A 131,825-nucleotide genomic window follows, 5' to 3' on the forward strand; every position below is an offset into this window, starting at 1 on the left:
TAAATTTACGTTAGAAATATCTAAAAGGAAAGACAATCTCTCTTTCCAGTTCTCCCGTTATTCAGATATTATATCGTATTATTCGGTGAGCGTAAGATAAAAAGAAAACGATACGATCGTATCTAGAAAGAAAATCAGTAATATCTCGGGCTTTCAGATATCGTCGCCAACGGGCGACTTCGATTAGTCGGCCAATCGGAAAAAGTTTTACAGTCCGTGAATGTGACGTATCGATCGATAGATTAAAGCAAAGTAAAAAGTAGTCGACTCTAAAGGTCTGTCCGTTCCGTAACACGGCTCGCACCTCAGAATTCTCGAAATATTCATGAATACACTCGAGCGAAGTGGAAAGATTTAAAAGACGCGCGAAATACTTACCAAGTATACTCTTCTTTATTTATTTAAAGAATCTTCGAGAGGTTCAGTTACACGGGGAATTTTCTATCGGATGAGACAGGAAGTATTTCGCTAGTTCTTAAACTTCGATCTGCGTGTTCGTAAGCTCACTCGAATAATGAATGCGATTTAAGCTTTTAGATTTTTACGATTATAGATATTCTACGAGCTCTCATCGAATTTCTCATATTATTTATTCTACAGGTAGTATCTCTTTTGCGAATAATTTCTTTTATTTATTTTGAGAAAAGAAAAATTGATAGACATCATCGACGATACGCGCTCTGTCAATCCTTTAATAATTATCAAAAGTCCTTTGATTGTTTCGTTAATTAACTTTTTTCTTTAGAATCTTGCTTTTTAATAAAATTAAAAGATCACTTTATCAATCGCTCGAATATTACGATACGATGTAACAATAAAGATTTTAATCAACCTTATAAACATCGTATTCATCCAAAAATCAATCCTACTGATATAGTCAAATCAGTTTGTTTTATTATAATCGAAAAAGATCCTATACCAGATACATTTGCTATGTACGCAAAAGACACAATATTCCGTGAATCTCTCATGGAATCTACCATTCGAAAGGAGATAGATAGATAAGATTTTCGATTCGAAAAAGATGTAGATCAATCGGTGAAATCATCCTGTCCACGCTTCGGTAAATCTACGATCGGTCGAGGACGTCAGTAGAGAATTCCGCAAGAAGACGCGAGCGTTTCCAAGTGTACGAAGGTCTCTTGAGATCGATGGGAACATACATACTTGAAGCTGTATTTCGTCTTCCTTTTGCTTCCCTACCACTGAAATATAAATCGACATAACGATTTCCATCGGACTCAGAGGTGCCGAGTTCTAGTGGATACACCCAATACTGGAAAATCAACTTACCACATTTCTTCACTTCGGGACTGGCCGCATCTTAACCGTTAACATACTCAAAGTTTTGTTAAATATATATATATATATATATATATATATATATATATATATGATCTTATACAAAAACTAAAAGAATTAGAGTATACATTATTTAAGAAAACCTAAATATATAAAAATGTTTACTTCTTATCATTAAATTATAATAGAAAATTGTTCTTTATCTTTAAAATGTAAAAAGGTCAATAGTTAAAAGGAAGAGAGAGAAAGGAAGAAAGGAAGAGAGAGAGAGAGAGAGAGAGAAAGGATGATACGTCTGACCTTATACCACCTGCCACTCCTTCCTCTGAACTCCTTTAATATCCGCACGCTTGCCTATGTACGTATCCGTGCTCACCCTCCACTTTTAAATTCCTCGTGAGCCACGACCGACTGCTGAAAGTCCACGAACGAGTCGTGAGCAGTGTGTTTTATGAAACTTTCATCTCTCGTAATCTCAAGGTATCTTGGCTCTGACCTCCCTATACCTACACACGCCTTTCCACCCTTAACCATCTTTATCTCTCTCTTTTTCTTTCTATTTCTTTTTCTCATCTTATCCTTGCTTTTTTATAGCACATTCTTCCTTCTCTCTAACTTCGATCTTTAGCTTCTACTTCCGTTTTCTCATTCGTTTCTTTCTTTTATCGACCTCATTTTATCTCACTCTTACGCTTTTCCTAATCGAATCCACAAGTCCGAATGACTGACTCGAGAAAACATTTATATCTTTTTAATGATTTATAAGAAAATATTTTACTAACCTATGTTGGTTCTCATGGTAGAATATATCTAGTCAAAAATTTAAAAAAGATTTATAAAAGATGTCATTTTGACAAATGATAAAATAAATAATATCCTACAAATTTTATATATTTATATTCTAGATATATTATTTCTAATTTATGCGATCCCATTTAAAATTCAACGCTCTCGAAAGAAATAATATTTCAGGTCCATCCGAATTGAAACTACTATACTTACCTTTAGTTCCTTACAATTTTATATATAGGTAATACGGTAAAAAAGTTTAAGAGAATTCAAGTTGGAAATGGGTATAAGAGTTAAAAGACGATAGCTTACAGAGATAAACTGAAACTTTTGGATAGAACATCAACTTCAAAGATCCCAAAGATCTTCAAACATAATCGGCATATTCTTGAAGGGACCGTATTTTCATAAAGATACTTTCCTTTCAAAGAGAGAAAGAGAGCATCGACTTTTTTATAAACATTTATAGAGTAAAAGATATAAAACAAGTAATAGATATATGTCCTGTTCTAAATGAAATCGAAAAATCGTTACCCATGCATTTCGATGAATCGATCGAAGATGGGAATAGGATATGACGGGACAAAATGAAAATTTCAAGTCTACTTTAAAGCTTCTACTATCGAATTTCCCAGTTTCGATTTTCCGAAGATCTCTAAATTCACGAGAAAATCTCTAACCGATTTCCTTTTCGATTTTTCATAAAATTGTAACCTTGAGTATGTTCAATCAGTGAACTGAAAGCGAAACGAATCGAAAATCTTTTCCATTTGAAGGAAAAGATATTTTTCACAACATTTTTGCGACCACTTTAAGAATCGTGTATCATTAAAGTTCAACGTTAATAAAAATGTTCAAACAAATAATTATCAATTGATTGGATTATACGATTTATATTATCTATCAGAGATATAAAACGATACAAATTATGTCTTACGAAATATTCCAAACCTGTATATAAATTCTAGTTGAAAGTGAGAGAGAGAGAGAGAGAGAGAGAGGGAGGGAGAGAAAGTAGAACTTGAAGAGGACGTGCCAGAGAGGGTCAGAGGGATAAGTTAAGGTATGAGAGTGCGGTATGGGGTGCTGAGAGAATTATGTGGCGACAAGCCGACAACCCCTTAGCACCGAGTGACAAATACGGGGTGCGCCGTACCTTTCCTGCCTGGCACGACACACTACGCTGGTTTATTCGTCGAAAGAAGAGAAAGGTATGGAAGAAAGAAAGAAGGCCTTTCTTTCTCAGGAAGTCACTCAGTCACCAGGTTATGGCTGCGACCGACAGTCCCCTTACGCTCGTCTATAACCGATTCGCAAATTCTCCTTCTCTCATTTTGCATCCCTTTTTCTTTCTCTCTTACTTCGGCACGTTCCCACGCGTTTCTCAACGTCTATATTTCACCTTATGTGTACAAGTATACATAACGTAAGAGTTGCCACCAATTTCTTTGGCACGAGAAAACTTCTTAAACTTTACTATACGCCCCTTCTCGGCTCAAGTCTCGATAGTTAGAAAGGAAAAAGCCTGGATAGAGAAGCGTTATTGTTATTTATTTCGACGATTTTTCCCTCAAGATATATGCGATACTGTCAGACTCAGATGCAAATATTCACGACTTTGAAACCGAATAACTTCTACGATGAGAGAACTTGAGGGAAAAGGAAGATCGATATTTACTATAGCCGATACTAACGTATCCGAAATTACATTTATTGATTTTTCTAATATAAATGTTCTTATTAAATTAAATAAAAATTTTAATATTCAATATGATTATGCATTTTAGATATCGAGCTTATTTTTGTTTCTTCGAATTTGAAGAATTTTCTTCGAATTTCCTTCAAATTTTCTTCGAATTTTCTTCGAATATTGAAAATACTTATCTATTTTTGGTCTTAATAGATTCAAAAGTGATTCGGTACGTTGCAATTCGAACATCATGAACATCGATGTGTCCTATCGGAATAATGTTCTAGCGTAGATACGATTATACCTGTGAAATGCGGCAGATATTATGCTCGTGAAAGCATTACGTGCCGCGTTGAAACATAATTCTGAAAGGCGGAGTGAACGCATTGAGAGTATGCATTAAGATCTCAAGAGCGATGGAGACATTACGATCGAGTGTCCTCGTGCAATTTTCACCGTAGGCAAATGGAAGGTTGGAAACCGAATTCTCACGTTGCTAACGGGCATCCGTGCTGTCCAAAAGAAACATATCCATTTATTTCCCTTCCATCGCTTCTAAGAATCGTCCTTTTTTCTTTATTCACCTACTTCACTGTCTCTTTCTCGACACCCTTTAATTCAGTGTTTCTCAAATTCACTATTTGTTTTGGAATCTTTAAAGTTTTTTAAAATTCGTTTCTTTTTTCTTTCTTTCTTTTCTTTTTTTTTTTTTGTTTTCTTGTTTTTCTAATTTGCACACATTCCTCATACAATCGTTTTCAAGATAAATATAACCATAGAATCGTTATGAAATTTTTTACACTAAATCTCATTGTTGTTACAACTGATTTAAACTAATCTTTGTCTTTCGACGATACGATTAGAAAAAAATATTAACATTAAAAAAATATAACAAAAAAATATAACATTATAAAATTGATTGTAACGAGAAAGAAAAGGTTATTTTTTACGTAGCAAAACCATTGGGAAACACTGAGGATAAACAATTTAATCGTTAAAATAAAAGTGCGGAGTAGGTGAAAATAGTGGCGGGGGAGATTAATCGCCTTGGACGAAATTAATGAGAGGAATGCGTTTATTTCGTAGGTGGTAGGGAAGCGTAATTAATGAGGAGGGAGGTCGAAGGGACGAACGTATTCTACCGACACGACAAACCGTCGTGGACGCAGCAAGGGAGCACTTACGAGAAGGAAGACGCGAGAACGACAAAGGGAAGTCCATAGTCATCTTGTCTGACGACGATATTAAGCGGAGATTAGGCGAAGTGCTTCATAATAGAAAGCGAGTCTACGATGCGTCACTCAACCATTACATCCTTTTCTTCTTCCGTTCGTTCCATCTTCCTTTTCTGAGCATTAAAGCTCTAATAAAAGCATTAAGCTGTGAGTGAAAAGACTTTTTCGAAAGATACAATAAGAGAATCATTTCTCTCCAAACTACCATCCGATGATAACTATGATAGCACTTTAAATCCTATCATTTCATGTATCATCAATAATTATGCGTTCTCTCGATTATCTTTTTTCGCTTGTTCCATTAATGTGGAAAAAGAAATCATATAACGAATTGCACGTTTGATGGATAGACTTGAAAGGATTGAAATTATATGAAGCGAGAGTACTTATTATTTGGATACAAAGAGCGTTGGTTATTTAACCGAAAAAATTATCTATGATTAATAATTAGTAAGAGACATTGTCCCAAATCACAACGCTTCTCATCAATTTAAGGAATTCTCTTTCAAATCCAAATCCTCTTACTTTTTTGATCGACGAGTACTTTTCAATTTCGATCTTTCAAAAAATCATTATTGACGAACATATTCTATGATCATATTCTATGAACATATACTATGATATCTTTTACTTTTATCTTTTACGAATCTACTCGATAATAATTTGATTATAACGAATGACGGACGAACGTGAAACGATTGAATGACATGCCTATCTTTATTAACAAAGAATCGATTCGCTTCCATAATCAAACGAATTGTAGAAGAAAATAGAAAAGAGGAACCAGGTCGGGTCGATCTCTTTTAATTCACATCGATCGCAACCTCTTTCTGTCTTTTTTCTTTACACTTCTTTTCTTTTACTCTAAGCCACTTGATATCATCGTATATGTACGAGTACTTGGGGATACTTCAAAGAGACGATTTTACGATAAGAACAAATAAAATTGAAGAGAGATAGTTTCTCGAAAAGGTCAAGTGAATAACTATCGCTAATATCATGAGTCTAGTGTTAAACTCTACAAATGTACAAAAATAAATCGATGATTATTACGTTCTCGAGTAAAAATTTATTAATTTGATTATAGAAAAGAAGAAAAACAAAAAACAACAACAACAACTATTATTTATAACAAACGAGAAAATAACTGTACATATTTGAAATTAATTATGAAACGTTCTGTAAGATTCGTTTCATTCGATAAAGTAATTTAAAAGTTATTTAAAAATTGATTAAATTAAAATGATTATTGATATAAAAAAGCTTTCTGATCTTGATATTAACTTTGTTTTTTTTCTTCCCAAACCTTAACACATCCGCTTTACCCCGTCTTCCTCTACTCCACGAAGAGTTCGTGTGGATAATCTTAATCTGTATGGAAAACGAGAGGGAAGGCGAACGTGTCCTCTATCCTGTATTCCAGAGGACGACTTTAAAAATGAGGTTAACGTGTCTACGTGTTCGTGAGAGTAAAATGAAACTGTGAAAAGGTTGGAAGCGTGAGCGAAAACGAAGTCGTTTTCAAGATAGCCTCGATAGCTTGAATACCTACTATTCGATCCCTCTCGCGATATCTTTTTCTTTCTTTTTGTTTTTTTTTTCTTTTTTCTTTTTTTCTTTTTTTTTTTTTTTTAGTGTATTGGATTATACGTCTCATCGTACTCAATCACCTTGAACAAATATTGAATGAGGCATATAAATGACTTGAAATGTAGTAATAGCTAATACTGAGTCTATGTCGTTGGATCCTGTGTACGTTAGGAACGACTTATGCCAGAGCAAATGTCAAAATGAATATCTAAGTATATTTTTCTTTATGGCTCCTCCGTAAGATATAACGTAATATAATTTTTCCTTATTCATTCTTCGTAGATATTTCGTTACACAGACGTTATCATTTTGGAACAATCTTCTTCAGTAAGTATGCATAGATCTAAAATGATACAGGATAATCATATGCTTACGACAAGCTACTCCGTATATAAATATATACCTTATACGAATAATATATATATATATATATATATGTATATGTATATCCCGAAATCGGAATATATATACAATACATAACTACATATATATATATACATATATATACATATATATAACTCTAGGGTTCTACGAAATATAAATTAAGGCGTTAAATGCGGAAGATTATATTCATTAAAATACTATTAGGTATGAAATTAATTAGTATGTGCTATCGATATCCATCAATACATCTTCGTACCAGTTTAATCATTTCAAAGGAACGTTCGTTAAACGTTGCTAATTAATATGTAATCTCAGTCCGTGGCTTTCCGCAAGCATACCTCATCACCACATATCGAGACTCGGGCAATCGATATTAATTTTGATCCATCTAAATCTAAATTATGTTATGAAAGTAATATCGTAGCTAATGGTTACATATTTCAATAATTTTGAAAAATATTTTCACATATTACATCTGTATAGGATAAATTATATTAATTTTCTTATTGATGCCATCAATTAAAAAAAAAAAAAAAAAAAAAAAAGAAAAAAAAAAAAAAAAAAAAAATTATAAGATCCTACTGATGTGATATTTTTATGCTAAAAAGATATTTTAAATATATATTAAATATATAATATTTGCCGTTTCCATGATTAATGAGTTCAATCATATTTCGAAAGCTATCTTTCGTTATCACATATCGACTAATCTGTAATTACATAGAAGCCAGGTATAAACTATTAATAGATACGTACGATTAAACAACACATCCGTATAATCCTTCTCATATTCATTAATAATTATACAAGAGAAAAGATGCGAGCACGACTACTTGCACGCGCAATTATTCGTGTCGAGCGCATTTTCGCTGATTTTATCGTTTGCACGCCGAACCGGGACTGTAGACCCGCATTATTAGCTTGGCAAATAATCCCCGCGGATTTCGCAGTGACAAATTATCTAGGACACGAAGCAGTTTATTCGAATAGGTACACCATGTCCTCCCTATGTTATTTGCATACGCGTTATTCCCCTCCTCCCTCCGATTTCTATGTAACGATCGATTGAAGTTTGAATTCGCCATCAAAAATCTTTACGTATCAGTATACAATGTACGAAAGAAAGAATCGAACGCTATTTTTGTTTCTTCTTAAAAATCTACTATAACAGGTTCCAAATAAAATCTATAAGAAATATTTTCATATGTTAACGCTTTGTTTAAACGTAATAATCTTCGTTTAAAATCATTTATCAAAATAAACTATTAAATTAGATATTCATTAGCCTAGTTATCATTTATTTAAATATGTATTTTTTTGAATAAAAATATATCCGAGGATAATAAAGATGTCTTAGGAGTATGTCATCATTAGGAGCATCGAACCAATTAATCGATCACTGTTAACTTTTTGTTATCGTTGAACGATGAGCAACATCTCCCTCATAGTTATGCTTGTCAATATGCTTGCCATCCTTCGAGGCATGCGTGTAAATAACTTTCTTCAGAATCACTCTGCACGTTCGAGAACTTTAACACCCTTTCCCTTCTCCTTCTTTCCTTGTTACTTTCCTTCCTCTTCCTCGTTCCATCCATTTCCTCATCGTCGTTGTCTGCTCGCCTCAACAAGTCTCATTAATTATGGCCGACAGGCGCCAATTAATTAGAGTGTCACTACAGGCTTTTCCCTTGATCCTGCACACTGTTGTCACTATACCGGATAATTTTCCGTGCAGATGCGCCATCGTTTGATCCGAGAAGCTCGTTAAAAAAAACTCTCATCTTTCTCTTTGCGTTATAAAAACGTCGGGAAACAGAAAAAAAAAAAAAATAATGTGAATAGTAGAGAGTTAATTCCTTTGTAAGAAATGCACGAAATCGAGCGATAAATGTACATATTATCTATTCATACCAATTTTCGAACACTGAACATGGCCTATGTACTTCCGTTTTATTGGCCACGATAATGCCAGCGTTACAATGAAAATGCTGTCGGTCGATGGATAATTGCAATTATTAACCAGTAATAATTAGTGTCGCATTTGGTACCTCATTACGCATATATTCACACGCACATACTGTCGTTAAATAGTACACACGTACGTCCGTTTGCAATTAATAAGTATTGTGTCAAGCATTTATACGATCTTTAACTTTTTTATTCGAAAAGATAAATTTACTCTAAAATAAAGATAATTTATTGAATTTCTACGTCGGAAACAAATTTTTATCGGTACCATTATCGTTATCATTTATAATTAAACTCGTATTAGAAGTAAACAATAAGAAAAAAAAAGAAAGAAAAAAAAAAAAAAGAAAAGAAAAGCCGAAGTCTGGAAATGAGATAGTTGACAGGTTAAAACTTTATTTACGAACTTTATAACGAACTCGTGACAATTTAAGGAAAATCGAAATTACATATCGTCCTACTAATTCCAATTTAATGTTATCGTGAAGGTGAAAATCCCCTGCGGTCTTGGGCTCGTAAAACTGTCCTCCTTTCTCCCTCCTATGTTCCTCTTTTCTCACTTCCGCCAAATAATTAACGATCAACGAGAAAGACGATTTAACGAAGTACACGAGGTCGATCTACTTCGAGAAAATCGAACGAAAAGTTATTAGCGAAATGACCGCATTTATTCTTTATCATTTTGATCAATAAATTTAATTATTGTCATAGATATACATCTAATATATAATATTGTTATATATCATATATATTTAATATTTTATATATATACATATATAAAATATATAAAAATCGTATATATATATATATAATTTTTTCTCGATTGATTAAATTTTCATAATTAGAGAAAGAGGGAAGAGAGAGAGAGAGAGAGAGAGAGAGAGAGGGAGAGCGAGAGAGAGAGAGAGAGAGAGAGAGAGAGAGAGAGAGAGAGAGAGAGGGAGAGCGAGAGAGAGAGAGAGAGAGAGAGAGAGAGAGAGAGAGAGAGAGAGAGAGATAGAAAATACATTCGTACTGATTTGATTTGTCTATTGATATTTTCATTATTTTTAATCTCATATGAAAATACATATATTTGCTTTAAATTCTAAAGATTCTTTTGGGTTATAAATATTACCATTAACATTTGGAATAATAAAATCTAAAAGGTACGAGAGAGTTTAGAATAAGAGAATATAAGATTTGTACAGTCATGACGATGGCAGATTCAGTGATAAAATCCGAAAAGATAACGTACATATATGTAATAGGATAGTCAACGTAATAGAAAAATTATATCGTGAAAAAGTGTCATGTGACCACTCGTATCCATCCATTTCGTTTCATTTCATTTTGTCTCATCTCCGTCAGTGACACGTGCATAAACGCGTCCGCGTGTGTGTATGTATACTCTCTCTCTTTCTCTTTCTCTCTCTCTCTCTCTCTTTCTCTCTCTTTCTCTTTCTCTCTCTTTCTTTAAATCTTTTTCCAGTACTTACTTTCATCGCCATGTTTCTTTCTTTTGAGTCGACATCGACACACGGATTTTCACAGGAGAAGAAAACGGATCTTTCTCGGTAACAACGAGAATTCGACTAACATTTTAGACTTTCTTTTCACTTTTCCTTCGTTCTCTTCTTCTTTTTCTTCTTTTCAGATGAAGAAAAACGAGGTTTTCACTAACGTCGGTAAAGGAAGCGAAATGGACGGAGGAAGGGATGCCAGACGAAATTACGACTACTTTGAGAGATGGTCTTACGTTTACAAAGAAGGAACAGTAACAATGACCAAGCTCGAAGAAACGTATGTATACGTCTATGCACACTGCTTTCTGTAAATTACAACGAGAGGACAATCTTCGAAGCTTGTTAAATCCTTTGTGGTAACAGAAAAGGGATAAAATACGTCAACGTACGATATTTCTCTCTCTCTCTCTCTCTCTCTCTCTCTCTCACTCTCCTTCTCTTTCTCTTTCTCTTTTTCCTTCATCAATTCGTTTTCTTGGTTTTGCTAGGAAAAGTAAATCTCAAGGATAGAAATTATTATATCGTTCTCAAGCACTGTTTCTCAACGAGCCGTGTTTCATAAATCACAGATTATTGTTAACGACGACGTAAAATTTACGGTAGTCTGTAAATAAAGAAAATAAGGGGAGCGAAATATTTTTCCATATTACTCAAATGAAATAAAATTGTTTCCCAATTAAAAATTCTACAAATTTGTAATATAATCGAAAAATCATTAAAATCGTTACGGTAACCGACACGCTACACGTATACACATGCATGAACTTTTATACATAGTTAATATCGCAAAAGCTCATTAATTTATGATTGAAAAAATTTCTCTCGTATCGAATATTTAGTTTACAGATTGACTGAAGTGATATTAAACATCATCATATGGAACAGTTACAATATTACGTTATAACGCAATATTTCGTTGTTGAAGATTCAAATGAGATTAACCAGAATTTAACATTAAAATGTCGGACGTTAACGTATGTTAAAGCTAATTGCGCATTAATATCGTGATTTACGTTTATGAATATGAATTATGAATATCGTTGTAAATCGAAAATTCATATGAAACTTTTTAGACAAATAATGTGCGTTATTACGTTGCCATGAACATATTTTAATTCTTGGGATACGTGGTATGCGGTAAGAAAGAAAAAAAAAAAAAAAGAGTAAAAGAGAGTAAAGATTTGGCAATAAGTAATTTTAACGTTTATAAAGTAACGTTGGATATCGATAAAATGAAGGTCGATCGAGGAACGGTAAACGCCCAAAGGATGAGCGAGCGATGATGTGCCTATATGAACGCATCGAGAAAATCGTTTGCCGTATTGGAAGAACTGTATGAAAGGTAGTCGCGCAATATTTAATATAGAACTGCTCGAATTTTAATTTTGAGAGCAACTTTTCAACGACACTGAACCCTCCAACCGGAATCCCCCGAGCTAGCTGGCTAGCTAGCAAACCATCTACCCTCTCTCCAGCCTGTTGTTGTCACTTGTCGCCTCAGCCAACCCTATAACCTACTCATCCTACTACCTATTCCCTTCTTTCTCCTCCAGTCTCCCCATCCAGTTGGTTTATGTTTATGCTTTATGGAAGTTTCATATTAAATTTATGACGGCACTCTTCCAACGGAGTTTTATGATTCCATGGCTGTAAACGCTCCGACAGATTTATGCCCAAAATTGGAATTAAAATTGGCGGGGTAGTGGTTCGTGCTCGGCCATTGGACCGTCGCATTCTATATACACCATGGTTAAACGTATACGAAAATATAAGGCAGATCTCGCAAATCTACCGAAGTTGTATTATCATTTGTTCGTTGAAAAAATAATATAGATATTATAGAGTAAGATTAAATTTTATTCGAGTTACAGTTAAAACTGTTAAAGAAATCAAAGAATTGTTGCATTCTTATCAACTTTCTTTTACTATATCTTCTACTTGGTTCATTTTCTTTTCTTTCCTCTTAGAAAGAAATGATACCATCAGGTAGAAAAATAAAAATAAAATTATGTCCATTGCGTCTAACCTGAATTTACTCAAAGGAACGATAGAAATCGTTAAGTAAAGTGCGTGATCGCGTCCTAATAACCTGAACCTTTTTATCGTTTCGTAGGAAAACGTTCCTTCGGGGCGTTAACATTGTTGTTTTGACTACACACCAGGGAAAAGCCGTGGCTATCAGGTATTTAAAACGAGTTTAACCAGGGCTCAGAGTCGTTCATTAGTGCGGCCGCTCGGACTAAAACGAACAAGCCACGACCGCAATGGACGAGCAGTCCAAAGTGATGGTGATGAGTTTTAAAACGCTCCAATTACCTTACCGTTCTCGAAATATCTCTTTCTTCTATTCTTCCCGAGCAAACTACGACATCTCATTTGTTTTATTATCATCGTCGTATCTTCCCAATTCTAATTTTATTTTCATACTCTTCGAGTAATCTTCCAATTTTATAAATTTTCAATTGCTTTTTTCAAACTCGTTCATAGACATGAATCTTGTTTTTTTTTTTTTTTTGTTTATTTTTCCGACGAGTCTTCAAAGTAGTAACCAATATTTCTTTAACTTACTATCTCAATGTCGACGAGAACGAAGAAATAATGTTTTCGATATAATAAAAAACTTATTAGAGAGAGAGAGAAAGAGAGAGAGCGTCGATTAATGAAACATTTCGAGGAAGCATCTGCATCGAAGAATATTATAGTTTGGTATTGAGTATTCCTTATATTTCCTCTTCTATATTTCCTTTATATTTCATCTCCATTCATCCTATTCGGTAAAATTGCGGAGGACGATCGACGTAGACTCTTCTTCAGCGAAGGAAGGAATGAACGAAAACAAACGAATTCGTTGTTGTTTCGTACGTTTAGGACGGCGCAATATCCGGCTGGTCTTGTAAGAAGCATTGTGTTCGAAAGATTCGTTGACGACGATGCCGATTAGAGCCTTGAAAGTACCTACCTATTCGTCCTTGGCTTAATAACAAGCATGGAAGAAACAAAGGGCTTCCTTCATCGTTTATTTACGGTTAAAGACTGTATAATATTTTGAATTCTCTTTCTCTCTCTCTCTCTCTCTCTCTCTCTCTCTCTCTCTCTCTCTCTCTCTGAAAACTTTTTGCTCCTCTTTTTCTCCTTTCTTTTATTTCCTTTTACGTTCGATTTGTTCCCTATCTTTTTTCTTCTTATACGTAACGAAGAGCGTATCATCTCAAGAATCTTCTCTCCTCATTAATTTAACGTTAATTTTATTAGCATCGTTTGCCGTGGAAATCGGCGACTTTACTTAAATTCTTATACGCTTCGATTTCTACTTATTCTTCCTTTTATTCTCTTTCTTTCTTTCTTTCTTTCTTTCTTTTATTGCCGAATACTAATGAGCGGACTCAACGCGAGAAGTTAAAAAGGCTAAAGATAAGAAAACGTATCATTAATTTCGTTAGATTCGTTATCTTGAAAGGAAGTTGGAAATATTTATTGTTAAAAAATTGTCCACGAGCGATATTTGAATTCTAAAATTATTCTCTATCAAATTAACGAACAGAAAAATTCTAAGTTATTACTGATATCGTTCGGTACTGTAATTTCCTATGATTTTATGTAAGTGAATAGTTACAAAATTTTTATTCTGATATTATAATTCTATTATAATTTAGTGTAAAAAAAAAAAAAAAAAAAAAAAAATCATATAACGTTTATGTAGAGTTATATAAAAGGTAGGAGAATGCTGATCAGACCGTTTACTTCTCTCCCTTTTCTCCCTCCCTTCCACCCTCCCACTCTCTCTCCCTCTCTCTCTCTCTCTCTCTCTCTCTCTCTCTCTCTTTCTCTCTGGAGATGATTTTCTACGTGAAAGCTTTTTAAATTTGCACAAGTGTAGGTAGGTATATTCGTTCGCACAAGTATGCAATCTCTTCATCCGAGCCCGGTCGGTACTATCAAATGCTCGGGTAAATCCGTGGCTACTGATAACACCACGGGTTTTAAGCCAATCGTGAGGCGAGGACGGATTAACTCGAGATTAAATATCTCTCTCACCGTTTCAGCCACGCGTGTAATCCTACTGGTAATACCGCGAATATCTCGTACGGTTTCGACCATGGCATTCCTAGACCACGATTCTTCTTCCTTCGGCCGAACTTAATAATCGCAGCAGTAATCCTCGTTATTTACGCCGCAATGGAGCCTTCTTCTACAATATTATTAGTATTAAATCTTGGATATGCATATACACACATCGATTCTTTTTCTTTTCTCATAATAATAATCTTTTTAAAGTAGAAATATCAGCTATTATAATTTACAATGTCATAGATTTTGTTAGAAATCAAGACTTTATCTTTACAATTGTCTAATTATATGAAATAAAAACCAGAAATAGTTTGAAATATATCAAAAAATGTGTTTCATAATTTAGATTTGTCTTATTCATGGCCAATTTTAAGTTTAATAGTCACATAGCCAAACTAAATGATTTACTTGTAGAACTTGTGCAACTTCTAATAAATGAGATAAGCAAACGAAAATAGAAAGAGAAAGACAGAGAGAAAAAGAGAGAGAGAGAGAGAGAGAGAAAGAGAGAGAGTTTACGGGTGAGAACGCACATAACGAAAATATCCGAAAGAAGGAACGATTCGAGTGGACGATCCTCGACGTTCAAGTGGATGAAGGTCTATGGTACATAAGCACGGTCCATTAATCAGCTAGCAAACGGCATTTCGCAATCTCTGAGCTTGCAACCTCAAGCTCTGGATATTGGATGATGTACCGAGCATCCTTACTAAAAATTTATAGTTCGGGCAAGTACCGACGTGGCACGATTTTCTTGCAGAAGAAGCAATGTTTTTCGAAGACGCAAAGCTTTCTCTCTTTTCCTCTCTCTCTCTCTCTCTCTCTCTCTCTCTCTCTCTTTTTCTCTCGTTCTCTCCCGTGCGCACGTGCAAGACTCAATTTTTGATAACCTATGTCATTGTGAAATCGAAAGGAAAGAAAACGAAAGGAATGAGAATGAAAGGAATGAGAATGAAAGGAAAGGGAACGAAAGGAAATCGAAAAAAAAAAAAAAGAAAAAAAGAACTAATTTAATTTTGTTCGTACTACTGAAATAACTGATTTCGAGACAAAAGATAAAAAGCTTAGCATATTTAAATAATACATTACTTTTTTCAAAACTCAAAGTAATTGATTATTATCGAATGTCAAAGAGCAAAATAGTTACAATTGGTATCAGCTCGAATTAATTTTTTCAATGCGATCAAAAATATTCTCAACGACATTAATATAATATCGTAAATTTAATAAGAATGAAGAATCGAGAAGAAAAGTAAGAAGAGACTTATTGTTGTTATTATTATATAATTGCATGAAAGGTTGACGGCGTGACGAACACCAGCATTAAATTAAAATTTCTTATCTACCGCTACGACATCAATGCTCGTACTGTTGCTGGTGATGATAATAATATCCGGTAGAAAAAGATCCTAATTTCCTTATTCTCAACCGAGCCAGACATCCTTCTCGTATGCATTACGTCGTATTACACCGAGCAATAAGGAAGTACCGTCGTCATTTCCCGAGTTGCGCTGTTCTCTCTTTCTCTCTCTCTCTTTTTCATTCTCTTTCTCTCCTTTTCTTTCAGCGTTTCATTCGCTTCTGTGCATAAAACCGCAATTTATTAGCCACCCAGTGTTACCCCCGCTGCAATTCAGTTCTCTTTTCGGGCAACTCGTTCGAGCGAGACTGCTACACTTTCTTCGAAAGGCGCGACCTGGAAAGAAAACGAGTTGGTAACAGTAAAACGTGTAAGCCACGAAGAACGACTTCGGCGAAGCTTTTGCGAAGCCGGTTTACGTTCGGCTAAGAGCCACGGATTCTTCTAAGAGTAAACGTAGGATCCGCTGAAATTATACGAAGAAGGAGGAAACTATTTATTAAGGAGGAATAGTTGAGTAGACATTTTCTACCTAATCCACGGAGATGTGACAATGTAGAAGAGAGGCAAGAGAGCCACGAGGCCATTGTTACATACCTCGAAACTCTGAAATCCTCTCCTAAAATCCTCGTCTTTGTCTCTTATTCGCGTCTATCTAGTCTCACTCTCTCTCTCTCTCTCTCTCTCTCTCTCTCCTCTCTTTCTCGTTCGTACATGCTTACCAATATGTCTGTTCCATTGTATCATGTTTTCACAGAGCGAGGTCAATATGTTGAAATCTAGCGAGTTGTTCCCACAACTTAACGATTCTCTCTCTCTCTCTCTCTCTCTCTTTCTCTTTGGACGAAGACGAAATTCGAAAACATAGCATCATTGTGACGGTGCTTCGATTAAACAATACCTATTCCATACTGATCTATTCATTGTCTGGATAAACGGCCATTGTGAAATGTACGATTTCTCTCATTTTGCTTTTCCAAGCAGATAGCTTTCGGAGTCGAGTGATACGTAAACGATACAACCGAATTTCAAAATTCCAGTCATTTCTTGATAACGTATATACACGAGATAACATCTACTATGTATATTCCAAACTTTCTTGTTATTCGCTAAGAGTTAATTACGCGCGATTACAACTTAAAAAGGTAAGGTAGACGGCAACGTTTAGTTTAATATAAAAGGAATAACGATATATAAGAAAGGAAACACGAGAAACGAATTACCCTTCTTGCAATCGATCGATCATCTTTCTTCTTTACGAAAGAAATGGGAAGGATAACGAAGCGAGTCGTCAAGTCGAACTCGGTCAAAGATGATTTGAGAAGCAATGGAGAAGGGATGGTAGCTAAGGGAATCGCAGTAATCCCTGAAGTTTTTCAATTACCGTTGGGAAAGAAGTAGAGAAAGCGATAGATAGAGAGAAGGAGAAGGAGCTAAGTAAAGAGGGATAGGTATACCTTATAAAATAAAAGGCATTGACGAAGGAAAGGAAAGATAATCGGACGAACGACGAAAAGGGACGGAATATAATATATCGATCTGAAGAAAATGATGGATCGTTTGGTATACCTGCGTCGTGCCGAACAGGCACTGGACTCAAGGCACCAATTACATCTTTATCGGACCGATCCATACCAACATTCGAACGCGATACATCATCGTTCGCGAAACCTCATAACCGTACGAAAGTCCAAGCTCAACCAAAGATTTATGCCAGACCGAATAAGGGGCAAGCAAAACGATTTTCTCTCCTATCTTTATTCCCCTCCTATTCCCTTCCCCTCTCCTCTTCCCCCCCCCCCTCCCTTCTTCGACGCACGACCGAGTTTCTCCTCGAGCTATCGAGAACATACCATCCTCTCTCATGTATGTATATAGTTACTTCTCAAACAAGGCAGACCTTTCGATTGTTCGAAGAAACTGTGTACCAAGCCCTATATATGTCACTTGAGAAACGATTCGTCTCTCGAGTGGCATCGTTTGGTAAATGGACAATTCCTTTCGCGAATTCGACCTTATGGTAGCATAGAGATAAAACGAATGGAAGGACTTCGATGTTCCTTTTTCACTCAAAAGAGATTCAAATACGCGTTGTAGAAATGAAAGATGTTGAAGAAATGGATATATTCGGTAGATAATAGAACTGAGTGAATTTTTTTATTTTCATATTGAAGTTGTAAGTAAATATTAACGTGACAACAAATTTCAATAAGATTGAAATTTTTTCATTCGTCCGATATATATATATATATATATATATATACCTTTTATTTCTAACTGGACGAATTTAAGAGAAATATTTGAGAAAAAGTAAAGAGAACCAATTGTAAAAAAGTTCCACGCTTACGTAGAGTTATAAGGACTTTTTCTAATTAAAACGGAACCGACACTTTTTATAAAGAAATAGAGATACTGATCTTTTTTCCAAAGTGTCCTTTCTCGTTGAAATAACCCTGGCGGTTTTCCGAGAACCATCGTAATTTTCTAGTTTTTCGCTTTAAATACAGTCGGTATACTTGGAATGATGGGAAACTTCGAAAACTCACCTTCTTTAATGTTCTTCGCATTGCAAAGATGTTGTAAGTTACGCCATAGTGGAAAGGAATATTCGAAGGGTTCTTAAAGTTCTGAGGTCGAGTTGAAGCGAGCGAAGGGGAGGTAGATCAAACGAACAAGGAGACTATATCATTTTAGACTCGTCTAGGAACATGCATTTCAAATTATGTGCTCAACTCTGACGTTGGCTGGTGGTGGACCTTGCTCAGAGGTGCTTCCGACTAGGAATCAGCTATGTGATACTTTGAGGACTTCGTTTCCTGCGAAAGCAACATTCTTCGCGAAGATAAAAGTCTCGTGAGCACCCCTGAAGTAATCTAGACTCTATTGCCACTATCAGGAGCGGCGATCAGGGTTGCTTGTTTCCCTTTGAACCAACCGGGTCAACTGGCTGCAGTGTCAACACGCCGGAAGTAAGTATTCCTATAACGGGCCCCTCTTCACGAGTCTTAGATTCTTCCTCCTTCTTTCTTTCTTCCTTTTTCCCTTCCTCTTTCTCCTTCCTCTTTCTCCTTCCTCTTTTCTTACTTTCTTCTCCTCAATCGTCGACAACTTTCCGGTTTGGCAAATAGTCATCCAGGACGATCAAAAACGTGTGGAGTCCTTTGTATACTATTCCGTTTGAAGATTAAGCCGTTTCGAGATTATCAGAAAAAGGATGGAAACGTTTTACTAGATCCTTTGTCGAAGGATAAACCGTTCAAAGATTTTAATTTATTCATTGCTAGACAATTTATTTATACTTACTTTTTTTACAATTGATCTTTACGATCGACCATGAGAAAGTATATGTGATACATAAGACATAGCACAAGTTAGTCAAAGCGATAAGGGAATATTTTTATCGAGTCCGTACACTTTCGAAGTGAGTTCAACGGATGTGAAACTAGCTCTAACACATTCACCTGTGGCAAAATCGAGCTACTCGTTGCGAAAGAGCTTTCAGAACTATCTCGGGCCCACGGGAGCGACGATTTGAGTCTCTCGGAAAGTAAATTCACCTGGCGAGTATCTGGAGTTGAGGTTAAAAAGTACTTCGTGAGCGACCTTTTCGGCGTTATCGCCTACTGCCATATAAGGACATCGTATTGTTACCTTACCGGCGATAACACTGATCTTTATTAAACTATAAAAAAGAAAGGTGGGATGATAATAATGATAATGTACGAGTACGCGTTTTTACCTATCAAAATGTTTCTATATTTTCTTTTTTTTTTGTTTCTTTCTTTTTCATCAAGCATGCCAAATGCAAAATAACATATACGCACAATATCTAAACGGATTTATTTTCATTTTAACAGTTTTGTTTGACTTAAATCTTTGAAAAGTTAAGAATTTTTCTATTTTTATTTAATTTTTTTCTAAGTTAAATTATTTCTCACTGCATTTCATTATGAAAAGAGAACGCCATTACGGGAAAGAGTGAGAAGGTAGTCGCTTTGCGAGAGCAAAAGAAGACGGCGTGTAAAATACGAGAGAACCATTTCGTTTTAAAATAAAGAAAAAAGAAATACTGAGCATGCAAGTTATAAATGCATAATGCATGGAAGGCCTGCCGTGCTCTGCGCGCAAGTGGGAGGTACCATAAGCAATTTACGAATATATAAACTTTACAAAGATAAATGCTCGAAATATTATTCAGACTCGGTGCACTGCGTTATATTGCCTGCTTAAATGTTTCTATGTGTGTACGGCAATACCGAGTTAGCACGGACCGAAAGCAACTACGTTCTTTTCTGGTACTAATTACGATGAAAAGGGCAAGACGCGAAAGATCGCTAAGTAGATTTCAGATGGGATTCATAATTTTTAAAACCGATCTTCCAACTCGAATCCTCCCTTTTGCGTACCGCTAAAGTCTTTCTTTTTTATTTGTTATATACCAAATGTAATACTATGTAGAGATAGAAATCATCGTTATAAATTCGTTCTCTTTTCTTTTCTTTTTATTCTAGTTTCTTTTTTCTTTTTTTTTTTTTTTCCCCTGTAGAAACTCACTCGATTGCTTTAGCGTACTTCGTTTGACTCGAAGCCACTTTCCTTTTTTCGTTTCGCTACGTATCTTACCGTACCACAAACTCTTCTCCTCCAACCATGATGGTGGACTTTAGGAAAGACTCTTCGTTCTCGTCTGGTTATTCATGGAATGACTAATCTCGAGCAAACCGGACGATTCAATGTGCCACGTTTCTTTGTCACTTGGTTTGTCCGGTCCACACTATTTCTGTTCACCTAATCGGTGGAAAGAGCTTGTCATATTTGCCATCTCTCTTTCTACCATTTGCTCCGTTTTATATTTTCCATTTCTGTTGAAGATTGTCGAGCAGCGTCGACCACGAGCGACCAAAGTCATTCTGAGACTCAACTCGAGTCCAAAGAGAGAGAAAGAGAAAGAGATAAAGGGATAGAAAGAGAAAATGTCGATGTCCAACTAGAAGGAAGAGAGAAAAGAGAATGTGAATGAAGTGGAGATCCCGTGCGAGGAAGCTAGAGTGAGCCACGTTTGTATGGGCTCGTTTGAAAGAAAATGAAGCTAGCATTTTAATGAGACACTCCAAGACTCACGAGAGCTGCAAATAGATTCACTGATATCCATCTTTTTCCGAAAGACCTCCACCGACGTTCAAATGCCTCGTTTTTCATAAGCGGTTGCGATTCGCTTGAATCGTCTGTCCTGCTCCAACGCCATTGCCTTCTTCCTACTCTTACTCTTACTCTTCCTCCTCCTCCTCCTTTTCCTCCTCCTTCTTCTCCTCTTCTTCTTTTCCTCATCCTACAGTTTCTCCACTGATATCATCCTTTTCAAAACGCTCGCACATCTTCTTTTTATTCACCTACGTCGCTCGCACGACCTTTTTTCCAAGATATCATTCCTGGAAAATATCCTCAGGAGCATCTTTTATAACGTTTCTCTATATAGATGAATCACTGATCAATGACCCTATTGATAATCCCTTAGTGAAATAGGACTTGGTTTATTCTAATGAAATAAAATGATTTTATTTGAATTGAATGAGAAATTTATAAATATCGAAAATTTCTTTTTCCATGAGTAAAAAGTTCTTAAAAGTGGTACGCATATAAAGGGAAAAGGATATCCGTTTAGTGATCTCGGAAGCCGCGCGACAATTTATTTGATAAATCAATGGGGCGGATTCTAAATTGTTCGTTCGGCTCTATGTAGGTGCCTGCGAACCAATTAAGATCCATGATTAACGACCAACCGTGTAACTCCGAGCGAAGTTTTGGATCGGCCGCAGTTTCATTCGCCGACGTAGAGACGTGTCCTATTCGGAAATCCTATATAACGTATATAGTACGCGCTAACCTATACCAATTTAAATGGTATTATTGAAAATTGGAGCACGAGGTTTAACTTACTTCGTACGTTTCAGTTCTTGCAATTCAACATTTTCTACGATTTTCTAGGATATTCGAGAAATATCCTAACGATGATTTAGTTCTTCATCAAATTTCGTAATAAAAAGAAAAGAAAGGAAAATGATAACGTAACTTATCAATTATTTTCACACTTTAATATTTACTTTATGACTAATGATACCTATATCATTTCTTTCATTTTCTTTATTTTTACATTTCTACAAAAATAAATAATCCATTAAAAGGCTGAAAGCAATGAAACTTGAGATAATTCAAAGTAGAAATTTGATTTGTTGTTGAGTAACGAAGATTTTTTTTTTCTTTTTTTCTTTTCTTTTCTTTTTTTTTTTTTTTTGTGAAACGTCAAAAGTACCTAATTAAATTGACATAGAACTAGCGCCAGTTTAAATGTCACGCGATTGTTTTAATGGATTCTAATTATTTGAGAATAGGGTTATGAAGTTGCTAACCGTCGGAGAATTGCCGACTGTCGGTGATGGCATAAAGCACTGTGCAAACGGAAAATGGATTAAGTTTGGAATTTCGCGGTTTGGAAAGTACTCGGTTGACCGAGTAGAGTCACTGTAAATCTACGTAAAACATGGTAAGATTAACTTCTGCTTGGCTACTGAACTAACGAGTTACATAACATTTAGAATGACATTTCTTCATACTTGTTCTTTCAATAAATCCAAAATTTTCCAATCGCCAAAAGAAGAAATTTATAAATTTGTAATTTAAAAAGAATAAATATAAATGTTAAATAATAAATTATAAGATCCATTTTTCTAAAAGACAATGTCAAAGTTTCTGATGTATGAAAAAAACACATTCATGAATCTAAGATCATTCAGATTTATCGAAGCGAATGCCTTTAGAAAATCTCGACAATGTGTTTGATCGCACGATATTGGACTTTCTCGGAATAAGTTTCAGAATCGATACCGGTTCTTGAAAAACTAACATGGCTGACTCGCACGACAAGGGTTTCGCAAATACGCTTTTGAAAGAGCTCAGAGATTCGTGATCTTTTTCACACTCCAACCTTTTACCATCATTCGAAACTTTCTTATCTGTCGTTTTTTTCCTCGGTTAAATTCGCGTTCCTTTCTATCGTCGAATCATAATTCGAGATCTGAAGTTAAATACGCGTCCCTTTGCAGATGGAATAAAGATGGAGAAAGACATTAAGCAAACACTTTCTCGTCTCTTCGTACTCGTCCGCGAGTTTCTATAACTTCCCTTTCTAGGTTCAACTCACAGGAAAGGCAAACGTACTGATATCTCCATCTCTGTTAACTAACCATTAAAGCTGTACGGCACTTCACTCTTGCTTATTAAGCGACCATGCTTTCACCCTTTTCTAATCTTCCATCCACATCTGCTCTGCCTGGAAATGTCTACCAACGAGAAATATAATAATGTTGGCTTTGCGAATGATGGATGATTTATTTAGGAACACAGATGTCGTAACAACATTCGATAATGAAATAGAAATGGTTGAAGGTGAAGAAGTAACAGAAGTGAATTAGTTGGAAGTAAAGAGAAGTAAAGAAGAAGGAGGAGAAAGAGAAGGAGGAGGAGGAGGAGGAGAAGGTGAAGAAGGAGAACGGTCTAGAGAAAGAATATTAGTTCATAGCTCGATGCAGTTTACTTTAAATCTCACGAATGGTTTCTCGTCCGCCTTCCTGGTTTAAGATAAGCTACAAAGTCTGTCCGGAAAACGGAAGTAATGGCTTACGAGATATTATCAACTACTGTAGTATACGGGGCTATCGTTGTAAAGGGGGCTAGAAAAAAAAAAAAAAGGAGAAAGAGAGAAAGTAAGAGACAGACTAAAACCGCTCGGCGAATCTCTATATCACTTTTAAGGAAATATTATACTGAAACTAACAAGCATCATAAACTTTTCCGTGTGGTTTGTCGCATAAGTGCGAGAGAATATATAGAAAATTTAATTCTCAATGTACAATGAGAAACAATAATGTTCTCTGTTGTTTCTTTTCATTCTTTTCATAATAACAATTCATTCATATAATAACAAGTGAGTATGTGCATTTTATAGATTATTGATTATTATAATTTCATTTCATACTTTATATAAATTTTTGAAGTATCTTTAAAGTCGATCAAACTTTTATTGAGAAATGGATAAATCATGAAAACAATTTTTTGTTACAGTCTATATATTCACGATTATTCATTTTTACAAAGATATCCGTGCGTTTGGATGATTTGCAAATTTCATCCTTTTATTTTATTTTTCTTTTTTTTTTTTTTTTGTATTAGTTTTCAATAAGCCATTAAATAAAAAGAACAAAAACAACAAGCAACAAGCTTTTCAAGGTAAAAGTTTTTTATACTACGGAATCCCATTTAGGAACTCGTCAACGAACAACCATGGTCCTTTCACCTTACAATTTGCTTTATCTTGTTATAAAGGATTCACGACCCCTATCACGTCAAATAAAGGTACCCTTTGTTTCACTGCTTCGTCGGTCTATTCGTTTCTCTCATCATCTGTTCAATAGTGGGCTAGTTAGGTAGTAAAAGATGACGGGGAGCGGGTAGAGAAACGTCAGTATTCCACTTCGTGAGATCGAATCACTGGTTCGTAACAGTGATTCATTTAATACTATCTTTTTTTTACTATTAAACGAATACTATTGTTTTCCGTTTAATAGTAATCTTCTAACGACGAAGCGTTAAATTTCTTTTGTAATGTTTCAAGACTGTTCATTACCCAAGATTTTATTTAAGATTTAAACCGGCAATGAATCCAGACGTAATTCTCGATCAATTTTTATGAAAAAGATTTCATTTTAAAGGTAAAAAATATATTTTTCAAAAAAAAAAAAAAAAAAAAAAAAGAAAAAAGAAAGAAACGAAATCCACTAGATATTTAAATTTATTTGATTTCTCATTAATATATCCAATTTTGTAACATGCATATACAAATTCATCGTAACACTTTGATGACGAAAATTGTTTATGAGTAAGAGATTGTAATTTAATGATATTATTCCATGCATGTAGATCAACATTGTAATTAAACAATATCACAAGATTGGAAAATTACATACTCAACTAATTTGCAAATGCATTTTTCTCGAAAAAAGAAAAATCTGTCACCAATGTAATATTATTATTCTTTATTTTCGTCTTAATTTCAATCATAGAATATTTCTGACTTACAGACAAATCCTGTATAATTTATTTTACTTTTCAATGTATAATATATTTTACATTATACTATTTCGTAATAACTACTTAACTAAAAACAGAAAATATAAAATTTGTACAATTAATAAACACTTTTCGAGTAATCTATCTTCGTAACTCAACTTTTCCCGTGTTTAAAAAAAAAAAAAAAAAAAAAAAAAACTATATAATATATACCTTATGCTATAATTTATACTAACTAATAACTATACTTTTTGTTAAGTATAAGTTATATTTAGGAAACATTAACTTTCGGATATAAACTGGGAATTAATATTGTTATCAAAAAATGAAATAAGATTGAAAAAATACAGATACATGACCGAAGTTATTATTATAGAGGAAGATTATGATTTTATTGTAATATATTACGATATTTCTATCAGAGAAAAAATTTAAGATTCTTTACTTTATATTTTTTCTTTCATGAAAACTCGATGATTCTTTTCCAAGAATAGTACAACAACGAAAATGTCGGACTTGTAAGTTTGATCTATGGGAAATCGAATTATTCAATAATAAAAGAGAAAAAAAATGGGTCGACGCAAGTTCATAAGAAAAACTTGCGAAAAGAGTCCCGAACCCTTAAGGATTTACAAGGTTACTCTTTCTTGAACGAACGTAAGAGAATATTATACGAAATATTACACGAAATGAACATTTCACTGATATAAGATAACAGTTATTGAATAAACAAGTCAATGCCATTAATATAGTAACGATTTCGTTTTATATTTTAACGTAATTAAATCATTTATGAATCGGATACATTCACACTTCATATTTATTTCTTTGTAAATTATTCCATTGTAAAGTATTTACGATACGTTGTCACGACAATGTAATATAATACTCTTAAATGTTAAAGTTTAAATCCATTAAATATTTCGGTATACGTATTACATAAGTAATATGCAATCAGTAATATTACTCGTTGTTTTAAAGTATAAATATTTAATATAAATATTTGATATAAATATTTGATATAGCCGCATTCGATTCAAGTCTTCGATCAATTCGATTATCCGATATGCATTTAAATCTATATTAAATGTTTTGTAAAAAATAATAATCATTGTATAATAAACGTTCAAATAATTATATATTCTTACTCATTGTCAAACTAAAAAATTTTATCAGCTAGTTTATCCTTAATTGGAAATTAATTTCGATTTACCATGGATTTCTAAAGTTGAAACTTAAATCAGCCTGAACAGGCAAGGAAAAGCGAGAGATAAGGAATTTAACAAATTGAAACAATATGAATGATGTCTTCTCTGTCTCTCTCTCTCTCTCTCTCTCTCTCTCTCTCTCTCTCTCTCTCTCTCTCTCTCTCTCTCTCTCTCTCTCTCTCTTTCTCTTTCTTCCAGCTTTCAATCAAAGTTCATTATATACATAACTAGACTATCGCGGCATATGTTGTTTCTGTTTTCAATAGTACAAATGTACAAATGTTTCTTGAGCTTTGGTAATACATATGTGTACATAAGTAAGATATATGTAGATTATGTAGATGCACTAGAATATGTAGGATATACAGAAAGTTAACAGCTTATACATTCACCCTCTGTTCTGTTATTTTCTCTCTCTCTCTCTCTCTCTCTCTCTCTCTATTTCTCTCTGTCTCTTCCTTTCTTCCTCTTATTATGAGAGCAAAGGAGCGAAATTTTGGATTATCATCCATGGTTAGATGCGTTCACAACCTCCAGAAACGAAACAATTTCCTCGACTCGAGCCAGTGAAAAGCCGAGGATGCACTGCGTAGTAATGTTCATGAAAAGGAGGAAAGAGAAAAGACGAGAAAAGAGGAATAGAGAAAGGAAGAGAGAGAGAGGGAGACTGATAGAAAGAAAAAGAGAAAGAGAGAGAGAGAGAGAGAGAAGGGAAAGAGAGAAAGAGAGAGAAAGAGAATGGCCAGTAGCAGTGTTCCGACATCGCCAGGATATCCGGGCATAGCTCGAGTATAATCATACCTTGGAAAACTGGCTATTCGTTGGAAAGCGGATAATTCCAAACCTTTCCTGCAGTCGAATCGTCGACTTTCTCGTTCGGTCAGTGAATTGGTGGACCTTAAGAGAACACACTGTAAAACGAAAAGAGAGAGAGAGGGAGAGAAAGGAAAAGAATCAAGAAGATAAAAAAACGCAGAAATAGACCTCTTGAGGATCATCGAGAAGAATATAAAAAACGATAAGAATACAACGAGATTTTCTACTCTCTCTCTCTCTCTCTCTCTCTCTCTCTCTCTCTCTCTCTCTCCTCTCCTTCTCTTTCTCACTCTTTCTCTCTCACTCTTTCTCTCTTCTCGAGTCATTCAAAAAATTTACCTCAATGTCAGAGACAGTACGATCATAAAGTGTAGAAAGCTATTTGGCCATTACACGTCTTACACAGGATCATTTTAATACTCATAATACAGACATTTCCTTTATACGAAACTTTCAAGAAGATACTAAAATTAAATATATGAAAATTTTGGTGAACATAACTGAGGAAAATTCATAGGGAACTGGTATACTTCCGTGATGTGAGCTATCCTCGAGAAAAATCACGAAGAAAAGGGAGTAGAGCTTTGATCGTTCACGCGATCGACGACTCCGTAGCGGGAAGTCAGTAATTGGCTGTTACATTTTAAACAACCGGCAAAGCACGTACGCTTTAATTTACTTTTATTTCCGTCCGGGGAATTTTTCGTTACACGCTTCTCGCGGAGCTTTTTAACCGGAACCAACCAAACCACGTATATGGATATACGTAAACACACACATACACGCACGCACACATATTTGAACACGCAGGTGCATATACAAATACTAATACTGCAGTGCTTGCACCGCGTGAGATGAAAAAAAAAAAAAAAAGAAGGAAAAAAATTATGAATCCTTCACGCTTTCCTCCTCATCCTTTTTATTCTCAATTTCCCAGAGCTTCCGGTTTTTCCATTCGTCGTGTTCAGAATTTAAAGCAAGACCACGCACCGATATCTCCCTTATATAAGTCACAATCATATTATTTACAACGAATCGAAAAGAAATACAAAGAAATTCGAGAACAAAAAATGCTAAATGAATCGATCAAAATTATTTCTAAGATAATATTTACTTTCATTTGGCTTTTTCTTCGTATAAAATATTGGGAATTTTAACGAACGAAATAGTAAAAATATTTGTAGGAAATTTATCATCTTTCCCAATATATTTTCTATATTTAGTAAATAGTTATCGGATATTTTTTTGAACATATTACAGTTTCAATATTTTCGTATAAGGCAATACTATATGAACGTATCTCGTCAATGAATTCCTTGTTTACATTCATTAATTTCCTAAACCCGAGGAATCGTTCACTACTTCATTTTTCTTCCACTACAGATCCAACATCCATTAATATCGTTCTCTCATACAGACTAGTAATAGAAAAATCTTGTTAGCTAATGAAAAAGGTATTCGTATAGGTTTAATGTTACCTAAATTGACCAAAGCTTTCGAAAGAAATATATCGAAATAGGAACATATAAAAACATTTAATCTACTCGAATGATTTTAACGCTTTTGTTTTCTAATCATTTTGTCTATTGGAAATAGAAAAAAAAATAAATAAAGAAATTAAAAGAGTGACGAAATTTAAAGGATAATTTCCTGATGAAATCGAAGCGATTTTTCAAACTTGAAAGTTTCTATCTCGATGATACCCTTTAAAAACTAATTCGAGTTTCGGAAGAAATGGATAGTTGCTACAAATAGCTTGTATCCTTGGTAAATGTGGTGTCTACAAATTTAGAGGATTCAAATAAAGGCGATAGAACGTTGGGACTGATCGCGAAACGTAATTCATTTCCTCTTCTTGTATGGTCATCTATAAAACTCTACCGATCCTGCAGTTCGTTCCTGTAATGCCAAAAATTGCAAAGAGAAGGATATAATAGAAAGAGAGAGAGAGAGAAAGAGCAAGAGAGAAAGAAATGGAGATAAATAGATAGATAGATAGATAGATAGAGAGAGAGAGAGAGAGAGAGAGAGAGAGAGAGAGAGAAAGAGAAAGAGAAAGAGACAAAAGGGAAGGGCAGCATTCCCATAAATATTAATTGAGTCTCCATCGGCGTTCTCTCCTCGTCGTACGAGAGCGTGGAATTTCCAACGACGGATCGTTCGGTTGAAAACGAAAATCCGCAGGCCGCAAGACCATAAATTTCCAAGTTTCTGCGGCTGTCTCCGGCAAGCCGCAGGATGACGAAGAGGACCCGAAGTAAGCTGGATATCCGCGACCACCGTTATCTCTTCCCCCCTTACCCCACCCAACACCCAAACCAACCCTCCTCAAACAACCCTTACCATATCTTATCTTTCCATTCTTCCGTTTTCTATTATGTTTTGCACGTGTCGATGAGTGCCAATTCTTCGTGAGAATTTTGAAAAATTCGAAAGACATTCAATATACGTAAGAATCTCTAAAAGTGTCTCTTTACGGAACTGAAGTGAATACCTTAGAGAAGTCTAGGATAATAATTTGATCTAACCATCTTAGCTCAATAAGTATTGTACAATTTTTTCTCATTTGACGTTAAACTACACGTTTAAGACATGTACATAAGGGAATGCACTTGGGAAATTGATTCTGGTATATTTCTTGCCATAAGTACAATACATTGAACTTCAGCTACCTATACATCCGTTTGTAAAAGGAAAATAACAGAGAGAGAGAGAGAGAGAGAGAGAGTAAAAGAAAGAGCAATGGAACCGCATTACGATTGCATATGTCAGTCGTTTATTCGGTTGGTAACCTCTCAGAAAAATGCCCTCATACTTTGCTCGAATATGCAATTGGAAAAAGGAACCTCTTAGAAAAGGACGATGAACGTGAGTGCGCATTTGTGCTGCACAAAGAGCCTGTTCGACGCTTACATGTAGAAAGATTCCATGTTCTTCCTATATCTAGAAAAAGAACATTCGTTCAGTGTTAAGGATTTCACCAAACGATCGCCGCGATGCATTTACGCCGGATATCGAAGAGCACCGAAAAGAGTGGACGCACTTAACCCCATTGTGCTTTTACCTGCTATAGTTATTTGTTTTCGAAACGACGGAGAAAACGCTGCGATTTCTTTTCCGTAAAACGTAACGTCGTTTCGTCTTATAGCGTTATTTTATCTTATTGAAGAATGATTATCAGAACAAAAGCAAGGAAGTCATTGTATCGTGTCTTCGTTCTTTTTTTCGAGTTTACAATGAAAATGAATGGCCGATATTTAGAAAGGAATGGTAGACTAGACGAGGTGGATGCTCGATGGTAATAAAACGCTATCTGACTTCCACTTGGAGTCACTTAACGTCCGCGAGATCATTTAAAATCGTAGCCAGTGCGATATAAGTTATAAAACACTACTTTAACACCACTGCCGCAGATACTTATTGTAACGACATTATCCTCCGCTTTCCCTCATTAGTTACTCCATCAACGACGTTCCCTTTCAAGTTCTTCTCTCTCTCTCTCTCTCTCTCTCTCCGTCTTTATTTCGTTGTCTTTTCATCCCTCTTTTTCGTCTTTACTTACCGAACGACTTTAGGAATTAAGATAGAACATTCTACTTTTTTCTCCCTTCGTATTTTCTTTCCAGTGATTTGTTCATGAATCGATACTCGAATTACGTGAAACGAGAATCCATACTTGACAGAAAAAATATTATAGATCAAGGCTTCTTTGATAGAAAGAAAATTAATCCCTGAAAAAAGAAATCCCTATTCAGATAAAATTCTTTCAAGAATCGTTGAAGTTCCGATCGGAAAATAGTAACGTAACAAAGTAGGTCGGGCAGCTTCTTATAAATAAAACTTTCTTTATTCCACTTCGATGATGAATATTCATGAATAGATATGTAAAACTCTACCAACAAATAACCGAGTTCTTGGATCCAAAGGGCCGTATACTGTAAAGAAAATGTACTTACTTATCTGTTTAATACGGTTTCTTTGACAAACAAACAAAAAAAATATTGAATTATCGTATCAAAAAGAAGAAGAAAATTTTCTTAGAGACGTATCGTTTTCTTTGATTAAATTTAATATATCCAAATAAATCTATCTTTACCTCAATAATTTTTGAATTTAAATCCGATTCGTTAATCTTTATAAAAATCATTAATTTCATTTCAATGATTATCATAGTAATAGCCGTAATTATATAGGGACACATTGTGTCTATGATTTCTTTTAAAATAAATCATATTGAAATTTTCAATCGTGGATTCTATGAATGCCTTTACGATTTCTTTTACATATTTTACATACGAGGCCAATCTCGAAATTCAATAAACCTCTGCCATTCTTTTTTCCTTCTTCCCTAGATTTCTTGTCGTTTCTTCTTTCTTTCTTTCATTCTTTCATTCATTCATTCATTCATTCATTCATTCATTCATTCTTTCTTTCTTTCTTTCTTTTCGTCGTCGAGTTTGTCTAACCGCGCCCGAATTTCATCGATATTCGCTAATAAATTTCAAAGGACGGCACGAGAACGTCCCTAATCTAACATAAGTATTCAAGATTTTTCTTTTTCTTCTTTTCTTCAAAGACAAGTCTCTTCCTCAAATTACACAAAACGTAAAAATACCAGTCGTATTTCAAATTTGTATTCTTTAGTTTCCTTTATCTTCAAATAAAATTCTAAGCAGAAGAAAAATACGGATAAGGAAGGGAGAGAAAAAGTATGGAAAATGAAAGAAGAGAAATAAGTTCGAAAAAGTTTTCGATATAAACGAAGGTCCGGGAACTCTCCTCGGACCGTGGCAGCGATCTCACGAAATTCTCGAGAGAAACGAGCTGCGGTGGATTTCGAGCATGGCACCTGTAACAACGGTGATTTACACCCAAAGTAAATCATACAAGATTACACATGGCTCGAACTTCACTTGTCCCTTTCCTCTTTCTTTTTTTTTTTTTTTTCTTACTCACCTTGAGATATTGAAACGCAGGTTTGACGAGTGAGGAAGGAAAAATAGCATGGAAAATTTGAGCCCTTGCAAGAGATTTCTTTTCGAAAGAAGAGATATCTCTCTATCTCTTTCTCTCTTTCCATTTTTCCATGTTCCATCTCTTTTTCTTTTCTTTTTCTTTTCTTTTTTTTTTCTTTTTTTTTTTTTTTTCTTTTTTTTTCTATATCATCCTAACGCCAAAAGGGGGATGTCCTCTCCGTCTCATCGTATTCCTCTTCTTGCGCTCATTAATCTTCCGAGTCCACCATTTGCTTAAGTTCCATGTGCTAACGCGTTGCCTGAGAAATTGCAGATGCATTGTCCCACCCAGGATGGATCGATCTTATGCAAGAGATAATCGTTTTGATAAATTTCCGTTGTCGTGACGTCACCTACACGAATACTTTAGCATCACGTAAAAGTATAAAAGTATAAAAGAAAAAACGATGTATCTCAATAATATTCGTGAGAAACATTGTGAATATTCTTTCTTTATAATGTAAATGACTCCGAATTAACGATAAAAGTAAAAGTCATTTCGTATCTTCTTTTTTTGTTTTTTTTTTTTTCATATGTATCACCTAACTTTACGACAAAAGTTCCTTATATACACGTGAATTACACAACAGGAGTTTTTAAATCATCGCATCCTCTTCTTTCTCTTTCTCTTTCTCTTTTTCTCTTATCCTTATTACTTTAATACGGATTTTAGTTGAACTTTTGCGATTCCATTTAAGAAAGAACGCATTTTCTTTCCATCTTGTTTTGGTTCGTTCATGTACCGTCCTTTTAAATGTCCAATTCGAAAGACACACAGGACGGTGATAGAACACGACCATCGTCGTCGAAGGATATAGGGTAGGAGAAATTAAATTAAATTTAGATTAAGTTCAATTAATTAAGCCGCTTCCCTCGTGGGAACTCCACTTCTGTTCCTATTTACGGTCTCCGAAACTCAACCCCCGTGGTGAAAGGAGTAGCGACATACAGAACGATAGGTGATCCTTCTCTAGCATCGGATACGAAATTAATTTCTAAAACTTCTATTCAAATCTAATCTTCTTTCTGTCCTATCAACGAATAATTGATAATAATTTCGCTTATGTTTTATCGCAACTAAATTTTTTAATGAATCGGTATATGCAAATAAATTTTATACTAGAATAAAAGCTCTTAGAAAATCTAAAATTATCTATTGTTTTAATGACGATACCCGAAATCTTAAAGATTAATTCGTAACGATCATTGTGAATGGCAGGATAAGAGAAATTTCGACGAGATATACGATTACGAGAGACAATCCAAAGGAGCTTTAGAATCGTTCGTCGGTATCGTAGAAAAGAGTTAGTGGCTTTCGTACAATCGATGAGCTTTCGTGCTTTCATACGAACGAGAATAGAATACAGGGTGTCTCAATAATTTTGTTACAAAGCAATACTTTCATTACTTTTAACGATATAAGGAAATACCGAATGAGCGAAATATTTGATTCAGTGGGTCACATTAAGGTCCTTATACCATTTAAAAAAATCTTCGATGATTTCGAAATCTTGAAAAAAATAAACTTGAGCAAAAATCGATTTATACGATAATATGTGTGTGCATTTGAATCAAATAGTTGAAGTATGAATACTTCGTATCATTAAAAGAAAGAAATATTACTTTGTAACGGAGTTACTGAGACACCTTGTGTATATATATATAAAATATATATATACACATACAAATATACGTATATACGTAGTTGTAGCCTACAGTGTATGCGTAAACTCTGCTATTTAAGCAAGCAATTATGTCGTATACCGTACGATCGTAATGGAAGATCGTAATATGGCAATGGCGTCTGTGCCATTACCCCACCTTATAAATTTCAGGAAATTGGCCGAGCCGTTAATTCGAGAGTTACCGGCTACGCATGGCCGGCAATAATGAGACCGGATAGAGAATGAAAATTTTCGAGAAAGAAGGGAACAAAAAATGACTCCCTCCTATGAGTCTCCACTCGCCCTCTTTCGAGCAGCACGTTCGGTCCAACTAGTTTACGCTACCTTTGCAATTGCAATTTGCATAGGCCGCACACGCGTCGGTTCGATCGTTATTTTCGCGAGCACAGCAACAGCAGCAGCCTCGCGTTGATTGCTTTTCTAGTGAAACCAAGTGCAAGCGAGTTTTGCGTTAACTTTTCACGATCTATGAATCGATCGTCGCTTTTATTGAAATTTCCGAGATACAAAAATTTTTTTCCTGACTCTTAAACGCATGTAACACAAACGTTTCATTGTTATAAAACACATATACTTTAATAGAACGTAAATAGTGTCTTTTATCGGGTAGATTTTATGTAGGTGAATTATACCGAGTGAGTTTTCATAACTCGAAAATCGCTTTGAGGAAAATTGAATTTAGCGCCCTCTCCGATAACTTTCGATACCCGATAAAATTATTAATTAATCCTTTGAACCATCGAACGTTCGAATTTAATTAAAAATAAAATCAATAATACGGGAATACATACATGCATACATACATATATATATATATATATATATATGTGTGTGTGTGTGTGTGTGTGTGTGTGTGTGTGTGTGTGTGTGTGTGTGTGTGTGTGTGTGTGTGTGTGTGTGTGTATATATATATATTGTACTCGAAATTTTATCTACTTATCTGTAATTCACTTTAGACTGAATCTGAAAAGTACAATTTTCTCTGTGCCTTGAAAAACTCAACTCATTGGAAATCATTTAAAATTATTTAAAAAAATATATTCTATCAATTGCCAAGATTTTTAATTTGTAAAAAGTATTCGATACATTTTTTTCAATTTTTATAAAAGAATTCAACGAACATCACGCTGGAAGCAATAAAAGATTTGGATACACATATATAATCATTTAAATACATAACAATATTCTTATTATATTCTTAAATAAAAGATACGTCGAAATGTAATAGGAAAGAGACGTCATTTATTCAAATATATAAGAAAATTTCACGTCGTATATTCGTATAACGTTTATACGTCATTATTATTTTAACGATGTGTTCAACAATGTCGATTCAAGAGCATATACGAAATTATTTATTTAAAATGTTATTTAATAGTTTATATTATGGGAGAAACGAATTGCAAGTCAAAATACACTGTTTAGAAAAAAAGAAAAAGCCAGTGCGTGAGCGCGATTAAATGGTTCCAAAGGGAAGAGGGAGAGAAAATCAAAGAATATACAACGCAGAGGACCCGCAAGACCTCGAGGGTCGAGATAAATACACTTTCACGTTAATAAACTCTTATCGGTGGTAGCCCATGCGTGTCGACTTAAAGCCACGAACACACTAATCCGCTATGCTAATTTCAGAGCGTGAAAGCGATGGAGTCCTATATAAGCCCTAACCCTTCTTCCTGCAGTTTATACCAATACATCCGCAATCGTACATGAGCTTAAATAAAAAGCTATTAATTAATAAACGTAATATTGTTTCGCCAGTCTATTTCTTTCTCATATATTCTTAGCAATTTCGAAATATTATACACTTATAATCGCATAAGGATAATCATATTCTTATATATGATTTATAATTGATCGCACTTTTTGTATTTTGTTTTTTGTTTTGTTTTTCTTTTTTTTTTTTTTGTAAAATTATTTATGACTATTCGTATTAATTATTTTATACGATACGATAGAAAATTATTGTAGAGAATTAATCATACAATGTTGAGAATATATTATGAATTATAATATATTATCAAATAATAAATGATAACTGATCGGTTAAGCTTTACGTTTCTTATAAGTTTAAATAAAAGTGCACAAGACTAATATTGCTTGATCTGACATTGTCCATCATACAATAAGATGAAATAAAGTAATGACAAAGTTTTCAATAGTTACGGGTACCATTAATAAAATACAAAATAGTCTTATAGGATTTCGTTTTTAAGATCAATGCAATGGGAAAGCATCATTCTACAAAATTTAATCGAGATATATATATATATATATATATATATATATATATATATATATCGGTTATTAGTATAATAATTAATTATATTAATTATTCGCATTAATTATTATTATATAATAATTATTACGAATAGTCTTATATATTTTTGAAAAAAACGCAAAAAAAATGCGTTTAATTATAAATCATATATAAAAATATGATTATCCTTATGCGATATATAAATATTAATATAGATGTAAAATCCACCTATTATCCCACGTAAGAAATTTCTAATGACCTTATATTTTATTCATTCGATCATCGAAGATCTCTCACTCCAGCTTCTTTTTTATATAAGACTTTTTATAAAATCCCCAGAACATGTATAACATTATAACTACTTGCATCGTATACATGCAAGCAACAAATTTTCTATTTGGATCGCAAGAGGGCATCAGTGCCTGACCTGTGTGCAACAGCATAATAATGAATTGTATCTGTAATCATATAAACATATTTTTAGAGTAAACGAAACAGTAATATATGTGAGTCTTATGTTTTGTTTTTATATAATAATATGACTTATAATAATATGAATAAATAAAGATAAATAAGTGAAGCAATTAAAATGTTTTTCTTTCGAAAAAAAAAAGGCAACGTTATTGCGAGAAAAGTGCCTTTATTCTCGTAGATTTTTGCTTCGAAAGAAAATGCGCGTGGCAATACAAGAATATCGGGATAAAGTGCGATATATGCACCTTCCAGTCGAATGCTCGCCAAGAAAAGCGTTGCTTTTCCGTGAACTTCGAATACAATATGGAAGAAGGCGAGAAGAAAGATCAGGACTAAAAGAAAGAAAAAACGAAAGCGAATTGAGTACAACGAATCGTGAAAACGGAAAATCGAATATCGGATTTCTTTTATAGGAAACACAATGCAAAAATCTGTTTCCGCTTATAATATCGCTTCATTGTTTCTAAAAATAAGCTGGTAGTATTACGTTAATACATACTATTTGTAGTTTCGTGATATATTTTTTCACTGGCATAATCTTCTCTGTTACTCCTGGTCCGAGAGCAGACAGTAGATAATAAGTATACATGAATACGTGCACGATACAATTTGGTATTATTATGAAAGTCCACATGCCACCTGAAAAAAATAATCATTTATTTATATATTTTTTACTCAAAAGAATATAAAATGATTATCGGTTAAAGACTGTAATAAAGATAGTCTATAAAAAAGATTATTATAGACCGTTAACGAATTCAATTGGAATAATGTTATATGTATAAATGTTCGATAAAAAAGATAGTTTTCTCATTAGATAAAATAATAATAATAATAATAATAATAATAATAATAATAATAATAATAATAATAATAATAATAATAATAATGATAATAATAATAATGTTTAACTTGAGTAAAAATAATAATCATGATGTCACATACCTGGAACATATTTACAAGCCATCCATGCCATTATAACCGTCGTAGTATGATGATAGATATGAAGGAAAGATGTCTGATTATATTTCTTTCGAAGAACAAAAACGATTGTGTCGCATAATTCGACTACCTTCAATATAAATACTCGCCAAACCCAACTAGCCATCTACAAATCAATAAAGAAAATTATTAACGATCGATCATTCGTCATAGAAATCTTTTTCTCTAGAAAAATTCTTATCTACTTTATAATCAATTAATTCAATTATTTAATAAAATAATTCATATTTTATATCCTTATATAAAAGAATCTGAAATGTCTGAAATGTATCGTGAATTCGTTAATGTAATTAAATATTTATCGTCTGATGTCATTCAATCACGATGCTGCTATTATTATTATTATTATTATTATTATTATTATTATTATTATTATTATTATTATTATTATTATTATTATTATTATTATTACTATTATTACTATTTATATACATTACTCACCCTAAGAGGTTCGGCATCATAAGATATACTACAAGGTTCACATCCTAGAGAAAGATTCGTCGTAAAACCCGACGTTAGAATCTACAAAAGAAAAAATATATTCAAAAATATATTCATGTATATTTAAATATGATGAACTTGATATTTTCATAATTGTATATTGTATAAACGTTTAATGTAAAAAAATTTAACTTCACTTACTCCATAGCACGTGACTCCACTTGCGATCGCTAGCAGACAATTATAGACAATCAAAAAGTTCTTCAGTTTGTAAGGTTTCCGATGTTTCATATAACGAGGTCCAAAATGAAGAACGAACTCTAGATAAACAAGCAGGATTAACATCATTGGAAACGGATCTCGCATCAGAGGAAAGTTTGCCACTCTGGGATCTAGAATGAATATTTGCAACCATTAGAATGTTAGAAAACGAAAGATCTTAGAAAATTATTAAATTGTCCAAATGGTCAAAATATTGAAATGTATATATATTTAAATTGTTGGTATTATATATAATATATTAAAGTATTGCAAAATTCGAGATCCGAACTATGCAAAAAGAAATGTTAATAATAACAAATTCAAAAATCAATTTCGTACTAATTAAACAGAAGATCATTAATTCACCATAAAGGTACTATTGTATTTTTACTTTGTTCTCGTTTAGTTCTTATTTGATTATTTCTACATTTTGTATATTTTAAGATAAAACAATTTTGAAAGAAAACTGTTTTCTATTGATTTATTTTATCAATTAAATAAAGTGTCCCAGTTCACTTCATATATAATAATAATAATAATAATAATAATAATAATAATAATAATAATAATAATAAAAAGGAAATAATTAAAACATTAATCCTCTTTGAATATATTATATTTTCTTTAGTTAGAAAAAAAACAGGTAGAAAAACTTTGATGGTTATTTCATCGAGTAATATTTGCAAAGGTTTAGACCATCGATTTTGTATCATCCTGTAGAAATGAAAAATATTTTAAACTACGAATACCGTTAACGGACAAAGGAATTCTACTAATAAAATAAAACAAAATATTTAATATGTTCGTTCACCTGCTATCTCCTCGAAGAGGTAATTGTAGGCCCTCGCAATGTCCATGTTCTACCATTCAAGTTCGCCAAGAAAAGAGGAGAATGATGTCCGATGTTCCACAGAGCCAAGCAACAACAGTAAAAATATCAACACTGACCAACAGCGTTGCTCGTTCGTTCGCGAATGAATATAAGAAGAAGGAACGAGTATGTCCGTTGTAGGAAAAGGATACCGGTGCAACGGCAATCGTCGTCGATGGTAGCCGACGAGAGAATGATAGAATAACGAGTTAGCAAATACAGATAATACATTGCAAAGTCATGTACTTCTAAAAAAGAAACCATAAGTACCATCTTTTCAAATCTATCTCGATATAAGATAAAATCAAGTGAGATTTGCCGAAATAATTATTTTATTTTAATTTCAAATATCAATTTGTATTTTAATCGATTTTAAATTCAAAGAAAAGAATATTTAAAACGATAAGAAAAGAAAAATACAAGTGACGGGTCGATGCAATTTGTAATCTCCAAACAACTGTTTTCAACGTTATATCTTTCCTTTTATATATTTACCGAACCGAATAAAGAGAAATAAATGGAACGCAATTACATTTAATGTGTAAAGTTTTTATACGCTTGAAAAGATTCCTATGTTAACCTTCATTAGAAGTTTTTTCTTTAAAATCTTTGTTAACTTTCATTAGAAGTTTTTTCTTTAACATCTTTTAAAAGTGGGAAAAAAAAATACATTCACTGAACTAACTATTGTTATCATAGAATGATAAGATCGAGGACAACATCGCTCGTTAATGAAAATGTACTAACTTCGAAAATCTCACGAATTCGCATAAAAAATAATACAGAATTCATTTCTGAAATAAAACTTACCTGTATATACAGATAAACGTTTATTATACGAAATCCTATATAATACCTTAATATAAATATAATAAGCTATTCATAAATTAAAATAATAGAAATTCGCATAAGGCTGTCAGTTAAAACGCTTGATGAGTTACAACATAATATAAAGGATTAAAAGATTCGTAATGTTATGAGACATTTCGATTACATCTTCTAACGTAATAAAATATGTTTAATGCATTATATAATATGATCTTTAAAATTGACTCCGTAAAATAACTATTGCCATTAAGTTATCTGTCTGGTTAACAATCATGTTATGCTAAATAATATTAAAAAAAGTGAGAAGATGACCATATAAAGAATGATAATAATGTAGCGTACATTTAACATAGAAATATAAGGATAATAAAAATATATCCTTAATTATATATCTACATTATGTATCTATATAATAAAACTTTGATTATAATTTAAATGTAACATTGGGTTACGATCTTCTACCATTCAACGAAATTATTCTAACGAAAACTGATAACTAGCTCGAGGTATACATAGCTATCTATTAACAATCTCTCGAAAATGAAATAGTATTCGCCTACGATGATCAAAATTATGACATGAAATTTGTTCTTGAACTTTTCATTCCAAAATTGGTTCTTACGATACATCTTATAAATTTCTGTAGAATACTTTCAAATTCCATTTACGTATTTATGCATATGTAAGAAAAAAAGGAAAATAAAATAAAACGATCTTTCCTAATATTATTTTAAATATTTCCACATACCTATTGGTAAGTAAAATTATTTTTTTTCAATTTAGCTCATGTTCACGAATATATATATATAAAGAACAAGGCCGAATTTATAGTTATTTACTATTGTATTAAGATAAAAATGTTATGCAAAACATGAAATTAACATTTCAACGTGATAAAAAAGAAGATAGCGTTAAAATAACTCTTTTTTTTGATACAATGAAAATATATGGAACAAATATCTACTGTGAGAAACGATAGATGTCGAAAATTTTATTTACAATAATATTTTTCCACGATTCGACATTTAATTCATATTAATAATAATTCAGATTCGACATTAAATCAATTAAATCAATGTTAATAACTCGATTGCAGGGGAAAATTAAATCTATTTATCAACATTCTGGAACGATTAAATTCGAGGTTGTGTCTGTTTTAGTTAACCGCAATCGATCGATGCAGTCCAATCTCGGCACTTTGTCTTCGAATTCATTTAATTTCTCAAAGGTAAAGGATTACTATGTTATCAAAGATAATAAAATTTGATCTCTAAGAATTTGAACGGAGAGATCATTTTAACGATGATCTAGAAAGTCTACGATGTGCGCAGGTTTACGGAAAAGGGGTGAACCAAATGAAAAAAGAAACTAAAATGACGCACCTGCGATCCGCAAGCCGGGAAACTTTCCGCATCTTGCGTTTCGATTCTATAAATATCCGATGACATTTAAACTATTATACGAAATATTTTACTTTCTATTCGCGTATGCCGACGTTATCGCCGTCTTTCAGGGCACTAGACTACTGTCCAACTTACGTTCATCCATAGGGCAAGCACCCCTAGTAGAGACTTATGCTCAGGAGCGTAACAAACTAGCGCGATACCACGCGCAATATATACGATTCCATATAATTATAATTTCATTTTATTCGATCGCTACTCTTTCTTTTTATTATTTTATTAAAAGATCATACAATATTTAATAAATCGATCCTATCATTTATTTTAATCTTTTTCTTATCATTTTTATAATTCTTATAAATTTTTAATAAAACCGAACCAAAAATTATATGATTATTTACAAAGTACTTTGTTCCACGTGAATTTAATTCAAGGTAATAACAATTTTCATTTATATCTTTTATCATACGTTTAAACAGTAAATATTATTTTTTGAAAATGACTTGTGATATTTGCTAATTATTGTCATTCGTAAATTAACATTACTGTTTTTTGAAAATATGATGAAAATAAAATGTATTATAACGAAATAAATAATCAAATTGGAACATCTGTTTCAGGTCAAACCATAAATGTAACTTATGATTGTACAGACAAGTCAAGGCCGTTTTTCTGCAATTAATCTTCGAATGAGGTCAACATGTTCCATTTTAACGTCGTTCAATGATCACGAAATTCCGTGCATGCTTTTAATCTTTTATGCTCATAATTACCGAATTATTTATCAAATTAAAAATAATTAGGAATCTATTATTCGTGAAAATTAAAATGAAACTTTCAAGTATATCTTGAATAATCCAATTATCGTATATTTTCTACTCGTACTGCACCAACATATAACAATTTCGCATAAGCTAATGCAGTAATGAATAATTTATACTTTTAGACCTTTTTAAGAATCAAATAAATACCATCGGACGTTAAGAAATTTATATGAATTTTACGCGCGGCAATAATAAAATAATATTATTACTATCAATGTATATCGGATTAAAAAAAAATATGGTCTGAGAAAAAAGGTCGCAAGTATATATAGTTCGTGCGCCATTGCGCTAACGGATCGTGCCAATAACAAAAATAAAGCAATTAACTAAAAGTAATATCATGAAATCCAATGAAAAGCAAACTCATCAAAGTCTATCGAAATTAATAATTGACATGAAAGAAGTCTTTCGTTCCTTTTATATTAAGTCGATTCGCAAAGTTTACTGGTATCACGAAAAATAGGTCTTTCAAATCGATTATTTCAAAGCGAGCTATTACATATATTGCACTAAAAAAAAAAAAAAAAAAAAAAAAAAAAAAAAAAAGAAAGAAAGAAGAAAAAAGATAAAAACAAATGAAAAAGTGTCACTCATTATTGGCATTATTTCCTTTTACGAGCACTCAGAGATCTACCATAATGTTGTACAGTCATGGAAAGTCAGTATGAGCAAAGTAATATGAATATATGGCTTCCCTGTGTGCTGTCAGTCGTATCAGGATTAGCCGGCTCGTTCGCATACGACGTGAGGCCGTTAGGGCTGTAGGACAAACGCAATCACGAAATGACCTCCTACCTTAGTATCACGAATTTAATGTGTCTTATTAATAGGACGACCAAAACCAATTCGGAATTCGATTGGGGACATATATGTCGTATACATTAACGAATATATATGAATTATTGATCTTTGTCTTTGAATTGTCTATCAAGAAAGCTTAAGAAAGTATTTGTATTGTATTTTAATATCGTGTTCCAAAAGCAGCAAAAGTGGATACAATAAAAAAGAAATCAAAGAAAAGCTATTAATAAAATATTTGATTATATATAACCTCATATTGGAATTCACAAGGACTCCCCAAGATTTTCGAGCTCTTCTAATACATAATTAATGTCTTGCATATCTGTACCCGAATTTTGTACAACGAATCGAAAAAAATTTGGTTTCTCACGTAATGGTTGATAGTTGATCATTAAACTACCTCTTTTCGTCATTCTTCCCTTCAACTTAGGAGCTACCTAAAGTAGAAAATATGACTATTTAGAAATATTAAAATAATACAATTTTTAATTTCGCTATAATCTTAATCAAATTTATAATTATATTGCAGATACATATATATATATATATATATATATATATATATATATATATATATATATATGCACTATAAATCTAATCGGTAAGAAATGGTACCTACTTAACCGACAGTTAACTTACAAATTAGTTTCTTTATCAACGTTCAAAAATAACTTAAAAAATATTCTCTATAGATAATATGCCGATAAAATCAATTACTCATATGTTATAAGAACAAATTTGATTTTCTTATATGCAAAATTTTCTTATTTTACACTTCTGTATATAAAGAAATTTTATATACATAATAATATCAAAATAAAAAGAAAATGTAAATCAATTTTACGCTTACAAACTTTAAATATATTTAATATGCATCATTAACTATCTATATAATTGTAAAAATAAACTCTATTTAAAAATAAAATTAAGGATGACTATATCTAAAACTACTATTATAAGGTAGTTAATGCTTACCTTGCTTAATTCTTCCTCATAATTGTATATAGAATCCTTATCTTTTAAATGCAAAGGAATAAACCAAAAGCATACATTGATGAAACATGGTTGTGCCACTAACTCAAAGTGTTTCTTTTTTTCAATCTCATCTTTAAAGAAAGCTGACAGTGACATTAGATGATTAATGTGTTTTTCAAAACCCGATGATCCCTGTAAAAAGAAAGAAAATGTTAGTAAAGTAGACAAATAATGTAAAAAAAAAAATTCATATTGATCTAAGTAAATAATATAAAAGAAAGAAATGCAAAGCCATATATTATGTATATCTACTCAATAGCCCATATATCCAAATTCATTCTATAAGTTTTCAAGTCATGAATTTTTCTTTAGCTTTTAGCTAGATGAATAAAAATACATTTCTTTTTTTTTTTTTTTTTCTTAATTGTTCATATAATTTAAGTACACACTACAATATAAAATTAGATCACTTCTAAAATAAAAGCAAGGAAAAGGATGAAAATAATTATACCATAGAAATTATATATGTCCATTCATATATTATACTATAATATATATTTTTAAAAAAATGATGTATCATTCTAATTGTCATTACATCAAATGAACAGAATGTCTCATTTAGCTTAATAAATTCGTACTTTCTTTCATGCAAGATCTATAAAACTTATTGGCCCACAACACTGCTACCAGCTGAACTCTTGAGAAATTTTAAAACTTCTTTCGGAATCTTAAAAATTCACTGAATGAATAAGGTATGGACAAATCTGAATCCCTACAGGGGAAATTAATATATGCATAAGTACACCAGCAAACACTCTATACAGAACATGCAAGCCCTTTACTTCAACGGAGTTGTTACCTCAACCGTAATGGCTTAAATGCCAAAGTACAAGATCTATGCTTAAAAGAAGGTAGGGGAAAAAAGTGCTATGAAGGCTAGTTTTCTACATATTTGCATAAGTGGTTGCATTCAAAATCTAATACAGGGAAAAAAGAACCACTTCTCTAGCATGCATAAGTCTTAAGTTCGCATCAAAAAAGATGCTTCAAATATATCTGAAAGATGATGCATATAATATACGCTTCTAATCTGATTAAGAGCATTTAAAAGATATTTTATAAAAAAAGAAAAGTTTATAGAAATGTTTAAAACAACATGTATAATTTACCTTAGCTTGCCACATAAACCAAAACTTCAAAACATCTGCCCTGCGTCCGCATTGTAAATACTTGTCTCCAGGATCTAAATCAGCTGAGTAAAATTTATCCTTTTGAAACAAATAAGTAGCTCCCTTGGAGTGTGCTTTGGTTAAAATATTATCGTGCTTTGTCAAAAATAAGGAACACTGTTGTGGAACGGCCAGTAATTTGTGAGGATTAAATAATATAGAATCTGCTCTTTCTATTCCTCTTAAAAGACCACAATGTTTTTTACTAAATATTAAACCACCACCCCAGGCTGCGTCGACGTGTAACCATATTTTCAAATCCTGACAAATTTTTGCTATTTCGATCAATGGATCGAAAGCACCCAATACCGTTGTTCCTAAAGTTTGGGAAATATTGTCGATGATCGTATACAATTATTTAACATCATTTCATATTTATTAAAAAAAAAAAAAAAAACAAATTAATTACCGGCTGTAGCAATAACCATAAACAAAGAACTGCCTTTTTCTTGTTCCTGCCGAATACAGATCATTAAATCATCAACGCTCATTCTACCTAAATCATCCGTTTTCACGAGAACGACATCTACATTGCAAAGATTTGCCCATTTAGATACCGAGTAATGAGCATCTTCCGAAGCAAAGAGAATTGGCTTCACTATTAAATCCTTGAAGAAAGATGATTATTTTTAATTTCCATATTTCTTTTATACAATAGATGAAAACAGAATGATTACCTTCTTCTCACATCTATAAGAAAATCTTGCTAAATTAATAGCTATTCCGTTTGCAAAAGATCCACCTGGGCAAAACAATGCATCACCAAATTCACATCCATTATCATTCTTATAAAACATAGATAATAACTTTCTAGTCAAGGTTTTCTCCATCAATGTTAATACGGGTGCTACTTCGTACGTGTATACTGAAGCATTTAAGGCATCAGTCAACCATTGTCCTGCCAAGCCATAAGGATCCAATCTATATAAATAAATAATTATTAATCATTCATTAGTAATCGACAAGAAACTTTTTCTTTTCATTTAATTGACTTGATTATATTGGATAAGTGTAATATCGGAATCATGAATAGAACTTACCCAGAAAAAAGTTGATTCATAAAATATGGATGACCAGTTTTAACGCTATATTTTAATATCTTATTTGCCACCAATAAGAGATCTTTTTGTGATTTTGGTTCTTCTAACAGATCAAAATTCAAAATTTCTTGCAAATAATTTGCATCTCTCCATCTTGAGACAGGATTGTCTCGCAATACACTCTCGAATGCGAAATCAATTAAGATAGCACTGAATTTCTCGAGAAATTCTCTATGCTTATTTTCAGAAGGTATACTACGCCAATCAGACATGAATGATTCGTTGAAGATTATTTCGAAAAAAAGAAAAGAAAAATGGAATATCAGACCGTATACAAGGTCTTATAAATGTTGTATAACTGAACGACGTAAAATGAACTGAGGCATTTTTAACCAAGCTTTGATATATATATATATATATAAACTGACTACAAGGTCTTAATAAAATTCCACAATTACACTTAACAAGGAGACAAAGCAACAGCCCCATAGAATACTGAATCAGTCAATGTCACTAACGTGATTAATTTGTATGAAACACAATATTCTTGAAATTACAAAGACCTTAAATAGCCTTTTAGATATAATTTTTTAACCAATATAACTACAATTACCAATGATAATTATCAAAACAATATAAAGTAATTATTAGAGTATTTGAAATAAACATATACATTTATTTATAAAAATACACTTTATATGAAATAATTGGGAGTTCATTATATACATACGTCTATGACACATATGTTAAATCTATTTGAAAGTATAAGTATTGAATTGTACAATTTGATAACACATGTCACTATTGTAATCCTTGTAAATCCCTGATACCTATTAAAATTAACTTTATATGGGCATTAGTTCTTGCAATTTGTTTTCTTATATGAACTATCTGTTTTTCTAAAAGTTTAATTCTTACATTGATTATTACCAAAGCTTCCTCTAAACTAAATTCGACATAGTGTCCCAAACCAACGTCTAATAGAATATTTGAAACATCTTGGACATGAGCTTCAACATAGAAATTATTTCCAATATCTACTTGAGTTTTAAAATCTGTTTTATTAAAGTCGCTGGATTGAAAGGTTGTGATAATGTTCTTTAGTTGAAGAAATTCAGCAATATCTGTATTTTTATTATCAAGTTTTTCTTCTAACTTGGCAAGATCAGCCTTTAGCACACCATTTATAAAAGCTTCAAACTGTAGGATTTTCTTCTGTATATCTGCATTCATAGTTACTGCAATTAAATTATAAAAAATAAAATGACCAATATGATTCTGCATGAACGCTATGATATTGGCATCGATCATCATTATTTAGAAATGTTTAAGTAAAAGAAAAATATTTTTAACATGCATTATCTGTCCATTTATGTATAAATAAAAAATATATTTACCAGTTAATAGTTGTGAAAGATGCGTTAAGAAGTTTATTAAATGTTTAGAGGTTAGAAAATATCACGAATATTCTATACTCATTTTTAACAGAGTAACACCAATTATAAATGAGATTCACTAGGAGAAATATATTCTTAAGTTATAAAACATTTGATTTATCGTATCTATTACATTGATTAAATCATATAAATAAAAATATTATCATTTCTAAATTCAATTCGCCTATATTAAATGTTATTATATGATCACTAGAATGTATATATATGTATAATACAAGAGCGATCGAAGTTACATCTAGCGACTATTATCAGCAACTTGTATCTACCAGCGCAGTCGATAAACAGGATTTCTTACATTAGAAATAAATTATAAATCATTGAGACGTTTTTCATACATAATGTACGTATATATTTTTAAAGCAATTTTTAAATAAAACTATTTCCCATTAATTTGTTTGATTAACTAACTGAAGTATCATGTCAATTGTGACCACATAGAGCAAAGATTTAATAATGAAGAAATAAGTAATTTTCCAAAAAGATTAAATATATCGGATTCATTCTTAATGAAATCAAACAAAATACTCGAAGAATTCTATTCTCAAAAAAAAAAAAAAAAATACAGAAATACAAAAAGACAAAAATACAAAAAAATAAAAAAGAACATATGTACCATAAATATGCAACTATTGGTTTTATTACCCTGTAAATGATGGTTCATTTCCTAACGAGGATTAATGTAATAGCTGAATGATACATGAATATATAAATACCGTTAGTGTAATGTAATTGCTACATTCCAAACGTTCCATTCAGTGCCTAGCTTTGCTTAACAGAGCATGTAATAATTCCGTTAAGTTCGTTCAATATTTAAAGCTAACAATTTAAAACCATAAATTCACTATCTCTTTTGAATACTCACATCTAATATCATTTAAATGCTTGAAAGATCATAATTTTCTTCCTAAAGTTACTATTGAAATTGTTCCTACTGTTATAGACTATGAAATTAAAAGTCCATTCTGTATGGACGATGAATCAAAAATATTCAGTGTTCCTCACCAATGAAATGCATACCAATTTAACAGGTAAGACCCTGCTCGAGGCAATGAATTAAATCATTGACGCCCACCAACGAGTTCAATTGCCATCCGGCGTGTTAGGAGTATCCGTAATAATACCTTCACAAATTAAGTAGATATTTTGCGAATGCATTCGCTCACCTCGAGCTTTCATTGATCAACGGGAGATAACGGATTGTATGGCTATGCTAATTCGAATGTTTGTAAATAACATCCCCTTATAATTTGCCCTCTTATTTTACACTTTATCGATTTAAGTCAATCGAACTTTCTGTAAACTATTCCTTTCACTTTCAGATTTTAGATTTATTATTTCTATTAGGATACATGCAGTTTAAAAATAACTGATTATCATTTATGATTAATTATCATATATTCGTTGATCGCAAAATTTCGAGAAGTCATGATATATTATAAAAATATTGTAATGTATATCGAGTATGTAACATGAATTATTCATGGTGCATGATTTGCAAATCATCGATACCAAGATCAGTTTGATTTGAATCTAAGAGAATGGTCGAAACAAGTTTATCTACAGTAACCAAAAGAAACGCTCGTTGTAATGAAATTCATCGACATAGCCACACCTGAATTATACGATTTGTATTGTTAAAATATTCAAAGTTAAAGAAATTGTATGCATTTTAACTATAATCAAGTAGATACATTTTAACATTACTATATTAAATGCCGTATACATACAGCGGTAATTAGATTGCTTATCGTTCCTTGCGTTCATTTTCACGGTGGTAATCATGTAAATAATTACTGTAGAAAAATTACATGAAATGAGAAGCCAAAGGAATCAAGGTGTTGTTAATTAGTGAAAATAATTAAAGTTACATTTCTAGAGTATATTCATAATTTGTTCTTGTCTGAATTTCTTAGAATTTTATAAAATAAATTTTAACAAAAGGTAAAAAGTATTGTATTATCTAATTATTTTCATGTAAAGTAAGTATTTGCCTGTCGAGATATTCGTGTATATACTACAAGGTGGTTCGTATATTATCATGATCGTTGTAGAGAACCCATTGCGTGCAGATGATGATGCAAAAAAGTAAGTTTGAATATATACGATGAGAGTCTTACTCTGTGATGTTTCCAGTAAAGTCGCATTACAATTAATATTATATCTTACATTTCCTACACCAAATATTGAAAGTCGTTAGAATTGTTCAACTTTTAACCGTAATATACTTTTTCCATCTGTCGAAGTATTTATATAAATTACTATCATTATTATTATTATTCTAGATGTTACGACAAGCTGTAAAGAGTTGAGCTATAACGAGGATACGTTAAAAAAAAAAAAAAAAAGAAAAATGAAAAAAGAGAAATTATTAGACGAATTATTTGCCATTGAACTTTTTCATAAAAATTACAATATCTGATGAAGTTCGTCTCGAGACACATTTTAATCAGTTACGAAAAACCTATGAGAGATTCTCAATTCTAAATGACAGATGGATGAATCATTTTCGACAATTTTGATATTACGGTATTGCTAAATTTTTTTATTCAAATGATATTCTTATATATGTATACGAATATTACGCACAATTGGTTTTACTTATATCGATCGAATATTATTAACATTAAGAAGGAGGAAATAATTGAAAACTTCGATAATATTTAAGTTTACAAAGATTTCAATTACAAAAAAATAAAAAGAAAAAATAGAACAGATAAGGAATAAAATTAAAATATCAACATTAAGCACATCCGATCACACTTGATTTTATCAGCATTTATTTTATATGCTATAATATGTATAACAATTAAAAGTATTTAAAGTAGGGTCGATCCTTGAAGAATGATCAATACATGTCTCGATAATTCTATCTCTTTTTTGTCTTTTCTTTTTTTATTTATCTTCATTCACATACTTATATCAATATACTTTCTTTTCTACGAAACGTTATACTTTCTTTATCTCGTGGCATGAATGATCTATCCTCGAGGATCGTAGAATAAATAACTACAACGGACAAGAATGTATGAATACAGGTAGGTAAGATCATATTAAATATAGGTGCATTGATCCTACTTCTTTTCATTTAAGTCATCACATTCTTTGCCGACTGGTTACAAGCTATAAAAAAAAAAAAACAAAAAACGGGTACAGTTTTACGATGTGCAAAATCTTCTCGCATTTTTTCATGTTCGGTGCACGTGCCGTGTTGTGATTTCGCTCATACATAAATATGTACTGCACACTGTTGAAAGAAGAAATAATAAACTTTCCGAGCTGTATTATTTTATTATACGCTATTTATCGATTCGAATTATCGCACGATCATCATTGATCTGTCGGACATAGACATGTAAAAATCACGTCAGTTTTACTATTGTTCAACGTTTTTATCATTGTCGTAGAAAGAAAATCATAGGTCACATTAACACGTTTCCTGTAAATACGTCATCGACAAACCCTTTCGAATTTATTATACATTCGTATAGAACATCTTATTTTTTTTTTATTTAATAACTATTATTATTATTTTATTCGCATGTCTTTGAAATATTATTAGGAAAAGAAATTACACTCTGACTCGTGACGCTATTCTATCTTCTCTCTAAAGTTTTCCTTTTAAATTTCTTATTTAATCGATATCGATTAACATAGAGAATCAAATAATATATATATATATATATATATATATATATATATATTATCCTTTAGAGAGGTAATCCTTGCGTGACAAGGATACGATTATATGGAAATATAGAGATCAGAAGAAATCTTTTGATTTAAAATTCAAACGGAAAGAAAGAATCTCTCGTAAAGACATGTATTAATTAGAAATCGTAATCTACGATTAGATGTGTTTGTCTGTATCATACCTTCCTTATTTAAACACCATTATCATATATTGTTAAGTCTAAATAATTCTATGAAAAAATGATTTTTTATATTAACATTATCTTTATTACGGCAGTGCACTAAAAATTTCGGTACATTTATAAATCGTAAGAGAAAGAATGAGAAAAAGAGACAGACAGACAAATAGACAGAGACAGACAGAGAGAGAGAGAGAGAGAGAGAGAGAGAGAGAGAGAGAGAGAGAGAGAGAGAGAGGGGAGAGGGAGAGAGAGACAGAGAAAGAAAGAGGGAAAAGAAACCTAAATTCTTTCGATCTTTCCATTCTCATCTCATTCTCGATGATTCTCATGAATATTCGTTCTTTCCTCGCTTAACAAAAAAAATTTTTTTTTTTTTTTTTTTTTTTTTTACTTTTTCGTTCCTTTTTTTTATTTTAAATGCTCTTATTTATTTTCTTAAATCAACTTTTCCCAAACATATGGCCTTATAAGCAATAAGGATGTGAGATTTATAATATGGTTAAATTGTTTAAAAACAAAAAAGTATGGCAACGATACGCAAGAATTTATTACATTAATGAGAAGAATACACGATACACGAAATTTAATTTTTGCCTCATCTTTATTTTCCTCGTTCTATGTTTTCTTTATCTATATTATTCAGGAACGTAGTTTTACAGAACATTTTCAATATTAATTTCAAGACTATTTCAAATTCGTTTTGTTCAACGTGAATCAAGATTTATGTAGTCAACAATCAATAGAGTAGTCTATCAAAAATGTAGTCAAGTAACGTTCTAGTTACTTCGACTTTATTCGAAATAAAAGAGGCAATAATATTGAAGTCTTGCCTAACACAATTGTTTTATAGGTCGATTAATTATTTAAGATTCCTCGGAATTTAAAAATTCTTAGGTCTTGTATTCATCTCTTACAATTACAATTGTATTCCAGACAGCACCTCTTGCAAGCGCTCGTAAGCGGCTCGTAGCAAGTTATATATTTCGAGATTTTCTCGGGCAATTTTGTTCCCCAACGTACAGTGATTCGTTCTGAATAGCTAACAGTTTCGAGACTGCAATTTTAAATTGGGAAACCCGAGAGAATCTTCTCTCCGTTCGACATAACTACACGCTTATACTACTAACATATATACTACACATATAATTATCGAATAATTTGACAACTTGCAGACAAATGCTACTTTCGATATCGTATCAGAGAAAAAGAGACAAAGAGAGAGAGAGAGAGAGAGAGGGAGAGACAGAGAGAGAGAGAGAGAGAGAGAGAGAGAGAGAGAAAAGAGAAGAAGAAAGAGAGAGAGAGAGAGAGAGAATAAAAAGGAAAAAAAAAAAGATTTGTTAACAGCAACTTTGACCTGTTGAAAGAACGAGAGACACAGAATATACTTTTCAGTAACTCATCCAATAACGAATTAAAATTTCTCTCGCTTTTACAATTTATTGTTTTAACACAGTGAAAAAGAAATCGCGCAATTCAACAAAACTATAAGGTAAAACTTTATATCATAAACATCCATTGATCACTTTTTCAATTTTGACAGCATTCGCGTGTGGAATTGTTCATCTTCTTACCCTCCTAGTTTTCTTTATCGAGGATTTAGTCGAAAATCGTTTCCTCTCGAACAGAAGAACACCATGAAGGATCCTCTTTGGATTTGGCCTTTTTTGTCTCCCGCCATTTTTCCTTGTCGATTTATCAGCTGATCGATCTGAAATGATCGAATTACAAAAATACGAAAGTGCCTTTCATTAATATATCATATATATGTATTTGCTATATCTAATTATTGCAACAATGTTTTAACAATGATTTCATCGATGATCATCATTCGATGACAGCTATATGATTTGAGGTATTGAAACGACGATAAGAATCTGATCTATCGTGCCATGATCTAATTTCGGAATCTAATTACTGTGTGGTCCTTGACGGAACAATATATATGTACAATGTCTAATGCTCACTTTCATAGTTGATAATTTGTAGATGTAGCTTTTAATATAGCTAGTACATACATAATTGCGGTAATACAAATAAATTGATTGCACGTTGTCTTACGCAACGTTTCTTTTATGCAACGTATCAGACATATAGAAGAAGTTAATCTTTTCCGTGCTAAAAGAACTTTAAATTTTCTAACGCGTAATAAGATTTGATCCGTTTTATCTCGAACTTTTATCCGAACGTAGTAAGATAGCTCTCAAAGTTAATAAATACCGGGCACATTATATTATTGCTTTCACTGATGAAAAAAAGAAAGAAAATAAGGGAATGACAAAAATTCGTTAGGAAATAATGTTAAGTCCAACATTCTCTTATGTTTGAGACAGTCAAAGGAAACGAAATCAAAAAGAGTGGGTTAACGATCGTTCTGATGTTATATCCGGACGGATATTAAATCCGGTTACGGGATGCATCTCATGCGAAAAGTTTCGCGTTGCTTCGCGAAATGTCTCGGGGTGCATGGGAAAGGGTAGACGGTGCTGAGAAAAAGATGAAAAGTAAAAGGAAATAAAGAGAGAAAGAGAGAGAAAGAGAGGGAGAGAGATACAGACAGAAAGAAAAGGAGAACATCGTAGAAAACGACGTAAATGAAAGCTGCCAACTCGCTTTTCGTAGGAGTCGAAGAGAATGCTAGATGGAGAGACGAAACGGGAGAGAAAAGAGGGTGGAAAAAGGGGAGGAAGAAGATAGGGGGTCAAGAGGAAAGGGGATATATTATGTTCGCTAAAGCAATGTTACCAACTCGAGAACTGGCGAACTAGCCCGACAGTAAAATCCATTTTATGTCTCCCTCGTAAAGCCAGTCAAATGAAACCTGGACTTAGTTTTCATACGTACACCGACCGTCGCCGACGTCGTCGCCAACGTTGGCGACGACGTCGGCGACGGTAGCATCTTCGTCGGCCTCCTTCCTGTTATGCATGTTACAAGATTCTTTTGTATAATTATAATCCTTAGGATTAAAGAATTCATTTTTCGGGCAGCTAAGATTTTAATGTAAATATCTTTTAACGCTTTGACAAACGAATAAATTAATTGTAAGTTCATTCATAGCTTGGTATCATAAATTGTATTTGATATATGTCAGTTATCTCTATGAAATACTATAAATAATGGAAATATGTATACATATATATATATATATATATATATATATATATATTTTTTTTTTTTTTTCGAATTTCTCCATATATCATATTTATGAACATTTAGATCATATATTCAACATAGATAATATAATCAACACGTTTTTTGCGACAATCTTTCATTTGATAAATTTATTGCTCTGATATCACTCGTTAAATTTTATGAGATAGCAGAAAACGTTGAAATTCATGAATGCATAAAATCTTAGAGAAAAATTTCCCTTTTGCACTATGCGAACGATAACTTATAAACGAAGAGCAAAACGAGATAGGCCCTGAAGAGCTCGGCCAAGCGAAACCTCGTCCGGTACTAAAACGTGGGCGCATCGTAAAACACCGTAGACACGCGCGTCCCCGAAAGTATCGTCGAGATAAAGGCTGAATCTGCTTTAACGAAAGGAATCGACTTTGAAACGAATTTTCGCACTATCGTTTAAAATCGTTTTCTCTTATAAGAAAGAGAGAGAAAGAGAGAGGGGGGGGGGGAGGGAGAAATAGAGAGAAAGAAAGACATAGTCTCTGTTCATTTACTCACTATTAGAATAACACTAAAATCACATATCATTTTTTATATCAATTATAATCAATTTTAAATCAAATTACATACCATTTTTACATATCAAAGTTACATAAAATTACATATTATTTTTTGTAAGTTTATTTTTAATACATCATACAAAGTAAAAGAAAAAAAGTATGAAGTTAAAGATATTGGATATAATTTTCTTGAATTTTCGTCATAGCAAATTATAGAAAGTTAAATCGAAGATACAAATTGTCACTTCCTCGAGAGATCCTTACGGCGATAACTTTATCGACGACCATAAAAAGTATTCGCGCTTCGACGTAAAACGACAAGGCTATTCATGGCCGGCATTAATTCTGCCTTTTACATGCACTTCGTTCGTTCTTCAAAATACTAATCTTTTAACGGATCATCCGATCTCGGCTGTTGGTTGCTTCGAAAGACAGATGGAAGAGGATTGTTACACAGGTTATCCATGAAAATGAGAGATTCGAGATTCCTCATAACACTTGAAACTTTTATGCGAAATTGCCCCATTAAAATGTTACACATATTTAACCCGTCAACGTTGCCAAAAGTATTATTTCCTTAGTCATAAAACGAAACGATCGACGATTACTTTGACGAAGGGGGTGGTAAAGACAAAAGCTTGCTTCTCTTCGTTTTATCGTTATACTGTTTGGAGTTATGACGATATATGAACTTCTTTAAAACGAAAGATTTATATATATATATATATACATACCTATTTGCTTTCCATTTTTTCTTCGAAACAAACATAAAATAATTGAAGATGATTAAAACACTTGACAGAACCTACCCTCTCTCTTTCTCTTGTTCTTCAAAAAACGAGTTTCTCATACTTACATCTGTGGAAAAAACTCTGTAAGAGGACTTCGAAGTTGACCGTCGTAATTACAAACTCGTAAAAGTTCGATCAATGTCTGGTGAACGTTCGACTCGCATGAAAAGAAGTAGAGGAAGGAAAATAGCGAGGCTCAAGAGAGAGAGAGAGAGAGAGAGAGAGAGAAAGAAAGAGGCACGCATCAGTTCACAGTTCATGATCCACTCTTCCTCAAAGCTGTCCTGTTCTCCCGATTGACCATGGGGTGCCTCATAAAAGTATGATTTATAACTATACCGCCTTGCAATCTGCTGAGCCACGTGATGTGCATTCTCTCTCTCTCTCTCTCTCTCTCTTTCTCTCTCTCTCTCTCTTTCTCTCTCTCTCTCTCACTCTCTCTTCCGACTTGTTTTATCTGTTCACAAAAGTTCATCAACGTTTTTCGTGCTATTTGAACGTAAACATAGATCGTCTATGACGAATATGATCTTAGGAAAGAGTTTCGCGGTAAATCAAAAGAGAAAAAGAAGAAGAATTGTGATTTATAATCAAGGAAGAGAAGTCGATGCACTAGAACGTACGTGAAAAATCTCATCTGGGAAATTTTCTCATTGGCCTGCATATATCGTACGCCTATATTTACAACCGCGAATAGATACTAGAACGTAGGATATCCTTATCCTTTTTATTTCCAATAAAGATACCTATCAAGATAAGAATTATATAAATAATAAAAACGAAGAATCTTGCGAGAGGATTCGATGAGAGATCGAAGGCGATACAGTTAAGAATATGCGTTTAGGCGTGCCTTCTGAAATACCTAAGTTTTACGATGTTTGGGTTCCCTTTTCGTGCGTGGACTGCATTTTCACCACCCGTCACTTGTGTCCGTATGTATATGTAAATCCATACATACATACATACATACATAGATATCTATGTATCGTATGTACCGTCATTGATTCCCTGCTTTTTGTCTTCTCTATTTTTTTCATTGAGAACCATGTTTCCCGTACGTTTTCAATATTAGGATTTCAATTTTCAACGCACCGTTCATATTCACTTTCTAATGATTTCCTCGACTGCTTCATTAACATTACCATCTTCCATTATTCCATTGTTATAATCAGTTTCCGATCTTGGTAAAGAAAGTGAAGTTTCTGTGAACACGAAGATTTAAATACAAATTGACGAGAAGAAATAACAGAAGGGAAGGAGAAAGTAAAATTTCAAATGGTGAATTTGAAAGTATCGCATAATACACGTTGCTTCCCATTTTTACAATGAATCTCTTCTTTTAGATGATCTAAGCGGCTTCCGGAACGCACTGTGACTTCTCGAACGATCGTAAAGGAAGTCTAAGAAGAGAGAGAGAGAGAGAGAGAAAAAGAGAGAGACATAGACAGACAGAAAGCACGTATCTAAAATGGAAACGGGCAGAACGTTCCCGGACGAGCTGGAGACGAAAGTGGAGGAGGTTTATCGTTTCTCGGTAAAGTGCTTCGCGGCTTCTAACACCTCTTCGGCACCTTTCCACCTCTCGCCCGAGGCTGAAGGGGTGGCTCGTAAAATCAGCGTGGATACTTCGAGTAATGCTATTCTATTCGAAAAGGAGAAAGAAAGAGAGAGAGAGAGAGAGAGAGAGAAAGAGAGAGTTAAATTTCCGATTGAGGCGAGACTTTCTAAAGACAACGACTAAATATTTAAAGAAACAGATATCAGCTTGGAATTTAATAAGAAAATTTATAGATCATCTTACGATTATTTCTATACTTTGAATATATTTTCAAAATATTTAAGATATCTCATCTATTTAAGATCTCTCAATAGATTTTATTAACGAAACGAAGAAAATGTTATTCGACAATCGAATAACATTTCTCATTCCGTGAACAATGAATTGTAAAAGAATGAGAACTAGTATAGTCGTTCAATGTTTCCAATGTATTTGTTTATCGTTTATTCGAGATGATCGGTAGGAGTTTGAGAATCCTTTTCATTAACGAGACGCAAGTATCTTGAGTAAAGATTCCGGTGGTTTCGTTCGCCCGAGGTAGGTAGGTACGTCGTATTTCATAGAAGCCCGGCTGTATTTTCGCGCGTATGACTTTAACTGTCGATGCGGACTTCGCTTGTATTTCTTCTCAAGTTTTACTGGCGCTAGGTCGACCGCACCGAGCCGTAAACGTCACTCTCCGCTAAAGTCCCTGCACGGCTGCCTTGTCGCTTTCCACCCTCGGTTCCCTCTCCCCCCCTTTCTCTCACTCTCTCTCCCTCTCTCTCTCTCTCTCTCTCTCTCTCTCTCTCTCTCTCTCGTGCAGTCTTCACCTTTCTACTTTCTTTCTTCCAGTTCTTTCTTTATCGATTTGACCGACGTCATTGTCAAACTATTCTCGAAAACAAGTCTCACTTATTCTTTCTTCTTTCTCGTCTCGTTCGTTTTTGAAATTTCTTTCGATTATTAGACGCGGAGATAATTGGACATATATAATAAGAGATTTGTGTTTCGAATTTTGAAGATAATAAATCAATGGTTCTTCTTCATTTTTGAGAATGGTAGAAGATAAAGAAAGAAAAAGGAGAAGGGAATCGCGGGGGTCAACCGGAAGACGGCGCCCATATCGTCTCGAGGCTTCATTAAGGATGCAATATGGCGGACTTTTTGTCGGGTAAACGAAGGGAGCGGAATACGCGTGAGAGAGCGGTCGGCCGCTTTTAAAAAAGTTACGACGAGGTTTATGGGGGTTTAATTGTAGCCCGTGACTGTGGTTAGAAAGTAGTAAAACTCCTTTTGCCAGAAGACTCCGGCCTGTTACTATGCTACTTAACGCTCAGCCGACTCTTACTTGGGACGTATGGAGAAAGAGGAGAATGACGACGAACAGGACGACTAGGGCGACGATGATGATGAAGCGAAAGAAAAAGAAGAAAAGGAGAGGTGAACGAAGAAGAAGAACAAGGAGGAGGAGAAGGAGAAAGAAAAAGAAGAAGGAGAAGAAGAAAAATAAATAACGGCGGCGGCTCACGCACTTCGGTGCTGCTAATTATTGCTTTGTCTCGAAAATTGCACCCTCATCCTCGTGAAATAAGGCCGACGTTCGCCATCAAGGTCATAGATATTGTCTTTACCCTCTTCCTACTTCCAGTTTTCTTTTTATCTTTTTCTTTTTCCTCATCTTTCGTGCAAATGTATTACAATTTACATATTAAAAAAAAAAAAAAAAAAAAATAGAAAAAAATCCTCTATTTTTAGTGTCATCTAGTGTAATCCTTTTTTTCATAACCAAAATATGATTTGAAAGGTATTAAGATTTTCATAATTAAAATAATTAAGTTTTAACATCGTTTTCATTTCTTTCTTAATATTTCTTTTTTCTTTTGTCATTAATACTATGATAGTAATAAAATTTTCTTTCTCTCTTCTTCTTATCCATTGGCAGTGATAGGCATATCATGCAACCGTGTATCTCCTACAAGCATTGAAACAGAAAATATCTACTAACGCGTTTGCCCCTATCAATGAACAAAGAATATTATATTGTTATGTCTGAAATATCTTTAACGGTATAGTCTCCTCTCTCTCTCTCTTTTTTTTTTAGACCTTATAATTATGATCATATGTACTTATAATTATGATCAAATCATCTATAAACCTAATTATTGCACGCTATCAAAGTCAAACGAAATATTTTGTATGGTGAAATTTTTGATTTTTTTAAATAGTTAATAATTTTTTTCTTTTTTTTTTTTTTTTTTTTTTTTTTTTTTTTTTTTTTTTTTTTGAAAAGAAAAATACGATTGTAGTCAAAAAATCAAATGATTAATATGAAAAAAGAAAACGGAAGAAGAATAAGGCGCGTTTATTTCATTTCGATCTTCGTTCGATCGTTATTGCTACTTCTTTCCAAATGTGTTCATTCATTATTAAAGTGAGAATGTACCGACAGTTTACAATATTGCAATTTTGTTATTATCCTCATTTTCTGAGAACAAAACAAAGTGTTATCTGAAAGAGCCCTCTTCTATACGCTATTAGTCTATTTTTAGATTTGATCCTCCATTGAAGAGAGCATTTACATCGTAAACTATAATGCTTCTGTAATTAGCCGTAATTAATTGAGTATCTGATAATATCACTGATTGAGTATTTGATAATATTAATACTCTTGAGTTAATCGTTATTGTTCAGATATGATGCACTGCGTATAAATATATTAGCAGTTAATTAATTTTAAATCGTTATATTGTATACACGATTTCTATTATTTTCATTTGAACATAATCAATATTTCTTTTTCTTTTGATTTTTCTTTTTTTTTTTTTTTTTTTTTTTTTTTTTTTTTTTTTTTATATATATATTTGATTAATGGATCATCAAAACGGAAATACTTTTTATAAATGTCAGCTCTTTTCGAGATAACATTTAACGAATTGTCATTGACTCTTCGATTCGCGATTAATATTCGTTGCGTAAAATCAACTAATTTATTGTGAGAAAATAAAATAAAACGAGAAAAAAGAAAGGAGGATGTGCGTATGATTACGAATATGAGTATCTCTATAATACTGAAAGATAAGAACGAGAGAAACGACGGGACGAAAAAAGACATGACAAGGAAGAAGAAGAGAAAGGGGAGGAGAAAAGAGAAAGAGTAAGAGGAAGAAGAAGAAGAAAGAATAAAGAAAGAAAAGACGCCGAAAAAATCTGCTGGTATATTGCGTTTACGAGCGTCGTTAAACTCGTTCTGAGCAGCCTATCTGATTACATTGATGCTACTTACCACGAAGTCAAGGTTGAAACCCTTCGACGATCCGTTAAAAAAACCGGTTGAACGATTAAGACGATGATTTTCGAATGATCATTCGTGTTCGTTGAAAAATAAATCACGAAAAAATAATAATCGTTTAATTTTCATGAATTAATTTTTTCAACGATCTAAATAAATTATTTAAATCAGGATGGATATTTTGTTTATTTCAAAATTGCAACGTAAAAAAAAAAAAAATGATAAAAGATTTAATAAGTAAAAGAAAGGAGAAAGTAAGAGCTATTAATTCTTTTTTACTTTGCATATTATACGATTAAAAAAGAAATTAAAAAGATATTTCGTATAATCATAATCGTTAAATGTTTACAACAGCTGGGTTCGAATAGTTAATTCTGAACCGGCACAACGTCGTTAATTGTTTTATAGATTAATAGCCGAGTATACCAATCATTCGCTACCAGATTCCGGATCGTTAGAAGAGTCTTAGAGTTGGCTATAGTACCTTAGAGGCTTAGAGAGAAGATACTTTCGTAGATATCCTCAAAGACATTCTCGTAGGGATGAAGGTTGTTGTACTACGTATGGATACCTTTTAAGATCGTCTCTCCTTTTTAACGGCTCTAATCGCTCGTAAGCCTTTGCAATCTGTATTCAAGATAACCGAGGGTGCGCAAGAGATGCTTTTATTCGTCCTTTTCATTTTCATATCTTTCTACCTCTCTTTCTCTCTGCCACGTTCTTTCGTTATTCCTCTACGGTCATAGTAGTACAGTCGCTTAGCGATTCCAAACATTTTTAGGCCGCTTTTACGAGCGCATTTGTACGACGACGACAACGACGCTTGATACCTCTTCGACTTCAACGACTTTTACTTGGACGGATATACGACCGATAAATTTTGATTTCGTGCTTGATCCGCGAATCGCACCCCTTGTCTATGATACATCCGTACCTTGTAAAAACAATCTGCTTAGTTTTATTTAAACATTTTTCGTTGTTTCTTTTCTTTAAGAATTTCTTTCTCAAAATGATTTTGCATATTTATTTTGAAAATCATGTTTGAGAGAACACGAACGAACGAACGTACGAACCAAGAGAAAACATTACTTTCTTTTATCCAATTGAATAATAGATCAAGATGATTTACGATGAATTTCAATCTCGCTCTCTAAATGTTTTTTTCATTAATGCAAATCATTCATTATATTCTATTACTCTATCACAATTACTTTACGTATAGTTTGCTGAACTATCAACTTTCTTCTTATCTTTAAACAAAACATCAATTACGTTTGTAAACCAAACGATATCGATCGATTTTATACATTTTTATATTAGTAGAATCTATAAAAGAATCTTAGTATGGAAATCTCGAGTATTCATTCTAGTTTAGATACAAATTTTAAACGAGGTTGAAATAACATATCAATATTTATCAAATATATTCGATAAATAGAATCGTTCAAAAAGATTTATTGTTTATTAGAATGAAAAAATAATTTTTATTCATTGGATATAATTTAATATAACAAATTGTAACGATATTTTTTTTTTTTTTTTTTTTTTTTTTTTTTTTTTTTTAAATACAGACAAAGATAAGGAGAAACGAAAAAAAGGAAGCTGCAGTTTCCTCTAACCCGTTTAACGAGCAAGGTAGTCGTCGACCACCGACAAGAATAAAGATGGGTTGGAGGACGGCCAGTACTCGTAAATTCGATTTTTTATAGTGTTGTCATCGTTAAAGCAGAGCCGTTAAAGCCTTCAAATTCTGCGTTCACCCTCGATTGGCTCGCGAGGCGGCTGCTTTGATGAAGTTCTATTGCAAAAATTATATCTCTCTACCTGAAACTTTTTTCACGATCTTTGTTTCTAATCGTCGACCGATATATATATATATATAAAAAAAAAGAAAAAAAGAAATAAAAAAAGAAAAATTAACAATCTCAAATCTGATCGAATATCAGCGTAATTGATTTTTTATTTGCTTTAGTTCGCGATATATTTATGCAGCGAATAACAAAGAAAGGAAGACATTCCAGGACGTCATCAAAGATAACTGGATGTTGCAAAAAAGAGGCGAATCCCTGGTAGACCACAGGAGATAATTACAAAAGTGTCGGTAGAGCCGCACCGTTTCGAGAATAGGATACGGTTTGTTCCTCTAAGCATTGCAGCCTGACTATTTCTCAGAAAGAAGGCCATTTTATAGGTTAGAATTTGTTTTATGAGCACTGGATTTGCGATTACGATTCCGACTACGAACCTCCCGGACAAAAGTAGAATATTCTGACTTGGAGAATGAAAAAGTAGGAAAGAGATAGATATAGGGAGACGGAGAGAAAAAGAGAGAGAGAGAGAAAGAGAAAAAATCGGATGTGAATTATTTCTTTTTTTCGTGTACTTTTCTCTTTAAGTCCCTTTTTGCATATTAATGCACGAACACAATTACTCTTTAAATAATATCAAATTAAATTAAAGTGTTTATTCGATCGTGAAGGAATAATAATAATTGAAAAATATGTTTTGTTTAAGGTTCTATTTATAATTTATGGTAACATCCTTTATAAAGACGATAATTTAAATTGATCATCTTCCTTATGGATTCATTTCAATTAAAACCTTTAATATCATGAAGTTTATGAGACTGGTTCCGCACACTAGTAAAAGAATTTCGATATGGAAGAAAATAGGTGCGGTTAAGGGAATAGAATGGAAATACACGATTCCACTTTCGAAGAAACGTAAAAATCACATAAAACGTAATATAATAACCAATTTGGCGCGGTATTTTTGACCATGTTTCATTGACGAATATCACACCTATATTCTTATTAAGTTATGGGACGTTGCCTTTGTCATTGCTAGACATCATTTTCATTATGATTTTTTTCCGATGGATATTAATAAAATATTTTTATCTACCTCTGAAAAGAAATGGGATGGATTTCATCGACACTTCTCCAAAAATGGGAATATAAAATTTATGATTCTCGAATTTCTGTCAGTAATATGAACAAAGAATCATTACATGGTTTTTAAAAATACTTTTATTTAATTCTCTTATTAACTGCTGTCTTTGATTTATGCTGAACTCAAATGAATTACTTTACGTGTAAGTAAATAGATATAGGTATATATTCTTTTCTCATAAAATTATTTTTAATTATTTTTTTTATGAAGACTCAGAAAAAATATCAGAAAAAATATCAGAAATATTGATGTAAACTTTGAACAATAAAATAAACTGAACAAGTATTAACGATTAATAAGATTAAAAATTATGTTCCTATATTAATGTAAATAGTGTACCCGAAAATATTCAATAATTTTTTGATAATGCGATAAAATCATAAGAGTTTCAAATTGTAAAAAAAAAAAAAGAAAAAATCGAATAAAATATAAATAAGCCAATATATACAACAAATAATTTTTATTTAACATAAACGAATGAATCAAGTATATTGTAATTTTTGATTATGAAATATGTAATGTTTGTTTAAAAAAAACATTAACGTACGTTAATTCGACATTAAAAATAAATAAATATATTTATGGCTTGTGATATATAATCAACGTGATAATTACGAATAAAATAACAAATTATGAGCCAAAAAAATACATTTAAATTAGTTCACTTAAACAATAAAAATTATAACATAAATTCTCCAATATTTACTTTATTATTTTATATGAAATAGAAAATGATCTAATCGTCATGTATTGGTTAATAACTGCATATAAATTTCGAAATTTTTTAAATAAGAGAAGCTTGAGTATATATATATATATCTTTAGGATGTTAATTGCATCCTGCCAAGTTTTCACGCAAAGAATGATGGAATCGCGTAAATCCATTAAAATAATAAAAAGGTTTAGGCATGTAAACTGTTATTATGGAAGATAAGTTTGATAGATATTAAAAAAAGGAAAAAACAAGGAAAAAGAGAAAAAGATAAACTCACCAGGGCTACTTGGCATGATGTTCCGAAGAGCTGTCGTTCGTTGGTATGTGGGCGTTTTGGAGGTGCGGTTGTAACCTGAAGTTTTCAGGATGTTGTGGGGGCGGATCCCCAATGAATGGTGCTTGTCCCTCGTAGGTTGGTGCATCTGTGATGTCTATGTATTTAGGAAACGTGTTGTTGTAGAACGTGTTGTTGTTCCAAATCTTTGTCACCATATTCAAGATTTCCAACCTTTCTATATCGACTTTTGCTGTTTCAGAAAAATTACATTTAACATCTTAAAACATTGATAGGACTTATATACCTATTGTTGATTATTAAAATAAAACAAGGCAATTTTAAATATTCGAACATTTTTATACCAAAGTTATTTAGTTACAGGGTAATTATACGGAGTAAGTTTAAGTTCTTCAATTTTAAAATAAATATTAGATACTTACTAATGCAAAGATTGAATTAAGTATGATCGCTTCAAGTTAAATTTTTATTATAGGACTTATCGTTAAATGGAAGAAAAATCATTTCAATGAATCTGACAATTTCATATCTATTTTGATCTAACCGATCTAACTGAAGAAGATGCTTCTCTAATGGGTCGCGAGAAAAATGTAAATTCGAAGATGGCGAGGGACGTAGATTCGTATATATTTTTCAAACGGTCACTGTTCAAGGAGAGTATCCCCAGTGACGGACAAGTGGAGTAGCCTGAATTCGTGCGGAGACATAGCCAATAGGAATTCGTCCGTTCGCGAATCAAAATGGCCGACCCCTTGAGGCGTGGTTTTCACATGACTAGCATATAAACGAGAGTCGTTCCTGCAGCCTAAGAACAAGTTTTAAAACCTACTTGATTGTTAGCCAATTACTAATGAACTATATTCAATTATTACGCGTTTATTATTTTTTTGTTTTTTTTTTTGTTAAGCATCGATCAATTAATTTCCATCGATACTGTTTGGCTCATGCAGTCATTGTTTTTGAAACCTTTTTGTTTCAAATGCAAAAAATCTTTTTCCTTCATAAAAACTTTTTTTTTCATCTCGAAAGAATTACATAAAACAATAAAGGTCTTATTATATAAACTGCTAATAAGGCTCATTTTAATATATAATTGCTTATTATGATCTAACATATAAATGCAGATGCTATAGAAAAATTCCAAATTTTTTTAAGGAAATGCTTCAGAGCATGTCTCATTCTTAATAAATATAAATCATCAGGAAATAACTATATTAAACATATAAGCAATGTAAAAAATTAATGATTAATTTAAAGTCATCGGGGAGGATAGATCTATTTACTTTGGAGTTAATAAAAGACCAACGAATCGCAGCTAGAGAGGTGGAAACAAATAATTTAATTTTTAATGATACTCATATCAACTCTTAATATTTCGAAAATACTTTACAAACAGAATATAATTCTCTCAGAATCTTTTATTTATTATGATAGCAAAGATCTCATTCGAAATGAAGATAATATCCCTTTGATATATTTTATCTCAATGAAAAACATGTAATAAAAAGTAAAATACGTAATAAAAAATAATAATATAAGTATGTATTTTTTTGTACAAACTAATTTAGTATTAGATGTGCAAAATATTTTAATGTATTAAGAAAAGATTATATAGCTATTTTTTTTTAGTCATTTTTTTTCTATACACGAATACTTTTTGTAAAATCGTTGAATGTAATTCTTACTCTACGTAACTATTAACAATAAGAGCATAACGATTACATAAATATTAAACTGCGTAATGGTCATTTAGAGTGATTAGCCCACATTGCGTGGCAAATCTTATTTTGTTTTCGTTATAATGATATTTCTTTTTCTACGTTCACCTATAATAAATAATCATATCGAAAATCGCCATGTTTTCATGTGTATTCAGATAAGTTGTGAGATAAAATATTCATAAATAAAATATTCATAAAAGAATTATTATTTGACGAGGACTATATATATATATATTTCCGTACGAAATAGTAAAAGATGGCTACATAGTAAACGACTTCTCTATCCAACAGTATCGTTTATTACATTACTTTATAATATTCGCGATCAGAAAATGTTAAAACCGTCTTGTCATCGAGAATATGTTCTTTCGATTATGACCAACGAGTAAAGCAATTATTTCTCTTTTACACCTTCGAACAGGTTTATACTAGCTCATTAAGTTGAACTAGCACGACAAGAGAGAAGTCTTTGGATTTATATTTAGCGTTGCTCCGCTCGTGCGTGCAATTTTCTTTTTCTCTCATAGTCCGTAAATTGCCAAGATATTTCGTTTCTCAACGTTCTCATATTCACCTTTTCGAAACGCTATGTTTAAATATACAATGTTAATTAATGTTTGTTCCATAGATTTCAACAATCGACTATTACGAGATTAGAATCGAAAATTATTAATTCAAATATTTTTATTTTTTTATTACGTCTGAATTAGTACGTTTTCCTATATTATTAATTGTCTCAAAATTATAAAATAAATTTAATAAAAAAGTTTTAGAACAAAAAAAGGTTTAGAAAAGTTTTAAAATAGCTAGATTTGTTTTTTTATCGATTCGATCACAGTCTAACAGCATGCAGGTAAAAATCCTAAATGGAAATCCGGTTGTATCATAACTAGCCATCTTCCAGAATGATATAGCGAAATTTCGAATGATATGCACATTTCATATTAGAATTGTCGATAATTAAAATGCGCTTTGATCGTCGAAAAATTATCTTCTATGAGATAATGGATTTTTTGTCTTAGCAATACTCTTCACAGTGTTTCATGAACTTTTTTTCGTTTTTTTTTTTTTTTTGTTTTTGTTATAATTATTATTTTTTATAAATTTGATTTAACGTTATTATAAAAGCAATACCATCTTCAAAAAACAATTCCTTCTACATAAAATCTAAATTTCGTCTTGGACTGTATTTGACTCGAATGATAATTTTACTCGCGATTCCTACATTTCTGTTGAAAATAAAAATATTGGCTTAAGTCCTTTTTCTTTAAGTATTTCGGGGATGATTCGTCACGACGACCCTACCATTTCCTTGAAACGCATTAACGTCAGTCATTTCGTTGTCTCGATCCAAAGCACCGTCCCGCATTTAGACCACTGATGAATTTACCACTCGTTATGAATGGGATAATCTTCTCGTTAATGACTCTCTCGCTATTTACCCATAAGTCATGTTCGAAATATTAACCTTTATTTCTTATTATGAGCTCATCCGCGTTCAATAATATAAATTTTTAAAAATAAAAACGTAATATTGGAAAAAAATTCTGAGTTCATTATATTGTTGTAAAATTAAGAAGCAACAAATATACTTTCGATTAATTATATATTTAATAGAAATAAGAAAAGATATATGTATTTAGATTCTTTGTTCGCGAAAAAGAATTCATTCTTTTTAGTTGGCCCGAATGTTCTTATTGTTTATATATCATTGAATAATATATGACATACGGTTCATATGTCACAATATAAAAAAGAAAAAAAAAAAAAAAAGGAAAAAGACAAGAGAAATTGATTCTCACGAGAGGCGGTTCAAAAGTTGAACGTAAAAATATAGTTTTACTCGTAAGTTATATGTAATGGTACAGTCTTGCGTGTCCATTGATTCCTACGTTCTTTTGCGAATAGTAGTTAACCGATGCGGTTTCTTCTTTATACTCTGAAGAAATACTTTGAGTCTTAAAGAGTACTTTTATTCCTAAGAAAATATTCAGCAAAACGCAACCCATTATTCGCTAAACTTACGTACGTGTAATTTATTTTTCGAACTTTGTAATTAGGCGGTAGCGTAAATATGTACAGATGTAAATATATATGTATATATATATGTATATATATATATATATATACTAATATATATATACATATATATATATGTATACATATGTATATATATATACTATTATATATATACAATAATTATATAAAAAAAATATAGCTCTTATTCTCAACTTCCTGTATAATATATTATATATTAATTTTTTATAAGCAATAGAATCAATCGTATTACAGGAAATAGTCAATAGTATTACAGGAAATGGAAATCAAAATATCCCGTTTCAAGATGCGAGAAAAATAATTTTCATTGCGAATATTACAACTAATTTTAAGAAGGTGGTTAAAATCGACTAAACGATCACAGAAATAGTATTTGCAGCTGTGCACCGTCCCCCAGTGCATAATCTTGTACTGCTTTAATTACCACAACTTCCGTTCCTTTTATGAAAGTATTATATAAAGTCACGTTCAGGATTTTGTACATTAAACGTTTCTATTAGTATAATGCGATCGTGAAATAGCAATATGTTTTACTCGATACGTATATACAAAGTACCTACCTATTTATGTTGGCTTCGAAACGGGGAACTTACTTTCAAATTTTTCATACTTTTAAATGTTCACTCGCTGGCCTTACTTATTTATCATACTTTCTCTCTTATTCTCTTATTATCTGCCTTTAGGTACGATAATTAAGTAAACGTTGATTCATATATTACAAATTCCTGTTTCTCGATATCCTGTATCTCGCTCTATGATACGCAAAAGACTGATCTATTTTTGTTAATGATAATAGTAATTCCTCATTTACGACATAAACAAGAGAATGTTTGTTTACATATGGCTTTCGCTTCTTCTATATGTTTCTCCTTCTATTTGTATTTGTCTTTTCATGAATAACAGAAACGAACGTGACACTAATCTTCCAATATCACATTCGGGAATCTTTCAAAGTAAATTTCGAATGGTCGAACATTTTATGACGGCAAAGCAACGATGGAGCAAAGACGAACAATGGCCATGGCACCAGCGGTTTTACATATCGTAAAGCGCGTGCACGAGCTAAGGAGCGAGTATAAATCGGTTGCCCTGCTGTTATGTCTCCTGCGAGCAAAGGTCCGTTTACCATTTTATGTTCTCGGGGCCTTCGAGCTTCGACCTTATTCTGACCCTCCTTCTCGCAACGTCTTTCTTTTTCTCTCTTTTGCTTCCTATCTGTCTACTTATATTTATCATTTTCTTTTTTTTTTTTTTGCATGATCTTGAAAAGAGGAAGAAGAACCGGAAAGATTTAGCCTTGAACAATCAAAAAAGTTAATTAACTGCTAAATAAAAGGCTTATTCTCTTGAAGTACTTAAAGATTTCATTGATCTTTCGATTACATTTTTTTAATAATTGTCAATTAATAAAAAGAAATCATTGAGAATAGTCGAATGAATGAAGTTAGATGTTTCTTTCAATATTTCGTATCTTAATTTTTTGACTTTTTCATAACTTGTACATTTCGGATATTTTGGGTAAATTTGTAATAAGATTCATTTTCAAAAATTTTTTTTTCAAATTAAATATAAAGTTGTTCGATTAAAATTGAGTAGATTGCAAAGAGTATTGCAATGATGGATCAGCGAGTTTCGTTGTATGAAATTCAATAGAAGGAACGACCCTTTTCGTGTTAACGTCAAGCACCGATAAGATCTAACTTTCTCTTCTTACCAATCGATTTTAAGAGTGCGAAATGACAGTTCAAGATAAGGTAAAAAATTAACAGTAAAGAAATTATCTTTCGAAACAGATTAATAACCTTTCTCATTTTATTTTTATACAACCACTCGTTACGATACAAATGGAGATTAGAATTAAATTCACATATTATATAATATTTATTTTTCAGTTGAATATAGGTAATATATATTTATTTAAAAATTGTAATTTGTATTTGTATCGTAATGAATAGTATCATAAGACAGAAGAAGCATGTTAGAAAGTTGTATAAAAACGGCCTGAATTTCTTCTGTATTTCTTTTTCCATCGATAAAATTACTTGATATATTTTAAAAGATAGAATATAATATATAAGATACATATAAGATATATCTTAAAAGAAGGAACGAAAAGTAATAGAAAACACAAAAAAAACGAATCATATTTTAATCGATAATAATTATTATAATGAAGAATATAGTTTTTTTTTTCTGTACGAAAGGGAAACGGCTTGGGAAATGAAGTCAACCAGAAAAACGTGTTCTCCTTCAGTACCGTAATATTAAAAGAAAGGTGAGAAACGCATCGAAAAAGTAGTTCATTTAAAAATATTCAAGCCATACCTTTTTAATTCAACTTATTCTAGAAGCTCTTCGTAAACATTTTCTTTTCTTAAATAATTTTTAAATAACTTTACTCAATTTTTCAACGTTTAACGTCTAATTCAATTCTCTCTAAAATGATTAGAAATATATGTGTTTTTATGAATCATTAAACACGTTATTTTATATCAGACCATTCTGATCATCTGTTGTATCGACAATAATTTAAATTGTTTTATAAATAATGCTATTATATAACTTAATTTTATAAACTTTAAAACAATCGAGGCAATAAGTTTTCTCACATTTTCCTTAAAAGTCAATTCGTTAATTAATAGAAAATTAATTTTTATTCGTTTATTGATATGTCATTAGCTCGTACGACAAATTAATAATAATTATTATCTTGCTAAATTATCGCTGTTATTTAATTAAATTAATAAAGTTATATAATAAGTACGTGTGTATGTCTATGTATATTAATTGTATCGAAGTATAATGCTGTGCGTTCATAAACCTTATGGTCTTTGGATTAAAAAAAAAAAAAGAAAAAAAGAAAAAAAAACACAAAAATGAAAAAATAAAAGAAAAATAAAAAGAATAAAAATACTTCGATTGTCACCATAAAATTTTCAATGTATAATACATTAAATTATACAATAACAGTTCATACGATAAATAAATTTCATTGAAGAAGAAAAATTCATTCATATTTTCAAACAATTTTTGCCTTATATTATCATCGAGATGTATACGTTCCTGCATCGAATGCATTTCTCCTGTCCCTATTCGAATAACATTCTCCTTCTCCTTGCCATCGTTTATCACCCAATCTTCCACTCTCTCTCTCTCTCTCTCTCTCTCTCTCTCTCTCTCTCTCTCTCTCTCTCTCTCTCTCTCTATCGTTTGCCCTTGCGAACTTCATCGTACTATCGCATGTTAAACCACGATACATCGTTGTCGGTGTGCATCATCGATCTTTATCTATATATTATACCGTTTCACTTGCACGATCGAGAGAACTACATCGTATACAGGGCCGCAGAGATCAAAAAGTATACTGTTGCAACAGAATATTCGTGACATATGCATCATGAAACGTAGAAGAATTGGAACGAGGAAACAGAACGATGTATATTTGTGTCTCTGCGTGCGTGTATCTTACGCCGGTTGTATTAACATCATGGTTGGTTTAAGAGTTCTTGGCATTGTTACAAACCGCGACACGCGTGACCAACTATGAAAAGCGCGGATGTCAAAAGAATACTGATGTTTCTGAATTGAACAGAAGGAGAAAAAAAAAGAGAAAGAGAAAGAGAGAAAGAGAAAGAGAAAGAGAGAGAGAGAGAGAGAGAGTGAGAGAGTGAGAAAGAGAGAGATCGAGAAGAAGAGAAGATATTAGAGACGAGATGGTTCGTTCTCACGAACATCGTATTTAAACTATTTAAAGCAGATGCTACAAAGATGTGAAAATGCGACGCATCTGGCACGTAATTCATTTCAAATAGAATCGCCAAGTATTTGCACTGAGCATTCTGTTATTCTCTCTTACAGTCATTTCTATTTCTAATGGGGATCGAACTAGATTGTATGAAATTATAATTAAAATGAAATTTCGAGTAATCGATATCAGAGTTACAGATACTTTTGAAAGAGTTCAATGGTAAAAGGAAAAAAAAAAAAAACGAAAAAAGAAATGAAAAAGATTGTATTTAAAAAGTGTGATAAACGATGACACGTGATAAATGATATCGCCTGTATTCCTCGATTTCAAAAGCAAAAACTTAAGGAAATTTGAATGTATCTTGTTTGTTTATTTGTTTTTTTTTTTTTTTTTTCAAAGGAAATCAGATGAGAGCTTATGAATCATCTATAAATTCTTATCCATGACATACATATATTCGTATTGACGTATCCATCGGCTTCGTTTCTGTAAAGTAATTGCCCTTCGAGTCTACCATTTACTTTCTATCTCTTTTAATCTTTTAATTCAACAGCCTTCCTTCATTTGTTCCACTCTGCTCGTTTCTCTTTCATCTTCTTTTTTTCTTAACCGCTTTTAAGGTATTCTCTTCTTACAACATTCATTTTTGCATCTACACGATCACATTCCATCTGTCTTTATTTGAACATGTACTGGCATTTTTTATTTCTTTTCTTTCTCTACCCTCTCTCTCTCTCTCTCTCTCTCTCTCTTTCTCTTTCTCTCTCCCTCTCTATACCTCTCCCACTTTTACTTCGGCCTTCTGCAGGGAAGCATCAAAAGGGAAATGCACTCGTTGCTAATCAAGCATAAGTCGAGTTCTTTGTGACAATTACAAATTATCAGCTCGGAATAAAGCTTTGTTTAAAATACTTTTATAGTAAAGCTTCCCGTATTCGAAACAATAAGGAGACAAAATTATTCGATTAATGGAATATTCGAATAATAGATAATAACTTTTTTAATGTTAAACTTCATTTATCTCCGTTTACTTATCATTGCTTTATATTTGGTCATATTGTATTGAAAATTCGTTCGACCAAATAAAGAAAAGCGTATACATATATGTATATGTTGAAATAATTTTATCATAAGGCCACTGTTAAGGGTCAATTATTTCGATAAAAAGAATTAGGGATTCTGTTAAAATGGGTTATCGACGAAAGGACAAAGAATGTTGAATGATTTATCTTGAATTTATAATTTCTTAAATAGATATAATAATAATTTCGATTGATCTAAGAAAACATTAAAATTTTATGTATTATAAATAAAAATCTTATCTTTGAGTTTAAACTCAAGTATTATCTTAAAACCTATATAGAACATAAGTAAAAAAATTAATTATAAATTCTTCTTTCTTTTTAACAATAGCTGCGGTCCTGTACCATCGTAATCTTCATCAATTCGACAATCTCTACCTTTTCCTTTATCACTCACCGCACAAATGGCCACGCGGCAATTTACAATATTGTGCAGAGTCGTCACTACGCACTATATATGATACGATAAAAGGATTTGAATAGTGTGTACCAGAGTATAGTCTTATTAGAAAATCAAGAGACTGTCTAATTTTGTTCGTAACTGATGCCAAGGTTAATGTGATTTGTGAATGAGCATGCTTGGAATGAAAGAAATTAAGAGCTCCTTAAACCTTAATTAATTATAATTAAAAAGAGAGAGTTTTTGATATATGATGAACGTAGCTTTATGCAAATTTTAATACTTTCCATTTTTTATCTCGTATGATTAATCATTGATGCATACAGTTTTCGAGCCGCTCTTTTTTTTTCTACTGTCACTTATTAGTTATTTGTAAGTTGATACATGTCCTTGTAATACTTGTTTATGAATCGTAGACTACTTTAATTACGTAAAAAATATCGAAACGTTTCGTATAACCGTATTTGACTGAATGCAAGATATCGCAATTATATATGTGAAATATGCAATTATATATATATATATATATATATATATATATATATATATATATATATATATATAATATGTGAAATTTGAAACATCAAAATAAATAAATGCACTTAGTACGCATAATACCAAATGATTAATTTCTTCGATCGGCTGGAAATATGTTAATGAGATGACTTGTGCGATTACATATTTCGAAATGCGAATAAAATATACATTAACGATGCACCTAGATACATGCGCATATAGACGTTCACACTCGCGAATAAAGATAAGAATAAATAAAAAAGAAAAAAAAAATGGCAGAAAAAGAATAGAAAGAAGAACGATGAGAAATATTTATGACTATTGCGAAACAGTATACTATTGATAATACTTGATCTTATTGAATATTTGTTTAATGTTTACGAGAACACTTGCCTTCTCTTTTTTCGTCTACTATTTAACTACTATTTTCGCATGGAAATTATTTAGAATAATTAATATGTATTTATCGAACTATCGTTCAAAGGACAATTATTGCCTTTTCTCGCTATTAATAAAAATTATTATATCATTCGTAAATCTTAATATTTCGATACTTTTGTTTGATCATTTTGATGTCGATATATATATATATATATATATATATATATATATATATAAAGTGTAAAATAGATTGCAAGATTCTTTTCAGCGATATCTAATCTCGTACTCGTTCGTGCTTATTCGCGGCTGAACGATTATTCCACTTTATGAGCAGCTCTTGATCTTGACTTTGACATTGTATCTATAACGTAAGCGATGCCGTTTTTTATATTTTCATCACCGATATGAACGACGCATTACAGCAATGATCGATAATGAAACACCTTTATACAGCTCGTTATTTCTAATAATGCAACAACATTTAATTACTTTAGAGACTATTTGCCATCATTACATAAGTCCACGATGTAAAATGATTTCTCTGCTAAAATTACGTTTTTTCATAATATCTTCCAAGTATTTTTCCATGGATCGTGTCGATTTAATTAGCTAGATATTCATTATTATTATTTTCTTCAATTTTTATTGCTTGTAGTAACATCAAGAAAAATGTTGATACATCGTTATTAGCAAACAATTGACCGATGAATGTATCGATTCTGTTGGATTTTATTTTGAAAAAAAAAAAGAAGAAGAAAAAGAAAAAATTTAATAATTCAATTCTTCAAATTTTTTAAATGTAAAATATTTTATTCAAGTCAAGAATACGATGTTATAATAAAGAAGTACTTTGCACATATATTACATAAATGATAATTATAGCTTAGATATATTTTACAAAAAAAAAACCCCGATAATAAATTATCTATAATACGTTCAAAGAAACGAACTAAGAGATTTAAACGTACGCGATTATTTTATTTACGTTTCTTGATTCATTTCTATAGATCATATGAAATGGAACAATTTTAAACCTAAATTTCATTTTAAACATTCATATCAAAGAGAAAGATATAGATATAAAAAAATATATTTTATAATCATTCTAGGATCAATTATTATAGCTAAATCATTGTCATTGTCATAAATTATTTTATTAATTTCAGAAAACAGTACTTCATCAATGATTCCCAAAAGATGCAATGTAATTATAAATAAAAAGAATTTTCTCAGAGACGAAGAAAAATCGTAATATAATTTGCAAATATTCGACATTTAAGGCCGTAACATTTTTTACATGGATAACTTTAAGCGTAAGAAAATCGAAGAGACGAAGACGAATGGAAGAATAATAACGTATAAAAAGAAAAGAAAAGAGAAAAAGAGGTGCAAAATTAGTTGGAGAGCTTTCGATTATACGGTAGGTCTTTTTACAACGCTAGTCGCTTTTCATAGAGTACAAAGATTTCTTGCTTTAGCGTTAATACGTACTTCCGTTCAATGCGATCTTCGTGCGGTCATGCACGAGAGATCCCACGTCTTCACGTATTTTATACGGAGAAGAGTCTTGCGTTACGTAGAAAAGCGTCATATAAAAAAAAAAAAAAAAGAAAAAAATTAAAGAAAAAATAAAAGAAAAAGAAAAAGAAAAATAAGAAGGAAAAGGCAAGAAAGGAAGAAGGGGAGAAAAAAACGACGACCGATCTTTTCATCTGAAACGTCAAACACTTTGATAGCCGAGATGCGGTGGTCCAGCGTCTTTGTCTATCTTGCCGATACGAAGAAATAAGAGAGAGAGGGAGAGAGAGAGAGAGAGAGAGAGAGAGAGAGAGAGGAAGAGAGAAAGAATGAAAGGAGAATAACGACGAAAAAAAGGATGAAAAAAAAAGGATAAAAAAAGTACAAATTTACGCGCCATCACGTTTTGCGAGGGTCACTACTTGCCGTTTTTAAATTCGTTTCAAGGATGAACCTGTCCGAGAAACTTGATTCGATCCTGAAACGATTCGTTCCTTTGTTTTTATCTGTCACGAAAAAGGCTACGTCGAAGATCGAAGTCGATAGAATCGTGATTCGATCGATCTCTTCCCTTTCCTTTTTTCACTACGATATCCTTAGAATCCTTTGAAACCTTGATTTTTAGTTCCACGTGAATTCATTAAATTTACATATAACTCAATAAGCAGAATTATCTGTATTTTTTTTTTTTTCTTTTGACCGTTTTCTAACTTCATTTTTTTTTTATATTACATGCATATTTACATCAAATATGGAACCACTAATAGTCACTTCTCAATTGCAAATTACTACTTTGGCTTGAAAGGCTTCAGAACATATCCGATTGTACCTCTCAAAGTGCGTATCTTGTTGGATATTATTAAATACCTTCAAATTAATTTGCATTTAACGATGATCACACGTCTCCTGTTGTGTGGACGCAAGAAAAAAAAAAGAAAAAGAGATTAAGAACTGCATTCTCTCTCTCTCTCTCTCTCTCTCTCTCTCTCTCTTTATTTTCCTCTCTTATTATTAATATAAGTTATTTTTTCCTCATTTCTTTACTTCGCATTTACCGGGCAATGTAGGCTCGTACTCGCCGTGACTGTGCGTGCACTCTTCCAAGGTGTTATTATCAATGCCAATTAGGACGCTGCTGAACATTAAGCGTATACGATGCATCATGATATTAAAGACGAGAAGGACGGGAAAATACATATAATACTACGAACGATTTTTATTTTCAACATATTCGTGTGAATTTCATGTACCGCGACAAAGTTATACCTCGACACAAACGTCGACAAACTTATCGCGTGATCTTCGTGACAAATAGGCGTGTGTATGAATAGCAATTAAAAGTTTTACGTGGCTTTATTTAGCGAACTCATTGAAGGATAACGAACAAAAAAGAAAAAGAATACATTTGAAGATTCACGGATACTGAAAGATACAAAAAAAAAAAAAAAAAAAAAACAAAAAAAAAACAAAAAAACAGAAAAAAAGAGAAAATTGAAAAATTGAAAAAAAAAGTTAACATGAAATTGAAAAATAATATAAAGAAAAATTGACGAGGGATATATGAAGTATATCGGATGATTCAAGGTGTGGTATTAAAATCGTTTATTCGCCTTGAGCAAAGCAAAAGTTCATTAACCTAAAGTGAATGCACCAACGGATCTCCTTAAGATGCGTTTATCTTAATATTCTATTAAAACAGATTATAAATAACACTAAAGATTTTGACGTTGATTTACACTTCACACAAGTATATTCGAATCTAATGATAATTTAAGTTTTGTTTAATTTATTCATTATTCCCCCCCCCCCCCCTCCCCCCCTATCCTCCTCGGTGTAACGGAGCAGAATTGACATTTTAACCAAGTTACTTATAAAGTCACTTGCAAGAATTATCGTTATTCAATTCAATATAATTTTTCAAAGTTTTCAAGCGATTATTTTTAATCGTGATTTTTTTTCAAATATCAAAAAATTAACAAACCGGTTTAATGGCAACGTTTGAAAAATTTTTCTTCTCGACTATATACGAGCATATAAAAAGTTTTCGTTCCAAGGATAAGAATATCGTAGGAAAGACGAAAAAATCACGTGGGAATTACAACGAAAAGAAAAAATGAATACGTTGCTTTCAAGAAAGGGTACAGGTTCATTTTAGATACTAAGTAATTTGACTAAATTATCCATATGGAATCGCCTGAGGGCCACGGTTTCGTGGTTCAGCTGCATCGATAGATTCCTAGATCTCATGCAACATGTTATTCGTTCTCATCATTAAGATCATTATTTGTTCCCACAAATTGTTCATAAACTCTTTCATTATTTACCTCTCTACCATCGGCTAATGCAGTTTCAGTCATTCAGAAACATATATTTTTACCTAATTTATTAGCAGATGCTAGATCCGAATACTTTGTCGCTTTTCATCTTCCTTTCGTGAGTCTCGCGTGGATGGTAACACGCATGTTAATGTTTAGAGACTATTAGCCTTGAGGAAGAACATCGGTCATTATTATTCTGCTTTTAACAAATAAATTTCTTTAAAATTTACTTAACACTTAAATTGACTTTCTATTTTCATCGACTTTTATCGCAATGAAATTTATACTTATCGAGTATTGAATCTTGACCGGATTAAATACACTGGACAAACTACTTTCCAATTATGCCGTTATGCAAAAATAAATAGTACGAAAGGACGCGGTAACGGTGATATTAATTTTAGAATCGTTGAAATAACAACGTTCTTCATAATCGTTTGAATAATATATTATTAATTATTTTTTGAATGATATATATCGATATTGTTTACAAATTTCATTATGAAAATTAATACTAGATTTGTATATAATCATGAAGTTATAATAATTATTAAATTAATTTTTGATCAATGTATTGTTTTATCAACAATCGATTTGCCGATGCACGCCTTAATAAAAAGTGTTCGTATCATAATACCTGAGATCGCTTCGAATATTATTTGTTCGAATATTATTCGATTGAAAGACTTACAGCACTTCATTTACGTTTTGCTGTGACGACGCAAGATTACAAACAAGTTTGCCAGCTATCATCGACGAGTAGGCGTGCGTCATTGTGTTTTGCGTTTGTGAAGTTGCTTTACTCGTACGCAAATTTGATGTGCATGTGAGCTATGAACATCGATGCACTTACACAAGGTCAAATGTTTTCTCAATCGTTTTTCTTCGTGCTCGTCATAAGCGATGCAATCTAATAATTTACTTCTTTTTCTTTTTTTGTTTCTTTTTTGTTTCTTTTTACTTTTTTGATAGATATTTTGATAAATTCTCTTTTTTCTTTTTCCCTTTTCACATATACGAACTTCGTCGATCTCTTATATATTTCATTGATATTTTATTAAATTGATTTTAAAGTTCGTGCGCATTTTCAAAAAAAAAAAAAAAAAAAAAAAAAAAAAAAAAAAAGAAAGAAAGGAAAAACCTTAATATTTTTACGTAAACAAAATTTTATTTGATAATATATGTGCCATTTTAATAAATGATTCTTTGTTGTCTTTTGCATGTTTCTTTTCTTCTTGAAATTCTACTATTTATCATTCCTCATTTTCATACAATACCAATAACTGATAGCAGTAATACGTACTTATCATAAATTGTTATTATTTCTCTTTTTCTTCCTTTCTTTTTTTTTTTTTTTTTTTTTTTTTTTAAGGAAACGTTACTCGACGAAATCTCGAAACATTGAGCTTCGTGAAAATGCAAATGTCATCGTATGATGAAAGAATGCAACACTGCCCAAGGCGATCGTTATTCAAATGCTCGGAAACCCTTTCACGGAAGTTTTTCCTTGTAGAGTGTGCATGTCTGTTGTCAAGACACCTTTGGCATTATGAACTTTTTGACACGAAGCAGTTTACACTTGGAATTATTCATAATTATGTGCTGGAATATTACAAGTGTAAACTAAATCATTTATGGAATAAATTTCGATATTCTTCATCGATTGAAATGGATTTATATTGAAAATATATTCAACAAAAATTAATGAATTATTATCAATTAATTCAGACAAAACTAAATCAACGTCATTTGAAATTGTTGCACGTATTTTATTTTATTGAAACTCGTACCGAGGATTTGAAAAGTAAAAAAAAATTTTTTGCTCTATGAAATTGATCAATTTTGTTGAAAAATTTATCTATCAATTTTCGCATGTACAATTAAAAATTATGTCATGAAAAATTAGACTTTATTTTTTAACAATAATCCTGTATTATTGTTTGCATTACAAAATCAAAGATAATATACGATGAATACATATTAATATATTTAATTATTGTTATACGATAGGTTGATGAAACATTCATTTGGATATTAATAACATCCTCCATTAATTTATATATCGTCACTAGGAGGGAAGGAATATATTTCTTACTAATATATTTACTAATATATTTTACTATATATTTAATTGTACGAATTAGCTGTGTTACTTCAACGTAATATAATTTATAAGATAATAATGATAATATTAGGTATTAATGATAATATTATTATTTTTACTGTCAGAGAGCGTTCTAACGATATTAAATAATATATTTGGAGGCAATTGATTTCAGAAATAACTTGAGTCACTCTTGCGATAATTTTTTTTTTTTTTGATTTTAATTAAGAAACAGAAGTGATATATAATCATTGGTTCACTTTTATTATCAGTTGATATTCAACAGTCAACCATGTGTCTTAATGAATTACTCAACTATCTTCTTTATACTCTTTTAAATACCTTCTTGTATGTTAATTCAGATAAGAAATACTTAATGACGTTCAGTTATTCTTCTTTTTTGCAAATTTACCATCATACTATCAACAAATTGCATTGCATTAAAATAGTTAACATAAAACGATTGACGTATTGCATTATTTATTTAAATTTATTTAAAATATCTCTTTATGAAAATGCATTTAAATAAGTACTTATGTTCTCTCAAGAAACAAAAATTTGTATAATCCATATTATTAATTCTATTTATTTTATTAAAAAAACTATTACGACCATGTGTTACGTTATTCCAAGGCAAATTATCTAATCGTAACGTTACATATGAAATATCATTTAATATTATCAAGAGTATTTATATTTTGACGTTTTATTTGATATGCAAAACCATGTGATGATTTTAGCACATCAGAAATTAAAGTTTCGAATTCGTCATTAAAATTCAAAAATATAAAAGAAGAAAAAACAAATTTTGATTGAGTATTTAGCAAATATACAAAATTTGTTACTCGATAAACTTTCAGGTAAATTGTCATCATTATTATCGAATGGAAATTTTGAGCAACGAGATATTAAACTATAAATAAAATTATCAACAGATTACTTACACGTGTATTTAATTATCACTTGAAGAAAGAAAATAAAAAAGAAATTCTTCTGATGAAACACTTGAATTACTTTTCTTACACGTAACTTTTTTATTCCTGTCATTTTTTATTCTTTATGGCAATATCTTTCTTTCGTAACGACAATGAAAATCGTAGTTTGTATGTTTCCCGGAATAATTTAAAAAATAACATTTAAATAAAAATAGATTTAAATATTGTCCCATTGTATTATATAATTCAAAATACAGCATGAATAATTAGAATATGTATGAATAATTTAAAATATAGGTAGCTTAAAAAAGTTCATGATAAATGTAACAATATAGAATAATCAAATAAAATTAAGCATTTCTTTGGCATTTTATTATATATATATATATATTTTTTTTTTCTTTGTCATTGGGATAACCTTGAATAAAATAAATCTCATAGTTGGAGGAGAACGTGAGCTCGTAATTTTTACTAGATTGGCTATTTTCCAATACCAAACATTTAGCTACTCTGGAAAGAGTAAGATGGAAACAGTAATAACATTAATGATCGTAGAAATATCCTATAACAATTATTATACTTGACTCAGATTTGGTACGTGTGTTTACTTCGACTTTTGAAAAAACAAGAATGAATATCGCAATACTATCATTCCAATCGATGACTGAAATTTTAGCTTTTATATGCAAATTTATAAAATAAAAAAAAACAAAAGGTAAATTTATACTTACAATTATTGTTATTTTTCTTTGTTTAATTCTATTTGAAAATATTTATTTTCATTTAAAAAAATTGTTATGATTTACGTATCTAGATAAGAGTATGAACTCTATGAAATAGCTGCAATAAATATTAGATTTCTTCCACAAAACCTAGCAATTTTTATTTGAAACATTTGTTTGTAAAATGATCGGAGATTATTTTGTTTAAAATAAAACATACGGTATATTTACCACGACGTTTTATGTAAGCTTCTCTCCATTATAATAACAAATTAACTAAATAAAAAATCTTCAAAAATTTTACCAATATTTTACCATAATGGAAAGTTTAAAATTCAAATTGATTCTTTGAAATTTTCAAAATACACTTATTTTATTCATTCTATAAATAGTTTAATGTTAAAAATTAACGAAACGATCGAAGTGATTTTATCGACAATTTTCCAGGAAATTTCTATATAAAGCTTCAAACGCGTAACTGTTATACGAAATTAGTGTTATGAATATAATGGTAATGATTTAAAATTATTATGATGATAGTTTAGTATGAGGTGTGGTTTTTATATCCACATTTGAAAGAAAGAGAGATGAGTTCGGAGAACTAAATAATTCGGTTCTCAAAATTGCAAAAAGCAAAGCTTTTTCGCCGAGGGTCAAGTGGGCGGATCTTACTGATCGAAATCTAAGTGTTAGGTAAAAATACGTATCTTTATTAAAAAAAAGAAAAAAAAAAAAAGAAAGAAAGATACCGGCATTGTGATCATACCTTGATCTCAATGTCAAAATCCTTGTGTTTTGGCATCCATGATCTTGACGTGTTGAAAAGTAATTATATTAAATTCACGGACGTAAATATATTATAAATCGTTTTTAATCAAACGCAGGGATACTCCAATGAATCAAATGACATTAAATAAAAATATGTAGAAAACGATAAAAACAATTCCAAAAAAAAAAAAAAAAAATATTATCTTCATAACGTCGTGTATCTTCAATGATGATAATTTCAAGAGATCGTGGATTGATTCTTGAATCAATGCTGATCTTCCAGAGAAGACATAAATATCCATAAACGTTTGACATTTGTCACATCGACCGAACGTCGGATTTCATATGAATTCTCATTTCAATCGAATATATTACAAATCACATTGAAGTTGGCACGAATTAATTTCCTTCACGTATTATAACAAAATGAGATACTCTTTCTTAACTCAATCATTGTTTAGTTTCAATAACGGCGTGATAAATAAGTATTTCAAAAAAAGAAAAAAAAAAAAAAAAAAAAAAATAAACGTATATAAAAAGTTTGTTCGTTCTTTCGTTGTGTGACTAGTAAAAAATGATAAAATTTATTATTCGTTAAAAAATCCTCCCTTGATCTAAAACTCGTCTATGTTATTCCAACTAATAGAAAACGATGTAGTCTAATTTATAGAATTGACTTTATATACGTGAAATGTATATTTAGCGACTAAAGTAAAACTATGAATACGTTATATTATATATTTTCATACATCTACACATATCTACGTAGTAAAATACATTATGTAAAATCGTTCGCGGTACAATAAATAAGCTTACATATCTAATGCTATGTTTCAACTAACACAAATGATATGACTGTTGGCTTTTAATATTAAACATTTGATATTACGCTTCACGTAACTCATATAAAATATTATCTTGATCGCTTTATGAATTCATATCTCCGTTTATTTTCCAACGTTTTTACGCTTTCCTTCTTCTATTAGTAATAAATAAATATATGAAAAAATATGAAAAAAAAAAAAAAGAAAAAAAGAAAAAAAAAGAGAAAAGCATAAAGTTCGTTCATCACGTATTAGATAATAGCTTTTTACAATCGTAAGATATGCCATGATCGCGAATCAAGTCTATGCGAATTGTTTAATAACAGTTTGATAAATGTTTTTTTGATAGAGCATACAATCATTATCCATCATGAGAGTTAGTGATTTTAATTTACTCAAACAGTATAACATAGGAGTAAATAACATTGTTAAGATTGAATTAAATATCATCGTGTGTTTATTTATTAAAATAGGAATGCAACTTTTAAAACAATAAAATTTAATGATTTAACTATATTCTTCTTGATGCATTTCATAAATATATATATATCAACATATTTGCTAACGTACACGATGGAATGTTATTTTTAGACGATCGTTCTACGTAAACTACACTCTCGAATTTGAGAATTGGTATAAGTTAAGAGAAGAGTATCATTGTGCGCACGAAGATAGTTTATTTTTATGATCCAACGTACGTGATTAAATTTACTTGAAACTTTGCCAAACTTTGCCAACTTCAACGACAATAGTAATATTATCATCAGCTTTATATTATGATAATATGGACAATAACAAATTATTTTCTAAAATTTTCTAAAAAAATTATAAATTATTTCAATATAAAATGATTTAGTAACATATAACTGTTTTTGTTTTTTGTTTTTTGTTTTTTGTTTGTTTGTTTCGAAAAATCTATATTCACCTTCTATGTCATTAAATATAAATAAAACAGTCTATATAATTCCTCTTACAAGTCATAAATAAATTATTATTAATGTTATTGAAGTTGCGTTCGAAATTCTCGTCAATTTTTGAATGATAAGTGCATATAACAAAAGCAATGTATAAGAGTAATAAAAAATTTTTCTTTATATATATAATTAATATTGAGTAAACGTCCGGTATCCAATGTTTAACTGTTAAGGTTATCAAAATTATTCTAGTTGTTCAAATTCATTCTTCAAAATATAATAGATAAATCATATATCTCACCTTCCTCGATACGTCTGAGAGCCTCGTCAAGATTTGCACCGGCATACTTCACTGTGACATACATTAGTGTTAACATATCCCAAGGATATCGGAATCGTTGCAGGAGATTCGTACTGTGTGCCAATACAATTTCAACGTTGGTGCCTGAGAACATAAATAAACATTATTAAATAAACACATTTTTAAGATATAATTATCTGAAAAAGTATCATTATTTACAAATAATTATTCACTAGCTTTTGTTAAAAAAAAAAAAAAAAAAAAAAGGGGGGGATATTGAATTTTCATTTTAATTACACATTAATATTAGTTATAATTTCTACTAGTCTAATTTGAATTAAGATAAAAGATATAGAAATGAACATGTTATTTGATAAAAAGAAATTTTCTCGTCGAACAGAATTAAAGCTAAGACTTGACGTTTTAGATTTTGATCTCGCACGAAGTTTACTCTGCTATGATATGACTTCGACTGATACATTAAACGAAACAAAGAAAATGAATTACAGAAGAAACGAAAGCATTGACGTCAAATTGTTTAGCGACATTCAACGACAGATTTTTTTTTTTTTAATATTTTCCATTAAAAAAAGATTAACAGAGAGAGGGAGATAGGGAGAGAGAGAGAGAGAGAGAGAAAGAAACAGACAGAGAGAGAGAGAGAGAGAGAATAACTAAATTCTTTGTAGAAATACCACGTGGACTAGAACGAGAAGGGCGTGTACACGGTCGAACAAGTCAACCTTCTCTGCGCGCGCAATTCTATTATTCGATCTTCTAACTCTCTCGAAATATCGATAATATATCGAAATAATATATTTACTTACCTATGTTAAATAAGTTTTTTTCTCGCAGTCAATAATCGTAAAAGTAAAAGAAAAAAATAATAAAATGATGAAAGCATTAAAATAGGATGGAGTAAAGTTGATAAAGAGAGAAGGAATGATAGTAACGGTTCTCCGTTATGACATGATATATTAAACATTATGTTATCCAATAGGCAAGCAGCATGATGGCGTGACTCCGCCTACGTGCATGCTCTTGCTAATAATATTGAAAAGGCGGAAATACTGTAGTTTCTCATCGTTGGTATCATGTCGAGGGGCGTCAAGTAGATGACAGCATTGAGTCAGAATGCTTTTACCTACCCCTTCTCTCTTCTTTTTTTTTTTACTCGCTTTCAACCCCTACTCCGTCCGCTTTTTATCTAACAAATGAAAACCTCTCTCCTTCTCTCTCTCTCTCTCTCTCTCTCTCTCTCTCTCTCTCTCTTTCTCTCTCTATATATCTATCTATTTATTTATCTCTTTCTGTCCCTCTCTCTTTTAGTTTTCATTCCTTAGATCCATTCTCTTCCTTCTAAATGGTGAAAAGGAGGGAGTTGAGAGATAACTATAGAGAAGGGAGAAGGTAGAGAAGGGGTTAGAGAGGGGAGAAAAACAACATGGAGGAAAGAGACAGGAGTTTCTATAGTAGTGTGTCCATACTTTCGGTATCCTTCACTTTATCTTTTTTTCTTTTTCTCTTTCTCCTTCTACCAAGCTTTTACCAGCTTCCTCCCATCAACTACCACTACGACACTTTCTATACTCTGTTTGTTTCTCCTTTCGTTGTACTGCTTTTTTAACGTCAGGCACTATTTCCTTAACGTGACATCAATGATACCAAATGAGGTTTCAATATTAACTGATGGACATCAAAAAAGTAGACTAAAAGAGATATTTGATATCTTATGTCGATGATTCTACGTTCGAATATTATGTCGTTCATGTATGTTATAATTTGGAACTATCATTAAATAAATTCGATTGATTGTTCCTAAGATAGTTTTTATTTTATCTTAACTTCTTAATACAATATATGGGTAATAATGTGAAAAAGAAAAAGAGAGAGAGAGAGAGAGAGAAAGCTTCTTCCAATACTTTCGAATTTGATCTAAAGGGATAAGCATGAAGAAATAATATGGATAGCAACAATAAGGACGTGAAACTTTAGGTATCTTTATTTTTTTGGAAGATTTGTTTCAAAAAAATATGATAAGCAATCATTTTAAAAGATTCAATATTTTGACGATGGAATTTATCAAATTAAAATTGCCTTTATCTCTATACGGGGTTTCAAGGTAACGAGGGATTTTTTTAAACAAACATCAAATACTTTTCAGATCAGCATTATGTTTCCTCACGGGAACTACTTAACGAGAGAATATTTATCAGCATTTCGTGACTTTTGTTCGGGCAACACGATTTTATCCTCCTCTTTACGAAAGATTATTTTGTATTGTATTTTTACAATGGTACACATCACAATAAAATTAATGAGCCCGTAAGAAAACGTCATTGATTTGTATTCGCCGAAATTTCTTTCAATCGTTTTTCTTATTTCTTTATATTTTTTCTTCAAACCTTTCTGACCTCCTTTTATTCTTTAGTTATTACCTACCGTCATTGTTATTAAACGACTCTAAATTGTGCACGCTTTAAAACTACTAGCTCAAAAAATAACGGCGAACAAATATGTTCGTGTCACATTTACATCGTACAGTGACGTTATCGTACTCCTCGTACGATTATAACTTGCCGAATACATTATTAATCCTTTTACTGATACGAACCGATATATCCGCTTTTTTCGTTTCATTATTCTGAAACACGTAATATTATCTTGCTGGTAGTAAAGGAACGTTCCTTTACACCAATAAGTTGACATTTTAAATTCTGAAAAAATGCAAAGTTATTGATATTTCGCTAGAATGAAATTGTATGGTATTGAATTTAATTAAATGTCTATGATATTATCGTCGAGTAACTTTCGCATCAATACGAGAAAATACGACGGTATAAATAAAGAAAATTAATAAAATTCTTTTAGGATATATTCTTTTAATGATATCTAACAAAAGAAGAAGAAGAAGAAGAAAAAAAAATTAATATAGTATAGTACAGTAATGTTACCGATGATCATTCGTCTAATATGTCGGTCAAAATATTAAAATTCTTTCTAAAAAATTTTACGATTTTTGTATGCATAGGTAACACGGACTAATTATATTGTTAAAATGTACACGCTACCATTTTTACTCTACCCATTTCGCCTTAAGAGTTTTATACCCCATACTTATTACACATTTCCTTCAACATGAAACGCGATGTACTCGTGTTGTTGCCTACTCGAATACCGGTGGCTCATTATTCATAACCACGTTATGTCTCTCTCGCGTGCACACCTCTTTCTTCTTTCATATTTTTCGCATTATTAGTTGCATAGATCCAATGTTATTTCTTTGTCTGCACCCGTAAGTTCACCCTCCATAATTTTATTCACAATAGTAATGGGTGTTTTAATCCCCTTCACCCTTCTACAGTTTCTTTCATCTATGTTTATTTAACTACCTTACGGTAAATCTCAACAAATTTAGTAATGATATTTTCTTATCTGGTGACTATTATTTTTTTTCTTTTTTTTTCCTTTTTTTTTTTTTTTTTGAATAATGCATACTACAAAAAGAAAATTTTTCTATTCACTTTCTTTAATTTGACGTACGCTATGAATAAATATATCACGTTTCATTTGTCTTACAGTGATTAACACTTTGGACTTTTGGACCACGAGAAGTAGCTACGTTGCGATTATGTTCTCGGAAAATAACATCCTTTCATTTATAGTTTTCAAAGAATAGCATTTATAATGCTTTTTAATTGCGAAAATTAACATGTATCGACGCTAACAATAAGCGATATTTTTCAGAAAATTTAACACGTTTTATCTTTGAATTGCGCCAGTCGTCATAAAACAAATGATCTAATGTAATCAATTTAATGTAATGTAATAAATAAATAAAATAGTGTTTAAAATATTTTATTTTTCATAACGAACTGTAAATATCATAGTTAATATGTCAAAGATGTGAGAAAATAATTAAGAATAAAATCGGAACGTATTTCTTTTTATAATAAATCGTAATGTACTAGTCTTTGTAAGATAAATGAAATCTTCTAATTTTCGTAATGCACGTAGAGTTAGTCGAACACGCCCACTCCAGAATATAAACATTGGCCCGTATTCATAGTCGAGTTTTAGTTTTAAAGGTCACTTTAAGATCGATCTTAAAATGCTCTCTAGAATTCATAGTCAAAAAAATAAACAAAGACTTGAGAAAAAATTTCATGGACAGTATTACACATAGCCAATATTTGTTGTCATCTAATAATGAAATTCTTTTCTTGAACATTATAAAATATAAAAGGAAATGATGAAATTAAAAAAGCAAATACAATAACGTAATATTATTAAAAGTACTTATTATTGCAAATAAAAGAAATAATAAAATTTGGCATACTCATAAACTATAAAATTTTAATAGCAAAAACATCTAATTAAGTTATAAAATGTATATATATATATAAATATAATTATAGACATTCGATTTTCTTTACTAGAAATTTGTATAATTTAAAAAAAGAGAATAACAAATATGGCCAAGATTTAAACATGAAATGTTTCAATGTTTCTATTGTAGGAGATTACGGGAAACTATCACGAGAATAAGCACGTTCAAGAATAACCATTGGTCTTAAATAAGCACTTCTTACTTGAGGAATATCTTTTTCATGAATATCATTTAATTTCACAATAATCTTAAGATGTTCTGGTTTAAATAAAAATGTTTTGATCAAGACCATCTTAAGTATTGATTTGACACTCGACTATAAATATGGGCCATTGACTTTCTTTCCTAATCGTGAAAGAAGAGAGCTTACGTTGATTTTTTTATTCGTCGTAAACGTTTTAAGAGATAACTGATAAGTATAACTTTCCCTCGAAGGTAAACCGAGAATTGCTTGACTTACTCGAAACGATTGACTGGAAAAAAGTTCCGACGATAAATATTAGAGATTGTGAGAGTAGGAGAATGTTTATAAAATACAATTGTGTCATTCATTCAATGCTTACTTTCCCAAGAAGATTGCGATAAATCGATCGCATACATTGCTTCGTTCGTTTACGAAAGATCTCCGATATGAAGTCTTCCATTAAGATATAATACGAGCTCGTTCCTCTTATTCCATCTAATATGATCGTGAATAAACAAATAAATGAGACGATATATGTAGGTATATACTTGTGTACGTATACGCTTACAAAAGTTTTGTGATAAGTTATAAATGTAAACAATTACGAGCATAAACACGATTGGGCATTCATATCAAATAGAAATAATAGGTTCACTTTTTTTTTTTCCATCAACTTAAATTATTAATCATTGAGAAATTTGTCATTGACGTTGGAAACGAAACACGTGTAATAAGATTAATGGTGTTAAAAGAGAACGTCTATTTAACGTGTTTGGATAAATGTGAACGTTATTCTATCACGTAGTAACAAGTATATAAAATATTAGTATAAAATGTCAATAAGTATAGGCTCGACTGTATAATTGTCAAATGTTGTATTAATTTCAGTAATTCGATATAAATGAAATATGTTTTAACGAAGTTAGAGAAAGTCGTTTCCAAAGATTTTGCGCTAAGAATAACTCAGTATTCATAACAGTAAATACCTATTAAAATTTTTTACATATTGAAAATCGTCGAATGATATTATTTCATATTTCGTGATAAGAAAATAAAAGCTCGCTTGAAGTTCATTTTTAATAAATTCATAAATGCAGTAGGCATGCACATAATCGAAAAAGAAAAAATTATTATAATGATCTATACGAAGTATACAACTTAAGAAACCTCCTTGGAAAATTGTTTCCGCATAAATACGACGTAACGGAAGCGAGTGGACACGCATGTGTTCACGCAGCCAAGTACGTTCGAGTCATGTGTACTTACATGTCGAGCCAATCGAACTCTCTAATTCAAGCTATTATTTTCTTCTGTATTGCTGTGTCGAACAACACTTGGTACATACTAAGAGAAACCACTATGTCGGACAGATTCCACTTTATTATGTGTTTTTTCGTACATGCTAATTTTAAGGAAAAAGAACATTATATTTGAATAATACATGTATTGGTAAACGTTGACGTTGACTAAAGGGAATATAAAAAAAAAAAAAAAGAAAAGAAAAAGAAAAAAGAAATATATATATATATATATATATATATATATATATATATATATATCAATTTCAACGTGGGTCTTTTCGATATAACGGAGTCAAGTTTAACTCTTTACTCGACGAGAGGTGTCCAATAACCGAAACTACGATAAGTCATGCGAAACCGGAAGTTGAAATTGGCTTGTAATCAAAGTAACAGCCGAAAAGAAAACTTCGAATGAACAAACAATATCGTAATGATGCCTGCAAAAAAAGAAAAGATAAAAAAAAAAAAAAGAAAGAAAAAAACACTAAATATGATATATTAAAAAAAATTGATTATTGCTTCTATTAAAATATCTTAACCTTTAATGCGCATATTACGTTTCTATTAGCTGCTATAAAATCATTATCATCCTGAATTAAACATAATTAAATATAATGATTTCATATCAATTTAAGAATTAATTGGTGAAAAAATTGTGATCGATATACTTGAAAATTTCATTTTTAATGTACTTTGCGTACAATATTGTATTATAACTCGTGATATTTTCAAAAACGATTATCGAAAGTTATGAAAGTACCAACAAATTTGATAAAATCGTTAAGGGAAATAAAATTGATAATAATGTTTAATTAATTTGACCTAAGTAAAATTATCAATAATAAAGGATCCAATGGTAATACGGATCACATTTTTTTGCAGAATCAAATTGATAATGCAATTGATATTACATTTTAAACATAGTCGATGATAGTACGAAGGCTACTGAAATACTTTTATGGGTGTATTCTTATAGTCGAATGCACGAAATGGAGATTGCTTGTTTACTTAATAGTATCGTTCACAGTTTAGTTGATATAATATAACTTCGACTTTGTTAGGTCCTCGTAAAATGGCCTAGCCTTTGATCTCACGGAACGTAACACTTCGGTACATTAAAAATACGACTCGTTAAAGAGGAGAGAGGGAAATCTACGAGAGTGCAAGACTCATTTTTTGACTTTGACCGTAGAAATCCAAGATGATAATCTGATACTTATTCTTCAAAACGTAATTTCAGTTTACGAGCGTTCAAATGAACGAAATATAAAATTTATAATGCTTCATTTCCCTAAAAAAAAAAAAAAAAAGAAAAAAAAAATAGTTTTCCATGCGAAATAGATTTTCTCTCTTTCTTTTCCTTTATCTATTTCAACATGAGATCATACATCCTTATGGAGATTATTGTGTTTTTAAATTTTAAATCGCAAAATACAGCTGAGCTGTACGATATGAGAACGAAGAGTAGCTATTTGTAATAGAAATATATACTCTTGAAAATATAGGAACGTATCGAGCATCGTAGAAAAATTCACGAAAAATTGAAAGAAAGAGATAGGGAGAGAGCGGGAGGGGGGGGGGGGGGGGGGGGAGAGGGGGGAAAAGGAGGGAGAGGGGGGGAAAAAAAAGAGAGAGAGAGAGAGAGAGAGGAAAGAATTATTTTCCGGGGTTTGTCGAGGAAGGTACTCGTGTTGCAAGAGATAAACGTAGCATGAGACCATGCCCCCTGACCCTCGCAACTCTCTTCTACCTGTCACAAATCCGTTCAAACGGCCTGCGAGCTGCGTTATGTTAGAACAGGGGATGGATGGATGAGCGTGTTTGGATACAGGGCTTTGTATCAATGATACCGTTGTATACTCGAGTAATCGGAGCCTGGTTGCCTGGCTGGACGTAGGTGAGGGATCGTTTCGATGACAGAAAAAGAGGAAGGAGAGAGAGGGAGAGAGAGAGAGAGAGAGAGAGAGAGAGAGAGAAAGAAAGAATGTCCCTTGTCATTCATTCGTTGACGAAACTAATACAGTTTAGAGAATGTTTGTATTTTTAGGAATTTAGTCCTACGTTTTCTTCATTCAACCTTATCATTAATTTTAGTGTATTTTAATTTTAAAGAAAAAAAAAAATTAATAGCAATGACATAAAAAATGTAATATTTTTTTCTAAACACAATGAATCATTTAAAAAATTTTAGATTATATATGAAACGTTGGTACAAATAAATGATACTTAAAATCTACATTCATTAATTATAGTATCTAATAGATCGTAAATAATGATAATATTTTAGCAACGACAATTCTTTTTCGATTATAAGAATAGTTAAGATGAAATCGGAATAAGTTTTCACGGAAGTGGCCGACGAATAGAGGGATGGTTGTGAAGTGTGGCAGGCTTTTACGAGATACAACATTTCGGAAGCAGTAAAGTTCTATCCTGTCAAGCGTTCCCATAAAATCCTTGCTTACTGGCCAGCTAGCAAAGTGACACGCTAGTATGTGTATGTCTGTGATGTGGTGATGTGTATGTCTGTGAAAGAGAAAGATAGAAGGAAAACCATGCTATGTGGGTGGTCAAGGATTGCACAGTAGGTGCAAGACAACACATATTTTGTAGATTTATTTTTTTTCTTTTTTTTTTTTTTTTTTTTTTTTTTTTTTTTTTTTTTTTTTTTTGAATAACGAGCTTGTTGTCAATATAACAATATAATTCCTCGTATTATCGATGATCCTTTTATCTTTTTAGGAAAAAGAAAAAAAAGAATAAAAGAAAAAAGAAAAAATTAAATAAAATACGAGAAAATAAAAGATGAAAAAATATAGGAGAGATGAAAGTGGAAACCTATCGAACAGAATCTTCAAAAGCATCCAACGAGTGTAACACAATACGTTGCTAAATGTTCGAAGGGGTTGTGACGACGATTCGATTGTTCATTTGATTCGAAAGATCATCACGAAATTTATAAAGGTTAGTATGGTATATTGAACACGTTGGATAGCCGACGTAACTTTGTCAAAAATGTGTTCTCTTTGTAATACGAATCTCCGGTCCAGAGAAAGAAAACGATGGTGTCACGCACACTATACATAAAACCGTTCGTATTCTTGAACGTGTCTTCGTCCATTTCTATAACGAGGTAGAATGAGAAGAAAAGGTAGAGAAAGAGAAAGAGAAACATAAAAAGACTTAGAAACCATCAACACCCCTAAGGATTACTCGAGATGCCGTAGGGATCGTTGCCCTCGAAGAAATTGCGAGGGAAAGGAAAGAAAAAGACCCGTAAAAATTTTAAACACGCGAAGCTAACCAAAAGAGACTCTTACTAACCATAAAAATAAAAACTCTTTTAATTTAATAAGAAATTTTATCACTTTTTCGATAATCCAAACAGTACAGTTATTGATTTTACCTTATTTTCTAATTTTAAATAAATTAACGATTTTATTTTTTCGATTAATAATATATATTCATTTGAATGACATTAAACGTTATACTAATAATATTTAGGAAATACATTAACTAAACGTACATCAACGAAGATTATTATGAGACAACATTGAAATATCATATTTTATGATATTATTGTAACGATAGAGGCTCGACAGAATATAAAAGGAAAAATGAGAAGGAAGAAAAGTGACAGATCATTTAACCCCGTACATCGTAAAAGTAAAAGAGAGAAAAGAAGAGAAACAATTCGCTAGACCAACTTACTATTTTTTACACTTTACTATTCACCCTTCTAGAATTTCTACCCCTTCTACTTGGTCTCCCTTCGATCCTTCCTTCCTTTTTTGACCTTGCTTGACGTCACGCAGTTAACTCACTACTAAGATTACCTGCTTTCATCGATACGATTCACGTCGTACACAAGAAGATTATTTACCTGCGAGCGAACAAGTTGAAGTTCATGCGCGATTTTTTTTTCTTAGAAATGGACTTTTATATAAAAAAAAAAATCTATTTGTCGCGTGTCATGAGATAATACGATATCTAAAATGAGTCGAGAAATAAATGCACAATTCAGCTGATTGAAGTTTAGAAAAGAAAATATATTACATCGAATAAAAATCTTTGCGGATTGTTATTGCGAATAAAAACGACCCTCGAAATTGATCTTTCGTTGCCTTTCGTGCCGATCAGATCGGCAATCAAAGAGAATTTCAACGTAAGCAATTAGAAACGTGTTATTTTTTGTATTCTTAATGACACGAAATGGTGTTTATATTCTTTTATTTTATCTTTCAACGAATAAACGTCAAGATAATCTTCGTCAAACATCTCGCATGTTGCATCTCTTTCGTGACTGATCAATTATTTCTTGTTTTAGCTCGTAGATCTCGACGTGAACATTTCTAATGTTTATATTAAACAATAAAACAATGTATATCAATCATATGTATATACTTTTTGAGTATTCAAGTATATGTTTTTCAACAGAAAATTTGTATTCTTTTATGTAGGTAGATATTTATGTATATAATATTGTTAATTTGAAAGAAGAATAGTAAAAATGATGCAGCTGCGAGATTTCGAAAGATACGAAATAAAGGATATTAACGATAGATCGGGATGTAAATCAAAAGAGAAAAAGAAGAGATCATGTCGTCGTTGTCGTCATCATCGTTGTCATGCTTTTCGTTCTTCCGTTAAAAGCCGTGAATTTTCTTTACGTCTTGCGAATTGTATCGCACGACGAGAGGATCGTAACTTTCGCATCAGTGCCAACGCCGGCGTCGTCCTCTTCGTCCTCGACGTCGATGGCAAACCAGACAAAGGGTGACTCGCGAGAAGAGAAAGAGAAAAGCAGAAAGAACAAGAAAGAGAGAAGTAGCTGGAGAATAAAGACTCGGCCGAGTGACTAACACTAAGGATTCGCATAACTGCCTCGAAGCAACATCGTAAAATTGTAAAAGAAACCTTGGTGGAGGCTACGATCGTGTCTCTCACGCTCGGTTGAACGGTCCCGGACTATCTTACGCTTCCAAGTGGGAACACGATGCATCTTGAAAATGAACAAACGATATTTCTAGCCGAAAGACCTAAGTGAATCCAATTGATACCATCTCATCAATGAATAACATTCTTTTATAAAATACTTGTAAAAAGACTTCCATAAGAATTGTGGAATCGTTTGATACACTTTCAGCCAAAACCGATTAATCGAACAAAAAATCGATTAATAAATAATATCCATTAGTTATTAAATAATTATATTATATGAATACATTTATTTAATTATTTCTCTAATTATTTCTCCTTATTGCCTAATTGATCGTTCATTAGGCTTCATTGTTTTGAATTTTATGAGATATAAATCATCGATTTCGTTTGGAGAAGACCGATGTCGAACGAATGGAAAAGTAGATACATAAATTTTGCGAACGTGATCGGTAAGATCATCGGTCGAAACTAAGCAACTTCGTTCTGTGGAACGAAAATAAAAGAGATAAATAGATAGAAACTATTCATTAGAGAAGAAGGAAAGGAAACGATAGAATAGAAAAGAGAGAGCCAAGATGAACATAAAAGAGAGAGAGAGAGAGAGAGAGAAAGTAGGTGGAGCAAACAGGGTAAAGAAACAGATAGAGAAAGATGTAATAAAATTCAGTGGAGTCAGCGGTTATAAACTGAATTCTTTGGATAAGCCAACTCAGAGAAGCCGAACGATTTCACAATCGAAGAGCGAAGTGTGAGAGAAGAGGGAAAAGAAAGTAACATACTAAACTTGCCGATGAGTTTGAGCTATCATATAAACATATAGAAATCTCATATACATATACACAAACACGAGAAAAAAAAGAACTTGGATATATATATATATATATATATATATATATATATATCCAAGTTCTTTTATATATATATATATATATATATATATATATATATATATATATATATATATATGAATAAACGAGTCTTACAATTTTTCTTTTAAAAATTCATCCGTGCAATCGGCAGATAAAATGCGAATTCTTCCATTTTAAAAGCGTCGCTGTATGCAGGATTCGATTAAGATAAATTTAAGTAGAGTTCATTAATTCATTTATATTTTAAAATATACTTAAATCATTCGTCGTTAATGAAAACCGAGTATTTTATCTCTAATAACATTTACATATCTTATTAATTACTCAATCCTTGATTCATTTATTCGTTTGACTTTAATGTAAAATTATTCTTAACATTTTCTAATTGCTACTATATACTTCTTTCTAAAAAATAATATATTTTTTCGATTTCTTCGAGTAAAATTTTGCGAGAGCCAAACATTAACAAATTACTTTACATTATTAAATTATTATATTTTAATATGTGATTAATCGCTTATCATAATTAATTAATGTGAAGTGAAAAGCTTATTATATAATTAATGGCTTTGATATTACTACAGTCCAATGAAATTCTTTTACATAATACATTCTGACATCTGTTTGACCAGAACGATAAGCGAAAGGTCTAATCCTTTAAGATCTTGACCTACCCTTGAACACACTCGTGAACTCTCTAACGTTCGTTACCTAACTCAAGATGATCGTAAATACTATACTACCTTACGTTACCATGTGACCTCAAAAACGTTATGCTATCGTATCGTACAGCACTAAACGCTTACATTCTCTCCCTTTCTTACTTTTCTTTCTCCTTCCTTACTTTTTTCTGTTCTTTTTTTTTCTTTTTTTTTCTTTTTTTTTCCACAGAAAGTGTCATATAAAACGGACTAGAAATTTCGAAAGTTAACCGTCTGTCAACGAGAAGCCGTCGTCTCGGTAGTAAAACAGGAAAAAAGGGAAGCCGATCATGAGATTTTCAGTGATTTACGAGCGAGCCTTTTTCGAAGATCGAAGAATGAAAAGAGTGGTCGACTAAAGTAAAACTTTCCACAATAATTTCAAGAGAGAGAGTGAGAGAGAGAGAGAGAGAGAGAGAGAGAGAGAAAGAGTACGAGAATGGCAGCTTTTCTGATTTAAACAGTAATAGCCTGGGCTAGAAAAACGATTGGATGTTATTAAATAAATGTTATATACAAATATTTCTTTTTATTTCATTTACGCAATAGAAAGTAAATGTCATGCACTTTTTAAATATGCGTATTTTCAAGAAAAGACATAAAAGGTAAACGAGTTGTTAAGTAAAAATGATAAATTTTTTGTCGAATAAAGAAAAAAACGTAAGACAACGTAATAATAGAAATCGATTGTTACTTGTGTGTATTATGGCGTATGAATAGGTAAGAAATAAATAATCTAAGAATGAGAAAGAAAAAAAGAAAAAAAATAGAACGATAATAACTTACAGATAAGATGAATTATTTCACGATTAGGAGAAAAAGGGGAGAAGTAAAAAATTTTGTGAGACTTATCGAGCACTCGACAGATTAGTAATAATGTACAAATATGAGTACGTTTTCACGAAAGCAACACTCGTTGCATAACAACGAATGACTTTCGCATTATTAAAAGCGCCTACTCGATATCTCAAAATGCAAGCTCGTAAATGGAAACTTTACAGTCCCATATAATACTTCACCATAATCACCCCTTACGTTCTCAATTCTCCTTCTCTCCTCTACGACCACACCATTCTAGTACTAGCGAAATTTTAAGTTAACTGCACACACATACACACATCCAATTATTATATGCACGTAAGACCTGGCACACGTCAACGTTAAGCGTTCTTTCCTTTTTACCTTGCTTCTTTTTTCGACGTATTATCGACGTTCTACTACTACTACTACTACTAATAATAATAATAATACTATTACTACTATTATTACTAGTATTAATACTACTCCTACTACTTTTATTACTACCAGTATTAATACTACTACGTTTGTCTGACGATGTCAAGAACGGGACGTTGAGTCCGCCGCATTAATTCCATCATCGTGAATCCGTAGAAATGCGTGGACTGTAAATCAATTAGCCATTTACGAGCGTTCCTGTGAACGGCTATCATAAACTCTCTTCGGATAACTAAGTTAAAGACCGAAAACAAACCAGATGAAAAGAAATTTTGAAAAAAGTTTTACGAATGATCTGCTTACTTTTTCAGTAATTCAGGATTAAACTGATATTTTCATTCGCAAATTAATAAAACTTATAAAGTGAATCTGTAAAAATTTTATTTCTTAATTACAGCTACGTTTGATAATTTTTTGTTGAGTTAATCAGATTATTCTCAACAAATTTTCGAACACTTCAGAGAGATTCGTAAAACTTTTCTAATTATTAAGAAGAAAAAGGATGTTCAACGAAGGATATTCATCGATAGCTCTCAATCGTAATAAAAAGTTCTTTGATCGTCGACATAAAAGGAATGAGATAATCTCGTAGGGAAGAATTTTTTCGAAAGAAAATGCCATGACATTGTGGTTAAGCCATTGTCGAATATGAGTTCTGTCACCTCTTCGAGAGGTCATTTATATGTCCGTGAACAAACTATTTCGACCGAGAATGAGCAAAATAACGATAATTTTTAAAAACGAGCCTGCTCGTAAAAGCAAAAATCGAGGCTCCTAGGTTTCGGCTTTGGTTATAAGTTGGTATTATATTAACCGTCTACGAACGACTCCACCACCAATGAGAACGCTCGTAAAAGCAGGGTTAACATTCGGTCGGGTTGTCAAGTGAAAGAGTGGCTTGAATTTCGTTGGGATCACTGTGAACGACGTTATAAGTGTGCGCACCCTCGGCTCGGTCGCACGAATCGAACGTGGCTCGGAACTTCCGCTCGAATTATAATCGATTGTGCACTCTTCAGGATCTCCTTTTATTGATATAGATCATCCTAAATCTCTCGATCTTCTCGTAATATATTTAACGTATCAATCATCGAATTAACGATTTTTCTTTACTTTTCAGAATAGATATTGTCATCAAAGTTGACGGATCATTTGCAATTTATCAAAAAGATTTTGTAAACATAGCGAGAATTAATAACAAAGTGATAATAAAGTAGACTTACTAGGTTGTGGTTGAATCTGATGAATCGAAGAAGGCAAGTGCGTATCTACGACTGGCAATTTTCTTGGAGTTGGAGTATTAAGTACGCCATTGATGCCACCGTAACTACCTTCGATGTTCCACGCTGGTTGAGGAACAGTTGGTACATGCTTGTTTTCTACTGGAGGCATCGCTGGCATCACCAGCTGCAAATTAACGAGATTACGATCTCTCGAGACCGCCTTTGATTCGGCTTAATATTTTTCATAGTTAATTAATATTGCTTTTTATTAGAAATTAACTTTTTATTGAAATGAAATTTTATAGATAAAAAATATTATATAAAAAATATAAATTATCTTACTTACCTTGCCATACTTTCTTATCTGTTCCTCGTCTTGAATAAGAGCCCTTTTAAGTGCGGTTTGTTTTGCCATTTGCTTTTGCCGCTTAAGTGTGTTACGGCATTTGGGGCAATGACAGTAAATAAAGTCGCAGTACCTCTTGTGACCCTTAAGAATGCTAGTAACATCATGATTACGGCAACGTGTGCACGTCGGTTTCGTACGTGAATTGGTGCCGCTGTTCGAGGTTGAGGATGCGTCCCAAGATGCATTTGAATCCGCCCCTGAATTTAATTTCATTGACATTAATTTCATTGTCGACTTTGTTTCTATCAATATTAACTTATTCTATATAATTTTACGCAGATGAAAAATGAATATTACACGTTTCTCTATGCATACAATCTATATAAAGGTATTTATACATATACATATAATTTAGATGCGTTTTACTCCAAAAAGAACCAAATATGAGTACTTGCTCTTATATTATAATCCTCTTTGATGTTTCCCAATATTAGATAATCCAGTTATACTGGTAATAATAATAATGAGATCAATTGTTATACATAAAAACAATTGCTTTATCCGAACGTTACCGTACGTTATTTAATATTCTCGCTATTCTATGAGAGAACAATTTCGAAAGATCAAATAAAACGATTTAATATCTTTAATAACACTATAAATATGGATATAAAAATGCAACGTTATTATTCTATAAGAACTAAACCATTCCTCGTACTATTATCGCGCTTAATAATATTTTTCCTTTTTTTTTAAGACTCAAAGATGATCGAAATAAATTAAAGAAATAAGCTGATTGAATGTGGAAAAAATGAGGAAAGAACGAAGTCAAGTCCATATTTGAATGAGAACAAACAAGACGGCCGTTGTTCATCGAATAATGATGATCTTTCAGTTGAGATCGACCAACGTTACAGGATATTTTCTATATGGCAATTCACCAAAGATATCAAGTGTTTATAAAATGGGTACGTTTAATTTAAAACATGCAAATACCAATTTATAAGTTGAATAAATTATATTTTACGATTCTGACTTATACGTAAGTATATATCAGAGGCATAAAATTTATGCATTTGCCCTTATCTAACATTCCTTTTATCGATACAATGACTTAAAGAAATTGATAAAATTTAGCCTAACATTTTAAGATCACCCTATACAACGATGGATTTGCATGAAAGTAATAAATCATTTTAACTAAAACCCTTTGAATACTATATCCTTTGTTCTTGATCGATTGCAGTGAAAGTAGTCTCGTTATCGCCGTCGTTATAATTTATTTTATAATTATTTTACTTTATTACTATTCTGCATAACGATGTGACTTATTGAAAAAATTTTTTTCACAAAGGCATTTCGACGATTTTCAAACGTTATTGTTAAATATATATCCATAAAATCGATAAAATTATCTTCGTTGTTATATTTACAACAAGACAAATAATAATTATCGATAAGATAATATTGTAATTAATCAAAAATGTTTCCGGCTATATGTCCATTTACCGAGCATATTAAAACGTGAAGAATCTTACGAGCAACAATTATTTTCCTCAGGCGGTAAGAAACTTGATAATAATCGTAAGAGTATGGTATCTCACTTAAAAGAAATTGTATCTGTTAATGGCCGGCTAGTATCTATACTGTAACATTCTTCCAGGAATGCAGGACGAAACGCAAAAAAAAAAAAAAAACAAAATGAACGAGAAAGAAAAAGAACGAAATAGAAGACCGAGAAACAAAGATGAATGGTCTTTATAAGTCTAACAACATTCTACTACTATCTTTATAAATCGTAACGCCGACAAAAAAAGAAATATAAAAGAAAGAAAATGAAAGAGATAAGAAGGAAAATAAGGACAGAAGATATTAATCGAAACGAGAAGTCGTCTCTGTCATTATTTATCATTCCTATCCGCGAATGGAAACGAGAAAAGGAAAATGTTGCATGAAAAATAGAGAAAAATGAAGAGAATTGAAAAAGATAGGTTGAGAAAGAGAGATAAGTTGTCGATATAAAAATGTTCCCTTAATTCTATTTTTCAATTTCTTTTTTTTCAACTTTTGGATTTATTTTCTTTTTTTCGAATTTCTTTCTCTATATTAAATACTAAATATATTCCTAAGTTGTTAATCAAATAATCAAATGTTTGATGCCAACGAAAGAATTGATTTAACTTAATTGAAAGTTTCTTTAATTTGGAACACGTGAAAAATTTTCGTGAACTAACGCATCTATGTGTTCATAACTTGTCTCGACATTTCTATCATTAAAAGTTTACTAATAATTTTTCCTAATAGAGCCTAATTGACGGTACGAGCGTGTATTTGACAGAAAAAAAAAAAAAATGTAAAAATATAATATAATTAAAAATTTATATGTAATTACATACGCATGAACGAATAGACTCTTCTGAAAAGTTGTAATTCTCCTATTGCCCTGACATATACTTATTTAATTACATATTAACATTCACCGACATGTGGTTAAATTTATGTTCAACAAACCGTACATGTCGCTAGCAATTTTACTACGATAGAAAATAGTTATAGGGAATGTACATAAAATCAATGTACAAAAATGATTTCCTTGGAAAATACTTAGATCGCTATAGTGATCAGTTCTTATCTGAGAATAATCATTAATAATTTGTAAAATAATCATTAATATAGCCGTTTAACTTTAATCATCGGTATAACTGTATCCAAAGACCATTAAATTTTTATCTCGTTAATCATCGATCGATCATATAATAACAACTGTAAGCTATTTATAATATAATATATTTACGCGAATAGAATATCATGGGTTTAAAATATTTGATTTTTTCTTCTTTCTTTATTTTTAGCGATAATATTGTTTACGTTGGTTAATAAAGAAAAAAAAAATAAATAAATAAAAGAAAAAAAAAGAAAGAAAGAAAGAAAGAAAAAAAAATAAATAAAAAAGAAAAGAAAAATGCAAAAAGGAAAAAAATCTTCATTCATAATAAGTTTTAAAATGGAGTAAGGAGAAATGCGAGAGGAGACAAGCTAAGCGAGGAAAAAAAAGCAAATAAATGAATCAGAGCGTGCAACAGGTAGGTAATCTCTTGCTTTGCAACCTATATGTATATATTCATCAATAAGCAGGTGCACGATAATAATAAATGGATGAGAAGGTAAATTAAACAGCTCTGCCATGTTATGGCGGACATATGAATTTGAGAAGAGAAGTTAATTAAGGAAGTAACGCGCCAAAAGGTCTGGAATTTCGATGCGAGTCTTCAAGTCATTACATATCCTTCGCTATGTTATTTCCGAATACGAGATAGTTTTCCTTTTTTTTTTGTCTCTCGTCGAATACGAAGAGAAAAGAAAAATTTCTCTTCACCTTTTGTCTATCTTCCCGAACGATCTTACGATTTTTCCAGGAGGAGAAAGAAGAAAAAATAGAAGATAATATTTCGTTATCATTAAAAAAGTTCTAAATCAATATAAGAGGGAGAGGGAGATAGATAGATAGATAGATAGATAGATAGATAGATAGATAGATAGATAGAGAGAGAGAGAGAGAGAGAGAATAGGTTTAAATTAATATAATTTAACAGATTAAATGGGTTTAATATGGTAAAAATACCAAACATATAAGCAAAAGTAAAAAAAACAAAGAATATTACACGATGATTTATCGCGCGTAAACGAATAAACGAGCATAGAAAAATGAAAAGCATCATAGAAAGATAATAGAGAGGGTGTACAATTAAGTGCTAATCGTTCATGCGTTCCTGGAGAGGAGCCAATTGTTCACATTGAAATAATCGAGAACCGACACTTTAAATTCGTCATGCCAAAAATCTTCTGTCTGTTGTCGCTAAATGTTATTCTTTTGCAATCACAATGGCGTCGTACATAAAAACAAATCAAAGAGATTAAAACATAGTTAAACTCATTTTAGAAAACATAGTTAAAATCATTTGTAAAAAGATATAGGAAAAATATTAAAAATGAATAGCATGATGATATTTTGTTAATAATCATGGTCGCCTAATTTATCATAATTAGTTCATACAATAGAACGAAATTTTGGCCTTGAGCAAGAATGTCCAAGTTTTCGTTCAATGGATGCTTTCTTCTGTAAAACCACGATCAAATTCCGGGAAACGGCATTCAAAAAGAGATCTTTTGAAGGGCGACCGGTTGAATGTACAGGGTGTCTGCAATGAAACACTTAAATTTTGTTATGAAATACATAAGTAAATCAAGGCGTTTTATTGTAAACACCATGTACTCATTGTTAATTTAATTTTTAGCGTAATATAATGATTAAATAATATTCAAATAATAACGCTATCTTTAAAATCGTTATCGCTTTCTTCACATGGCATCGATTTTTATTACCATTTCCCTATCGTTCCTCATTTATATTTCGAACGTTAATTATAATCGATTATTGAAAAATATGATAGTTGAGATAACTTATTGATGAATAAGATACATGTTTCTTCATTGCTCGGATATATTTCATTGTTGAATCTTTTTGAAGAATAGAAAGAAATAAATAAGTAAATTTCATTTGAACTCACCGGCCTGCCATTGTGGCCAGGACGTTGTGGCTGGTGAACGATTTGAAGACGCTGCCTTTTTTGAGGAAGCAATTCCGGCAACGTCGCTGTTCCCGTCCTGAGTTTCGTTGCTTCCGTGATTGCTGATTGGTGAGTCGCCACTGCTGCTGTCGTAACTTCCCTCGAGATTCTTCACCGATTGCGGACCTGAACCAAGCGAGGATCCATCTATGGAGAGTGATGTTGAATCCTGTCAGTGGAAAAAATCGATCGCTGAGAGAGACGAACAAATGAGTTCGAGTTAATTAGTTTCAATTCGTAAAAAAAAAAAGAAATACTTTTTAAAATTTTATTTAGGAATAATTCTATTATATCTTCGAATATTACTTTGCTAAGAAAACATCTAAATATAATACGTAAACTTAATCGATCTCATATCTCTGACGATTGAGAAACGATTAGAAGATACTCGTTGAATAACAATAAGTTATTATAAGTAATAGAAAAAAAAAAAAAACGAAGAAAGAAAATAGAAAACATTTGATAAAAGATATTCACTAACCTCGTCTTGAGCCATAGTTCTTCTCATTTCATTATGCCGGGCCATCATGCTTCGTCGATCGGAAAAAAGTTTACAACGTTCACAGACGCAATCGCGGTACTTACAATCTTTTCCATGGCCCTTCTGGGCAATTTTTTGTCCATGATTTCGACATCGCGAACAATTCCTCGTTATTCGCGAACCTACAGACATGTTCGAGGACGCGTTATTCTCCGTACGTGCACTTGATTGATCCACGTGATCCATTCTAAACTGACAGTGAATCACAGGACAACACCTGGACTCATCGACCCAACTTGCCTGTCACATTATTTTCTCGATATTTGTTTTTCTTTCTCTCGATGCACTTCTCTTTCTTCTCCTCTGCCACTTTCTTTTTTCTAACTCTTCTGCTTCATTATCTTCACCGATTCGTTCGAATTTAAAATAATTCCGAACTTTCAAGCGATTTCGTCGTCGTTTATAAGCACTAAATGATTAATATTTCAGAATGTCCACGGGACACCATCGATCCTTTCTGTCTTCTCTTCGATCTGAAACAAACTCGAGAGAATTTTCATATAATTCGTTATCGGCGATATCTTCCAACTAATCATCGATTTTTATACAATCCTTTTCAATGAATAAATTATAACCAGGACTTATTTGATTTCTTTTCTTTAAAAAATTATGAAAATGTAAAATTTTCAACTATCATCCATTTCAATTACGATTCCTACTTTCGGTTCCCATATTGATTTTATAATTGCAATTTTTTCAATTATATTGAATATATTGGTTTCGAAACGATTCTAAAATCCATTCTTATTTCAATTGTTCGAAATATTAACCCACATATTTTTCATCAAATCATTATAGAAAAATGAGAAACATTCATACATATCATTGTTTCTATAATTCATTTTATTATATTTTTTATATTAAATATGACATAAAATGAAATAAATGTTTAAAATAAAAAATCGATATTTCACTTTATTAACTTCCTATTCTGTATAATATAGCATTTGTGAAAGTGTAAAAAAATATGTAGCTCCTTTATTTATTTCTAATGTTTTCTTAGAAATCAATGATATGTACAATTATTTTTCCTTTTTCTATAATAATTTTGTAAAAAAAAAAAAAATATAGATATATACAATAATCTGCAATTGGAATGATATCAATAACGGAAAAATCGAAAGAAGAATCGATTCTAGAATCGTTTCGAAAGCGATATATAGAATCGAAAAAGTAACGATTATGGAAAATATATGAGAACAGAAATACAAATCGTAATCAAAACATATAATAATAAGAAATTTTATAATGGAATCTTCATAATGGTTATTCAAAATAAAAATTTTTCATAACTGTTTTACTCAGAACCTTTATATAACAAACAATTATTTTCTATACCGTTTGAATAACTCAGCTGACAGTCTAATTTTATTTTAAAGCTCAATCGAATAATGAATTTGACGGGAATAAGTTCAAAATATATAAACGTAATTACTTGTCTCTCGATATTATTATTACTGATTATAAAACATTCGTAACATTAGTCACTATTAAAACGTATCAAAGAAATAACAAGTCGTTATCATTGTTCAACAAGAAAAATCTTTGATAAATTATAAATATATCGAATATCAGTATTTAATGTACTTTTGACTTTATGTCCGTTTGATCCATCTGTTTCATGAATGATGATCGTGCCAAAGATTTGCTAATACATCATGTACTAATATTTTTTCAAATGATAGAGTTTATTCCGAAAAGTACATTAAAAAAAAAAAAAAAAAAAAAAAAAAAGAAGAAGAGTATTTAATCATTTGAGTAAAATGAGAAGTATGATTTATGAATGTTAAGTACATACGTTCATTTTTCATAACTTCAATTATGCATGACATGAATAGGCCAAAAGAAATTTGCAACATTAAACAAAGTGTTCAAATTTAAAGAGATATTAATAAAGTCATAGAAAACAATAGCCGTATTTTAAGGGGAAAGACTATTGTGAAAATTTGAAAAAAATTTTTTTTCTTTTTGCATTTCTTAAAAGTATATATTATCAAAATTTTAAGTTAAAATTCTCAATTATTGGAATTAATAGGTATTAAAGTTGGACTTCACTCGTTGAACGAGACATGAAGCAGGTGAAAATTACTAAGAATTGCATGAATAAGGTCTATAAAAAAATCAAAAAAGACAAGGACAATAATGGAGATATTGATGAAGAAACATCATATGATCCGGGACTCAATAGTTTAATGCAAATATCAATATTTTAGAAAATATATAACTTTATATCAAGAAAAACGTAACGAATATTTTAAATGCGTATTTCTTGACACGATTTTTTTTTAACCTTGTGGCAACGAATATTCGAAAACTTAATCGAGTCTATTTTCAATTTTGTTTTTTTAATATTTGTAATTACAGTGGTTGTACGTAGCTGATTTGAAAAATTTTAATAATTATTATTTTTACAAATTGTTTGAATAAAAAAAAAGGACTTTAAAAATAAAAAAAATTTCAATCGCCTTTTTGTAAATAATCAAAAAAAAACCGCTAAGCATAAGGATAGCTACTCGTATCCGATATAGATAAAATTTTATTTTTCATTTTCAGATAACTCTTCAGCGAGATATCAATGCCATAATGGAGGGGAAATATTTTTTTAGTCGTTAAATCAAGGCTCATATCTTCGTTAATTTTAAAAAATTTTTAATAAAAATTTATATGAAACAAATTTAATATACATTTAATAAAATAACAACAATTCGATCCCTTTATTAATTAATTATTCCAGTGAAAAAAATTCTTAGAAATCGATTATTTTTTCGGCCATCACAGTGGCCTTCCCCCTTAAGGATAATGGAAATATAAATCATTAGCATATATAATGACGCAAACATTGAGAAGTTATGATTTCTTTCGTCGGAAAATTTCAACTCATATATTATAGAATTTACGAACAATTTTCGATGGCATATATTTCTAATATAAATTAATAAACTTATTAACCCTTATTTTTAACCCTTTTTTTTGCGATTTCGAGTAATATTCAATAACGATTACTCTTTCTTAATGATTGATATTTAATAAGAATAATTCGAAAAGACGCGGAAGAAAAAAGGAAATAAAAGTACTTCGAATTGCTTTACGTCTAATAACTTAACGTATTTGATGATTAATCTTTTTTTTTTTTTTTTTTTTTTATAAGAAAATAAAAAAGAATAAAAAAGAAAAAGAAAAATAAAGAAATAAATATCATTTGAATAAAAACATTCCGTTTTATCGTTAGTTCCAAGGGAATATATTACTTGTATAATTTAAGTTTATAAACGGAGACAAAGAGAGAGAAAGAGAAAGAGAAAAAGAGAGAGAGAGAGAGAGAGAGAGGGAGAGAGAAAAAAGTAAGGCGGGATGAATTATTTGGTCGAAGAAACCGACATCAATGAAGTCGTGATGGTATAAACGCTTTTTCCGACACAAAGGCTATATTAATTTCACTTATGATGCAAGAACAGGAAAACGGCGGCGCCAAGCATCGTGTGAAACTTTATCGACTGATCGATCCGTAATTCATCTTCAAATAGCGTTTCCAAGCTAGTAAGTTATTCACGAATAATCGATACAAGCAAACGGCAATGCATTTCTTGCTACTAAATATCACATAATCAATCCAGAAATATTAAGTCATAAAAAAATCTGCATATTTATAAGACAATACAACAGTCAAATTATTTTACTTTGAATGGGCAATTATGCGATTACAATAATTTTCAATAAAATTTCATATATTTTTCTTTATCTTTTTTTTTCTTTTTCTATTTTTTTTTTTTTTTTTTTTCAACTTCCATGAAGACAAATATATAAAACTTTTTTTGTCGTTAAGAATATAGAATTTTCTTGTCGATATAGTAGTGGAAAATAACTAAGAAAAAGAACTGATATAGAATAGTTTATATATAGATCAAATGATTTTTCTTGCATAGCTTATCTCACTATTCTCGTAAAAAAAAAATGTTTTCACTTCAACCGTCGAGACTACGATGAAAAGATAAGAAATCAAGACTGACCAAAACAAATCGGCAAACCAAATGTATAATATATGATCCTATGAAGAATATCTAATAAATGTAAATTATATGTATATATATTTTAATATTATAGTTACTTGGTCGATCCATATGGAAATATGTGAATATCATTAGGTTTCATATTAAAACTTGCTATCGTATATTATGTAAAAAAAAAACGCGAGCACGTAAATGAGTGATTTTGGAAATTAAAAGTAAGTAAATTAACCAGCTTATCCAAGTTAATTATATAAATTTAAATATGATTTGTTCGGAGATATTAAACAGCTTTAATTTTACATTTATTTATCATTTCCAACATTAAAAATAGACGTTAGATAATACGTGAACGTTATAATATTGTTGTGCTCGTCGTTTATATGAATGCAACATTAATGATTGCTAATTTTCGAACTTTGTATCCTCGATTATCGTCAATTGATTTGAAAAAAAGATTTCTGTTTTCACATACTAGCTCGCTTTTACAATGTCATATTTCCTTGGCCTTTAGACCTAGACGGCTATGTTATCTGTTTTCGCATCTAACGCATGACAACATTTTAACACGTTCACTGCTACGCCAACCGTAACACGTAATCGCGGTTATAAAATTTACTAAATTAATTACTACAAGTCAAATGGAATCAAACAAAAAAATTGTTAATAATCCAAATAACTCTAAATAATAAATAACAATAAAATAAATAATACGCTGCCCAATAATTGTTATTAACAATTTTAATTTCTATTATAGAATAAATAATAAAACTATGAAAATAAAGAAAACTTAAATTTATGTATTTTTTAATATATAATTATAAAATATTATTTTGAATATTATTGATCTATTAACTCATTTCTTTTTTGTTAAAAACAGAATATGTTCGACAAAATGCAAAATTTTACGATGAATATGATTGTATTAAAGCAGTATAAACAAGATTGATCATTACAATTTTTACATATATGTTGTTACTTCCTTTATATAATTTTTTGCAACTTTTCTATCGATAATTTAGCATTTTTCACTGTTTAATTTCAAATTGTTAAAAGGAACCAAATCCTGGAACTGTGCTGCCACAGCGATATAATCGACAATAAAATAAACGTACTATAGCCATTTAATCATGAGACTCAATAATTTATCATTATAAGTTAATAATAATGAAAATTTTATTATGATACCTAAGATCATATTTATGAAAATTTCATGGCTATCAAAGTGTTAAAAATTCATACTTAACATTCGTATATCTTATTGAGAAATATTAAATCAGTAGATACAATTCAAGCATATACGTTTTTCATTTGTCTAAAATACTTAGAGTCGTAAAAGAAAAAAAGGACTACGATATCTATGAGTCCTTTTTTTTTCTTAAAATAATATAGAAAATAAAATAGTATAGAAAAAATACGAAGATATAAAAATAATATCATTGATATTTTAAATGTCACCTGCACTGGCAATCATTATTGTCAATTATTATAATCTCATTAAGAAGCATACTATAAAAGGATACCACATTTAATTAATTCAGATCTTATTACATCTGCGAATTTATTATATACAAAATATATTATAATTAATGGACGATAGAAATAAAACAAATTTATACTGATTACCAATTATGTATCAAAAAATAATTGTTTACATTTTTTAATGATTAAAAATAAAATTAATTAACAAATGTTTACAATATACGTTTATATTATTAATAATATAAAAGCCATATATTGTTTATTTCTAATATCTCAATAAACTTCTACTATTTTTGTTCAATCATAAAGAAATTTGGTGTAATGTTCTTTTTGATCCGACGTAAAGTTTAGACCAGTTAACTTGCGAAGATTAAAAGCAGTTTACAAGACTTTTGAGAGAGAGAGAGAGAGAGAGAGAGAGAGAGAGAGAGAGAGAGAGAGAGAGAGAGAGAGAGAGAGAGAAGGAAATTATAAAATTGATCACAGACGGATGACGCAATGGTAGTTCTATGGATCTTGGCGTACAAAAGTTGAAAAATTTTATATTGCGAATTCGATTCGTGATTTTTAGAAAAAAGATTTGTCAAATGTGTTAAATATATTTTTTGTACTTTTCCAAACAATTAATGACAATAATGCAAATATTTGTCATATTACTTCGAAAAAAAAAATGCAACAACATATTTTTTATAAACCATAACTATATATCATGCTTTACGGGAGAATAAAATATACTAGTTTCTAACAGAATGAGAATGGAATAAATATTCCGTTCATTTCACGTCGATAAGATTAATGTAAACGAATTGTAGAAAGAATAGTAAAGGTGCTGTTGATTGTCTTTCGATCGATATTTTACCAGGACGGTGGAGTTTCAATAAAAAAAAAAAAAAAAAAAAAAAATTTACTTTCAAAATTCACAGTGTGTTTCACATTATAACTTTTCTTTTTCAAGCGAACAAAAAAAGGGAAAAGAAAGAGAGACGATCATTTAAATTCATATTTTTTTGTGACCGTATCGATAATTGTCTGTTTTCATAACACGAAAGGTTTCGTTTTAGAATCAAAAGGGATAACTTCATCATAACTGACATAGAACACGTCATTTCATTTCAAGAATCAAGAAGGCGATTCATGTAATTACAAGTGAACTATCTATAACATGAAGAACTCTCTCTCTCTCTCTCTCTCTGTCTTATTTTTACACAGCTACGTACGTAGCTATAACTGTCCTCTTATCGATTGCCTTTAATACACCTATTTCCTAACCCCTATTGAATTGAAGAATCCTTCCCCCTCCCCCTCACATTTGATCGGTCCCCAATGATATTCTTTTCTCTTTTTCTTTTTTGTAGTGCCTCGGTCTGCCATTTCGAGGGAAACGTAAGGCGATATCTTTTTCTTCAATGATCTTCCTCTTCGATTATTTAACAGCATTCGAAATTTCTTAAACCTTAGAAGTAATCAAGTTGTTGTACTTTAAAAAATTAAAAACGAAAAATTTTATTTCCTTGATACAGTGAAACGTTAAACTATGAGTTAGATCATTAATTATAATAAAAATAATATATAATCAAGCTAATAACTTTAGATATATATATATATATATATATAACGCATACTTAATTATTATTATATTATACATTATTTTCAAGGAGAAAGTCTAAGTTCGAAGTGCATATCATCTGTGTACGTAATGTTACATTTAATAGCATAGAATTCTTGCAAAAGTTACATCATTATATAATTATCAATAAGACTTAGACATAATATATGTATTAATAATTTATTGCTTTCTGACGATGAAAATAAAACTCGATCGTTTAATTGATGATCATTAAGTTTTTAATTAGCTTGAGATTTTGAGATTTTTTACTTGTGAATTTGAGAACTTCTTTATCTGCCGCTAACTTGTTCTAAACTTTGTTTTAGAACACTTCAAGATATTTAAATCATCGAATTTGGCAATTTAAAGGAAATAGAGAATTTTTGTATTGCTCTTGAAAATGAATATCGTGGCTAGCTTTAAAATGTTATGTTTTGACAATAATCGATCTATCGAGTATGCATTAAAAATTCTTCAACATTTCTGTTGACTTTATAAAATAAAGATCGACCACTATATATATATATATAATACTTTGATGATAACACTTTTAAAACAGCGACTTTTCTTAATCGCGACCACGGTCGAACATTGCAATTGTAAAATAACATCGATGATGAAGCGAAACCGACGGTTATGTAAACCAGTGTCATAAAGTTTCGATCTAATCGTAGGTAGTCGGGAACGAAAGAAGAAGAGAAAAAAAATAAACGAAGAAAGAAATGCATACATGTGTACATGCACGCAAAGGAAAATAGATAAAAAGATAATAAAAAAAAAAAAAAGACACGAAGAAACTAAAAATAACAAAATGATAAATTCGTCAAGAAATTTCTATGAAATGGAGAAAAAGTGGAATGATTATTTGAGATATTCTAATGTTGAAGCTATTTCGAACGAAGAGTTGAAGCCGTAAAAGAACTTAAAGTTAATGCGAAGACCTTTCTTTTTCGAAGAAAGAGAAAGAGAACGAGAGCGAAAGAGAGAGAGAGAGAGAGAGAGAGAGAGAGAGAGAGAGAGAGAAAGAGAGAGAGAGAGAATCGAGATCAAAAACAAGTTCAAGAGCATGTCATCGTCCTCGAGACCGTGACACGAACGAATCGATTTAGGAGCCCGAACTTTAAACCCGTACGATTGGATCGATCAGAAGTGTTTCGATAAAAAGTTTGTTAAAAAAAAAAAAAAAAAAAAAAAAAAAAAAAAAAAAAAAAAAAAAAAAGACAAAGGTAGAGTTTTATGTTCTTTGATCATATCTTTATCGGATTGTATTCTCCAAGTAGTACCTATCTTTAACTATGGAATAGTGTATTAACAAGTATTTTTCCTTTCGAAAAAACATTGGAGTCGCAAGAGTATCTTTCTACTACGTATCATCGTTCGATATTTCTTATCGCAGATCTTTATTAAAAAGTATCTTTTCCTTTTTTCTAACTCATTGCTAATCTTCAAAGATATCATAACATTGCTTTAAATATAATTTAGTAATGGCTATTACGATTTTGTGCAATACGATGATAAAAGGATAAATAAAGAAAATTATTAAAAAGAATATATGAATAAAAATATCAGAATTAATAGCAGCAATTAATTGTAACGATAATGATAAAATATATATATATATATATATATATATATATATATATATATATATATATTAACGAATGAACGATAGTTAAGATATTAATATAAATTGACATTACCAATGTCATTTAATTATAACGATGATCATTATGGTAATGAATATGATGATTATGATAACGATTTCGATGATTATGATAACGAAATTCTAGAAGTTCTTTAGTAAAGTAGAAACGTACGGGAATGGATATAATTAAAAAAAAAAAAAAAATAAATAAATCAATCAATCAATCAATAAATAAATAAATAAAAGGAACAAAAGAAAATGAATGATACTTTAGCTCTCGCAAAATTCAACCTTCAACGATAATCGAATATTCTTGCTGAAGACGTATTTACGATTTATGTGGCACGCGCACTCCATTTTAGTGGTTATCACGCGCGCGCATCCGACGGTAGGCGCACGCTGAAACCAAATATGTATACCAGAAAAAAGTCTTTGAAAAAGATCGACTTTACAAAATAATTTACGTATCGTATTTAAACATTATCTTATCTATTATTACTTTTAATATTTATATTGACTCGTTTTCTTGGCACGATTAATCGATATTCCAAACGAAACGTTTTACTTCCGCACAATTCATAAATCCACTTCTTGTTATTACTTGTTATTTCTTTTAAAAAAAAAAAAAAAATAAAACAACTCGATAATGAATCGCGTAGAATTTAATAATATTATTAAACGTAATATCCTCTACGTAAATTTTATTAATATTGCGCGATAATAAATTTATAATTGGATTATCTAATTGTAAAATGAAAATGGCACTTACCGTATTTTTGCGTAGCGCATTTCACAGCGTGGGAAGGAAGGCCTGATATGACTGAAATATCCTATAACTACTTCTGTAAGTCGAAAAAAAGAAGAAGGATAAAAAAGGGAAATAATATATACATAAATGAGAGAGAGAAAGAGAAAGAGAAAGAGAGAGAGAGAGAGAGAGAGAAAGAAATATCAACTACTCCGCCACGCGCACTCGACACCTTTCGTTCTTTCACTATTGAGATAGAAACAGAGATGAATGATGCTCGTCTTATCTCTTCCTCACTTTCAATCTTTTCCCTCGTCACAGTTAAGTTTTCCTCTGATCTCTTTTACAAAAACACCGTGTCATTCTCATTTCTGACGCACTCAATTCTTTAAAATTAAGTAAAAGAAATCACGAAATCTGATTTCCAACCTTGTATTAGAAAGAAACACGATAACGCAAAAGCACGGTTCACATAGAACACTCCATAATAGAAAATGGATGAAACACAGATAAAGAATGAGAAAAAGAGAGAAAAAGAGAAAGAAAAGGAAAGAGAGAGAGAGAGAGAGAGAGAGAGAGAGAGAGAGAGAGAATGAGAGTGATAGAAAGGGGAATGAGCAAAAAAATGTGATCGATGAAATTTCACGCACGAGATAGATCGTAAGTTTACGATAAAGTAGTGTGCGAACGTGGAAAAGTGGAAAAATAGAATAGGAAAAAAGAATATATTAAGGCAAGGACAGAATATTTATGAGTTAAGTAAGCGTGAGAGAGAAAGGGAATAGGAACGGATAAACAGCAGCAAAATGATACGCGCCTTAGTACGGTCCGTAACTTACTGGTAAGAATCACTGGTAGCGGCAGCACGTCGACGAAGTACATGACGAGCGAGCGAGGATCGAGTAATGGTAGTGGGGGAACTTGCCACGAGTGGTGGGGATTCAGAAAGACAATGGAGAGGGGGAATATAGTGTATCGTGCGTGTCAGAGACGCTGCCAGTGCGGGGTGCCACCGCCGAAGATGTTCGCCAAAGGTGGTCTGTCTTATTGAAGCCGCGTAAGGTTTTTTCTTTTTTTCTTTTTTCTTTTTTTCTTTTCTTTTTTTTTTCTTTTTTTTTTCTTTTTTTTTTTTTCTTTTTTTTCTTGTATAACACACAATTCGGATAAATATTAATTCCCAAGAATAAGATAATTATGTGTGATAATAATACGTTGTTAAATTATTTATAAATAAAAAGTGATATATAATTTGTATTTATATTTAATGTAATTTGTATTTGTATTTGCATTTCCATTTTTATTTCATAGTTTTATATGTATATATTGAAAAATCAATTGTGCCTTTGAAGTAATAGATTTTGAAGATATCACGTGAGATCTTTCCATTCGTTAGTAATTAATATGTTTTAATGGACGATATGTTATTTAATGGGACAATGACAATTTTTGTACTTTTTTTCTTTTCTTTAATTTTAAGTTATAAAAATAACTTTCGGGGTAATGTAAATCCAGAGAAAGCATCAGTTCTGTAGACATTAATTATCAGGACAATTCGTGGCAGAGATCTATTAAGGACAATGTCTGTGAGTCAGTGCCCGCCTTAACGCCTTCAGTCATCTAAACAGAGTTGAAAAAGACACCAGTCGTTATCTCATCTTTGAATATATTTATAGGGTCAGAAACCTATGGGCAAAAGTATTCACTCCTCTGCGAAATCAATAGATAAGGTTTACGTTCTCAGATGTAGATATATATTTTCATTTTTGAAAAATAATACATAGCTTATATATGACTTATGAAACAAAGATTTTCGTCGAATTTCATTTTGTCTTAATATACTTTTGTTAAATAAATTCTCTAAGTACTTTCGTACGAAGAGATCCTTCCAACTGGAATAGAAATAACTTGATATTCGAAGTGAAAGAATCCTATAGTGATTCATAAATCAGTCCTCGAACATGAAGATTCCGTATCAACCTACGGGATGAAACTTTCCTTTAAATGCTTCTACGTTGCTTTCAAAGTAAATCATAAAATTTACGCTGAATCCATTATCGTGTAAGTAACAATATTATATCTTTTGTTTTTAAAAGACAGGAACCTAAGTAGGCAATTTAAAATATTTATATATAAATACAAACTCACGTTAAATTACAAATCGTCGATTGATAAGAACCTATTAATTATTTTCTAGGAATCTATTTCAAATATACGCAAAAGTAATACAATGTACATAATTAAATGACGTAACAAATTGTACATTCGTTAAACCGAAGTATAAGCAAAATATTTATATTAACTAAATCGATATAAACAAGTTCAATACGAAATAAAGATACGAAATAATTTCCCTTTTACTAACTCATATTATTAAACTCATTTATAATATGTTAAATGTATTTATATATGTGTCATTTGTAGGTCACTCGATATTATTGTGATCTTAGGAATCGATTTCTTTGTTATATTTGAGGATAAACATTAACTGAAATATTTTTAACTGTTTTTACATGAACGGTCAAACGTCTTCCAAGAACTTTTGAATAATGTACCAAGTTGTCTTCTGTGTCGCGACAAATGTCTCTACGTTACGCATTTGTCGCGACATGTCGTTTTATTATCGTACGTGTGAACGTGAACGAAAGTACGATTGGTACGTTTAAGTTAGCCTTAACGTTTTAAAGATACGCGAGAAACGTAGAACGGGATAGAGATAAAGAAAATAAGGACTCTACTGTGAATACGTACGTGCTTTTGTGTGCGAAAACTACCTGAGGAGGACTCGTAAAATGCGATCCATCTACTTTAACGTATTTCGTTGCTCCGAATAAAATCCGTCAATATCGTCTAATGATAATTTCAAAACAAACTACATATACTCTCTATTATCTAAAGATATACAAAAAATCTTTATACTCAAGATTATAATAAGATAAAAATTAATAAATAATATTAATAAGATTCTTTCATTTAGTATTGTAAATTGATTTATCTTTAAAAAGTTTGATTCTCGAGAAAATTTTAGATCATTCATAAAATCAAATTATTTTCATAAATAATAATAAAATATTATTTGCCTTTCTTCAATTTTAATTTCATAAACGAACAGTAAAGTTTTACAAGGGTCTTTCGATAATTTTTAAGAATCAACATAAATCTTAAGAATCAAAGAAATATTGTATTAAATCATCAATAAATTGTACATCCGTTGCCTTATATAATTAGAATTATATCATATGTTAACTTTGATAAATTGATTTTGAATGAATCTTTACGTGTTTATTAGATATCGACTACTTTTATAAATTCTTAAGCTTTCCTGACGCATCAAGAAAATAGCAGAGTTTCATGAGAGAGCGTCACAAAGTCGGGTTGGATCGGCTACGGAAAGAAGTAAAATCGTAAATGGTCGTAAAAGTGGATTCGCGAGATAGCAGGCGCATACACAATACTGGTACTTCTTTTGAAAGTTGTTTCATTTGTGGATCGAATCAATGTGCCGATTAAAGCGGTTCTCACTTTCTTTTTATTTTTCTAATTCCTTCTTCGATTTTTTTCATTTATTAAATTTTGCGATTAAAAAGGATTTTATTCCTTCAAGAGACACCGACGAAATAAATATATAAAAAAGTAAGTTATACATTAGATTGACCACTTGATATCATTTTGGGAGAAATTATAAATATCCGTGGTACGATATACTCTACGAAAAGATTAAACTCTTCTTTGGGCTATAATCATCAACGACGAGGAGATTACGACGGTGAAACGGAGAGGAAAGAGAAAGGGAGTTATTTCACTTGATTAAATGCCAATTTAAATCGAATAATTTGTCAACCACTTTACTCGAATGAAATTTTTCTAAAAATTTGCTAGAAAACTTTTAATTTTAACGATCTTCTGTTAGATCGATTTTTCTTTTTTTTGTTTTAAATTTCATAAAATTTTAAAAGGAAACTTTTACGAAATATTATTCGTATAAAATCTAATATTAATGCATAAAGAATTATTATGAATGAAACTTTTACGTTAATTAGAAAGTATATGGTAGATCATTTTTCTTATTATTTGTAATGATCTTAATTTATTATAAACCATTACTTAACATCATTCAAAAACAACAGTTCCTTTGGAAGGAAATTAGAAAAATTCTAATTATAAATGATTTGATTACATCGGGTTTTACTTTCTCTTCTTTATTTTAATTATTTATAATACGAAGATTGTAAAATGTATCAAATGGTCAATAGAAAAAAGATTTAAGATTCGTGATTAATTGTATGTCACTTCGATAGGAAAAATTGTATTAAATGGCATACATCGAAGTTCATTGCAACTTTGAGATACTCTGAAAAAAAAAAAAAAGAAATTCAACCGATCGTAAATTTAATACATCTGTTCCGCAACGTATAAAATATTTAGTGTCTACATCGAACACACTTTTTATTGATTCCTTGTACAATAAAGCACGTTTTTTTAATGCTCGTTTCTTTTGAAGAAGCTGAGACCCTTGAGAGCAATCAACTTAAATACCTCCTATATATTCGTTATGTCATAAATTAATGTTTCTTGATGTTTAACAGAGTGAAAAATTTACGTAGGCTGAACAACTCGCCGAGCATCAATTTAATGAGGACTTACGTATCTTAGTTGGAAACGTATCTAGTAAAAAGAAAAGAAAATTTCTTGTTTTCGATCCATTCAAGAATCCTTGATAGTTTGTAAATATTTACATATAACTCAATATACTAATGAGTGTAATATGTATGTTAATTTCTTTAGGAAGATATTGAAAATTTTTAATATTTATTTATTTATTTATTATTTAAATTCTAAAAGATAATCCTTTTACATATATATGTATATATATATATATAATTATTATATATATATATAATTTAAATTTAAATATATCGTATAATTAAAGAAAAATCTGCTAAAGAGCTATGAGAATTTGTTTGTCAATCCTGCTATAACGATAAATGTATAAGATCATATATATATATAGATATATATTTATTAATATATATATATATATATATATATATATCTTGTACATAATATCAGTAGATTCCATCTTGTAGAAACCTTTCGAAAGATAATTAATCAAAAGTTTTATTTACCAATTTTTATTATGAAATAAAACGACGATAAAAGTAACGATTTCATTTGACTTGACGTATAAAAAATTACTTCATGTCGTATCATTATTCTTAAAATAAATTTCTACCTTTTTTTTCTCTTAACATTTTTTTAACTAAAAATAATTGTGAGAGTTATTCATTCACAATACTTACTTATCTCTTTTCTTACGCTTACACTAATATTAGTTACCTGCAGCACAACTCAAACGCAGCTTAATTTGAACAGAAGAACAAACAAAGTAATTAATATCTCTAACAGCCGTTTTGATTCATTGCTCATATATCTCATATATCTCAAGTCAGCTTTATTCGCATTTAATTTTCTAGAAGGTTTCGACGATCCTCATTAAACGATCCAAGTCCTTAGGCAACACCACAACAATAGATGCTGCAATGTTGATTTGATTTCATTTAGATAACTCAATAAATTATTCATAAACCAGTTTTAATTAAAATATATTATGATATTTTCAAATGAGACAAAAAAGAAATATCGTAGATATTTATCAATTTTCTCAATATTTATCGTACTCGATTATACAATTTTTATATACAATTTTTTCTATATTTATTTATCCATGGCTTATTTCTCTTTTCTATAAAGGAAAAATCAGGTTAGAATATATATCAGCGCCAAATTGCTTAGATCTCTATCAATTATGCACGCTCGTTTTCTGATGGACGTAGACTTTTAAGATTTTGCTCGGATATTCAAGGCCATGTTGCATGGATGAGAAAGGGAGAGAAAAAAGGGGAAAAGAAAATCGAGAGAATTTTTAGAAAATTAATCAACATGCAAATAAAATTAATTGCTTACCGATGAATTTATGAGCTCTGCTCAGCCATTACCACAAAGGAAATAATTATTTAACTCTTTTTCTACTATTTCAATCTAAAATTGTAAAAATGAAATTTCTGATATATATATATAGAAAGAGAGAGAGAGAAAAAAAGAGAGAGGGAGAAAGTGAGAGAGAGAGAGAGAGAGAGAGAGGGAGAGAGAGAAGTGGAAATTGTAGAAATCAAGATCCAAGTTTAATAAATATTCGGCGGCATTAATCATTCGGTGGCTAAGTCGAGGCAATTACAATGAGTTATTTGTGACTATCGGTCGATGTACATCGAATAACCCTGTCGTTTAGTTCTACCTCTAGTTAACACAGTTCCAGAAAAGTTTTGTCACAGAGTGTACTGGCAGAAATAGCGGGCCGCTGGCCGATCGGATCGTATCTGATCTCGTCTCACCATAGCTAGTAGCTTATACCACACGTATACTATACCATGCGTGTAATATGTGCATTCTAACACAATATAACTTAAAGACTAGCAAAATGAGCATCGGATACTATACGGTAGCTCGGTAAAAGATGTTGTTATATAAGTATTCACTTTGCACAATTTCCAACGATCTTTAAGACAATCTAAATAGATCAGAATTTTCTTTTCCTTTATGTTCTTTCTATAATCTTAATCAAATTGTATATGCAAGATTATACGCAATCGATGCAAATCGATAATTAATCAGTATCAGAAATGTAATACTACAATAAGTTATAGGAGTAGGCTAAACAAACAGAACTGTTAAATGGCGTCAGTATGCTAATAAATTTCACACATGCTTTACATAGATTATGTATATCCATATGTATATTATAGAAACAAGAGAGCAAGATATATTTGTGTTTATTAGATTAGAAATATTTTCAATCCCTTATTATTATAGTCAATTACATTCTCTCATGTTATCAATGAGATATTCTTTAAAAATAATTGCGATAAATAGAAAAATTTCTTTGAAAAATAAAACTTTCGTAAAAATGACTTTAAAAAAGAGAAAATATTTATGATTTTTAAAGCATCTTGTCCTTTTAAAATAGCATTACGACAAAATTCGAATTTTGCTTATTAGACAATCTGAATAATTAATGACTATATTTTAGTACGTTGTTAATACACGTAATTATATTCTAATCACATGGGCGGTTTTATCTCGACAATTTATGTATTGAATTGAAATGGTAATTTGCTTGGTTACTATTAGCTAATGTCATCTCATCAATTGTAACAGGTTTAACTAATCTATAAATTGCTATCCCACTCATAGATGATTCGATGATCATAATCTAATATATTGTATATAATTATATTTTGGATAAATATTTTTTCTTAGATATTAACCGACAGTAAATAAACGAGATAACGTTTAACATAGGTAAAATGTCATTTTGAAATTTAAAAAATTACTTCGATAATACTTCGCTTTCTCCTTAGTATTTAACATCGTTTAACATATCTTCATTAAAAGAAATTAGAATTATTTCATTTCCTTTTCCTCTTATTTCCTTCTTTTTTCTCACGAATCGGGGAAAATTGGAGCAAAAGTTATGAGACCGTGAAATACTTTAATATACTATACCCAGAGGCTGTAAATGTAAGGGGTCCATAAGAAATTATTAGAAGAAGAGGAAGCAAACAAATTACTCGACTGATAGGTTCGCGGAAATACACGGTTTCGAAGTGTACAGTGAGAATAAACGATTGCTGGTTAGATATACTCCATCCGTGGAGATATATAATTTCATAAAAAATTATATTTTATGTGAAAATCAATCTTGAAACTTTCAAGAATAAACAATTACACTGCATAAATTATCTCACATTAACGTTCTTTTCTATAATATTATCCATAAATAGTTAGAAATCTTTACTTTCGATCAGATACGATACGATATCTGTGAAATATATTAAGTATTTAGAGTACTATAGACACGTACCAATGGTAAATGTGGAAGAATGGAAATATTACCTTTACCAAACGTCATTGTTACATTTCATAATATTTCGAACGTGGTAACTATAACATTTCACATGATATTTGAATGCATACAATGCAAATGCACAGAAACGTTCTCGCGTCGAGAGTACCTCATTATCATCTTTCAAACTAATATGCAACATCGAAGTGATAGCTCTACCTCAAAAGGAAAGAGGGATATGTTAAAGGCATTTTAGAGAGGTTCTTTTTAGGATGCGTAGTTCACGCATGAGAGAATGATGACGCACCATGATCGGTTCAGACGCTACGTCACATATCAAAGTTTCTTGGAGCCGTTGGATAGCCGACATACGTCCGCCTTCTTGGTACAGGACCACGGGGCCACACTTTTGCGATTCCTTGATTGCGAACGTGGAAAGAAAGAAGGAGAAAGAATGAGAGAGAGAGAGAGAGAGAGAGAGAGAAAGAGAAAGAGAGACCGGCTGCAAATTGCTTCGTGCACTGAAACAAAATACCGTTGGCCAGCGTTTTATAACTTCATGCGTTTCTCCAAGGAGAACAGCACGTTGCACCAGGATTTTTGTATGCGTCGATACAGCATCTTAAGTTACCAATTCTGTCTCTGTCTCTCTCGCTCTCCTTCTCTCTCTCTCTCTCTCTCTCTCTCTCTCTCTCTCTTTCTCTTTCTCTTACTCTTATAAGAGAATACGAGAGAAGGAACAAGCATTTTCTTCTCTCTTTCTCTCCACAAATCCACTTAACTGGTTACCATCTTTTTTTCTTTTTTTCTTTCATAGGCAGCCTACCTTTTCGATCACTCCATTGACCAGTACATGTCAAGTTCTCTTAATCCATTCAAAACTAGTTCAGTTTCTGATAGATGCAACGAAGTGCATGTACGAGGATATAAACACACGTACACACACACACACACACACACATATACATGTAAATCCCTAAAGGGATTATATCTTTTTTATAAATTTTAAGAATATTTTTCTCTCATTTTTCTTTTTTTTCTTTTTATTTTTAAACGTGATTATATAACTCCAATGCTTTCCAAGAAAAAAGAAAAAAAAAATAGAAATAAATTGATTTCGATAGTTTGCTATATAGGTGTCTTATCGAAATAAAATGGTGAAAGGAGGTAAGAGATGAAGAAAATGTAATTTAGAGTGATATTCTCTATATAAGTACGTTGATTTTACACAGAAAGTAATCAATGGCATTCCGACAGGACAACTTGTCAGGTTCGGTCTAAAAATTTTAATAAGATGAACACGAAGTAGCACGCAGCGCAAATCTTGCGTGTAGAGGCGTGTCCAAAAAGGCAGAACGTAGTGAAGATTCTTCGATCGAATGAGATTGGAAAAAAAAAGATATATATAAAGTCGATCCCTTTCACGTTGCACCGTTTTTTTAACCTTTCTTGAGTAGATACACGGCGTGTTTTATATAAACAGGCTATGGGCAACTTTTTGAATTTTTCATCATAAAACTTCGGACAATATGAATAAAATATTTATATTTGCTTATATTGATCATTATTAAATATCATTTATTATCTGACTAAATTCTGATTTGTTCAGGAAAAATTATAAAAGATAGTCATCGTAGTCCATTATCAATATAGTTTATTTTGTTTGACACAGACATTTTCATTTTATTATATAATATAAAATATAATTTTAAAATATATTGTAATATAACATAAATTGTTAAATATTATTTTGTGTATATTGTATTATATATATATATATATATATATATATATATATATATATGTGTGCGTGTGTGTGTGTGTATATAATATATAGTATGAACTATAAAAAATTATAATATATGTACATATTCATAGAGGAAAATAAGCAAAGTCGAATTAGTAATGAATAGAACTTCAGAATAACAATAGAAAAAGAAGAAATAATAGAATTATGTTTAATTATTTGTTAATGAGCATTAATAAATGATGAATTCTTCTATTTTTCTTCTATTCCACGATTTCTATTTTTAAAATTTATGAAATTGTTTTAACGTGTCATCATTTCGATATAACTTAATATTTAAATTGATAAATATTCTTTAACAAAATTAACAAATAAAATTTTGAAATTTATCATTATTATATTAAATTTCTTAAATATTTCCTTCTTTTAAAATTTTTTCCTTTTCCTTAAATAAAATTTTCTATATTGCATAACAGAAGTTTGTTTTAATTTTTCACAGAAAAAAAAGAAGAAACATTTACGTTAGACAATCTTATTAATATGTGAAAGATTGAGTGTCCAATTTTGGAGAACTTTTTTTAAATCATCATTTCTAAACAATACTTCTTCGTAAATTCGAAAATACTTTTCACAGTAATTTTTTTTACATGAATTCTGTTAGAATAACTTTTAATTAAAGAAACATTTGCCATGCAAATAATAATTTTTATCGTTAAAATCAAAATATTTAAACAAGAAGAATCAAGTGAAAGTTCGACTGTATTCATTTTTCTCTGTATAGGCATATACGAAACAAAAAAAAAATGTAAATATTTATATTATATAGTTTCATTTTTGAAATAAAGTATAATAAAGTGCGTGATTAAATGAATGCAAAATAATCATTGCTATCTGTGATGCCTACGCCAATGGAGCCAACTCGTAGAACGATTTTGGTGCGCTCGTTACCTTCTCATGGAAGTTTCTCAACACGGCACGACACGGCATGGCATGGCATGGCATGGCACGCCACGCCACGGCACGGCACGGCACAGCACAGCACAGCAGAGTACAGAATGGCTCCCCGGTAACATCTTAGCATTCGCATAATTTCGTTCTCCTGGCGATGCACCGACAGCAGATCTCGCGCGTTGTACGTCCCTCTGAGCTCATACAAAGTAGCAACATTGCAGACGTGACTCCTCTTCCTCAACCATCCATCTTTCTCGAGGCTAAATTTGTCATAGGCGTAGAATGTCTCTTTCTATTTCTCCCCCTCTCTCTCTCTCTCCCTCTCTCTCTCTCTCTCTCTCTCTCTCTTTCTTTTTCTCTTTTACTATAACAACGATTACGACGACAACGATACTAATTAGACTGCGCATTCGCTTCAAAAATTTACCTTGTTGGATACGTGACTCTATAATTTTCTACTCGTTATATTTAATCTCTTTTCGGTTTCATCGTACGCGATTCTTTATTTTTCTTTTCTTCTTCTTTTCTTTTTTGTTTGTTTTTTCATTCAATATTACTTCCTCAATTTTATCTTAACATATCAGTAATTTTTGTTTACAGATCATCGATGAATTATCTCCTGATTTTTCGTAATTTCGTTTCTATCGATATTTAATACATATGCCTATTGAATAAAAATGGATATATTTTTCTTACATTTTTTATAATTGTGGGTATATTTATTTCTTACAGTAATGGATCAATGAAAGGATAAAGGAAAGTTCTCTTAATCTTTTATATGGTATGATCATGTATACCATTATGCGAGTAAATATTTTATAAATGGAAACTATGTACATAATACGATATATATATATATATATATATATATATATGCACTTGTTTAATATAAGAATACATTAGTTAAGAGATTAACGATCTGATTTTTTCATTTGAATATTCATCATATTTCATAGAACAAAATACATGAAATTGCAATAATCATCGTTTAAAGGAAATACTAATGAACACATTAAATTATGTCATTTATTACGTATGTGTAAAAGCACGAATTTGAAAAGTTTACTTGTAGAAATGACTTGCACTAATGATGATTAGAATTGTTTGCATCATCAACATAAAATAGTATAACATATGATAATTTCGCAAGATCTTCTGATTCCTTGAAAATTTCTATCTAAAGATTAGAAAAAATTTTCGTACGTAAAATAAATTAAAAGTTAAATGCAATTTAAAGAGAAAATGTATGATCCTTGTTTCTTTTTTTTCTTTTTTTTCTTTTCTTTTTCTAAAAATTTTATTTCGATAAATCTTTTTCGAATCTTATTAATACGAATAATATATAATTTTTTAAACAATATGTTCCTTTGTATTTAATTTTTATATGTTATATCTTAATCAAGAGATAGTACGAAGAAATATAATTATAAGATTAATAATATGAAATGTAATGTTAAGCTTCTCGAGCATGACGAATCACTCGCGATATTACTATGAGATCTAATTATAGAGATGTAAGTATGATATATAATAATTCTATCCTGCTACCAGCAAAAATACAATCGGTAAAATGTTGGTAAATTAACATCAAAAGAGAAAGTTACATTAACAATGCTGAAGCATAATTATTCGCGATTGGATCAGTTGGATTTATAAAAATGGTAATATTTTTCAAGATACTATAAAAGTGTACTATAGAAAGATTTTTTTCCACCAATGGAAATTTCAAGCATACGGAACAGAATGTATAATATAAATTATACGTCCTTTTTATATTATTCATATATTTATATTTTTAAATGTATATAAATAAATATGTGTACTTGTTCCTCCATATAATTATTTTAATATTAATTACCAATGAATATTGTGTTCAACATTAAAACAAGAGTTTTATATATATATATATATATAGCAGCAGACGAGGATCATTAAGAAAGGAAAAATGGATATGCGCGACATCAGGTTCGAAGGACGATACATTTATCGCCAACTGAACGATCATCGATAATGCTCAAAGAAGGACGATCCGTATCTTTTGATCGTGAATTTCGAAGCTTGACACAGACATAGAACGATCGATGAATTCGTGCAGAAGCAAACACGTCGTACCAATCATTGAGCATGCTTATCTTTCTTTCTCTTTTTTTCTTTTTTCTTAAATTCCAAATTGTTGAGTTGAAGATGTATTTTTATTTTTAAAAACTACAATTCTTTTCATATCTTTTTTCTCGTTCATATTGATGATATTAAAATTAATATATTTGTAAAATTTAATAACTTTAAATATACTTTATAAATAACTTTAATAATATCACAGATAAATGAGTATTATTATTATACACATTTATTAATATATATTGAAGTTCTCATCAAAGTAAACACGATGCAAATATTTAGTTGGCAAAATACAAATAAGTGTAGATTATAGTATTCTTCGTTGAAAACGAAATAACGAATTTTACACAAGTTAATGTGATAGTAAAGAAGTACAATGACATTTAATATGAATATAATTTCGACTATAACGATCATTTGTGCAACTTTACATCAGATTTGTGCATCCTCCAATTTTGATAATTTAATATAAGTTTTGACAAATTTATTACTTTTACAGAATGATTATAATTCCATAAGAGACGACCAGTTATTATCATTTGGCAAAAAAAATTTATTTTAAGAACTTGTTTTGCCAACTTATCCCATTCATATGTAGATATTAGAATATATGAATATTTTGAAATATATATATATTTATTTATTTAAGTTTATTTGTGAACGGATGATGCAAACAGAATCCATTGAAAATATTAATTATTTTTGCTTGCTTCAAAAGTTTAAGCAAAAGATTTTTTAAATACATACATAAGATCACAGTTCATATATTAATTGTTTTTGCAGAACTTATGTCTGTATTTATTGGTTAAACTAATAGTTTATACTGAACGTACATGAGTTCATAGTCTATAAAAGGATATATATATATATATGTATACATGTTTGTATGTATTACATGTTGCTAATAATTTGTAGATAGCGATTCGACCCGAGATTTTTGGTAGATAAGTCTCAATTTAAACGTTTGAAAATATCCAACGTGTCAGTATATTTTAAGTATTTTGATAATCCGAAAGACGCATGTAGGCGCGTTATGCCAGCATATAAGGGGTCAGCTATACTGATGGTTATTTTGAGCCCACTTGCATCGTACCTTCTTTCGGTTAGAGTTGTCTTCTTACCAACACATACCAATCCGTATCTATGCGAATATATATGCATATCACAATGAAAATTATTTGAACAGCCGTGACAAAATGGGACACGAAAGAAAAAAATAATATGAATTTTTCTATAATTAAATTTGCAATAAATAATATTAATTTTATTATACTTTGCAGTAACATGTACATTTTTTTTCATTCTTCTCATCTTTCTTTTTTTTTGTTTCCATTGAAACAATTAATAAATCATTATAAATATTGATAATTAATTATGGCCGATACAATTAATATCTATCTGACGGGAAAAAAATATTGTATATTACAAATCTGTAATTTTACGAGAGAATATTTGTAACTTTCTCAAGAGCAAAATTAACAAGGTCAATGATAAAGTCTTCATATTTGTGTGAATTGTGGTTAATGAAAAAAGAATCGTTAATTAACTAGTAATATTTATGTTTATTATTTAATAATTTTGTAAAAATATAACATACAATATTTTTCTTGTTAATTATTCAAATACTAAATGACTTCATAGTAATTTTAAATACTTTTGAACCTTCAGAAATGGGTCACTAAAGTGATTTAAAATAATGTTATAATATGATTAGCTCATGGATATGTAAATGAGGTTTTTTTTTGCTTTAATAATAATGTAGAAAAAAAACAAGCTGAAGAACGAAAGACAGAAAGAGAAAGAGAGAGAGAGAGAGAGAGAGAGAGAGAGAGAGAGAGAGAAATAGACTTCATAATTGGAAGTCAATGATTTATCAACCACCGTAAATTTGCTAGGAATTGAAGTTAGGTGTTTGTCTATTTACCCTCCACCCCCTCTCTCCCTCTTACTTTTCGCCTGACGGTGAAAAGATAAGGAACTAATCGATCAATCGAAAGAAGGTTTCGAGATCGGTTATATGCAAACCGAATAGTAGACAGCACGTCTGCAGGATGGCCTCAAAAAACCGGTTTTATCTAATGATGGACTACCTACTCTGCAACTGAGACTTTCATATTTTAAAATGATTTTTTTCTTTTCGATAAATATAACAAAACCTTAGGATACTTTTTGTTGTTGATTTTACGCAATAAATTTGACAGAAATTAATAATGAAATTGATTTGCAATAAAATTTTGATAAATAATTTGGTTATTTATAATTTTGTTTCGTCGCATTAATAATTCTAAATTTTTGTAATTAACGATGCAAGACGTAATACAGTCTAGTCGTAATACATTTTTGTTTAAACGTAATTGATATATTTGATATAACACGTTAGAAAAATTTTGCTTTCAATTTTAAAATATTAAGGTCGAATTTCGTAGAGATAGATAGAAAAATATATCGTAATTTTAGCATAGTATTATATGATTCATGTGCTTTTAAAGCTACAGCAAAATAAACACGATTAATAGAATTCTGTTTGCTAAGAAAATGCATCACGTAGCCACGTAATTTAAAAAGTAGTACTTTCTTCTGATTAGTATAATCAATGAATAACGAAATATAGTAAATTTTCATACTTTTAACATTAATGAAAACATATTTACAAAAATATTAGTCAATGGAAAAGAAATTTCGAATATGACAAAATTGTGAGTTAAAAATTTTTGTTGCGTCACAATGAATATGATTTTTGTTCATTTTATGTGAGTTTCAGTTATTTACTTTTTCGTATTTCAATTAATTATTTAACGAATTAATTAATTAATTAACAAATTAATTGATTATTTAACCATTAATTGAATCAATAATTTTAATAATTCACGTTTTAATTTTCGTGAAATTAATATCTCTTCGTTGTATCTTTATTGCTATTTAAAAATAAATTAAAGAGATTAAAAGGAAAAAGTTAATTCCGCAAATTAAAAATAGAACTAGTATAAATGAGGATATCAAGATAAGTTGCATTAGAATTCTTAATTAAAGTAAGAATTTTGTCAGTTGACTATAATCTCCTTTAGTATAGCAACGACAGATTATAATCATTTTTAGTGTATAACACTAAGTGTTCAACATTAATTGATTATAATTGTCGTTAGTAAGAATTAATATAAGTATAAAAAAAGTATAATAAAAATGTTAACCTCGCAAATATTATAATTTTCTAATTATAATAATAGCATACTTTGCAATTTTCTAGAGCTGTTAATCAATGCATTGTTGACTGATTGACCAATCGTTAGTAGTTTTCCAGCTGAAACATAAGATAGCATATTATCCACTACAGATTTCTACTGATACTTCAGTTATCTCTTAAGAAAACACTTACCAATGTTAGGAATATTATCCTAAGATAAAATTAACATAATTTCGATTAAATATCTATTGTAATATATACATTCAAACAGGATTCAGGATTAATGATAAATTTTATCGAGTGTTATGTTAAATGTATAAAATGATCGAGTAAACGAACGTAAATGAGGTTACGTTCGTTGGTAAATAAGGAATTTATTTTATCGACCGTACTAACAACTCGGACAAAAGTTTCAAGAATATTACTCTAGGATCGTCGATGTAAAAGCAACACTTTGGCGTCTTGAATACTTGAATGTTCTTCGGAGGGTGATTCCTACCCTTGTTTTCCTTCCGAGACGAGATCCCGAAGAGGGTGAAAGAAGAACCCGAGAGGCCACGTTGAAGATATGGGGCAGTCGTGCGTGAAAACGAGTTCATTGGTTATGTATTTCACGGGGCATCGGGGCGTTAAAGTGTTGAAATTTCATTAAGGGTCTAATGAAGCGCGCCGCGTAAGGTCTCTCTCACGTGGAATGTTTGTTCGAAGGGTGGATGGCCCTTAGAGACGCGTAAGCGAATTTACATGCTTCAGGGCGGTTCTTCTATACTCCGTCGCACAGAAGAACGGAACAGTACTCAAGCTTTTCAGCTAAAATGCCTTTTCCTATGTCCATGAGACTCCATTCAGTCCTTTCACCAAGTCTTCATCATTAGCGTTTCCTCTAAATAACGATCTAAGATCCGAAACCTTCCGACATATAAACGGTCTGCCTTAGACCACTAAACTAAGCGACTGCGCTTTTCAATCTGACCATTTTATACCTACCGGATATACATATAAGATATATATATATATATATAT

General features: G+C 31.0%; 4 protein-coding genes and 1 long non-coding RNA gene across 19 annotated transcripts; 1 reads left to right on the forward strand and 4 right to left on the reverse strand.

The window, feature by feature from the left end:
* Positions 1-36,086: 36,086 nt before the first annotated feature.
* LOC124949150 (elongation of very long chain fatty acids protein 1-like) lies at positions 36,087-42,884 on the reverse strand. Of its 2 annotated transcripts, none has more exons than XM_047493789.1 (7): positions 41,258-42,884; positions 38,988-39,036; positions 38,117-38,307; positions 37,916-37,996; positions 37,418-37,580; positions 36,972-37,111; positions 36,087-36,456 (listed from the first exon to the last, which is right to left on the reverse strand). In XM_047493789.1, exons 1-7 carry the CDS (start codon positions 41,321-41,323, stop codon positions 36,292-36,294), a joined length of 855 nt encoding a protein of 284 aa, XP_047349745.1. In that variant the 5' UTR covers positions 41,324-42,884; the 3' UTR covers positions 36,087-36,291. The 2 variants fall into 2 exon arrangements, with proteins under 2 accessions (XP_047349745.1, XP_047349746.1); XM_047493790.1 differs by lacking the exon at positions 36,087-36,456 and adding an exon at positions 36,574-36,804.
* A 150-nt stretch (positions 42,885-43,034) lies between these two features.
* On the reverse strand, positions 43,035-46,565 carry LOC124949149 (cysteine sulfinic acid decarboxylase-like). Its single transcript, XM_047493788.1, has 6 exons — positions 46,148-46,565; positions 45,785-46,028; positions 45,517-45,715; positions 45,048-45,424; positions 43,879-44,070; positions 43,035-43,340 (listed from the first exon to the last, which is right to left on the reverse strand). The coding sequence occupies exons 1-6, from the start codon at positions 46,417-46,419 to the stop codon at positions 43,167-43,169; spliced, it is 1,458 nt and encodes a 485-aa protein (XP_047349744.1). The 5' UTR covers positions 46,420-46,565; the 3' UTR covers positions 43,035-43,166.
* A 206-nt stretch (positions 46,566-46,771) lies between these two features.
* LOC124949151 (protein UXT homolog) lies at positions 46,772-47,816 on the reverse strand. 2 transcript variants are annotated; one of them, XM_047493792.1, is made up of 3 exons: positions 47,545-47,816; positions 47,066-47,385; positions 46,772-46,977 (listed from the first exon to the last, which is right to left on the reverse strand). In XM_047493792.1, the coding sequence occupies exons 2-3, from the start codon at positions 47,378-47,380 to the stop codon at positions 46,900-46,902; spliced, it is 393 nt and encodes a 130-aa protein (XP_047349748.1). In that variant the 5' UTR covers positions 47,381-47,385; positions 47,545-47,816; the 3' UTR covers positions 46,772-46,899. The 2 variants fall into 2 exon arrangements, with proteins under 2 accessions (XP_047349748.1, XP_047349747.1); XM_047493791.1 differs by having other exon boundaries at positions 46,814-47,385; positions 47,545-47,814.
* Positions 47,817-51,763: 3,947 nt separating this feature from the next.
* On the reverse strand, positions 51,764-115,795 carry LOC124949500. 13 transcript variants are annotated; one of them, XR_007101081.1, is made up of 9 exons: positions 114,927-115,738; positions 105,361-105,893; positions 104,820-105,048; positions 100,249-100,508; positions 99,903-100,122; positions 85,058-85,201; positions 64,730-64,979; positions 56,819-57,158; positions 51,764-53,187 (listed from the first exon to the last, which is right to left on the reverse strand). XR_007101081.1 is itself a non-coding variant. In XM_047494647.1 (9 exons), exons 3-8 carry the CDS (start codon positions 105,604-105,606, stop codon positions 64,735-64,737), a joined length of 1,344 nt encoding a protein of 447 aa, XP_047350603.1. In that variant the 5' UTR covers positions 105,607-105,893; positions 114,927-114,999; positions 115,745-115,795; the 3' UTR covers positions 51,764-53,187; positions 64,730-64,734. The 13 variants fall into 13 exon arrangements, 9 of the variants coding, with proteins under 9 accessions (XP_047350603.1, XP_047350600.1, XP_047350599.1 ...); XM_047494647.1 differs by lacking the exon at positions 56,819-57,158 and adding an exon at positions 115,745-115,795 and having other exon boundaries at positions 114,927-114,999; XM_047494644.1 differs by lacking the exon at positions 56,819-57,158 and having other exon boundaries at positions 114,927-114,999; positions 115,335-115,738.
* LOC124949501 lies at positions 100,177-102,996 on the forward strand. Its single transcript, XR_007101084.1, has 4 exons — positions 100,177-100,639; positions 101,009-101,219; positions 101,606-101,814; positions 101,915-102,996. It is a non-coding gene; the product is annotated as an uncharacterized LOC124949501 (long non-coding RNA).
* Positions 115,796-131,825: the final 16,030 nt, after the last annotated feature.

This window comes from Vespa velutina, chromosome 5 (genome assembly GCF_912470025.1).
Source record: "Vespa velutina chromosome 5, iVesVel2.1, whole genome shotgun sequence".
NCBI classification, from domain to species: domain Eukaryota; kingdom Metazoa; phylum Arthropoda; class Insecta; order Hymenoptera; family Vespidae; genus Vespa; species Vespa velutina.

Coding starts and splice junctions, on each gene's coding strand:
- LOC124949150 (XM_047493789.1), bottom strand. CDS start 41,323: ATGTCATCGGATATTTATAGAATCGAAACGCAAGATGCGGAAAGTTTC. Junction 37,997..38,116: donor GTGGAGTCACGTGCTATGGA/GTAAGTGAAGTT, acceptor TTTCTTTTGTAG/ATTCTAACGTCGGGTTTTAC. Junction 37,112..37,417: donor GGCTTGTAAATATGTTCCAG/GTATGTGACATC, acceptor TATTTTTTTCAG/GTGGCATGTGGACTTTCATA.
- LOC124949149 (XM_047493788.1), bottom strand. CDS start 46,419: ATGTCTGATTGGCGTAGTATACCTTCTGAAAATAAGCATAGAGAATTT. Junction 46,029..46,147: donor ATGAATCAACTTTTTTCTGG/GTAAGTTCTATT, acceptor TTATTTATATAG/ATTGGATCCTTATGGCTTGG. Junction 45,716..45,784: donor CTTATAGATGTGAGAAGAAG/GTAATCATTCTG, acceptor TCTTTCTTCAAG/GATTTAATAGTGAAGCCAAT.
- LOC124949151 (XM_047493791.1), bottom strand. CDS start 47,380: ATGAATGCAGATATACAGAAGAAAATCCTACAGTTTGAAGCTTTTATA.
- LOC124949500 (XM_047494647.1), bottom strand. CDS start 105,606: ATGGATCACGTGGATCAATCAAGTGCACGTACGGAGAATAACGCGTCC. Junction 100,123..100,248: donor AGATAAGAAAGTATGGCAAG/GTAAGTAAGATA, acceptor GCCGAATCAAAG/GCGGTCTCGAGAGATCGTAA. Junction 64,980..85,057: donor TCTCAGACGTATCGAGGAAG/GTGAGATATATG, acceptor TTTCTGAAACAG/CAAAAGTCGATATAGAAAGG.